At 38.8% G+C, this 144,179-nt stretch overlaps 1 protein-coding gene across 6 annotated transcripts; it reads left to right on the plus strand.

Annotated features, from left to right (window-relative positions):
- The first annotated feature begins 14,107 nt into the window (after positions 1-14,107).
- IL15 (interleukin 15) lies at positions 14,108-96,339 on the plus strand. 6 transcript variants are annotated; one of them, XM_059378650.1, is made up of 9 exons: positions 14,108-14,707; positions 32,047-32,131; positions 33,436-33,497; positions 81,921-82,019; positions 83,116-83,213; positions 84,510-84,594; positions 90,897-90,941; positions 92,762-92,902; positions 95,348-96,339. In XM_059378650.1, exons 4-9 carry the CDS (start codon positions 82,008-82,010, stop codon positions 95,453-95,455), a joined length of 489 nt encoding a protein of 162 aa, XP_059234633.1. In that variant the 5' UTR covers positions 14,108-14,707; positions 32,047-32,131; positions 33,436-33,497; positions 81,921-82,007; the 3' UTR covers positions 95,456-96,339. The 6 variants fall into 6 exon arrangements, with proteins under 6 accessions (XP_059234633.1, XP_059234624.1, XP_059234607.1 ...); XM_059378641.1 differs by lacking the exon at positions 33,436-33,497; XM_059378624.1 differs by lacking the exons at positions 32,047-32,131; positions 33,436-33,497.
- Positions 96,340-144,179: the final 47,840 nt, after the last annotated feature.

Here is a 144,179-nt window from a genome sequence, read left to right on the forward strand (position 1 = left end):
ACACAAATTTGTTGAATTTAATATGTTGAGGCCTCCTGACAACCAAACAGCTGCCCTCTGTTGGTGACAGCTCAACTTGAACTTGTTCACACTAATGAAAACTTTACCATATAAATTATCTTAAAGTAATTCTCACAACACTTAAAAACTGTGGTATGCTTGTCATCATTTTATAGATTTTGAAACTGCAGATAAAAATGGACCTGTCCAAGATTACACAGAAATGCATGGTGAATCCAGTATTTGAACCCAGGTATCTCTCTCTCTCTCTCTCCCCCCTCCCTTTCCCCAACCTTATCCCCTCCCTACCCCCATCTCTCTCCAAAGCCCCATGTTCCCAGGGTATACTCACTGCCTCCCCTGTGCCAGGCCCTCATCTCTAACCCTAAAACTAAAACCCTAAAACATCATAAGATAGGGATTTTTATTATTATTATTTAAAGATTCTATTTATTTATTTGACAAAGACAGTGAGAGAGAACAAGCAGGGGAGCAGCAGAGGAGGAGGGAGAAGCAGACTCCCTGGAAACATGACTTGAGCCAAAGGCAGATGCTTAACCAACTAAGCCACCCAGGTGCCCCCAAGATAGGGATTATTACACAAACAAAATATACACTCTGTGTTCTCTTCATTGTGTCCCAGCTCTGAGACATATATTAATCTGATTTCTGGAAGACCAACCATTGCCAGACTGGTACCGCCAACTCAAGAAGGAAACAGATTACACACCTGAGAGGGCTTGAGAACAAACACATGCCCATACACAAACAGGTATGTTCAAAGTTCAAGTACAAAGGAATTATTCTAAAGGAAAAGGAACGTGAATTGAATATGGAAAGTCTCCTTGAAGGAGAAATCTCTTGAGATGGTTTTTGAAAGAGAATTTGGCTTCAAGGTTTGATTACTAACCAGAAAAGGAGCTAGTGAGGTGTATTTGAAGTGACAGGAGTAGGAGGCAGCAAAGTGATGTGTTTTTCAGGATAAGTATAATTACACAGGATTATAAAGAGAGATGAAACTCAGTGGATCATCTAATGAGAAGCTTTTTAAATAACAACCTATCAAGTTAGTATCTGATTTTATTGGCAATTACCTTAAGGTTCTGCTGTGGTTGACATCCAGTATGGAAAGTTAGTGTTTGATCTTTTCTATTCCTTTGCAAGTCAAAAGAGCACTTTATCATCCATTTATCTCCATGTTAATTCAAAAATCTACCCATTATAAAGTCTATGTTTTACTGTTTACTTTGAAACTTTTTTTGTTGAAATGAATAAAACCCCTGTGTAGGCCCACATTAGATTGTTTCACAATTTTATATTTTTCAGGTACCATCAAGCTGATATCACAAAACAATATCTTATCTCAGCGAGTCCACATCTGTGAGATAAGTTTGCATGACTAATGGTACTTGCTTAAATAGAACAGTCTTTGAAACTTTAATCCTAGAATTCCCTTTCTTTCTCTGTTTGATTGCATAAGAATTAACATGTCTCAGCCAGCGCAACAACACAACATGACCCCAGTCGAGAGGGTAAGAGGATGGTGAGACGAAGACGAGACGTAAAGAGTTGGGGACAGGAGGGACACAGTGGATGATGTCCAAGCAGTGCCGACTTTATTACGAAGTGTGCATGATTATATAGAAAGCAGAAACACTTAGGGGAGACTAACCGCCCACCACATACCAAAAATAGTTTCTCCAGGCTCATGTTTACCAGTTCCCTTAGGTTAAACACACGGACATCCTGACGCCGGCATGTTGCTTACTTATAGATAAGTTCCCTATTGATGAAGGGACTGAAGAAGGGCGCCAGGTGCACTTTATGGCCCATGTAAGAACAGCAAGGTCCAGGCATGGGTTGATGACTTAGGCCTGCATTGTCCTGTTCCTGATAAACCCCAATGGGTAGTCACGTAAGTGATCATAGACTCATAGCACAGACCCTTTCTCAGCGCTACTCAACCTTTCCATTGCTGAGGTTGCTTAACCCCTTAATGTCAGGAAGGCACAAGTCAGGGCCTGGTTTGGCTCATATCTCAAGCTTCTGCATGGCTTCCCACATTAACACACATCTGGGGCGCCTGGGTGGCTCAGTGGGTTAAAGCCTCTGCCTTCAGCTCAGGTCATGATCCCAGGGTCCTGGGATCAAGCCCCACATCAGACTCTCTGCTCAGCAGGGAGTCTGCTTCCCTTCTTCTCTCTCCACCTGCCTCTCTGCCTGCTTGTGATCTCTGTCTGTCAAATAAATAAATAAAATCTTTGAAAAAAAAAAAAAGAATTAACACACATCTAGCTTGAAAATTCCTAATAAATAATCACAGAAAAATAGCCAATCAAAAACTGTATTGTAATTGTATCTCAAAGTAATTATAATAGGAAATTCTAGCAAAGTTTTTTGTCTAACAGTTTCTGCAAATCACTAATTGCAGTTATGTTAATACACAAAATCAATCACAAAACATTGCAAACTTCTTAATGGTAGCAGTTATTTCATATATTTTCCCTTTGGAAAGGAGAGACTGTACTCTATACTCCTACATAATCGGTGGCTTGTGGTAGATTCTGAGTGCACAGTTAATCCACAAACGCTAGTGAAGGGATGATTTGATAGCATTAGTTTTAGGTCTGTTAGAGCCTATTTCAAATCCACAAACCTTAGATTTCCCAAACTTAAGTTTAGGTATAAATGCAAACAAATGTAGATTTTAAAGGGAAGATGTGTATTTTGGGGGTGAGATAAGCAAATGAAGCAGCCACGCCTCCAGCACAATTTACATATTCAGAATTAGTTATTCATGTGTGGATAAAAGTACCTTGGAACACCACACATAACTATTTCCAATGCTTCTTCTGTTTTCACTATCTTGAACATAAAAGTTAACTTCACAAACATAAGATTTCCCTTTGCCTAATCTATAACCTCATTTCTTATTCATGTTTCAAGCAGAATATGCCAACTCTTCATTTGAAAGCCATTTTTCAGGCAAATGGGCATTCAGTGTTTGCATGAGTTTCTGACTTTAGGTCATCTATAGTAAATTTTGAAATGCTTTCTTGGTGGCTCAGGTCATGATCCTGGGGTCCTGGGACAGAGCCCCGCATTGGGCTCTCTGCTCCGCGGGGAGCCTGCTTCCTCCCCCCTCTCTCTCTCTCTGCCTGCTTCTCTGCTTACTTGTGATTTCTCTTTCTCTGTCAAATAAATAAAATCTTAAAAAAAAAAAAAAAGAAATGCTTTCTTGGAATATAGAACATGTTCTGTGCTATACTGGAAAAGAATCCAAAGAGCTACCATAGTACTCCTATCTAAAAGTTGCTTTGCTGTTTCAGCTGTATGAGAAGAGTTGCTTCTGTGGTTTATTTAATTGATGCTGTTTATTTGATTAATTATTGACAATACTTTCTCACATTGAACAAATGCTGATTTTTGATGGGTACTTATTCAGAATATTGTGGAATGTAATCATTATTGTCTCTTAATTTAAGATCTACAGCTGGGGAATTTTGTAATATTCTTGTTATTTCCTAAGGCATTTGTTCTGAGGCCTGCCATTATGTTGGATATATCATTAGATGTGAACCCCCTAGTTTCTCTATGCCCTGGTTTCTCTCAAAGTAGAGTAGAAATATAGGGAGTTTCCTTTTAGGATTTTACAGGACTACAGCCTCTTCCTGTCACTGTTTCTTAGACTCCATTAACCAAAGCAAGTGTAACCTAAGTTTAAATTTGAAATTCTTTAGCCAAATTTTTTTATAAGGACTTCTGAATTTTAATAAAAAAAAACATCAAGTTGCAAATGACTATTAGTAAGTGAATAGTTAAGTTACACAGCTATTATAAAAATACCGTTTTTCAATAATGTTTATTGCCATAGGGAAATGTTTATTACTCCCAAACATTAAAAACATCATACGAAAAGGTAACTGATTCGAACACAGAGCATATTCTATAGAAAAAATAATTATTTTACTGTTATGGCTCTTCTCCCTCAATTAACATTCGAGTTTATTCCAGAAGAAAGTAATGTGTCATCAATAGCACTTTGCTAGTGTGATTTTTGGAATACAAATTCTGTAAAAGATTAATTGGTGTTCTACTTTAAAATGGTTCTTAGACCAATAAATTTGAGAAATAAGTCAAATATTAAACAGGATCTTTACTGCAGCATTGTCCAGAAATTTTAGTATGCTAAATCATTTTGGACCTTGAAGAGAGAAAAATTTCATATTTTAATGAAATCTAATTGTTTCACCTTTTTTTCTTTCATAGTTAGTGCCTTTTGTGTTCTGTGGGGGAAACCTTTACCTATCTCAAGATTGCAAAGATTTTCTTCTATGCTTTCTTTTAGAAGGTTTATATTTTTAGCTTTTACATTTAGGTCTCTGAACCATTTTGTGTCAACTTTTATGAATGATGTGGGTATGTGAATAATTTTTTTTTCTACCCAGTTGAAATCCTAAAAAGCCCAGTTGCTCCTCTGTCATTCATTAGAACAATTATCCTTTCTTTCTTTCTTTTTTTTTTTACTTTGGCACAATTGTCACATCCAATCGACCATATATCTGGACTTTATTCTGAACTTTTTATTCTGTTCCATTGATTTGACTGTTAGTCCTTATGCCATTATTACATTGCTTTGGCCTTTATGGCTTACTAGTAAATCTTGATATCTGGTAGTACAGATTCTCCAACATTATTCTTTTTTTAATAGTATTTTGCCTCTTCCAGCCCCTCTGTATTTGCATATCAATTTTAACATCAGCTACAACCAACTTGTAGAAACAAGTCTGCTGGAATTGCATTGAATCTGTAGATACATTTGGGGAAAACTGACATTTTAACATCAAATCCTCCAATTTTATGAGCATGGTATCTTTCCAAACATTTGGATGGAAAGTTGATGAGCTTTTCTATAAAGGTCAAAGTAGTAAATATTTTAAGCTTTGCTAAATTTTATGAGCTCTGTTGCAACCACTCAACTGCAAAAGCAGACTTATCCACATGTAATCAAATGGGTGTAGCTATATTCTAAAAACAAAAAACAAAACTGTAGGCCATAGTATGCCAACCCCTACTTAGACCATCTTCAGTTTCCTTCAGCAATATTTTGTAGTTTTCAGAGTACATGTTATTGAATACTTATGCCTAAATGTTTTATGTTAGATACATTTGTAAATTATATTTAAAAACTTCAAATTTCCAATTACTCATTGCTGTATACAAAACTATAATTCATGTTTATATATTTATCTTGTATCCTGTGAACTTCTAAATTCAAGTATAGTTCTAGCAATATTTTTTATGGGTTTCTCAGGACTCTATTTTCTGCAAATAACACTGTTTATTTTTTTCTAATATTTGTGATTTTTTTTCTTATTTTATCATGCAGCTTAGGATCTCCAGGACTGACTGAATAGAGGAGGTGTATTTGTTTGTAGCTGATTTTAGGAGTAAAGCATTCATTTTTCATTGGAAAAATAATATATTAGCTGTAGCCTTTTTTAGGTTCAAAAGTTTCCTTCTATTTCTGGTTTACTGGGAGGTTTTCTTACAGCTGTGTGTTGAATTTTGATAAATGCTTTTTTTCCTCTTTATCCAGTTAATATGGAGAATTATATTGATTGAGTTTCAAAGATATTTCCGTTTGGATTTCATTTCATATAATATCTTAATTTTTGACAGGATAATTCTGGCTTCACCAGGTAAGTTGAGAAATGTTTCTTCCTCTTATATTTTCTTAAAGAGTTTGTGTAAAATTGGCATTATTTTTTCTTTTTTCTATTATGTTACATTAGTCATCATATGGTACATCATTAGCTTTTGATGTAGTGTTCCATGATTCCTTGTTTGCATATAACACTCAGTGCTCCATGCAATCTGTGCCCTCCATGATACCTATCACCAGACTCACACATCCCCCACCCTCCTCCTTTCTAAAACCCTCAATTTGATTCCCCAAATCCGTAGTCTCTCACAGTTCGTCTCCCACTTCAATTTCCTGCCATTCATTTTTCCCTTCCTTCTCCTAATGTGCTCTATGCTATTCCTTATGTTCCACAAATAAATGAAACCATATGACAATTTACTTTCTTTGCTTGACTTATTTCAGTTAACATAATCTTCTCCAGTCCTATCCATATTGATGCAAAAGTTGGGTATTCATCCTTTCTGGTGGCTGAATAATATTCCATTGTGTATATGGACCACATCTTCTTTATCCATTTGTTTGTTGAAGGGCATCTTGGCTCTTTCCACATTTTGGCTATTGAGGACATTGCTGCTATGAACACTGGGGCGCATATGGCCCTTCTTTTCACTACATCTGTATCTTTGGGGTAAATACCCAGTAGTCTAATTGCTAGGTCATAGGGTAGTTCTATTTTTAATCTCCTGAAGAATCTCCACACTGTTTTCCAAAGTGGCTGCACCAATTTGCATTCCCACCAGCAGTCTAAGAGGGTTTTCCTTTCTCCACAACTTCTTCAACATTTGTTGTTTCTTGCCTTGTCAATTTTTGCTCTTCTCACTGGTGTAAGGTAGTGTCTCCCTGTGGTTTTGATTTGACTTTCCCTGATAACTAATGATGATGAATATTTTTTCATGTGTCTGTTAGGCACTTGTATATCTTTGGAGAAGTGTCTGTTCATGTCTTATGTCTAAATTTTGACTTGATTATTTGTTTTTTGGTTGTTGAGTTTGAGAAGTTCTTTGTAGATATTGGATATCAGCCCTTTGTCTATAGTATCATTTGCAAATATCTTCTCCCATTCTGTGCCTTGTCTCTTTGTTTTATTGACTGTTTCCTTTGCTATGCAGAAGCTTTTTATCTTGATGAAGCCCCAAAAGTTCATTTTCACTTTTGTTTTCCTTGCCTTTGGAGACATGTCTTGAAAGAAGTTCAAGACCAGTGTTGAAGAAGTTACTGCCTATGTTCTCCTCTAGGATTTTGGTGGATTCCTATCTCACATTGAGGTCTTTCATCCATTTTTTTTTTTTAAAGATTTTATGTATTTATTTGACAGAGAGAAATCACAAGTAGGCAGAGAGGCAGGCAGAGAGAGAGGGAAGCAGGCTCCCCGCTGAGCAGAGAGCCCGATGCGGGACTTGATCCCAGGACCCTGAGATCATGACCTGAGCCGAAAGCAGCGGCTTAACCCACTGAGCCACCCAGGCGCCCCTCTTTCATCCATTTTGAGCTTATCTTTGTGTATCGTGTAAGAAAATGGTTGAGTTTCATCTTCTGTATGTAACTTTCCAATTTTCCCAGCACCATTTTTGAAAAGACTGTCTTTTTTCCACTGGATATTTTTTCCTGCTTTGTCGAAGATTAGTTGACCATAGAGTTGAGAGTCCATATCTGGGCTCTTTATTCTGATCCACTGATGTATCTATCTGTTTTTATGCTAGTACCATGCTGTCTTGGTGATCACAGCTTTGTAATATAGCCTGAAATCAGGCAACATGATGCACCCAGCTTTGTTTTTCTTTTCTTTTTCAACATTTCCTTGGCAAGTCGGGGTCTTTTCTGTCTCTATACAAATTTTAGGATTGTTTGTTCCAGAATTCTTAATTTTTTGTTATTAGAATTTTCCAGTCAAGCCATTTGGACTTGGAGTCTTCTTTGTGGGAAGAATTTTGATTATGAGTTAAATTTCTGTAATAGATATAACTTAAACATTTTTATTATTTTTTTATGTCAGCGTTTGTAACTGTGGCTTTTAATGAATTTGTCTCTTTCTTTTAAGTTGTTAAATTTATTGCTATAAGTTGTCTTTAATATTATTTTTCTCTTATGTCTTTAGTACGCATATTGATATCTCCTCTTTCAATGTTGCTAATGGTAATTTTATACTTTCTCTCTTTTTTCTTGACCAATTTAGGTCAAGATTTACCAATTTCATTGATCTTTTCATTGTAATTGTTTTCATTGATTTTCTTCTCCATTTCTTCTCTTATCTTTATTGTTTCCCTCTCTTAATTTTGTATTTTGTCTTTTGTTTCTAGTTTCTTACTATGGAAGCTTACTCTATGGATTTTACCTTTTTTTCTTGCAATATCAGTATTGATAATTATAAATTTTTATCTAAGAACTAGTTCTTAGATAATTTCTCAAAGTTTGGTATGTTTTGTTTTCATTATCATTCAGTTCAAAGTATCTTATAATGTCCTCTGTGATTTCTTCTTTAATCCATAGTTTATTTAGAAGCTTGTTGTTTAGTTTTGTAAATTGTCAAAACCCACTCTGGGAAATTGGTAAACACTACTCTTTTTACATCTAACACACTTGGAATATAATACATGGGTGGAATATAGCTTCAGGAGTGGGTCATATATACATATATGATCTCATATATAACCATAAATAGACACATAAAATACATTTATAATATAAATCAAAGTTACATAGTTAATGTGTTTTTGAACTAGATTTTGATTGATAGGTTCAACTTTAAAATATTGTTCAAAATAGTATTATTAGAATATTAAATCATCTCTTAGCTCTATTTAAACTCCTTCTCCCCTCTACTGAGTACCAAAACATTAAGACTGTTAAATATCCCAAAGGAACATAACACATTTGGCTTCATTCCATGGAGTCCCTGAGATCCAAGATAGAATGGTGTAAGTGTGCAGGATATAGCTTCACAATCAACCATGATCCCATAGGTCAATAGGGCCTTTGGTTAAGGACATCGATGCCTGATGCAGGACAAATATCTATAAAGGTGATAAAAGCCTCTAGGCATACCAATCTCAAATAAACAAAACACATTATCACAAAGAATTACTAAAATATATATTGCTAGAGAACATTTGATTCTTCTATACAAGAGAACAATGAGATAGATAAAGCTCCTAAGAAGTGTTAATCATAGATAGTAAGTAGGCTAGCGCTTTTGAGAAATGGGTGAAAATCATAGGATGTGTGTTAAATATAGACAATACATAAGTAGCTTGAGAGGCATAGGCAAATTTATAATATGTGTTAAATATAAATTGTAAATTAGTAACCTAAAAGTCATGTTAAAAATGGATGGCCTAGGGGCGCCTGGGTGGCTCAGTCTGTTGAGCATCTGCCTTCAATTTAGGTCATGATCCCAGGGTCCTGGGATGGAGTCCTGCCTCGGGTTTCCTGCTCATTGGGGAGCCTACTTCTCCAACCCCTTCTCCCTCTGCCCTTCCCACTGCTCATGCTCTCTCTTCTCTCTCAAATAAAAAATAAATAAATAAAAATTTTTTTAAAGATTTTATTTATTTGACAGTGATTACAAGTAGGCAGAAGGGCAGGCAGAGAGTGGGTGGTGGGAAGCAGGCTCCCTGCTGAGCAGAGAACCCGATGTGGGGCTCGATCCCAGGGCTCTGAGATCATGACCTGAGCTAAAGGCAGGCTTAACCCAGGTACCCCAAATAAAATCTTTTTTAAAAAAAAAAGTATGATATAATGAAATGCATGCAAGGACAAACAAGGATACTACTTAGAGACAGAAAGGATAGAAAGTCATATATATGATGGTGACTTTCTCAGCAGACCTTTTTATATATCACCTTTAAATTGGCTATTCACTGGTGATATCCTATATAGTCCAATTCCAGCCTCACATGTTCTGTGTCCAAAAAGTGTAGGAGGCTAATTAGAAATACACAACTTCACTCCTATGTCTAATAGAGCAAGCATGTTTTGGCCCTAGGCAAATTTCATCTTTGTATCCCCTCTTTATTCACACCTCAGTTTTGGTCTTCATCACTACACCATCATCAAAGAGGGATGATATGGCAGAGAGAGAAAGAGAGACACAGAAAGAGGTTATATGAACATTGTGTAACCCAGGATTTCAGGAGTGGGGTCTTCTCCCCATGCACTCTTCCCTAAGTGTGTTTAACCTGGTGTCTGGTCTCTTTTCTTTTGCTTCTCATTGTGAGGTTTAGATTGATTTAATAAATCATGTTGTTTATCTTAATTTGGTCTGTAAGTGTTTTCACTTTGATTCTTCCAAGATGCTAACTGGAGGCCGGCATTTCATCACAGTCATTTCTCATACAACAATACCTATAATAACAAAACTAATGGTATTTTAAAAGATGATTATGAGCCTTCTATTGGCATAGTTCATATTTGTCAGAGTGTTTCTGAAAATTGATTTTGATGGATGTTTTGAAGGCAGTTTATTTAAAAATGCAATAAAAAGTGACCACAAAATTAAGTTATATAAATTATCAAATTATTTCATGATACTTGCAAAGAACTATTATGTAAATTTATACACATAATATATATACATATATATTATGAATGTATATGTGCATTTGTATATATGTGTTTATATATGTATACATACATCTACATGTAGCTCTATGAATTCTCAGATTTTGATTCTAGCAAGAATTTAAAACTGTGAAAAGACTGAAATTATTTCTTACCAAAATAGACTCAACAAACTTTTATTCAGGGCCTATTTGCCAGCCACAGAATCAAAATCAAAAGTGATGTCAGTTTAATTAATTAATCAATTAATTAATTATTTTTTTTGTCAGATATGTTAACATGCACCTATCATTGCTATTGGCTTTGGTTCACATCTTTTTGTTAAGGTGGTTACATGTTGTAAAAAATGCATAAATTTAAGTTATAGAGCTAATTCAAGAAAAAGTGTATTTTCCATATGAATTTTCCACCTATCCATGATGAAAAGTAAAATCCCTTTCTTACAGTTACTCATTGAAATAAATGCCATCACAAGTCATATGGTGTATATTTATGATACACTTTCACTATAAATCTAAGTAAGGTAAGTAAAGTTCTTTGCAGTAGATTTTGATTAGTTAGTTCATCCTTCAAATTTCACTCAGTACAGTATTGTCAAGCACATGAAATGATCTCTTGTTTCTACTTAACCACCCCTCCCCGCAATTGCTAACTACACAAACATTAAAGATTCTATAGACCCTTAAATACATTAAGAATTCAGTATGTTATGATTTAACTGTTTATAATTCCCCTGCAGCTTGAAAGTAGGTATCCTTTCTCCTCCTTTGCCTTGGGTACATCTGATGCTTCAGCTGAAACCAAGTCACGTGTCTCTACCAGAAGCCAGCTGCTAGCTTGGCTGCGCCCAATCTGCAGCAGAGCTCCACTAGCCTTTGGCCAGTGACTTTATTCAAATACCGATTTGTAGTGGGGCTGCAAAACCCATCGTGGTTTCATTACAGAAATACAATGAGGTCAGGAAGCAGAAATTCATGGAACTGATGAATTTCCTTTCTAGCAGTGGCTAAAGTTCTTCTAGAACAAGCCAAATGGGACTGAGAGACACCACCTGGAAGTCAATGGCTTTTTTCCTCAAGAACGGTTCCCTCGGGAACCCTTTGTTTTATACGCAGTGGAGGGTAGCTGTCCATTCAGAGGTGGCAGAGGGTAGGCATGTATACGTAAGATCACTGAAATTCAAATCTTTGCTGGGCCTGTCAATTGCATGGGAACTTAGACAAGTTGTGTAATTTCTCTGGGCTTTAGTTTCTCGATCTGTAAAATGGAGATAGTTCATAACTGATAGCATTGCTGTAAGAATTGAATACTTGAGAGCTAACATTTGTGTGGAGCAGGCACCCAGGAACACAAAAGGAACTCTAAGAATATTAGCTAGTATTGCACCTCTGACAAAGCAGAAATATAGAACTTCTTGAAAACTTCAGTAATCCTAAATAAAAAGAGTGTTCCCCCCTATTATCAATATCAGGATCACCAAAAAAACAAAAATAAAAACAAACAAAAACAAAAAAACCCCACACACAAAACACAAAAAAACACCAAACAACAACAACAAAAACAACGAACAACCCCCAAAATACAAAAACCAGAGATGGGGGGCATCCTTGAACTAAAGCTGTTTATTTCAGGCATGTTTTAATCAAAACGGAAACTCGAGGGGTCTTGGGCCAAGTTTTTTAAAGAGCATAAAGTCAACTTAGTTCTTGGCCTGTGGTTTGTTCTTAGGATCATAGATAAGGTCACAGTTATGGACTTTGAACATTAAATCAGACGAGCCAACTTTTAACTTCTTCCCCATTGTCTCAAAAGCTATTAGGAAACATTTATTAGTAAATTCTTTTAAAGACAACTGCCCAATTGGCAACCATTATCTTTGGAATGAAAAATCAGATATTAAACATTTATTGAACTATGATTTTATTATTAATTCTTCAGATTCAAAGAGTGGTTATTATAGTCCCTTCTGTGAGGTTTGGTTAATTTTTACATCTTTCTACATTATAATTTTATGAGTTATCTTACAGTGGTTTCAAAATATTTCATCAATCTTCATCTTTGTTTTTAATTTATACAGTGGAATTTACTTGTTCATTGGTGTGAGTAATTTTCAATATCTTGCCAAACACCCTGTGGCAACTGAAAATACAAGTTGCTTATATGAGACTTCTCTCATATTTGAGAGCAGTGCAACAAAAACAAATTATGCTGAAAATCCAGCATCACTAAATTGTAGGCACTTGTATAACTAATTCAAAAATACTTTATTTTCTGTAATTAAGAAAACAAATTTGACCTACATCTTGGGGAGGCAAATAGGGCAAAGCATATCTTATGGTTAGAATAATTTTGATTTTCACTGTATTGTTAATTTTTTTTTAAATCTCCCCAACTTAACCAAATGCCCTATATCCCATTCAGCCCATCTTGTTGCAGAACTCACATATATTAGAAGCTGGATCAATATTTATAGACCAATTTTATTATTCTTATGTGTTCAGATTATACTTTAAAACTCAGGTTTATGAAGAAAATTCTCATTGGTTTCTCAGAGTGTTGTGAGGACTTCTCCAGTAGCTCATGGTGATCAAATGTTCAAAGTGCGATGTCAGATGCTGATGCTATTCAGCAACATGGGCAGCTGGAGCCCCTGGGCTAAGAGCAGAGAGCAGCTTTCTCTAGTGCTCTTGGGCAGCCCAAGCACAACAGGGTCTGAGAGGTGATGATGCATCCTCTGGCAACAATGATATCAGGCTCTGCTGGTTGAGGCTAGGTGTAGCCAATACAGTGTCCTACTGTCTGGACATCTATTTCGGCTACCAGCTTCACAGCACACAGCATCCATAAGGATACTGAAGGAGGTATGGGAGGAGTTCACTTTGCAGGAGTCCAAAATGCTCTTCCACAGTTTAGGTTGATAGGACATAAATTCCCTTCTCCTGATCTGTAAATTCACCTGTAGGCATACTTCCTCCTCCTGTGGCTACTATCTTTGCAACAGAATCCAGTCTGGCTGCATGCCTGCTCTCACAATGAATGCCCATTCTGCAAATCAGAGCTTCAACATATCGCTGTGAAAAAGTCAGATTAGATTTGAGATCATTGGCATTATTACAAGAAAATTCAACATAACATTGTCTTGGACAGAAAAGGATTGTTTAATTTCTTTAAATATAATTTCCAACTATGGTAAAATTTTTGTAAAAAATGGTTTTTAAATTTTTATATATCACCTTTTTTGTTGATGTGACTATCTAGAGATCAACTTTTTCATAAAAATATGAAATTATTTTACGTGGAATTTTATGCATAATTGATACTTAAATGACTTATAATATTTTTCTTTTTTAAAAATAGGTAATTGTAAAGAAAAGGTAGTTAAATGTTTACTAAACTCCAAGGAACCGTATCAGTTTTTCTGTGACATAACTGGAAAATTTGGGGACGACCTTCCATTAGGGATTTTCGCTGATTCACATGTGTTCAAGGTTCTTCAGAGTGTTTCCAAAACTGGGCATGAGGACTTTTCTGCTGTGTGTGGCATGAGGATTACTGAGCTTCAAAGAACTTAGTCCCTTCTGTCAATTGTGAAATACCCTAATAACATTTTCACAGCGTTCCATTTAATGGGGTCATGCACCGTGTTTACAGTCCAGTGTGCCCTACAGTGGAAAAGTGATCCACAGGCAGGCTCATGTCTGCCAGTTCACCTCCGTGCTCACAACCGCCTTGGACAAAGTAGTCATCCACCTGTCTCATTCCGTCCTCTCCCGCAAGACTTCACCCTGAGCCTGTCTTCTTCCAGCCTGCGCTGCGGGGTGAGAGAATGGTCTGGAGTAGCCGCCCAGCCCAGCTCGATCCTACTACACATTTTTCCCTTGCCTCCGGGCCGGCTGGGTGCTCAACCACGCGCCCAGGTCTCCAGGCTTCTCCGGGGAAGCCTCCCGCCCTAAACCAGGCTGGGTAGGGGCGGGGGCCCTGGGTGGTCTCCGAGACTTCTCGCGCTTTCCCTGGAGGTGCCAGGAAAGATAAAGGCACAGGCCGAGGCCGCGGTCTGGCGTTTCTGCGAGGCGGGGCCGGCGCTCCCTGACCTCCTCCTCCCTCCAAGTTCTGCGCCCCCGGATTTGGCAGCGGCAGAAACCTGCGGAGCGTCCCAGCCAAGAGGGCGGGGACTGGACACCTGGGGCCATCTTTCAGGGTCTGCTGCCACAGCCCCCTCCCCCAGCCGCCGCTGGGGAAGTTTGTCTTGCCCTCTGCTCCTTGGTCTTCTCTCTTTCACTTTTCTTTTCGCTGAGAGTTGGGACTCCCGGGGTTCAGGGCGCCCAGGGGGAACCCCCGCGGACTCGCGGTCGAAGCCCGTCGCCCGGCTGAGAGAGCTTGGTGGCAGCGCCCGTCCGCTGCGCCGCTTGCCGCCCCCAGCCCTGCAGCCCGGACTCGATGGAGGTAGAGTTCTGCTTCTCGGCTCTGGGGTGGGGGGAGGTGGTGGTGGTTGAAAAGGCGATGGAATTTTCCCCCGAAAGCCTACGCCTCGGGCCTCTCCCAGCTCGGGGCCGACCCACCCGTTTCCCGCCACCAGCTGCGGGTTGCGCCGCCCCGCCCTCTCACGCGGAACACTTGACCGCGGCTTCGGGTTTTCCGCTGCGCTACGGAGAGCGGTTTTCCCCCTTCTGACCCTTTATTCCCCCGGGCTCGCCGTCCGCCGCTTCCAGAGGTGCGCAGCTTGCTCGTCGGCTGGCGGGTCCCGCGCCGCTCCTCCGTGCGCTCCCGTCTTTCGGTGTTGCAGGCAGCTGAGCCGCGGGAGGCAGCGTCCCGCGCCGGGCTCTCCCCTGCGCCGGGCTCTCCCCTGCGCCGGGCTCTCCCCTGCGCTGACTTTGCCGGCTGACCGGCGGAGAGCGAGGGACGTGCGTCTGGCTGCCCCCGCCGGGAAGACGCGGTCTGGCAGCACCGAGCGCTGAGTTCTGCACCTAACCGAGCTCAGAGAGTTCAAGAAAGGTACTGCAGTTCCTCGCTTCTTCCCTCTGCCCTCCCAAACTCCCTCTCGGTCGGAGCAAAGGTGTGTAGGACTCTGCACGTCTGTCGCTATCTTTGTTGCAAAATCGAGTTACCCTTCCCTTTTTGGATGAGGACCCTTGTCCTCCTAGGGAAAGGAGCTTGCAGAAATGGCTATTGCTGGGCAGTCAGGCCTGGGTTCGGATTCTTAGTTCCAACCCAGTACAAGCCACTCATCTCTTAGAAAAGCAGGATTAGAAACTTGGAAGAGATGCAGGAGAGCTTAGTTGCAATAGAATCCTTATCCAAGGTGGATTTAAATGAAAATCCAGTTAATTTTTTCCTAGTGTTATTGAGATTGCATTTTGGGGACATATACAATTCATTTTAATTTATGTAATGCTGTGCGTTTCAGATTTTGAGAGCTTCAGTTTAGCCATAGTGCTAGATTATTCCTAAACAATGTGTACGAACAGATTCTTAAACAGAGTGAGTTAGAAGTTTCAAAACTGGAAGCAAAGTTGTTGTCGCTAGCTGTTTTTCCATTGTGGTTTTTTTTTTTTTTTTTTTTAAAGATTTTATTCATTTATTTGACAGAGAGAGATCACAAGCAGGCAGAGAAGCAGGCAGAGAGAGAGGAGGAAGCAGGCTCCCCGCTGAGCAGAGAGCCCGATGCGGGACTCGATCCCAGGACCCCGAGATCATGACCTGAGCCGAAGGCAGCGGCTTAACCCACTGAGCCACCCAGGCACCCCCATTGTGTTTTTTAAAGCTACTTTCTAAAGTTATTACAGGGGTGATGACATCTACTTGTAACTGATAGGCGTCCTTATCTTGTCAGTGTGCCTAAGGAGGTTTTGCTGACTTGACTGAATGAACAGATTAGCTCTGGATGGTTGTGGTGTCCCAGAGGGGATGGCTGTGAGGTGGGCTGTTCTACTGAAAGCATCAAGGTGCAATGATTGATTCCATTTAACAAGTCCTGTTTGTTTTGTTGAAAAGCAGTGTGGTGTGGTGGAGGAAGGAGGTAAAAAAAGAACAAAAAGATAGGTAAAGGAGGGGCTGAAGAGAAAAAGTAAGAGCCTTCTTAGCTTTAAAAAGTGACAAAGAATTTAAAATTTTATGAAATCAAGTTAAGTCTCAGGAAGTTCTAAAGGTTTGTTACGATTGTGTTTTAAGGTCACATTCTTTCATTTCTCAATGAGTTTTCTCCTCAAAGTTTTAGTCATACTCAGAATGGTCTTTCCTGCAGGGTCATTGGCTCTGTGACAGAGTGACACAGAGGAGTTAGGTTGGTCACTGGTCCTGAAGCTCAGTAGGCAGTGTTCCCATACTTTGCTTTTTAATTTATTATTAATCCATTTATTTATTTTTATTAAGTAAGCTCTACACCATGTGGGGCTCGAAGTCACTTCCCCGAGATCAAGAGTCACATGCTCTATTGACTGAAACAGCCAGATGTCCCTTCCCGTACTTTGGATTCACTATTCTTTGACAATCTGGCATGGGAACTCCAGAAAATTGTAGTCCTGAAATTTGGAATTTTACTGCAGATTTTGGTGGACTTAAGGAAAATGATTTGATGCTTTCTGTTTTCACTGGTGAGATTCATATATAAATGTCAGCAGCTCTCTTGTAAGACATACTAGTTGTTAACGAAATACATATTTATCAACATCTTTGAAGGAGAGAGAAAATCAGTGATTTAAAGTTTATTGAAATAGAGTTTGATAATTAAAGGATCTTAAACCCCAGGAGGTTCTCCATCTCAGGTTTGCTGGCTCTGAGCAGATTTCAGGAATTCTATGATTGAAGCCCTGAAATGTTAGTGTAAGTGGATTTTTCTTAGGAAAATATCCACAACTCTAATTAGGTTTTTAAGTGGACCTCAAACCCCAGCTAGTTTTTAAAACATTTTAAAACTTAAAAAACTGCCCTTTTCTTCATTTATCTCTTAGAGCTTCCTGTTAAGTTTGTTCATTAGGTAGCTATTCTTTTTTTTTTTTTAATTTTATTTATTTGACAGACAGAGAAAGATCACAAGTAGACAGAGAGGCAGGCAGAGAGAGAGGGGGAAGCAGAGAGCCCTATGCAGAGCAGAGAGCCCTATGCAGCACTCAGTCCCAGGACCCTGAGATCATGACCTGAGCAGAAGGCAGAGGCTTAACCCACTGAGCCACCCAGGTGCCCCAGGTAGCTATTCTTTTGAAGGTTAGTTAATGATAATACAGAGAGTTCCGTCTTTCTGCCAGCAACTTGAATTATGGGAAATATATTATTTCCCATATGGGAAATACAATTTATATTATAGCTAATACTTGTTGAGGTCTTATTATGCACTGGACATTGTTCCAAGTATGTATTTTTAAAAATCATCATAATAAAGTTATGTGGTGGTAGGAACTATATTATAGTGCTGAGAAAACTGGAGCACAGGGTAACTGAGTACCATTCCCAAAGTTACAGAGCTAGTTAAGTGGTAGAACTGAGGATTTAACCCGCACAGATTTAAGGTCACAGGTATTTATGAAGAATGATATTTCCATATAAGTGTTTCCCACAGTTTGGTAGTGACAACTAACCACGACTTCATTTTGACCCCATGTTATAAAGATAGAATGTTGGTTTTTAAGTAATACTGCTTATATGGCACTTGCATGATTGACATCAATCATTAATTATATATTTAAAGATTAGCTTTATGATCAACTGATATTCATGCAAGTGTCTATATGTGTTTGGCTCCTTGGAGAGGCTTCTGTCATGGTTCCTGAATGAAAACATTAATATGCATCAGCTTTTGCTGATAGAACCTGATGTAAGTACATGGGGATTGATCTGGGTACTGAATTTATCCATCTATCTATCCATTCATCCATCCAAGTCGAAAGCTGGGGTTCCTGGAGAAATCAGAACAGAAGCCTTTTCTATTATATCACAACCAAGGTGGTGTAGTCAAGTATTTGAGAAGATTTTTCCGAGGCTTTATGGTATGAGGGTTGGCAAGAAGCCACCTGCTTTCCTTAGTTCAGTATTAGCTCTTTGGTTTACTTCCACAGTGGTTGTAGATTTGCTACATCAGGCTGTTGAGATTGAACAATGCGTAAGTGCTTGCTGCTATCCCATTGGAATGGACTGAGTGGAAAAATTCCATAGGGGAGTTGAAAGAACCTCTGTGGTTTTAGCTAGTACTTCAGATACTCACTACTGGCTATATAGTGGTGAATTTGACGAATTATTATTAATTATATATTTATTATTTTGCTTTATTTTTTTTTTTTCCCCTCCCAAGTTCCTCAGTACTGGAATCAGATGTAGGAAATAAGAAGCTCTTTGGTCTCATTTCAGTTCAGCAGTGTTGTTCATGCTCATTTTATATCTGGAGGCAGTGTGTTTTATCCCACTGTGACTCTAATAGTGTCTTGCGGGTCATTTTTGGAAGGACTTAAGTATACATATATATGTATAAATATGTGCATATGCATACATATGGGTGTATGTGTATACAAAATAGGTATTTTTATATAGACTATATAAAAATGGATTTAAAAAGTCTGAATGCCTATTCTGTCATCATGTTCTAATAATGCATAGTTGCTTCTTCTCCTGATGCTAAGATTTTTCCAAGTGCTAACGGAATGCAGAAGGGATCCGGAGAGTGACAAAATATTTTGTAAAATAAAGGAATTGAAACTGAAAATGATCCTACAAGAAGAAAATATAATGGTTGTAAGGTTGGTTGTTGCGGGGGGAGTTCTACTTATCACAATGACACAGGGAAGAAGCCCTGTGACACATTCAATAATCCCTTGTATCATTTCATTCTCACTGGGCACTCTGCTCGTATGCCTTCTAATAGAAATTTGAGAAATGAAATACCCCTTAGCTCTGACCTCTAAAATTTTCAATTATTCTTCAATTGAACATTTTATAGTTCGAAAATTTACAATATATTTTTCCAACTTCTATGCTCCTCTTACTCCTCAGCAACAAAAAATATATACATTTAAATTTAATTTTTAAAATAGTTTTGTTAAAAATTATTTCTTATGCTATTTTAAATATTAGTACACAGGTAACCAAAGTAATTCATTAACTTTTGATAAGTAATTATGAGGCATAAAAGTAAACTATAGTGGAAATTTGTATCCTAAATGTAGGTATGGGTAATGTGGATATCAGTGCTTTCCTGAAAGAACGTTTCTCTAATATCAGTTTTTCAAATTGTCCCTTTATTAGGCACCTTGGGGAGGCAAGGCATATAGTAAGATTGTGAATGGGAGAGAGATGTTCCTTTCTTTGGTAAAACGGGTGAAGGGTAATTATAAAAAGGGAAGTGGGAAAGGAGAACTTGCCAGAAAATGTTCACTGTTGGCACATTTCAAGCTTATCACTTGTGAAAAAGGGTTCCTATGGAAATAGAGGATCTGGAAAGTGGTTTTTTTAGAACTCTTCTATATCCATACAGAGCTCAGGAAGCAGTGGGGTTCCCTGGTGTTTACTTGGAAGGTCTCTGATCTGGTTCAGCCTATTGCCTGCCCCCTAAGGCTGGTTTGTGGATTGCCGGGGCTCATTGTGCTTAAAGCAGAGACTGTGTCTGTGTGTGTGTGTGTGTGTGTGTGTGTGTGTGTGTAGGGGAGGGAGGGGTAAAGAACTGGCTTTCCACTGAAAGCAGGGGAGGGGATGGGGGGGAATGTGGGGGGGTGTGTTGTGGGGGTGGAGAATAGCTTCCAGCCAGGCTTGGGGACTTGGATAGCCTTCCCAGCCTGGGCTCCCCTTCCATGCTAGTCCCAGTCACACTGCTCTGTGCTCTAGACGCTAGACACACTTGCTGTCCCTGCTCACTCCTTGTCATCCTTCCTGCATACTGCTGAAGCATCCAACCTCCCTAACTTTTCTGCCCCCTTCTGCCCAGGTAAAATTATATTCTCCCTTATATGAATTTATTGGGTCTATGCTAGTTTTTGTAATTCTGTAAATTCATCTTATATGTGTGTGTCTCCAGTCACATTTTGAATAAAGACTGTGTGAGCCCAACCAAGGGTTGGTCACATGGTTGATTTGTACTGACTTCAATGAGAGGACATTCAGCATTTCGACAACTAAGTGGACTTCCAGGAAAACGGGAAATGTAATAGACCAAAAACAATGGTGGACTGCTATCATTAAAACGGTATTTGGGGAAAGTCAGTCTGGGGTAAGATTTATTGAAGAAAAAGCAAATTGGAGAGAAGGAAACCAGCCAGAAATCCATTGCAATCCTACAGACCTGCATTCTCATTCCTGTTATCTGCTCAAGGACAGAGCTCTAGTAATTCATTCTTTCTGTCATCAATTTTTGTCTCTCTTTAATGGGTCTTTGCCGTCACTGTAATTTCTTCCATAAACAACAACAACAAAAAACAAACAGCTCTCTTTGGCCTCATGTTTCTCCCCAGCTACCACCTGCTTTTTCGGTCTCCCTTTTATAGGAAAACTTTCAAAGTCAATTCTACTGTCTGTCTCGTTTCTCTCTTCTCATTGTCTCTTGAACCGGGCAGGTCGTCTTCCCCACTGCTCCACTAGCTCTGTTCTTGTCAGAAGTACCAAGCCCCGCCATGTTAGATCCACCGGTTAGGGCTTGACTCTCTTCCAGTACACTCTTCAGCAGAGCTGTTCTCATTGTTTTTCATTTGGCTTCCAGACAGTCCCCCACCTCTCCTGCTTGTCTTTCTGCCTCACGATCACTCCTTTTGGGCTCTTCCCAGTTCTGTTTCCCTAACCTCTAAACAGAGGAGTCAGTGGGGTCAGTCCTTTCTCTGTGTAACTCACTCCCTCGGTGATCTCATCCAGCCTGGTGGCTGTTAATGGCTTCCTAGAGTAGTGATTTCTGTATCCAGTCACGACCCCGAACTCCAGACTCCTAGGTACAACAGTCTAGTTAGTAACTCTGAGGACACGTCTAGGACTCACTGGATTCCTGGATGCCTTCTTCCACTGTTTCCTCCTCGAGCTTGGTGGAAGTTCCATTCTTGGAGCTGCATACGTGATCACTTAGTCCATCTCAGAGGTGTCCTTACTTCTCTTTATTTCATACCCCACATTTTAATCTGCCACCAAGTCGTTCAGCTGCCCCTGCAGAGAATATCCCACATCTGACTTCTCGCCAGCTTCACAGCTGTCACCTGGACCCAAGCCACTCTTGTCATGCCTCACGGTATTACTGCAAAATTGGTCTCCCTGCTGCTGTACTTGCCCCTCCCCCCTGCCTGTTCTCAATGGGACACAGCAGCCAGAAAGCTTCTGTTACTTGCCCTGCCTGCATTAAACAAACTCACAAAACAAACAAGCAAACCCTCAAAACAAACTATCAGAAACACCCAGAAACCACTGGCTTAGCAAACAGTAATTTGTTATTTATCACGATCCTGCAGTTTGCACCACGTTCAGCTCCTTAGCTCTTACAAGGCCGCTGAGGAGGAAACATTCTGGAAGGTTTCTTCATTCCTACCTCTGGCACCTCATCTGGGCTGGCTGGAAAGTGAAGCACCTCCCCATCCCCCGCCTTTAATCTTTCTTTTCCACAAGAAATAGGGCTTGTCAGCAACTGAAGAGGCCAGTTCCTGCTTTGAGTTGGATCTAAGGACCTTTTGTGTCCTTCCTTTCGCTTACCTGGTGGTGAGGTTGTTTTTCTGTTTTTTTGTTTTAAGTACATGTTTCTTTTAAATTTTGAGGGCTTCCTATAAATTTTATTGAGGTTCACTCTAGTAGAGAAAGATGTACCCAGAAGACACTTACAATATTCCCCTCTTTATTTTGGCTACAAGTCAGAATGCTGTAGGAGAAACCCTTACAGTTTTTTGAAGCATTTTTGTCCCGCTGACTGCGTCTAGGAGGCACTGCCTTCACGTAAGGTCTTAATGAGGCATCTTCCAGCCACGCACTTGATTTGATCTTTAACCTCAGAGCACATTGTAAGAATAGACCTTGGATTTGAACTTTGTCCTAAGACTGCTTCTTTCTTTGAGAATTTTTTGCTATCTGGAGAGGCGAGAATGACAAAAAGTTTTCTTTTCTAAGCTGGCAAGTATTGGGTTGAACAATTTCCTCTAAGTTCCACTTGAACACTTTAGTTCATCTTTCTCTTCCCTGTAATGAATCCTAGGCAGCTAAATGAAGCCAGCTATAATGCTCAGAAATCTTCTTAGCCAGATCCACAAGTTCATTAGATATATTTTCTTCCATATTGTTGCCAGATATTTGGCCACTATGTAATGTGAGTTGCCCTCTCTCCAGCCTTCAGTAAGAGGTGTATTATTGCCTTTCTAACTTTAACTAGAAAGAGTAGCCTTGTTGCTCTTCATGAGGTGTCTACCAAGTACCTGGTCTCATTATCAATTTTAATATCCGTTTCTAATTGCTATGTGATAAACTTCTCCAAAATTTCATGGTGTGAAACAAGAACCGTTTTATTTGTTCAAGGTTTGGAGGCTAGAAATTTGGACAGGACATGGCGACAATGACTTGTTTCCATTCTACAATGTCTGTGGTCTCAGCTGACTCCAGTTGTCCAAGGACTGTCTGAGAATGTTCAAGGTATTAGGTCAGGCTGTTGGGTGGGTTCTTTCGTTCTCTTCCATTTGGCCTTTCCACATGGCTAGATTGGGTTTTCTCATACTGCGATGGTCTCAGGGTTGTCAGACTTCTTATGTAGTATTCAGCGTCCATAAAAGAGGAAGTGGGAGCTGGAAATCCTCTTAAGGCCTGGGTATAGAATTCCCAGACTTTACATGTGTTTCATTCTTTTGGGAAGAGCAAGTTAGAAGGCCATCTCAAATTTCAGGGTAAGAGGGCATGGACCAGACCTATGCTGGGTAGCTTGTCATGCTTGTTCACTGAGGGAGGGAAGGTGCCAATGATGGCAGCCATCTTTGGAGATGATCAGCCGCACATTGTCATCCTCAAACAGTAATTCGGTCATGCTCCTCCTCTATTCAGAACCCTTCTTTGCCTTCTCATCTCACTTCTTAAAAGCCAAATTCCATTATAATGGTCAGTAAGGCCCTAAGTGATTTTTATGTTATGTTACCTACTATTCTTCCTTTAGCTCATTGTTTCAGTCACACTGACAAACTTGCCCCTCATCACACATTCTTCTCTGTTCTTATCTAAGGGTCCTTGAACTTGCTGTTCCCCTACTTAGTCTCGGATATAGCCTACTCCCTTACCTCATCGGCTTGGTTCAATATCCCATTTGCGGTGAGGTTTTCCCTAACCCGTGTACTTTTTACTGGACTCGCATCAGCCCTGTGTTTAAACTCTCCTCCATACACCTATAACTATCTGACACACTGCTAGGTTTATAGTACCATATCCAAACCTCTTAGGGTCAGAAAGGTTTGGAGTTCAGATTTTTTTCAGTTTTTGGGAAGGTAACCATTACAGACTGAATTGTGTGTCTCTTCCCATCCTACCCTAAAGCCCGCATGCAAGAGAGGCTTACTCTTCTAGAAACTTTCAAATATGCAATACGTTATTAACTGTACCTTACATTCCCATGGCTTCCTTGTTTTATAACTGGAAGTTTGTACCTTTTGGCTCCTTCTACCCATTTCACCCCCTCCTCAACACTCTTCCTCCAGAAACCACCCATCTGTTTTCTGTATCCATGAGGTGTTTGTTTGTTTGTTTTAATTTTTTTTAATATACCAGTCTTTAAAGAGTCACTTACTCTGTGAAGTTCTCAAGGCAGATCCCCTGCTTTACCTCCGCTTAAGCCCCCCAGGAAATATTGACTACATTTCTCCTTCATTCTGTCCCTTCCTGGTGGATACCTCTCTAATAGTATCTCCAGTATTTCATTATATTGACTTGTGTTCCTATGGACTCTCCTCTTGAGTAAATGACAAAAGTGGTACCAAGGAAGACAAGAATTGTGATGATGGAGTTAGAAAGGCTGGAGTTTGGGAAACACCTCATCCTTTTCTGTCTAGCACCTTGCCTGGCACATAATAGATGTTTAATAATGTTATTTTCGTTGTCAATAATCTGTCACACATTGATGAGGGGCCAGGTCATAAAAGGTTTTGAGAAAAGGAGTTTGACTACATTTGACTGGAAATAAATCATCAGTGATCATATGACTGTTGGAAAAGCATTCCCAGCAAATGGAAAAAACATTCCCCAGCATTGGAAAACCAACCCCAGCATATTGTCAGGGTCAGGAAGGGAAACAGAATTTCCTGAGGATCTAATTTGCGCCAGGCTACTGATAGAATCCTTATATTAGTTTTTAGGAGGATGCATATGAGCTCTTTAGATTAGCATGAACCTGTTAGAACTAAAAAAAAGGGGGGGGGGTGGTGTTTAATATTTTGTGCCAGTTGTTATTGAGTGGATAATTTTATAAATTGCAAAAAAAAAAATCCTTCAATAAACAAAAGGAAATAGAAAAAGCCCCACACTCTATTTTCTAAATTTCATTGAATAGAAATTTTTTTTTATTTTTCAAATTCTATTTGCCAAGTATTTTGAAAAAAATTATTTCAGAATACAAAAAAGATGAAAAGAAATTTATAAAAATAGGAGTACTGTTAATATTTAATTTATTTATTGCTCCTTTTCCTGAGAATCCAAGGAAACAAATACATAGTCATAAGAACTTTATTAGGTCACTTTAAAACTTGCAGTAATCCCAGATGTCAGATTTTTAAGAGTCTGTGTTTTATATCATTAGACTTTACCCCTGGACTCTTCTCATTGTTTTGTGAAGGACCTCTAAAACTTGAGACCTATGGTTTTATGATGGCTGATTTAAATTTGATATTGAGGCCTTTCTCTTCTAAATATTGACCTTTCTTAATTCAAGACAAATTACTCTTAGCCTCTGCAGTTTGTAAAGTATTGGTTCCCAGGCTATCGTTTTGAATCAAATAGGCTTACAGTGGACCAGAAACCTTCCTAAAAATAGCAAATATTTACTGAGCACCTTTTCAGTGCATGGCTCTTTGCCAAGTACTCTGAGGGGTAAAAAACCGAACCAAACATAATTCCTTTCATCAAATCGTTATCTACTGGAACAATTAATATTGGCAACCAGTATACTTCTACAGAACAGCTGTCCATTCTCTAAACATGCTGTGCTTTCTGTCCTGGCGAAGGATGTGGGCATGCATGTCCCTCCTTGGGAATGCATTATTGTATCCCAACATTTTTTCCTCTACCCTTCCTTTTGACTCACCCACCTGGTCCAGAGGTTTCATTTTTGTATTATTTTCTTGGGGAGATTTTCCTAAACTTCTACGATGGGATTAGGTATCCCTTGTTCTTTTATTTTATTTTATTTGAATTCAATTAATTAACAGAGAGTTTATTGTTAGTTGCAGAGGTAGAGTTCAGTGATTCATTAGTTGCGTAGTAACGCCCAGTGCTTATTACATCACACACCCTCCAGTAAGTGAAAGTGAAACCTCTGGACCTGGTGGGTGAGTCAGAAGAAAGGGTAGAGGAAAAAATATTTGATGCAATAACACATATTTAGTAAATATTTCAATAGTTAACATCTATGGTTGGCCACGTGCCTTTCTACTTGTGGAATCCTCATAAACTCCTTGAGGTGCTTTTCTTAACTACTTTTCAGGTGATGTACTAAGACGTACCAAGACCTTGTGCCCAGGGTCCACAGATAAGTCTCTCTCCAAAGCCTATATGCTTCAGCTAGCGTGTGCTACCACACTGGAAAAACGAAGTAACAGCATAAAGATTAAAAGGGAGGAGGTAGAATTATCATTATTGATAAGTGAAAGCCATGAAAATTAACAAACTATGAAAATGAGTAAGTTCAGCAAGACAGCCAGACAGAGTAACAAAAAAATCAGTAGCATTTTAAAATACTAAATAAAATATTAGCTAACGTAACAATAAAATGCACGGCACCCCCACCCCCACCAGGAAGACATTTATCATAATCAAATGGGATTTACTTGAGGATTGCATGGATAGTCCAATATTAGAAAATCTGTCAGTATAATGCTAATGGATGCATGCAGAGAAAGTTATTATCAAGCATTTGGATAAAGGCTTCATAAGATTAAATGGGATCTTCCAAATGTGGGAATGAATGAATGATATCTGCTAAATAATCTTGAGTAAATGTCATTCCTTAAGAGTTTTATTTATTTATTCGAGAGAGAGAATGCGAGTGAGAGGTTAAGACATAGCATGAGCAGGGGAGAGGGGCAGAAGGAGAAGCAGACTCCCCACTGAGCAAGGAGCCCGATATGGGGCTCCATCCCAGAACCCTGGGATCACGACCTGAGCCACAGGCAGACGCTTAACCCACTGAGCACCCAGGTGCCCCTAGTAATGTCATTCTTAGTAAAGAACTTTAAAAAGCATTTCCTTCAGTTTTGGAGAATGCTGAGGATGTCAATATCTGCACAACTTTTTTTTTTTTTTTTTAAGATTTATTTATTTGACAGAGAGAGAAAGAGATCACAAGTAGGAAGGGAGGCAGGCAGAGAGAGAGAGGGATGCAGACTCCCCGCTGAGCAGAGAGGCCCATGTGGGGCTCGATCCCAGGACCCTGAGATCACGGCCTGAGCTGAAGGCAGAGGCTTAACCCACTGAGCCACCCAGGTGCCCCTCTGCACAACTATTTAACAGAATACTGAAAACAAAGATAATAGTTGCTCATTTTTCCTGAGTACTTACTATGTGTCAAGCAGTCCCTTGTAAGTTTTGCTTATTTAAACAACCGTAAACATTAAATTCTTTTCTTATCTTTGCTTCCTGTATCTTTTTGCTTTTTCCAAAAATTACTTCAAATGGGCCATAAAGGGTGAATTTTTCTGATGTTTTATATGCCTGTGAATATATTAACTTTGCCTTCGCATGTAAATACTGGTTTACCCAGGTATTTAATTCTAGGTCCAAGGTTAGTTTTTCTTCAGCATTGTGGAGACTCTGCTCCATTATCTTGCATCTGTTGTTGCTTTTAAGAAGCGTGACGTCATTCTGACCTTTGTCTGCTTTCACTTTAATGAATGTGGTTGAAGTTTCTCTTTGGCTTAATTTGTTTTAACATTCCAATGTAGTTAGCATACAGTGTTATATTGGTTTCAGGTGTCCAATACAGTGATTCACCAGTTCTATACATTACTCAGTGCTCATTATGATAAGTGTACTCTTAATCCCCTTTTATTTACCCATCTCTGTTCTCTATAGTTAAGAATCTGTTTTTTTTTCTATTTTTCCTTTGTTTATTTGTTTTGTTTCTTCAATTCTGTGTATGCATGAGATCATATGGTATTTGTCTTTCTCTGACTGATATGTTTCACATAGCATTATACTCTCTAGCTCCATCCATATTATTGTAAATGACAAGATTTCATTCATTTTTGTGGCTGAGTAATATTCCATTATAGATCTATACCATGTTTTCTTTATCCAGTCATCTATCAGTGGACACTGGGTTGCTTCCATAATTTGGCTATTGTAAATAATGTTTCAATAAACATTAAGGGTGCATCTGTCTTTTCAAATTAGTATTTTCATATTGGAATCACTGGATCATATGGTAATTGTAGTTTAAGTTTTTTGAGGAGGCCCCATACTGTTTTCCACAGTGGCTGTACCAGTTTGCATTCCCACCAGCAGTGCACTAGGGTTCCTTTTTCTCCACATCCTTGCCAACACTTGCTGTTTCTGGTGTTTTTGATTATAGCCGTTTGGACAGGTGCGAGTTGATACCTCACTGTGATTTTGATTTGCATCTCCCTGATGATCAGTGATGTTGAGCATCTTTTCATGTGTCTGTTGGCCATTTGTGTGTTTTCTTTGGAGGGCTTGAATCTTTTTGGATGCCACTAAAATATGCCTGGCTGTGAGTGGGATGTGTTTTTAATTTATTTTCTTTTCTACTCTTAATCTTTATTTTGAGGTCTTATATTTAACATTTAGCAAAATCTTTATTATTATATTTTCACTAATTGTCTTATTTTCTTTTCAGATGGCAAGTAGACAGAGTTGCAATTCCTACTTTCATTTTCCATCTATACTTCATTCTTCCTCTGTTTTTTCCCCATCTAATTTTTAGTTCCTAATGCTTTGCAGGATATTGCCTAATCTAACAGTCTGGTTCATTCTGCCACTTTCCAACAGTATTCATTTCTGACATTCAGTCTATCTACTTAACTCTTTACTTTGATCACTTGTGGGTTTTTTAAAAAAATATTTATTATACCCAGTTATTTCTTCATACTTATTGCTCCTGATTCATATTTCCAAACTCCTTCTTATGTTCTACCAAGTATTTTTTAGTTTTTTTCGATTGTTATCTTATTGGTTCCATTTGGTTTTTCCCATCTGGCCTACATTTTTATTCAATTTTGTCTTTCTCCAATAGAGACCCCACTATATATCCTTCCCTATAAACTTCCCTTTCTTAAATTGAGATCATCATTGGCCAGCATTATCAGCCAAGAGACAAAACCCTTGACTCTAGCTTATGTCCCCCAACTGTGTGGAGGTGAGGTTCCCTTCAGGTTGAAGAGCCCATACTGTTGAACAACTGCATGACTCTCCCACAAGTCGATTACCATCTTCTCTGCAGATATTTCCCAGTCCCTTGTTCTGGGTACCCCTTCTGTCTTATAGCAGTGATGGGAAGAACAATTAGTTGGATCCAGGATATGGGCTTATGCAATTGTGTGGCCAATTTTCCAGGTTCTGAATGCCCTGCAATCCAGGCCCAACCAGAAAGTAACAGTCAAAGTTAACAGGTGTAGTGAAACAAACATCTACTCACCCTACTTTTTCAGGGAAAAATAAGGGAGGAAGCAGGGTACAGCAGCTAGAACCTTCCTCCTCATCTCCTCCTCTGCTTTTGGCCCTAGGCTGTCTGACTCTGGTCTGGCTGAACTGAGATACAATTTCCTCTCTCCCAAGGGAGTTTTTACAGTTTTGCCATTAGCTCCTGAACATGGATTAACATTCCACACAAACCATCTTATTTCTCTAGAATCTGTAGGACAGATTTCCAAAGAAAAAGGTAGTTGGTCTTATCGGTTCTTTATTTAATTTGGAACTGCCTGGGGTTTTAATTATTTTTCCTTCTCCCAAGTGATTCATCCAAGAAACAGTAGATATGTAAATACATGATGATATTTACCATTATTATCATCAAGCCACATTGGACAAAGATCTCAAAGATCCCAGGGTAAATGCAAGAGTGTTGTGGCTTAGCCACAGGGTAAAGGGGTTTACGAAATTTCTCTTTACCATCCTCCAAGGTCGAGAGGTGACTGTTAAAATGGCAGTGGCTTAGGATGACACACAGTTGTTATGGGTGACATGTTTACTTAAGTTGTTCTGATCCAGAAAGTAGCCCTCTGGAAGTAAGTAGAAGAGTAAATTGCGCAATCATAGCATTTTGCTGATGGTGCCCGTGCTGGGACAGGATAGTTAGATCTAAGGTATAGAATTAAAACAATTCAAATTCCGCTAATACGGCCCTTTAGTTATGATCAGTACATATCAGATTGTAAGCCCCGAGCATTTTATAATCCTTGATTTTAGGGTTAAGTAGACCTGTTTTGAAGTTGAAACTAATATGGATAGGCAGCATGAGGCACAACACATGCCTTGTAGTCCTTGTGAGCTGATTCAACTACTGGTGAAGATTTAAACTGGGAATCCAAGACGACACATGGTAAACCCCAGTTTTACCTCTTGGTGTAAAACTGGAAAATGCATTTAGTTTCTCTGTACTTTCTTTCTCTTCTGGAAAATTAAGATGATTAGAACAGAGGAATTCCCTCAGGTGTCAAATCTGGTGGCACTGATGATTAATAGAATGTGGATGGATTTGACTATATGCTGATAAGCCACCTGTGACCTTAATACATGTACGTAGACACTGAGAAGGACTTTGGACACCTTCCAGTCTGGTTTCTTTATTTGTAAAGATAAACTGAGGTTAGGAGACACAGTACCTGCTAAGGTCATGTGGCTGTCTAAAGACAGAATCAGCACTCAGTGCTCTAGGCTTTTAATCCATTCTGTGCTTCTGATAAGATTAGGGAGGCCCGGGATTTTATCAAGGAGCCTCTAGGCTCCATGTTGCATAAACCATAGTTTTGGAAATTGCAACGTTTTAGTGGTGAATAGTCTGTAAAGATGGTAGTCTGCTTGGCATCTGGTAAAAGAAAAGATAGTGAACGCCACTGCTGTTGTTTACACAAGTCCAAAGAGAGAAATTCTGTGTCTATAGAAAGGAATGTCTGTGGTCTCAGCACGGGGTAGTGACACATTTAATGGGAGTTGCCTGGAGGGCTGTGTTCTGTAACTGAATGGAGATTATCTTCTGTGTTGTTTTCTATCCCAGATGATATATTCTACAAGACCTTTTGGTTTCATTTGCTTCCATTCCATGTTTGTCAAAAATCTTCTCATTAATAATTTAGTCGTTTAAGTTAATAGGACAGCCTCTTACGTAGGGATGGGATGGCTCTGGTGCAGAAAGCAGTCACCTAGTCTGTCTCTCTGTCAGCCCCCTCAGGGGGAACAAAACAAAACAAACAAACAAAACCCTAAAAAACCTTCAAAAGAAATGTGACATTTTAGTCTACAAAAATGCAGACATTTGGGGGTATTCTGTACAAATTCACCCAAGAGAAAGGGTCAGACTTTTAAGCTCTGTTAACAAATGTGTAATCTCATAGAAGGAATGGGGCACATTACATGTTTGATGTTACCCATTTTTCTTTGCACACGCACAAGCTGAGGAGCATGAAACATGAAAAGGCAAAGGTTGGAAAGCAGAGAAAAATGAAAAGCAGAGGTTAGGAAGAATAAAGGAATGACAAACTATTCATAGTCCTAGTTTGGTAACTACTCCTTAAATAGGAATATTTCATGAGACCAGGGCAGATAAAGAACTACAACATCTGATGAAATGCCCTAAATCTGGGGGCAGGCATTCTGTAAGCCATGTCCCAGGTGACTGCATGTAGTCCAGGCTGAGAGAAAAGACCAGCAGTGCTGTCAGAGATAGAGAAGTTCTGCATCCAGTCCAGGGAAAAGAAGGCCAACAGCCACATGCACCACCATACAACTCAGAAGTCCAAGCGCTCTGCCCATTGTAAGCACATTTTATGAATACAGACAGTGCCTCTTAGCATTTGTTTGCTTTTTTTTTCTCCCCAAAGATCTTAAATTTATTTATTTGAGAGTGAGCGAGCGAGAGAGAGCACAATCAGGGCCAAGGGCAGAGGGAGAAGCAGATTCCCTGCTGAGCAGAGAGCCTGATGTGGGGCTCCATCCCTGGACTCCTGGACTCCAGAATCCTGGCCTGAACCGCTTAACTGACTGAGCCACCCAGGCGCCCCGCCCATACCACTTTTACAAGCACTCCCACTTTGCTGTGGAGACTTGAGACGTTCAGGTTACTCCTCAGGAAGGAGCCCGCAAGTAATGCTTTAGAAACCAGCCGTTTGGGCCTACTACAGCAAATCTGTGGCCACTGTGTTGATTCAGGGACCTGGTGTACAGAATTAATCACTTGATGCATCTCATAACGTGCTGGGTATTTGGAATGGGAGATACCAGAGGCCTAATCAGCTGGGAAAAATAAAACATTAGAAGAGCGACAGCCAGCTCTGGTTGAGACTGTCTGGAATCAGGGCGCTGAGGGATTATGGGGCCTCGAGTGCATCCGTATTTAATCTAAAAGATCTACTCTGCCTTAGACTTCTTTACTTAATTGTGTTATTTCTGAGGATTGCGGTAATCTTACCCCTCTCTGCTTCTGTAAGGGATTGGTGAGAAGCCCTAGAAACGCTGGAATCCAGTTATTTGCCAGCAGGAGACGTGCTGTATAATTAAGCTGTCATTTCCCTGGTAAGTTATTATCAGCAGGTAATAAGAAGTGTGCGTCATTATAAATTGTCATACAGCATCTCATGCTGCAGGAGATAAGGTAACGTCTTCTGTGACAACACAGAGTGATCACATGGTGTCATTACGGCCGTCATAAATCACAGCGTCCACTTTAATAGTTAAACAGTTATCTATAGAGGCAGTACTGGAAAATTGGTTACTAATAACTGCCTGATTTTTGATGAAGAATAATTTTTATGTAGGTCTTTTTATATAAATACCCGAGGAATTTGAAAGGAGAGCAATCATCTAAAACACACACGTGAACGCTTTTGTTTGGTTTGTTTTGTTTTGTTTTTGGCTCATTGATCTTTAACTACAGATGCTGGAAGGGTCAGAAAGTCACCAAAATAGCTTCCCACTTTCGAGTTTGTTTGTTTGTTTGTTTATATTATGTTGTGTTAGTCACCATACAGTACATCATTTGTTTTTGATGTGGTATTCCGTGATTCATTGAAGAAGGGCCAGATGCACCCCAATGTTCATAGCAGCAAAGTCCATAATATCCAGCCCATGGAAGAAGCCAAGATGCCCTTCAACAGACAAATGGGTAAAGAAGATGTGGTTCATATACACAATGGAATATTACTCAGCCATCAGAAAGGATGAATACCCAACTTTTGTATCAAAATGGATGGGACTGGAGGAGATTATGCTGAGTGAAATAAGTCAAACAGAGAAAGACAGTTATCATATTTTCCGAGTTTAAAGTTATATATATTTCGTATCCTATCCTATTCTATCAAGATTACTGCACAGTTGCACTAAAGAGGCCAAAACTGGCTACTAGTAAATTCAGGTCTTTGTGGCTTTCTGTTGTTGGAAACCACAAGGTAGCAAGGAAATGGCTTGCCCTCTGGGGTAAAAGGAAAATATTTCTTGATTTTTGAAGGGCAAAAACTAGGAGGCTTTTCTCTCTTTTTCCTTTCCTGGGGTATTGTTCCTTGGCCATTTTTTTCCACTTCTCTCTCTCCTCTCATCATGAGTTATGTTCTTCAGAATTTAATTCACATTTACCAGCTATAAAAACCTCACTTTGACTGACCCAGCTGCCTCTTCCCCTTCGGTTTAGCTGGTAGTAGACTTCGCTCTTTACATGGCAAAGTATGACAGATGTCTTCTTGGTGAGAATTTTAAAATCATATCCAACTAGACTATTGCATTCCAAAGTATGAAAATATTTGTTTCCAGGATCTGACCCAATATAGAGCTTGCACCAGAATGCAAATTCACCACACATCCCAACAATTTTTTTTTCCCGCAAGGCCCTCCTGAGGAATTCATGTACGCTGTATTCACTATAGACTGGTACTTCAATAACACTGAGGTAAGGATGTTAATGGCCACTTTTTCTGTGGGACCTTTGGGAAGGGTAGAACAGCCTGACTGTGAGGGTTATGATGCCTGGTTCATGCTGAGGTGTCACATTCACGATGGTGATAATCACAGAGAGGTAACATTTTCGAGTGCTCACTGTGTGTCGGGGCCTGTTCTATGTATGAACATGAGTGTTTACGAGTGAACTTGATCCTTACAATGACCTGGTGAGGGGAGGCAGTATGAAACTGAGGCGCAGGGAGATTGGTTAATCTCCATTAAACCTTATTGTTAGTTGTAGTGATTAAGTTGGAATTCAATCCGGATAGGACTGAAACCAAAGTCTGTCATATCTGTTTGAGTGCTGTCCAAAAGAAGTTTCTGCAGTGGTGAGAATGTTCTCCATCTGCCACGTCCAATAAAGTAACCACAAACCATATGTGGCATTTGAGCCCTTGAAATGTGGCTAGCTCAACTGAGGAAGTGAATTTTTAATTTAATTTAATTTTAATTAATTTACATTTATAGTTAAATAGCCCCATATGGCTAGTGGCGACTGTAGTGGACAGCATAGCTCCAGATAATTTTTAGATGACTATAGGCTAATAACAGAACAACCAAACCAGGAAAATACGTTAAAAGAATTTGCTAGTCTTCCTCTACTTCTGGAGTTTCCCTGGATCCTACATTAAAAAAATATTTTTTGTTGTTTAATATTAAAAGACAAGGAAAGGAAAGAAGGGCTACTTGAAATCTGTTGCCATATGGAAGCAGTAGGACTCAGTTAAACAATACATTATTGACTGCCTCCTCTGGTTCAGGCATTCTGCAAAGCTTTGGGCATTATGAAAAAATGAATAGGAAGACATAGTTCCTGTCTTCAAGGAGCTCATAATCTAAGGAACTTTGTAGAGATGTTATGCATTTTTCTTCCAGAGTCTCTTCATGTATAATTAAAGAATTTAAATATCTTCTATTTTATACTTTGTGGTGTTTCACTTTTAATTTTTAATATTCTAATTTTTTCAAAAGGTAATGTATTGCCATGGTTTAAAATTCAGAGGGGATTGAGCTGCTTTTAATTCCCTTTTATGGAAGCAACCACTATTATCATTTCCTAGTTCATACCTTTATAAATATTTTGAGCATGTACAAAGAAACATAAACATATGTTCAGTCCTTTCTAAGAAAAAAATAGGCACTATTGAGTAACCTTGCTTCTTGCACTTAAAAATCTGTATCTTGGATACTTTTTCATACTGGGTGCATAATATTCTGTTCTGTGGCTCTGCTGTGATTTGTTTAAGCAGTCCTCTGTGGAGATTTAAGTTCTTTCCAATCTTTTGCTATTACAGGACATACAGACATGAGTAAATTTAGCAATTATATTCTAACGTGAGCCAGAGTGAATTGCATTCATGTTCCCCAGAGTATATTCCACAAACAGTCTCAGAAGGTGTTCAGCACAAAAAGAGGGTTCTCTGTCTAAATAACTTTCTGTAACTTCTGGGTATTCATTGGGGATTCATAGCCTGCCTTGTTAAATTAAAATAAATCCTACAATAATCTACATCAGTGAAGACCATGTGTTTCCCAGGGCTGGATTTTCTGATGTACTAGAAGAGACTGTTTTTGTAGGTTGAGATCCCTGGGAAGCCGATTGTGATCTAGAAATGCACCTGTAGGAGGCCTGCTGGGGTGTGTTCTCCGGAAGGATACGTACTGGAAGGAAGCCATGATGGAAGTAAGGGAGGCAGAGGGGGCTGGTGAAGAGGGACCCAGTTGTCAGCAGAGACCTCAGCCAGTGGGTCCACGTCCCTTGGAGAGTGAGTGCTCTGCAGCCCAGATGGAGTTTCAGGGATGTTCCAACTCCCAACGAAGGAGGCCATGCCCCCACACAGAGATGTTGTGATCTTGTGCTAGATAGCTCCCTTCCACTAGGGGCATTTCTGGGGAGAGACCCCGCTCTGAACTGTTAGTTGGGGCAGTGAGTGCAGTGAGTGCCTCTGTGTTCACCACAACTCTGAATAGCACCTTCACAACTTAATGGGAATGCGTATGGATTCCTTCATAGCCTTGCTGTTCAGAGCAAGTCACTTGATGTCTTCATCAAGAACTTTCTCTATGATAGATGGATACCCAGCCGGAAGTTCTTGGGAGTATCTAACATTCTTTGTTTCTAATTCCATTTCAGTATGTACTAATTAAATTGCGGGGGAACGAGATAAATTTTCCCAAACATACGTTTGGCCACACAGGGTCCTACGACCTGATTAGGTTAACCGTAATCTGGTATTACTGCTATGCATTCATGGGGAAGGCACATTGTTGCAGTGTTTTTAAGAGGGTGTCACTTAACCTGGGGCAGATTCTTGGAGCAAAATGGCAGGAAAGCTGAGTTAGAGTTTCATTTGTTCTCTTAGTGTTTGTGTTGCCTCTTCTTGGGTATTTCCTGAAAGAGCTAACCTGCAGTCTCCCTGGGATAGGAAATCTGAGTCCACGTTGCTAACAGGTGAAGGATTAGACTGTCCTGAATCTACCCAGCTTTAAACCACAGTCTTAGGTGCTCTTACTTATTTTCCCTTTTGAAGTTCACGGGTAAACAGGAAACCAACAAGCCATAGCCATATCTCAGGGGCATTATATTTGAAAATTGGATGGGTCTGAATGCTTGTTCTGTGCCCTTTTTGTGTCTGCTAATTTCAATCTCATGCCATATGCAGAATTCATCAGTTGTCCTGGCTGTCAAGGTATTTTGCTTCCTGATGGGAGAGGGAAAAGTATCCCAGGAATGCACCTCTTTGGGTGTGCCTGATAGAGTTGATGGAGCTTCATAGAGAGGATGGAAAAATACCCAGGAAAAATCTCAAAGAAGTTCTTAGGAGGTGGTAGAGGAGCCCAGTGAAGTGGGAGGTAAAACCATGATTAAGGGTTGGCTGTTAAATGAATATGATGCACAAGTGGAGACAAAAAAGAAAAACAAAACAAAACAAAAACAAGCACTAAGATTGATGGCTGTGTCCAAGACCAACTTTGAAATTGATCATTTTTCTCAAAAACATTGATCTTTGCCATCAACACAAAGCTTAATGAGAATTCTTGTTATTCTTGATATTGTATAATAGTAATGCCTTAAGTGATAGATTATTTAAAAGGGGGATTTGAAAGGGAATAAACTAGAAAAGATATTGTTAGAGGACAAAAAATGATGAAATGATGAAAATAGGAATTTGCCTTAAATCCAAAACAAATTAATCTTTTCTGACCAGTCATTGACTCTTTCCTTCTCCTCCATAACAGTTGGTATCTAAGATGTCTTTATGCTAACTCTGAAATGTTTCTGGAACCACATCCTTCATAAACCATTTGCAATGATTCATTTGCAGAGTGTCAGGTCCTAGAGCATGCTGGCTGCTTCTAATGATTTAACTGTGGAGTCCATTTAAAATCCTAGTCTCATCTTCATATGTTCCTCCAGTTCATGTTAGACCTGTGGGACTAGTAGGGGGAAGAAGGTGTGGTTCACGTATTCATACCTTCTAGCCTCCTTCTGATTTTCACTGATGGAAATTGGGACCCAGAGGGGACGTAGGGCAAAAGGGCAAGATCTCTTCTGATAGGAGGTCATTCTCTGTTGGTTGTTGTTTCTCTTCCTGGCTAATAGTAACTCACCATTGATACTTTCTGTGGGGGGAGGATTCTAGAGTTGGGCATTTCCTTGGGACTTGTGTGAGTTCTTCCTCACACGTATAGTAGTCTCTACACTGGCCCTCTGTGTGTGATTAGTCTTAACCTCTTCCTGTCCTCTCAGCTCTCTCCACTAGTGGGACAGCCTACCAGGTAAGCCCCTAATGGGACTTAACCCATCGGATAAGCAAGGGGACTTACCTGAGTCGCCTTGCTAAGAGGCCAGCTTTGATCCACAGCTTTGCTGAATCAAACATTGGAAATAAAATTTGATGCTTTTCTCCATTATAATATTTTTTCCTCTTTGGTCAAGTAGGTTTAACAGCAAATCCCTTGAGCTGATATGATGTCTACCCAGGAGATGAGATGTCAGTCTGTACTGCTCAGGCTAGCTACCATAACAAAATATCAGACCTGAGCTTCTGGAGGCTGGAAAGTCTGAGATCAAGATGGCCACTATTTGCTTCTCTGTTGAGGACTCTTCTTGGCTTGCAAGTGGCTGTCTTCTCGCTGTGTCCCTACGTGGTGAAGAGAGAGGAAATAATGTCCATGGTGTCTCTTCTTATAGGGATACTAATCCCATCATGGGGACCCCACCTTTATGACCACATTCAACCTTAATCACATCTCCAGACACCATCACAGTGGGAGTAGGGCTGTGACATAAGAATTTTGGGGAAAACAATTCAGTCTGTAGCACAGTCTCTTATGTGTAGCCCCATAGCATTTCTCATCATTCCCTTGGCTTGTGATTCTAATCATTGCCTTTCTCTTCCTTCCTGGTATTTTAGTATTCTGTGTATGGATGTGGGAAGGGTTCTTGGGGTGAAGTTGGTGGTCTAGAGGAAGTAAAAGGGCTTGCCTGAGTTAGCTCTGGATTGGGTGTCTGGACCTAGCTGTAAAACTCTCTTTAGAATGTGGGGCAACTTAATGCTTCTTCATCCCCAGCATTTGGTTCTATTTGTCACTTCCAGGGCAAGAGTAAAGCCACATTCAAGATCCTCTTAAACTATCATCCTTACCCACCTTCTTGAATTCTCAGCTCTGTGGGCAATGTCAATTTGCTGGAGTGACACTACTAATTTATTTTTATTTTTATTTAAAAGATTTTATTTATTTATTTGACAAATAGAGGTCACAAGTAGGGGGGAAGCAGGCTCCCCACTGAGCAGGGAGCCTGATGTGGGGCTCGATCCCAGGACCCTGGAATCATGACCTGAGCCAAAGGCAGAGGCTTTAACCCACTGAGCCACCCAGGTGCCCCACTAATTTTTTTTTTTAAGTAGCATATCATTTTTTATTCTTTTACTTTCAATCTATCTCTTTATGTATTTTTTATTAAAATGTATTATTTGTTTCCAGGGTACAAGTCTCATTCTGAAAGGCCAGCTCAAATGTCACCTTCTCACTGAAGTCTTTCCCAATCTATTATCTTCCTTTCTTTAGAATTAATTGCTTCACCCTGTTTTTTTTTTTTAATTTATTTTTTATTTATTTTCAGCATAACAGTATTCATTGTTTTTGCATGGAGTACCCAGTGCTCCATGCAATCTGTGTCCTCTATAATACCCACCACCTGGTACCCCAACCTCCCATCCCCCCCGCCCCTTCAAACCCCTCAGATTGTTTTTCAGAGTCCATAGTCTCTCATGGTTCACCTCCCCTTCCAATTTCCCCCAACCCCCTTCTCTCTAACTCCCCATGTCCTCCATGCTATTTGTTATGCTCCACAAATAAGTGAAAACATGTGATAATTGACTCTCTCTGCTTGACTGATTTCACTCGGCATAATCTCTTCCAGTCCCATCCATGTTGCTACAAAAGTTGGGTATTCGTCCTTTCTGATGGAGGCATAATACTCCATAGTGTATATGGACCACATCTTCCTTCATCCGTTGAAGGGCATCTTGGTTCTTTCCATAGTTTGGCGACCATGGCCATTGCTGCTATAAACATTGGGGTACAGATGGCCCTTCTTTTCACTACATCTGTATCTTTGGGGTTGACATGGGCCTTTCTTTGTTTTTCTATTCAAACACGAAGTGCATTAGTTAGTTATTTGCAATTTTACTCCCAGGTTGACAAGTTCCTTAAGGATCAAAACCAGTTACTAGGTTCTTGTACATGTTGAGTTTTGAATAAATATTTTAAATAATTCAAAAGGTTCCAGCATACAACCATGTATATTTAATGGCTACACTTTTGGACTTAGAATTATATGAAGCTTTTATTAAATCAGTAAGAGTCAGAAATAAGATTATATGGATAAATTTATTATTATTAATATTAACATAAATATCCTGTATTTTATGGGCCATACTGAATTTTGGATAAGATGTTTCTTATTTTATACTCCTTAACTTTTAAAAATGGCATAAGTATGACTACCTTTTTTTAAAATGGAAATATCCTACTTTAGGGTTTTCTAGTGGTGTAATTTATTGGCATATTCAAACCCCTTCAAAATTATATATCCCTTGAAAATATGATGTTATAATGTTGTGTTTTACTACTGAGTGTCTGAGTGGAGACTTTGCTACTCCACTCTTAGAATAGATATTTGTAACTTATTTTCAGCATCTTGCCTGGAGTTGGTCAAAACTCAACCATTGGTATCAAAAACTCAACCATTCTCTTACACCATACACAAAGATAAACTCGAAAAGGATAAAAGACCTCAAGGTGAGGCAAGAATCTATCAAAATCCTAGAGCAGAACATAGGCAGTAACCTCTTCAACATCAGCCACAGCAGCTTCCTTCAAGATATGTCTCCAAAGACAAAGGAAACAAAAGTGAAAACGAACTTTTGGGACTTCATCAAGATCAAAAGCTTCTGCACAACAAAGGAAACAGTCAACAAAACAAAGGGGCAACCCACAGAATAGGAGAAGATATTTGCAAATGACACTACAGACCAAGGGCTGATATCCAAGATCTATAAAGAACTCCTCAAACTCAACACACACAAACCAGTTAATCCTGTCAAAAAAAAAAAAAAAAAAAAAAAGGCCAGAAGCCATGAACAGACACTTCTCCAAAGAAGACATACAAATGGCTAACAGACACATGAAAAAATGTTCATCATCACTAGCCACCAGTGAGATTCAAATCAAAACCACATTGAGATACCACCTTACACCAATTAGAATGGCCAAAATTAACAGGACAGGAAATAACATGTGTTGGAGGGGATGTGGAGAAAGGGGAACCCTCTTACACTGTTGGTGGGAATGCAAATTGGTGCAGCCACTTTGGAAAACAGTGTGGATGTTCCTTAAGAAATTAAAAATAGAGCTTCCCTATGACCCTGCAATTGCACTACTGGGTATTTACCCCAAAGATACAGATGTAGTGAAAAGAAGGGCCGTATGTACCCCAATGTTTATAGCAGCAGTGGCCACAGTCACCAAACTGTAAAGAACCAAGATGCCCTTCAACGGACGAATGGATAAGGAAGATGTGGTCCATATACACTATGGAGTACTATGCCTCCATCAGAAAGGATGAATACCCAACTTTTGTAGCAACATGGACAGGACTGGAAGAGATTATGCTGAGTGAAATAAGTCAAGCAGAGAGAGTCAATTATCATACGGTTTTACTTACTTGTGGAGCATAACAAATAACACGGAGGACACTGGGAGATGGAAAGGAGAGTGAGTTGAGGGAAATCGGAGGGGGAGACAAACCGTAAGAGACTGTGGACTCTGAGAAACAAACTGAGGGTTTTGGAGGGGAGAGAGTTGAGCAGGTTGGGTGAGTCTGGTGGTGGGTATTATGGAGGGCACGTGTTGTATGGAGCACTGGTTGTGCTGCATAAACAATGAATTTTGGAACACTGGAAAAATATAAAATTTTAAAAAGTGTCAGAAGGTCCTTGAAATTAAATATCATAACATTTGTGCATTCTTTGAATAAACTAGTGAATTTAAGATTGCTAAATTAAAAAAGAAAGTAAATCTTTTACCTTTTATAAGCCGAATGATCTACCAAATTAGTCCACTCTGCCTTTATTCCTGCCATAGATGTCGATGGGTGTGACCCTGTCCCAATAAAACTTTATGTACAAAACAGGTGGTGGGTGAGGTTTGGGCTGTGGGTTATGGTTTGCCTACTCTCCATATATAAGATGAAGAAATTCTATTTCTCACTTGATCCTATATTATTATTTTAAAGGAACTGAGATGCTTAAAACCAACCAAATATGTAATCCAACCATCCAGTTTCTGAATGATTTCACCAGGATAAGGAAATTAGAGATTAAAGTAGATCAGATTTTTCTGAATGACTCATTCAAACTTTTGAAAAATATTGAGAACAATGTGAAGTCAAGTTCAGTCTCAAGAATGAAACAAAATAAATTCATAGAAATGGAAATTCAAGGGAAGTGACTTATTTTTTTTTTTTTTTTTTAAGATTTTATTTTTATTTGACAGAGAGAGATCACAAGTAGGCAGAGAGGCAGGCAGAGAGAGAGGAGGAAGCAGGCACCCCGCTGAGCAGAGAGCCCGATGCGGGACTCGATCCCAGGACCCCGAGATCATGACCTGAGCCGAAGGCAGCGGCTTAACCCACTGAGCCACCCAGGCGCCCCAGTGACTTATTTTTGATAAAGTGAAAATACACATTTTATTTTTACTTTCAGTTTACATTTATCCCTTCAAGAAAAAGTTCTGAAATGTGTGTATAGATCAGGATAAACAAAGGAGTAAGTAGAAGTGTTTATGAAAATTGAAACAATACAAATCCTTGTAGGAAAAAGGTAACTCCTCTCTTGTGCAGTCATTTCCGGCATCAGGAAATAATAAAGTAAATATAAATTGAAAGAAAAAGTATGATGAGCTCGCTTCATATGATTCCTTGAAACTGCTCTGTTTCTTAGAATTTTTATTAGGAATTCCCCAAACTCAAGAAACAACTTAATGACAGTTTCAGCGTAGACACGTGTTAGGAGTTGCTGCTGCTGAGAGCTCAGGGAAGAATCAGGATGGGATTTTGGATATTGAGGGATAGAATATCATTCTTAGAATAGCAGCGTAGCTCTGAATTGTCTTGTCACTACGAGAGATTTTTAAAAATAAATAGACACATTATTTTAAGAAAACCCATTATGATCTATTCTGGGGCAGGAAATAGAGGAATTTTCTTTAAATGAAATCATACTTGCAATATGCAAAAAATTTAACAGGAACCTCCCCTCAGTTGTTTGGAGGTCATAAGCAAAGTGCCATATGTTTCTAATTCTCCTTGATTCCTAGACTTTTAGTTATGGCTTCCTTTGGGATACTGCATAAGAGAAGCATTTTGATGTGGTTATTTTGTGTAGGCCTGTGATAGTTGTTCTTGTCTGATGTGAGGGAGGATTGAGAAGAATATAGGCTAGCTGGAATTAAAGATACATTCTTACAATTTGCATAGTCAAAATAGGCCATCAACTGTAAGATGTTTCTTATTGAGCACTGTGGTGGCAGTAACAAGGATTCAGAGAGGTGTTATTTCTGTAGGCTGTTCCTTTGAAGGTAGCTTTTATTTTGGGGAATCCGTTGGGAAGCATACTAGACTCTATGCTCAAGAAATTTTGGCCACATTGATGTTTGTGCTAACTAAATATCTCATGAAGTACTTATCATTATCTTTGTTTTCTTTTTTTAGATTCTCAAATAAATGCATTTAGAAAGCTGAATTTGAGCATAGACTAGATTATATAGGATCTCTTTTCTACACGCTTTCCTTTTTTTATTTTGGCCAGGACTGCAACTTATAGGCATGGGTGGTCTTGAGTCATCATCTTTAATTCAATTTATACAAACTTTTAATTTTTTTCCTTACTGTTTTTCTGATTATCAAAGTAATATGTGCTCCTTATGGTAAGAGTGAAACTATAGGAAACCGTAAAGTGGGGAAAATATCAGATCCAGCAATGCAATTACTAAGAGACAACTTGTTGCATCATTATTTTTTCTACATAGTAGATACAAAAAAGTTGGAACATTTGCCTCGTAGTTTGTTTTCTTAACAGCAGACGGTGACATTTCCCTGTGACATTACGTAAGTAAAGTAAATATTATTCTTAATGTGCATATAATACTCTGATTTAAAATGTATCACAATCTATTGTGATTGCATTCACTTGTGGTTATTAAAAATAATACTTATGTGAATATATCTTTGAATAAATCTCCATCTAGATTTTTGACAGTTTTGTTAAGGAAAATTTCCAAAGAGGAGAATTAAGATGGCTGACATTTTGAATATTTTAATGGTGCTCAGCACATATTCCAGAAAATATGTATAAATTTATACCTTTGGCCCCATTCTGTGAGCCTTGGTGACACGGTATCCTCACGAGTGCTGACATTTTAGAGTTTTAAAACAATTCTTCCTGGTGCCGTGACGAATAGCGCAGTAGCTTGGGACCAGTGTAATTTCCCGCCAGGAACTCATATGGCATGGGACTGCAGGGTGACTCAGAAACCATCCATAACAAATGACAGAGTCAGAGAAAAGCCATAAAATCCAGCCTTGTGTCAGTGTAGGCAAAAGCAGCGGAGGCCAAGCAGAATTTGTCCCAGAAGCCCTACTGAATGGCACAGAGGAATGGCAAGACAGGAGGGCCCCGTGACAGCAGAGGTCCACAGTCACCAGCAGATCAGCAGTCCAAGAAGGAAAAAACCCTGTTCTGAGTTGGAACGAAGCTCCAACAGGAAGTCACTGCTGTAAGAAATGGAGAAAGATTCTCTGTTCCTGTTGCTGGCAGATCTCAGAGGGCACGTTCCAGAAGGAGGGGAATGCACCGGAAGGAAGGGACTGTGTTCCTCAGTGGCAGCTTCCAGGGATGAAGCTAGACCGGCTCAGAACAGAGGTATATGCCGCCTCTTAGAAACTCCGAGGGACTTCACAGGGGCTTCTTGCCTGGGCTTTCCTCCTGACATGGAGATGGGAATGAACAAACAGGCTCTGTGCTCATCTCTAACCAGGATGATGATGGAGTTAGTAACACATTCTTGACCTTCTCTCTGCCTGAGAATGACCACTTAAGGTGCAGTCTGTGTGCTGTGTGCCCTTAGAAATGCCTAGCTCCACAGTCCTCCGTTCTGTGGGCTCTCTTCCCTCTCCTACTTCTCGCCCATTTTCACTTCCTCCTGTTTGCCTGGAATCGCACTCCTTAATGGAATACTTTTTCTGTGTTTAATCATGATGTCGTATCTATTGTTTGTCTGGTTTCCATTGGGATTTCTCCTCTGATTCATTTGTTATTAAAAAATGTATTGCTTGATTTTCAAGCATTTAAGAATTCCCTAGGTATTTTCCTGTTACTGATTTCACAGCCAGAATTGTCAGAGAATAAGCATTGAATAATTTCAGTCCTTTTAATTTTGTAATGACTTGCTTAATGACCCAACATATGGTCAACTTTGGCAAATGTTCCAATAGAACTTGAAAAAAGTGTGAATTTTGACGTTTTTGGTATAATGCAGCGTACAAGTCAGGTAGATCAAGAGGATTTTTTTTTTTTTAGACCTACCCTATCCTTCGTGAATTTACATTTTATTATTATTCTATGAACTTGTGCGAGGGATATTTTTAAATCACCCACAATAAGGGTGAATTTGCCTATTTTTCCTTTGCTTCTATTCATTTTCTTGATAAAATTTAAAGCTATAGTTTTAGGAGGTTTTCTCTTGGATGGTGACCCCCCCCCCCCATGGATGGGCATTTTTATGGGTATGAAGTGCCCTCCTGTCTTGTTATTTGGCTTACTGTCTGCTTTTGCGAATATTATACAGTTATCCCAGATTATTTCATTTAATGTTCGCATGATATATAGTTTCCCTTCCATTTGCCTTCGGCATGTCTTTGCCTGTATGTTACAGGCACGTCTCTTGGCTCTGTTTTACATTTTTGTTTCGAATTCCACCTGACAATCTTAGTCCATTTTCATTTAATATAAGTACTGATATAATTGTGTTTATATCTCCCATCCATCTCTTTATGCAGCTTTTTCTTCCTTTCTTGCTTTTGTGTAGGTTAATCAACTTTTTTACTATCCCCTTTTCCTCTACTAATTTGTTAGTTAATATTTGACTCTTCTGCGTTACCTTAAATATTAAAACATGCATCTTTTTAAAGTAGATACTCTGGATATTAGTTGTTATCTACATCATTTGTGTATTACATTCTATCTGGTGATTTTTTTTTTTTATTTGACAGAGGGGGTGGGGAGAGCACAAGCAGGGAGAGTGGGAGAGGGAGAAGCAGGCTTCCTGCTGAGCTGGGAATCTGATGGGGGATTCAGTCCCAGGACCCTGGGATCATGACTGGAGCGAATGGCAGTCACTTAACGACTGAGCCACCCAGGCGCCCCTTATCTGGTGATTTTTTTAAGAAGAGATCATTTCAGTGTGCTTTAACCTCTTTTAGAGTAATACAAACTTTAAATTATTTTCATGAGTTCATAATATCGTTGACCACCTAAGCTTGGTCAAAATTTCACAAGAAGAAAACTACCCATGATTTCATTTATGAACATCAGTGCAAAACTCAGAAAATTATCAGGAGAAAGAATCCAGTAACTCATTCAAGGAGTAATATATCATGATAAAGTAGAGTTCATTCCAGGAATGAAAAATTATGAACTCTACTAAAAAGAATTCATCATATTAATTGATGTAAGGGAAAAATTATGTTAATTTCTATAGATGCTGAGTGTTCATCCAACAAAATTCAACAGCCATTCTAGATATATTTTTTTAAAGAGACAACTCAGTAAAGTAAGAGTTAAACATTTTGTAACCCTAACAATTTATGCAATCACACATATATACACACGCCAAAAACAGTATAATAATTAATGGCAAAATGCTAGAGGCACTTCTATTTCTGCCAAAAGACAAACCAGATAAGGGCGCACAGCTCTCATGCCTACTGCTGATGCTTTACCAGAGCTGTTAGTCAACAGCACCAGACAAGAGAAACTGTTGTTGTAGATGACTTTAATACTTAGAAAACCCCAAAGAATGTAACTGAAAAGATTTCTAACTATGATTCAATTCTAACATCTAAAAGAGAGCATGGGGGAAAAAAAAAAAAGATAAATCTGACTCATTAAATCCTTTGGTTTGGCAACAAAACAAAAAAACAGCTACTCTAGAGAAATCCTGAAGACGAATGGTAAACTTGGCAAAAGTATTTACCTCTGAAATCACCAAGTTTTTTTTTTTCTGTTTTTTAAGATTTTATTTATTCATTTGAGAGAGAGAGCAAGAGAGCACAAGCAGTGGGAATGGCACAGGGAGAAGCAGACTCCCAGCTGAGCTGGGACTTAGGGCTCTGGGATCATGACCTGAGCCAAAGGCAGACTCTTAGCCATCTCAGCCACCCAGGCACCCCGCCAAGAGTTTTCCAGTGTATTTTAGAAATCGTGGGTTTGGGGAGAAATAAAAAGCAGTAGAACAACTGGCGAAGATCATCAATAGGCAGTTTGCATAACAAGAAATGCAGTCTTTGAATTCATAAAAATTCAACCTCATGCAAAATGGTAGTCTTTTTTTGATTTATGGAATGTGGGAATATAAATACATATTTCTCAGTTTGCTTGCATTTCATCAGGAAACTGTCACGGATTCACAGGAGCTAATAAAAATGGTTGTTTAATTAAAGAGAAGAGGGTGGAAAGAATACAGGGTTGAAAGGGAAGAGAATGAGGGCGTGATTTCTAAATGAATTACCTTTCCATATTGTTTTGTTTCTCAACATTGTGACTGTATTACCTTTAGAGAAAAAAATACAATAAAATGTAATTTTTTGTGAATTTGTTAAGTGAGAAATTTTATTTCATTCTATCTTGCATTCTTGGTAACTGTGGACACTGAATTCCTTAAAACTGTCTGCATTTTTACTCTTTGTACCTATCTGTTCAAGTTTCTCATATTTGGTGATATTTTTTCTTACCAAATTTTATAATCCTTTAATATGTAAGTCACCAGTACATTTAAAATTTTTATTTAGACATTTTTAGTTTGCTTATCCCACTATTTTATTCATTATTCATTAATATATTGAACTTAATCATTTTTATTTTGTCAAATCTATCAATCTTATTTTGTTGAATTTTTTTTAATTGTCTTAAGCCTATCCAGAAATCAGGTGCTTACTTAATGTATTTTTCTAGCTGTTTTTTTTTAAAGCTGGAATTTGTCATATGAAGTGAGAGAATATAATTTTTCTCAACACCTAACCAGTAACTTCATAGAATCTTTGTTAAGTACTAACCATTTTTCTTACCTGCTGTTCCAAGATTCTTTCATAGAGATATCTGTCAGTACAACAGTCACTTATTTTCATTTTGTGGTAAATTTTGAAATCTACTAGGACTAGTTGTTTTTTTTTTAATTGCCTTTTAATTTCAAAATTATTTTCACCAGTGGACTCTTCCACATGAACTTAAAAATCATAGTCAATCTTACTTCCTGTTTCAATTTTTATGTCAATTTCACTTCCAATTTCATTTCTTATGAATTAATTTGGAAAGAAAATTATACCTCTGTAATATACAGTGTTACCATTCAGGAATTAAATATGCTTCTCAAAGTATTTGATTGTCCTTTTTGCTTTTGTCCTTTAGTTTTACTGATTTTTTATATTGTTCTAATGTATTTCCTTATCATGTTCATTCCTAAGTATTGTATAATTTCGTCAGTAATGTGAATTAGGTAATTTTCTCTATATATTACTAAGATACAGATGATGAACATGAAAATAAGTGGTTATTTAATTTTTATTTTTCATTCATTTTGTTACAAACTTTCTCATAGAACTTGCTATTTTAGTTCATATGATGTCTCAGGTAATTTGCTTACTTTGTTAGTTAAATAATTATAGAATCAAAATAAATAATTGTAATAGCTACAAGTAATGGTTTTATGTTTTTGAATAGCTATAATTGTATATTTTTACATCTTGTTTTTATTAATCAAATTTCAGGGGCATCTGGGTGGCTCAGTTGGTTAAACATCTGCCTTTGGAGCAGGTTATGATGGAAGGGTCCTGGGATCGAGTCCTGCCCACATCAGTCTCCTTGCTCAGTAAAGGAGTCTGCTTCTCTCTCTGTCTCTCTCTCTCTCTCTCTCTTTCTCTCTCAAATAACTAATAAAAACCCAAAAAAGATAAGGAAAGAAAAGAAATTCTGGGAATTTCTTCCAGATACCAAAGAATAACCATGAGAGCATCCATTCTTATTCTTCAATATGATGGGGATACTTGGAGTGATTTGCTAGTAGGGTTGAAGCTGGAATTAGTTTCAGGAAGATTTGCTTGTAATAGGAAATTACTATTCTATTCCTGATATTAAGAATTTATTATTCTAAAAAATGTGTAGTGAATTTTGCCAGAGGTATTTTTAGCTCAGGACTGGTGCGGTGTTTAAGAGATTGGGCTGACTAGAATTTGAAACACGGCTCTCCAACTTGGCCGCATTACATCACAGCCTCTGGGTGGCTGCTTAGGCTCTGCTCTCAGTTTTCCTCATTTATAAAGTGCAGATAGCAATCATACCTACCTCATAGGCATTCTATAAATGGCACATGAGCTAAAGCCTGTGATGTGTTTGGCATTGCCCTTGGAATAGAGCTGGCATTCAGTAAGCGATGACTATTATTGCCATCTGTTGAGACGATGGTATGATTTTTCTATGGGATAACTTAAGATGAAAGAATTTGAGCAAAGCAAGTCTGACTGGAATCTTCGATTGCATGGCCCACCTTAGTGAGAGCTCACATCTGCCCACCCCATGTTTGAGCATCTGTGGTTTAATTCTTACTCTTTTTTTTCCATTCTCAGTATGCCACTCACCTTAACAAAAATGTGTACTTCCTTTGTCCAGTCAGCAGGATTAAGAAACAAGTTCGTCTTCTACTTTTCACGGCTCTGTTTATTCAGTTATCAGGAGGAAGGGTGGAGTTGAATCAAATACTAATTTTTCAGTGTTTTTTCCTTCTAGTTCTCTTATAGTGGGTAATATTGGGAAAGGTGCTATTTTTGTCTGGGTATTGTAATGCACATAATATTCAGAAGGTTGTCAAAGCCCTCTGAGGGTTAGCCATACACACATATATATACCGAGGATTAGTCATGTATGTGCATAAGCATGGGCCTCACTTTCATCATCTGCCTAAGTAAGCTTACTTAATTCTCTATCTAAACTTTAATTTTCTGAGGTAATCGGTTATTTAAATATTTGAAGGAAAAAGCTAACCCGAGGTTAACATTTCTTTTTTTTTTTTTAAGATTTTATTTATTTATTTGACAGAGAGAGATCACAAGTAGGCAGAGAGGCAGGCAGAGAGAGACAGGAGGAAGCAGGCTCCCTGCCAAGCAGAGAGCCCAATGCAGGACTTGATTCTAGGACACTGAGATCATGACCTGAGCTAAAGGCAGAGGCTTAACCCACTGAGCCACCCAGGCGCCGGAGGTTAACATTTCTTTATGGGACATTAGGCTTTGTCTACCATCACGGTTATTAGTAAAGCCCACTTTGTAGAGATGGATTTGTGCATTACAAAAGTATCCATGATGTGTGATTATTTTTTCTCGATATGTACTTTATAATTGTGGTTAAACCACTTTGTAGTTTTATTAAAATCTGTTGTATGATTACTTTCATGATAGAGATAATACTCTCAGCAAGCATATGTGCATATGTCTGCTGAGAGAGATTTTCTTTGAAATGGAAGTTCTTTGGAATGATAGAGGCTGCAGATCCTCTGAGTCTCAGTCTACCTTACTGGGTAATGCTTTTAAAGCCATCTCTGTTCTCCTGGGGTCAGCTTGCTTTATGCCATCTCCCCACTGCCTCTTCTGTGCACCCTGTGGCTCCTTCTCAGTCACCTTCTATGTTCTTTTGTGGGTTTAGGGAGAAACTTCTGACTTGCTTCCAGAGAGGAGGCTTAGTTGTGTTCTCAGTCTTTTTTTCTGCCTAGCTGATCCTTGTCTTGGTTCTTCTATCACATTTTACTGCCTCTAGAATGGGGCTACTCAACACATTGGTATCCATTAGGGATTTCAAAGCTGAGAGGCAGGACCAAGCCTTCCCCCAAGTGTACTCTCCACTCCCTTTCCCAAATATATCAACCCCTGAAGGGGGAATTTACTGTACATGTGTCTTCTTCAACCTCTGTTTCTCTTAGGCTCCTTACATCCTCATTGAGACATCGACTTGCATCCCATCCTTCTGATCCTGACGGTCACCTGGTGTTTATATATAGACTGTGTTTTTACTCTCTCTCTTTTTTTTTTTTTTTTTTTTTGGTCAGGTGTTTATATATAGATTGTGTTTTTACTCTCTACTGTGAACAAGCTCTCTCTAGACCAAGTCACATTTTCAAGGTAGGAGCCTCTGGTAAAGCCAGATGGTAGGGATCTTCCAAACAGGAATGAATATTGCTTTAGTTGAGAAGAGGATAGTATAGTGGTAAAAATATGGATGCAAGCCAGGATGCCTGGTTTCCTGCTCTGATGCTGCCACCTGTTTTCACTGTGTAATTTTGGGCAAATTGTATAATTTCTCTGTTCCTCAGATTTCTCAACTTTGTGCTATGATAATATCATTATCTTCCTTACAAAGTTGCCGTAATAAAAAAGTTAGTTAAAAATATATGCATAGCTTAGAACAGTAATGATAAGTAGTACTTGATTATTTGTTAGCAATTATTCCTTTGATATTATTAGTCATAGTAAAAAATTATCCTTTTTTAGATATTTGAAGGCATGGAACATAAGTGGAATGTGGTAAACTGATCGACCTCACTGGAGGGAAATAAGAAACTTGCTTTTGACAACTAAATGGAAAATTTGGAAATAAAGGTACCTGAGTGAGTAGGACTTTGAAAGTGTCATAGTATGTATGTATGTATGTATGTATGTATTGAAAGTACCATGGTATTTAGACATATAATAGTAAGCAGTAGGAAGACTTGATAAAATTTGGGTGATGGTAATGTTGTTATAAATGAACCCATAAGGAATACAAAGAGTAGAGTCAAAAAGTGAGAGAAAAGATTGAAGCTAAGACAGTTCAGCCTTAAGGAGACACAAGCCCAGATTAAGTTGTTGCAAATAGCAGCAGGAATCCAGGAAGACATAGAGATGACTGGCTGGGGTTATAGAGGGACTCCAGCCAGTGTTGAATAGGAGAGAAATGGAGAGTTGTCAGAAGAGGGTACTGTCTAGGGAGAATTTTTTTTAAGGGGTAGGTGGTGATGTATGTTGTGAGGTGCTCCTTTCTCTGCTGTAGTCTATAAGAGTTTTTGTAGGCCTGGACAGAAAAATTTTGATTTTAGGTCAAGTTTGAGATAGTGATAGGCTATTCAGGTAGAAACATCCGTTGGTCACGAATTGACAAATAGTTTGTGTTAAGGGCAAGATGATAAATATTTTAGTCTTTGTGCACCAAATATGGACTCTGTTTACAGAATCTTCTTTTTAAATGTTTTAAACTCTTCTTCTAATTTTTTTAAAAAGGTAAAAAATGTAGAACAAAAACAAGCTGCAACCTGATTTATCATCTAAAGACCTAGCTTGCCAACCCCTGCTGTAATTCATTGCAGAAGAACAGAACCTTGGCAGAGTTGTTGTGGGTTAGAGATCTAGATTTAGATTTCTTTTTTTTTTTTTAAGATTTTATTTATTTATTTGACATAGAAAGAGATCACAAACAGGCAGGGAGGCAGGCAGGGGTGGGCGGAGCAGGCCCCTCGCTGAGTAGAGAGCCCGATGCAGGGCTTGGATCCCAGGACCCTGAGATCATGACCTGAGCCGAAGGCAGAGGCTTAACCCACTGAGCCACCCAGGTGCCCCTAGATTTAGATTTCTTCATCTTCAGCAGCTATATAATTTGAGAAGTCATTAGTGAGCATGGATGCCTGTATTACAGTATTCTAACTAAAATTGAATAGTGTTGTGAAGACAAAATGATATAAATATTTAAAGCAAAAGAATTTTTGTCTAGAACTAGATTTTATAAAATTGTATTTTTCTTCTTGTGAGTCCTGTAAAGTTACTTTGTAAGAACTTCTCTTTCAATTAGATACCAAAGTAAGTTCAATAAAATTAATATAGATCCTTTTCTAAAATACTCATGAGAACGTAATATAGCCATTTCAGGGAATTCATGATTTCATAGTTCCACAGAAATTAATGCAAAATTAATTTTGACTTGCTGGGTGTCACGGGTGTCACAGAGACAAAAAGTGTTACTTTTGGTCTATGATGCTGTAATCATGATAAATGATAGAATGAAACCAGACATAAGAATTGTAGCTGATGTGGGAGAGAGATGTTCTTGTCTCATGGGGTCTAAGAATGAATTTCTCAAAGGAGAGTGAGTAAAGTAATAGATGTTTATTAAGCAAGGATACAGGAGAAAATCTCTCAGGTCAGAGGGGCCCCTACAGGTTGCCACTGAAGGCTTTTAGGGATCTCTTTTATAGAAAACTAACCAGGGATCTTAGATCTGTTTAACATCTCTAGTGATTGCACTGTTGAGTAAGGACTAGTGATAACCCCTTCAATGGCGTCCTTTTTAGAGTCCAGTAATCCTTGGTTGGTCACAAGTAGCTGTTACATAAGACCCCACCTCTGACATCTAGGACTGGATGGTCTGGTTTGTTCTCTTATCTCAGGTTTTTTTTCATCTCCTACGTTTTGAATTTTCTGAGCCTGATCTTATGGCCCAGTGCCTGTCTCTCCCTGCCTAGCCCTGCCTGTCCCTTATTCATAACCAGCTGCCCGTCACTTTAAAACATTGAGATTATTTGTATTTTAAATGTGGGGTTGGAGGGAGTTGTATTCTTTTAAGACTGACCAAAGTAAATGCATATAGAAAGAATTAAAAAAACAATTTGAGTTCTTTAATTCTATCCAAATTAACCAGAATCAATGGTACAATTTAAAGAAGGCTCTTAAGCTAGCCAAAATTAATGAGTCCATTTATTCCCTCAATTCAAGTAGATTACTAGAGAGTAAGTACGTTTTCCTAGCTGACTTTTATTGATTGTAAATTTAGCCAAGGCATTTTGTATTTTACAACAAATTTCTAGAGAGATTCAGTCTTTTTCGTTAAAACCTAGAAATTATTTTGTTTTACTTAAGGTGATGCTTTATTTCTGATAAACTTTTGAAATCCACAGAGACTGTTCCTTTCTTATGGATGCAGAGTTCAGATTACAGAGAGTAGTTTTAGATGAACTCAGTATTATGTTCAGTTTCAAGTTCTCAGTTTTAAGAGAAGCATTGGTAAGTAGAATTTGACTTAGGAGAAGACAGCCAAGAATATAAAATATCTAGATACTAACTCAAGTGAAAAATAGCCAAAACAATGAGCATGGAAAAGAAAAAACTTGGAGGGGCTGGGGGTGTGTTTGCAGGTGGTGGGGGAACTACCCACCAAAATGATGTATATCATTTTTCTTAAATATTTAAAATAGCTGAGGAGGCACCAGTGGATTCATTTATCCATTCATCCATCTATCTGTCCACACATTCATCCATCCAGCTTTAAAAATATACCCTTCTTTATTGCAGTCGCCATGCATATGCTTGAGATACAAAGATGCATTAGGTAAGCCTGACTTGAAGAAAGTCACAGACTAAAAGGGAGACTCAGTTTTGTGGACACACTAACTAACTGGGTAAACTAATCAGACTTTGTTTCCTCCTCTTTAAATCTGGATAGTAATGGTAACTAGCTCATAGGTTATGTTGGGAAAAAAGGAGGTTATGAAAAGTACTTTAGAGTGCTATGGAAGGTTAGATGATCTCATGTTATACAGTCTGAGGGATATGTTGACAAGGATTTACAAACTCCTATTTTCTAAATCTTGTGATTGAAAAGTTTATATGTAGCGACTCAGTTGTCTGTTGCTATATAAGAAAACACCCAGAATTTAGTGGCTTCAAAACCACCACACTTTATTATTTCTCATGATTCTGTCTGCTGGTTGGACAACTTTTCTGCGGGCCTTGTCTCGTCTTATCCAAGGTTTCCTCACTCACATGTCTGGGAACCTGGGACTGGCTGTGGTCTGAGTTTTTTTCTCCCTGTAGTTTCTTCATTAGTAGTTTCCCTGGTTTTGCTTTCAAGGCAGCAGAAACATTCCAAGATGGAGAAAATGCAGTGGCAAGCCCTCCTAGAACTAGCCTTGGAGATTGCTGGTTGTTTTTGCCACATCCTCTCAGTCATAGCAGGTTCTAGGGAGAGGGCCAATCCAGATTGGTGGGAGGGGAAAGAGACTTCACCTCTCGGTGGGCGGAGTGGTGAAGCGTGTTGTATAAGGGCGCAGGATGCCTGGAATTGTGGCCATCTTCCTAATACTGTGGGTTTTCATTTTGCATTTGATGAAATGTAGGTATTTTTCTATATACAGGGGCTAATGGTTTTAATTTTTTCCCCTATACTTCAGTGATCATTACTAGCACATAATAATATGAAATAAGATAGGGTTTATGATCTATACAGCTCATAGTAATGGTTTATAATTAAAGAAAAATTGTAACCACTTCTAACTAATGTAAGAAAAATTGTAACCACTTCTAACTAATGTGTTGAATGAAGAATCTGTTTGTATCTCTGAGGAAATCTACTAGTTTGAGAGTTTTAAAGTCTTTTTAGTTGATCATGAGTGTTCTGTAGTTCCTCAAGTACAGATCCTTTACCTCTTTGGTTAGGTTTATTCCCAGGTATCTTATGGTTCTTGGTGCTATAGTAAATGGAATCGATTCTCTAATTTCCCTTTCTGTATTTTCATTGTTAGTGTATAAGAAAGCCACTGATTTCTGCACATTGACTTTGTATCCTGCCACGTTGCTGAATTGCTGTATGAGTTCTAGTAGTTTGGAGATGGAGCCTTTTGGGTTTTCCATATAAAGAACCATGTCATCTGTGAATAGAGAGAGTTTGACTTCTTCAAACTCTTCAATTTGGATACCTTTTATTTTTCTTTGTTGTCTGATTGCTGTTGCTAGGACTTCTAATACTATATTGAACAAGAGTGGTGAAATTGGGCATCCTTGTCTTGTTCCTGATCTCAATGAGAAGGCTGCAAGCTTTTTCCCATTGAGGATGATATTTGCTGTGGGTCTTTCATAGATAGATTTGATGAGGTTCAGGAATGTTCCCTCCATTCCTATACTTTGAAGTGTTTTAATCGGGAACGGATGCTGGATTTTGTCAAATGCTTTTTCTGCATCAATTGAGAGGACCATGTGGTTCTTTTCTCTTCTCATATTAATTTGTTGTATCACATTGATTGAGTTGCGAATGTTGAACCATTACATTATCGTCAGTGGTTTAGCAATGGAATTTATTAGAATTTTTTTAGAATTTATTAATTCTTAATAGCTGTCACTTTAATTCCTTGATGACAAAAAGAGAAATAGATTATAATTCATTTTTTTTTTCTCTTGGTGTTTAACCAAGACTTAAAGAACATAGAATAGGGATGGAGAGTGATTTTAGCTTTTTGTTTGTTGTTTTTTTTTTCATTTTTTTTTTAAATTTTTTATTTTTATAAACATATATTTTTATCCCCAGGGGTACAGGTCTGTGAATCACCAGGTTTACACACTTCACAGCACTCACCAAAGCACATACCCTCTCCAATGTCATAATCCCACCCCCTTCTCCCAACCCCCCTCCCCCCAGCAACCCTCAGTTTGTTTTGTGAGATTAAGAGTCACTTATGGTTTGTCTCCCTCCCAATCCCATCTTGTTTCATTGATTCTTCTTCTACCTACTTAGCCCCCATGTTGCATCACCACTTCCTCATATCAGGGAGATCATATGATAGTTGTCTTTCTCTGCTTGACTTATTTCGCTAAGCATGATACGCTCCAGTTCCATCCATGTTGTCGCAAATGGCAAGATTTCATTTCTTTTGATGGCTGCATAGTATTCCATTGTGTATATATACCACATCTTCTTGATCCATTCATCTGTTGATGGACATCTAGGTTCTTTCCATAGTTTGGTTATTGTGGACATTGCTGCTATAAACATTCGGGTGCACGTGCCCCTTTGGATCACTACGTTTGTATCTTTAGGGTAAATACCCAATAGTGCAATTGCTGGGTCATATTGCAGTTCTATTTTCAACATTTTGAGGAACCTCCATGCTGTTTTCCAGAGTGGCTGCACCAGCTTGCATTCCCACCAACAGTATAGGAGAGTTCCCCTTTCTCCGCATCCTCGCCAGCATCTGTCATTTCCTGACTTGTTGATTTTAGCCATTCTGACTGGTGTGAGGTGATATCTCATTGTGGTTTTGATTTGATATGGAGCACTTTTTCATGTGTCTGTTGGCCATCTGGATGTCTTCTTTGCAGAAATGTCTGTTCATGTCCTCTGCCCATTTCTTGATTGGATTATTTGTTCCTTGGGTGTTGAGTTTGCTAAGTTCTTTATAGATTCTGGACACTAGTCCTTTATCTGATATGTCATTTGCAAATATCTTCTCCCATTCTGTCAGTTGTCTTTTGATTTTGTTAACTGTTTCCTTTGCTGTGCAAAAGCTTTTGATCTTGATGAAATCCCAATAGTTCATTTTTGCCCTTGCTTCCCTTGCTTTTGTTTGTTGTTGTTGTTTTTTTTAAGATTTTATTTATTTATTTGTCATAGAGAGAGAAGCGAGAGCAAGCACAGGCAGACAGAGTGGCAGGCAGAGGCAGAGGGAGAAGCAGGCTCCCCGCCAAGCAAGGAGCCCAATGTGGGACTCGATCTCAGGACGCTGGGATCATGACCTGAGCCGAAGGCAGCCGCTTAACCAACTGAGCCACCCAGGCGTCCCTTTTGTTTGTTGTTTTAATCTTGTAGTTTCAATGTCATTTCAATTGGTTAGAGTTTCCTTATTTTTTAAGTGACTTCACAACAAAATATGTTGTTGCATATATCTTTGTTGTTTTGTAGTCTCAGTAACTTTATGATTTATATACTACAGTATCTTGTGGGTATGTATGACAAAATGGGAACACAGTCTTGCCCATTTTGCAAAAAACAAGGGATTTCAAACATTTGGGAGTAGCAGTTTTCCATAGAAAAATATTCGCAGGATCTAGATTGAACAGTAGATTTCATACATAAGAGCAAACTTCATCATAAAATCAGGGAGGGCTCCTCACCACTTCTAGTTTGGCACTGCCCAATTTAAAAACAGACATAAAAGCAGTAATAACAAAGGAGAGATACTCCAGTTTATAGACAGGTACGTATGTTGAGTATAGTCCTAGTTTTAGGGAATGACTTCATTTTCTTGAAAACACAACTCCGTTTCTTTTCTTCTAGCCATTAGACATGTGGCCCCCTGCATGTGCCACTCTCCCATCCCCTTCTCACTTAAGGAATGTCTGCTTGCCCTGGAGGCCCTAGCTTCCGTGTTTCTTCCTTCAGAAAGTCTATTTTCAGGCTAGACACCTCTCTTGGTGTTTTCATAGTATCCTCCTCTAGTAATTCCCACTATTATGTAATAGCTGTGGGTTCGTCTTCCTCACTGGACAGTGAACTCAACGAGGACAGGTATGACATTGACCTTGGTCACCGTTGTGTCTTCACTTCATAGCCAGCACTTAGAGCGTTGCAGTGGGTGATCCATATTTGTTGAATGGATTAATTGGGGGTAGACTGATAAAATTTCCTTCTTGCCTTTATGCATTTTTCATCCAATTACAAATTCAACAGAAGCCCTGTTTTCTGGATCAGGACCCATAGTTGTTTGGCATTGAAAAAGAAAAAGCATACAATGATCCATCTTTTCGTTGTGTGCCAAAGATCAAACATTCAGCTCAACTGTTTACATGGTCTCTCGTTAAATGGTAGCTTTATGTCACACAGGATATGATTTAATTTGACTGCCTTTGTATTTTTGGCAATTCCCTTAGCACTTTGCTCTGAGAATGATGGCACCTAAATCAAATACCTCAACTTTGCTTTATCTCCTCACCATATTTCCTATGCTGGTGATGTTTCTTTGCTTCCTACAGCTTTCTACGGCTTCCTTGCCCTCTTCAGACGGATAATAACCCCCTGGCCCTACTGTCCTCAGAGTTCCCCACTATTAGATGGCGGTTCTTTGAACACATCAGCCTCTTATGACACATAAGAGGTAATGTATTTATTTCCTTCCCACAGTGTGTTTCCACTCACACACTGTAATTGGCTACCTCTCCCTATCTTCTGCCCATATTTGCCTAACATATAGAATATCCTGTCATCCTGACAATAGCCTCATGAATTCAGTCTCTTTTCAGTATTATTATATGGTTTCTCTCTCTCAGAGCAAACACTCTGGTTTCTTACTGCATTCCAAATATTCCAGCATAATTAACGACCTGCCTTTCTCTCTCAGCACACATTTGTACTTTGGTGACTGCATATTACTCAGAGCAGTTCAATAAGTCAGCAAGTTGAACATTAACAAAGCACTTGATCTTTCTGTTTGGGTGCCAGAATTTAAACTGTTTGACTGAAGTTGATACTAGATTTGCAGGTTTCAGTTAATACTTCAGGTGCTTTTTATTGCAGCAGTGAGTCACAACCTAGAGCCCTCAGGACCTTTGTTTACTGATGAGGATGCGAATCCTTTATGTTGTGGTTAGTTTATGGTCAACTGAAGTGTGACGTGTATCGATGAACATACAAATTAACAAGACATACAAAATAAACATACAAAATAACAAGTTAACAAGACTGGGTTTTACATGGGCTTTGTAGAATCATCTGAATATTTTATTGTGATATAAAACTTCATTTTGTTATTAACATATAATGTATTATTTGTTTCAGGGATACGGGTCTGTGATTCGTCAGTCTTACACAAGTCACAGCATTCACCATAGCACATACCCTCCCCAGTGTCTGTCACCCAGCCACCCCATCTCTCTCCCCTCCCCTCCCCTCCAGCAACCCTCAGTTTGCTTCCTGAGGTTAAGAGTTTCTTATGGTTTGTCTCCCTCTCTGGTTTCGTCTTGTTTCATTCTTCCCTGCCTTCCTCCATGGTTCTTTGTCTTGTTTCTTCAATTCCTCAAGTCAGTGAGATCCTATGATAATTGTCTTTGTCTGACTTATTTCACTTAGCATAATACTCATAAAACTTCATTTTAATCTCACAAACCTGTAAATCTGTTCATGTATAGGGGAACAAAGGCAAGTAGCACCCAAACAGGTTTGCAGAGGACCTCAAAAAGGTTGACTTCCAAAATGTGTCAGAGATCTCTGAAATATCATAAAATGAAGTATTTAAAGGTACGGTAATCACGTCCTGAATTCTTTCTGCATGTGAAATACTGTACCCGGTGTGCCTTCTCATGACAACCATGAGTGATTTGGTTTTTTTTATATTTTTCAGCAGTTTTGGAAGTTAAATAAATTCCCTCATATGTTAGTTTTCTATGCTGTGTAACAAATCTTTACAAACTTAGTGACTTAAAATAACTCCTGTTAACTATAGCACAGTTTCAGAGATCAAGTCAGGCAGACTCAACTGTATTGTCTACCGAGGGTCTCAAGGTAGACATTGAGGTTTCTGCCAGGCTGGGCTGTTATCTGGAGGCTCTGGAAAGAATCCATGCCAGATTCATTCAGCTTGTTGGCAGAACTCAGGCCAAGATTTTATTTATTTATTTGACAGAGAGAGAGAGATCACAAGCAGACAGGCAGGCAAGCAGAGAGAGAGAGAGGGAAGCGGGCTACCGCTGAGCAGAGAGCCCGAGGCGGGGCTCGATTCCAGGACCCTGAGATCATGTCCTGAACTGAAGGCAGAGGCTTAACCTACTGAGTCACCCAGGCGCCCCAGTCCTTTGTGGATGTAGAAGTAATGTCCTTACTACTTTGCTGGCTATCGGCAGGTGTCATGCACCACTCCTAGAGGCCACTGGGATTGCTTCCTACAGCGGCTCTCTCGGAGGCAGTGTGTAGTCCTCCTTACGATTTGAGACTACCTGGCTTTCCCTTCTGCCACCAGGAAGATAAAATGCTCTGCTTTTAAAGCCTCGTGTGATTAGATTAGCCACCTCCTCCCCATCCCCTTCAGTAATCTCTCTATTAAGATCAGCTGTACCCATATAACATAACACAACCCAGGGGCGATCCTTCATCAGATGCACATTTAGGGTGGGATTTGGGGGGTTTGGGGGGGTGTATTATTCTACTTGCTGCATCCTATTACTCAAAACAGTAACTGACAGATTTGGAGGTCAAGCCCGGGTTTTGGTTGAATGATAGACCTTTGTCCCCATATCACATTGATCTGAGGGTTGGATGTCATCCATGAGCATTATGGAGACCAGCCTTAGTGCTCTATAGTCAGACTGTGTTGGTGCCACATCGTGCTAGAAAAAGTACTGCCTCAGAGTGTTCTAGCACAAGCTTTCTGTGCACACTGGTCCTGTAAACAGGAGATCCAGATGGTCAAGAATCACATACATTAGGTTTTGTTAACTCTCCATATTTCTGTGATTTATGCTAATGTTGGTTTGGTCTACCCTGTTTTGATTTCAAGCTTTGGTTTCTCCTTTGTACCCCGTCTCCCCCCTGCTTTAAAGAGTTGGTTAACTAAGAGTCACACTCATTTCTGTGTCTTTTTGAAGTCTGAGGGCAATCATAGTTTTTCTTTTTATTTATATACTTTTAAGAAGCCATTGAGTTGAGTACTATAATTCCTATAGCAGTGTGCTAAAGATTGCTGCAAACTGCGGAAGATATAAAGCAATTAAGAACAAACCAATTCTTAATCTAATAAAGCTGCCATCGACTGGACACCACATGGATTTTTATGAAGCCGAATATATTGTACACTGTGAAAAAGGAAAACAGATAAGTATTATTTTGTTGATTTTAAATAATAGTTATATGGCATACATTTCTTAGGCTGTTGAGGGCAACTTTTTTTGAGAGAACCGTTGATTTCTCTATGGCCCCTTTGAATCTTCTTTTTTTCATCATGAAGATGGTAATAGACCTCTGCTTTTTTTCCCCCATGACTTAACCGGGTCAGATGGAGCCTCACAGACTATAACCTGCTCAGTTGTATTAGCAACAGTGTAGTTTGTGTGTGAAACAAAGTCCAGTCCTGGTTTTTCTTGATAACTACGTAATTTGGGATAAATCACTAGACATCTCTGAACTTTATTGTCCCTTAAATGAGCTGTTCTAAGTTTCTTTTATTTTAAGCATAGCAGTGACATATTTTGGCTAGTGTCCGAGCTGCTGGAAATATTTATTTTGGTTTGACAGTTTAGAAATTTCTTTGCTGGATCTCATAAAGACTTGTGAAAAAATTTTATAGTTGAATGTGTGTGATATTATAGTAAAATTCATTGGAATGGCCATAGAGTTACTTTTCTTTCTTCACACAAGAAAACTTTCTTGGGTTTCAACTTTTATGCACACTTTGCTCTTTTCAAAAAACTGTTCCATTTTTTTTTCTTCTTTCTCTTTATGTCACCAGAAATACCTTTTATTTGGCGTGTCATTGGTCATGATATATGCATCATTGCTCTTTAATGAGCAATCCCTGTTTCTGCTCTTGAGAATAAAGTACTGATTATTAAAACAGACATTGTGATGGCAGATGATGGCCAGAGCTGTTCTGCATTGTCTCAGCAAAGTTAATTTTGCCTTTCTTTGTGGAGGATGTGGTACAGAGCACTGGCATTGCCATTCTCTTGGGTTCTCCTCCAAGTCAGTGGCCCAGCTGTGACAAGTCCAAGCATCTAGTTGAGTTTCTAAAGTGTTAAAGAAAATTAAATCAACACTTAAGTTAGAAATGGGGTCTGCGCTATAACTTCTCTCCCTGGAAGGGAAGATATTATGGGCCACATGCACATAGGGAATGCTTTTTCTGGTAATAAAGTTTGGAAAACAGCAACCAAAACAGAACAAGACTATTCGTGCTGTCATTCAGTATGTAGAGAACAAAAAGAGTTTTCACTGTGTAAGAACCTCCACTACTCTATGTTTGCAGTGATGCCTTAGTTGCAAGGGGAAACAGCTGTTTGTCTGTTCCTTTCGGTTTTATTTTCTTTTTACACTGCCATTCCATCAGTACGTGGCTTCATAAAGCTGTAGGATTCTGATAGGAAAACTATCGCGTCCATGTGCTTTGGAAGCCAATGTGTTGATTTTCTAGCTGGATAGCAATATTTTATTATAGCCGGAGGGCGAGTGTGACTCTGCGTGTTCAAGGCAGGAAGCCTGATGCCACCAATACCATGTCCAGAAGTGAGCTATCTCCTGTGTTTTATGTGCTTCATTCCACTAAATGAATATTGTATTACTGCTTTTATTTTTTTGGCTGTTCTTTGAATATCAGAGAGCTGTCGGTTGGTTCTGTTTCTGTCGAACAAACACTTGATGGAAAGTTTTGCTGTAAAGCTTCCTCTATGGGGATGGCTTTATGTCTTGGCTCTAAAGGGATGTCTTATAAAATGTGGTCAGAAATTATCTTTATAAGTTGCTGCCCTGTGTACTACTAAAATCTCGGAACCTGAGTGTTAGTTTTAACTCAGAGTTCTGTTTGCCCAGTTTATTTGGACACATCCTTCATCGGACCACTCTTTTCCTCTCCCGCCAGCCTTCCTTCAGGGGCTCTATATAGCCTTGTTGGACCTATCCATGCTGGACATTAGACCCAAGCTTTCTGGGTGTCTTCCTTGGATAGTTACACTCTCAAAGACCAAATATCAATTAAGTTAATTCACCTCTTTTGCTACTCTATGCATAGCTCCCGAGAGCTGCTATGCACCAGGATGTCCTCAGTGAGTATAAATTGAACATTTGGGGGGAGATTTCCTAACTGAAATAAGCACCCTTTAATGCCAGTTCTTCTATATTCAGACTTCTTCTCCACTTACATGTCACCCTGTCTTTGTATTCTTGTGTTCTGACATCTATGGTATTCAGCTCAGCCAGCACACACCTCAATTATCCCTGTAATTCTGCAATTTATTAGTTGTCCTATGTGGCCTTCCTCAAGCAGAGTCCGACAGACTGCCTGTTTTCCATTATTGTAAATTTTCTTCTTTCCCCAAAACACCTTTTGATTTTTGCTCTGAACTCCTGCATGAGATGAAACATGAAACATGTTTTTTTTCCTTCTCTCTCTCTCTCTCTTTTTTTTTTTTTTTGGTATGAGTTGGCATGTTTAATTAACCTAAATAAAAAGGGAAAAGATGTGTTGTTTAAAGGGGAGTAGAATCATAGTAATCTTTTGCTTTGCCTGGAAATAGGTTGCTCAGCAGTCAACGGGAGTCTAAACCAGCCATTTCCTTACATTTTCCCCTTAAAAATAAATAAATAAAAGGGTACATGGCAGGCCACGCAGGCCGTTTTGTTGTGCTTTAATGGCCCATGGTAGCCCAGATGTTGAAATGCCCTAAGTGGGAAAAGAATTTTCTGTCATCTTCTTTTCTGCTCATGGTGTTTGTTTTATGGAAGTATTAAGTTCTAGCATGATAATGGGTGCCCAAGGGAATCAAAGCGAAATAACAGGATCCTTAACATATTTCTCATTCCTATATAATTTATGTTTCCTATATTTCTACTGGAAAGTGAGAAAACTTTATTTTTTTTCCCTAAGGCAATTACTCTGCATGGCCTTTTTACCCTATTATAGAGCCTTCTTTCTTTTCAGATAATAACCCATAAAATCTCTTTGGGTGCTTGAGTTAAGTCATTAATTGGCTTGGTAAGGGGTTGTTTGTACAGAAAGGCAATTCTCTCCATTTGTTGTATGTAACTCCCAGACTCTAAGTGACCCATTTTGTTGTTCCTGAGGCCAAGACTCATTATTTTCCTTTGGCACCATATAGACTGTGTTTCAGTTTAAATCACAGACTTAGTGATTTTTCTAGACAGTTGTTCAAAATTTTTGATGAAGAGTCAACATTAGATACAATGTTTGAATGCATGTGCTCTGCTATAGAGATTATTAATGCAAGGTTTTGTTCTTCCAGTGTACCTTTCCTTCTTCGAAAATAGTTCTCGCTGAACTTTGGAGTTTTTTTCTGAGCGTTTGTTCAGCTTTAACAGCAAAGGCAAGTTTAACTATTAGCTTCCCATATAAATTATTCATACATTAATATCCAGCTTTGTTCACCCTCTTCTTAAATTAAGATCCATATTTGTTGAAAGAAAATGTGAACACTAGAAAAATTTCACTTACTGATGATTAATTCTGAATTTTCTTTACTGAGGCCAACCTTGGAAAATATCAGTAATTGAATTCCACAAATAAAATTAATTTTTTCAAGTTACATATTTTTCCCCATCAAACTTCTATAACTGAACCAAATGAGAGTTCATCCACTCAGGTCACAGCAAGCCAATAAAAAATGACACTGAGCTCTTACTGCAAACAAAGATAGACTACTTTATTGGTGTGGTGGGAAAATGGGGAGGTTCAAAAATCCCAAATTCTCTGACGCCTTGCAAGTGAGGGTTTTTAAGGGCAAATTTGGGGCAGGGGTCTCCTGAGAAGGTGGCCCCTGCCGATCGGAGGCCCTGAGGGTCGTGTCAGCAGATGCCACTTACTAACTTCTGGTGCCACTCCATCTGGTCCTTTGAAGATCTGTTTCCTCTCAAGAGACTTGGAATGTGAGAAATATCTTTGTATGTGAGAGATTTCATCAGTGCTGATTAGCTACTTGTCCTACAAGTTACTTTGAATGATGAGTAAGCATTCCTATCCCTTGAGCCTCGGCCTCTGTGTGCCTTGGGGCTGATACAACCTCTAGTTCATTCTTTCATCTGAACTGACAAGATGGATGCCAGCTTCCTAGGTAAAGTCCCACAGGGGGCTATACCCCAGTCATACTGTGAGGGGATTTGTAAAGAGGTTGAATCCTGATGAGCTTTAGCAGCCTGGTCAAAATACAGACACGGTATGAATACTTGATAATACAAATTAAAAAAAAAATACACTTAAGGAAGCAATAGTAACAAAGAGGGCCACAATCCAGAAGAGAGCTCCTATTAGGCATATGTGCTGAGGAGTTGGAATATTTCATATAGGATATGAACTAATTATGACCCAACCCTGTACTTACCCAGCTAATAATTAAAACATGGGCTCAGCATTAAATCAAGTCTTTGCTAGGGTGCCTGGGTGGCTCAGTCATTAAGGGTCTTCCTTCAGCTCAGATCATGATCCTGGGGTCCTGGGATCGAGCCCCATGTCTGGTTCCCTGCTCAGCAGTAAGCCTGCTTCTCCATCTCCCACTCCCCCTGCTTGTGCTCCCTCTCTCGCTGTCTCTCTCTCTGTCAAATAAATAAATAAAATCTTTTGAAAAATTATTAAAAAAAAATCAAGTCTTTCCTTCCCTGTAAAAAAAAAATGGCTATTGATTACCAGGAAACACAAACTTATTTATTAAAGTAGAGGACTATTTATCAGATTAGGGCCATGGTTTGTGAAATAATAGATGAATAACTGGTCTGAGTGTTTATACAAACTGATGTTTAAAAAAATGATACATTTGACTTTTTTCTCTTCAGTTTGGCATTTAATTATGAATTTCTGTCAAGGACAGCTATTAGGTAACATTACTGTCTAAGAATCTAGAAAATCAAATCGGATTCCTCAGCTTCGCTTTCTAGATCCCATGTGATCGCACCCCAGCCTGACGAGTCAAATGTATTTGGTTGGTGAGAAACTTTCCTCTCCCCTTCAAAATTCTTGTGGCTGGTCTGAGAATTAAATTGACACGAGACAGATCAACAGGAGAAAATCAAATTGAATTATGTGTGTAGGAGGGCTCCATAAGAATATGAGGCCCACGAGTAGTCAGGCGGTTGAGGCTTACCTGCCAGGCAGAGCTACGGAGAAGGGGATTGGGTCTGGGACTTCAAAGGGGGGGAAGACAATTCACAGGAAGATAAAAAAGAGTAAATTCTTCAAGGGGGGGATATTACTGAACAGGTGGGGGGGGCTCCCTTTTATTTATTTTCTTCAAATTTTTATTTAGATTCTAGATAGTTAATATATAGTGTAGTAATGGTTTCAGGAGTAGAATTTAGTGGTTCATCACTTAGATTTAATACCCAGTGCTCATCATAACAAGTGCCCTTTCGTTAAACAGATATTTCCTGGGCCATGCAGAAGCCCTGAGTTTATTAAGTTCCTGCCTGTCTGCCACCATCTGATACTATTGTTATTATATTCATATAATATATTCATATTATTTCACATTATACTATTGTTCATATTATAATATTGTTGTATTATTCGTATTATACTATTGTTATCTATGCTGATAGCTCCCTTCCCAAGGAGAGGCCTCTAAATTCTTTTAGGCAGTTAGGAGGAAGGCCAAAGGTTTTCCCTGAACCTTCTGTTTCTTAAAAAAATAACCAACTGACAATAATCCAGTGTCAAAGAGACACATTTTTGGGGTGGTAAGTTTTGCTTCCCTGTAGTGTCCTCTGATTCCCTTTAAATACTTTCTATTCAGTGGAAGCTCTTGGGTTTTCTTTTAATCAGATGGCATTATTTATGCTGGGTCTATATTAGCTGAAATATCCTCCTTCTTACTCAAATTTTATTCACTCTTTTAAGTTTTGATTTAAATTACAGTTAATTAACATACAGTGTAGTATTAGTTTAAGGTGTACAGCATAGTGATTCAGTACTCCTGTACAATACCTGGTGCTCGTCACAGTTCACTCAATACTGACCACAGTTGCCTCCCCATTCGAAAGCCCTCTCCATTTGCAGCAGCATTTATTCATTCTTTATTATTCATTTATTCATGTATTCACAATCACCCTACAGATATTTATTGAGTATTTTCTATGTTACAGGTGCTGTCCTCTCCTAAACGTGAATTTTTGTTGCACATATAGTCCTATTAGTGTATATCCTATACACTAAGTTTGAACTTGAATGTTTATTTTACCTCCACTGTAAAACTGAGCCCACAAGGGTAATGACTGTCTTTTGTTTTTTTTAAAGGTTTTATTTTTTTATTTGAGAGAGTTTAGCATGAGTGAGGGGGAGGGGCAGAGGGAGAGGGAGATACAGGCTTACCGCTGAGCGGAGTGCCTTACATGGGGCTTGTTCCCAGGACCATGAAATCATGACCTGAGCCAAGGGCAGCTCTTTAACTGACTGAGCCATCCAGGCGCATGCCCCTCCCCCCACTTTTTTTTTTTAAGAGAAATCATGAAATAGTGTAAGACATGACCAAGCATAGTGATGAGGCTGGTTCTGTGTCTTCAGTTGGCTGCAGCTTTCTTCTTGGGTAACTCAAATCAGTGGACATTTACTAAGCTTCTACCATATTTATTGCACTATTTAGCACTATAGGAGTTACACAAATAAGTGTACTTTATGCATATATTATGGGTTTGTATAAGAAAAAATCATTTCATGAAGCCAACAATCTGGAAGAAAGATCCTTAACCTGGGATCTCGAGACCGCTAGAGGAATGAAATTTTAATCTTAAGATGATTTTATTTAAATCTATGGATATGTGCTTATGTGCATTTTTCTGAGGAATGGGTCTGTAGCTTTTAGATATTAAAAGTGTCACTGATCATTTTAAAAAAAGAGTTAAAAAGCTTGTGACCTCAATATACACAAAACAAGTACCCAATCAAAGAACAAGAGCCACAGAACAAAGCCTGTGCAGAGTTTAGAAAAAGGTAAAATGGTATGTGACTGTGGTCATTTAGGGAAAGGCTTCCTGAAAGGGAGGACTCCTGAAACATATGCCACATATCCGTTTAGCCTCAGCTTCCTCGTTACAAAAGATGTTAGATTCCAGGATCTCTTTATTCTTTCCAGATCTGAAATTTTTTTCTCAGTGTGATCACCAAATATCTATCAAAATGCCAGTCACATCATGGGCACTCAGAAGACATCTGTTAATTAGTCTTGAAATGAAACTTTAATAATGTGTTATCCCAAATATATCCACTATCTTGGGTTGAAATTTTAAAATATTGTAACATTAGCTCCCCAATGTTCTGTGAATAAAAGGAAGACTTAGCCTGTGTTTATACACCTTTGCTCACACTCTTCCACTGGGGAGATGAGAATGTTTAATTCATTATTCCTCCTTTATTTATTTGTGGCACTTTTTAATACCTTTGATTTTATTTTTTCTTTTGCAGCATTTTGGGTCTTCTTATTAGTCTGTATAGTTTGTGGGGATAGGAACTTTATAGCATCTGCCTGATATTGTCCAGCACCTAGCACATTCCCTTAGCCAAAAAAGGGACTTAGTAAGTGTTGATTGATATATGAAAGGCTGCATATCAAAGTGCATCAAAAGAATCTGCAAACCGCGTATTTCGGTATAGCCCAGAGTTGAAAGAACATGAGCTCAGGAAAGATGCATTCGAATCTTGACACTGCCTTGTCCTCCGTGAGTCACTTAATGGCAGGTTCCTTAAAGTCTTTGTCCTCAGCCTTCTTCCTAATGAAAGCATCTCCTCATACATTTATCTGATTAAATCAATGGAGCGCTTGGAAGAAGTTGTGTAGCGTATCACAAATAAGAGAGAATCCAGGTTCATAGGGCCTTGAGCATTTACAGTGTCCGGGCCCTCTTTGGGAAAAAGAGTACTAAATTATGAATGAAAAATTAGTTGACTAGCACATTTTGGGGGATATTTATTTAGAGGGGGAAGAGCAATCACAAATTACAGATATTGAAAGCACTGAAAAATACCACAAACATCACAAAATGTTATCATCGTCAGTAATAAACTTCCTAACTCATCTTTATATACTTTTATTTCCTTCAGATCTCTGTGTAGACTCAGATCTCCTCTTTTAGATGTTCGTGACTTTTAGTATTTTCTTATAGAGCAAATAGTCCCTTTTTTGGCTGAGGGAATGTGCTAGGTGCTAGACAAAGTTTATTTTTTTCTGTGGCAAAGTAGGTTGGAATTTGTTTCTTCTTATTGATGGTTTAGGAAGGATTCGTTGATCTTGATAACACATTCCTGGAAATAGGGCATTTCTGATGACCCCACAGCTTCCTGCTCAGGCAGTCCTCCTTGTTTGGAGGGAAGCCTCAGAGAGATCCAGCTTCTGGGTTTCACTTGGCCAGATCTCAGGTCAGTGTCTCCACAGCTTGGCCAGGTCCTTACTGCTTCCTCTTGACCCGCCCATCCTAACCCCGTGGGCAGGTCTTGCTGTGAGAGATGCAGGGAGGGAATGTAAAGTGGCTGAGGACCTGGGACATCGTGGCCCTGTTGTATCATATTCATATCCGTAGAGTCACAGATGAGTTCCAGATCCTTCACAAGGTCTGCTGGGGCTAGATTGTCCCTGGAGTCCAGATAGATCGAAGGAAGTATTGGTGCCTGCCTGCAGTTACTACCTGTTTGCAAACCCAGTATGACCTCAAGGAGGTAGAAGGTAGACCAGAGGCTGGGGGCCACCCACCCTTGGTGCCCCCTCGACAGGGCTGGGACTATTGCTTTTTCATCATTGACAGGGCAAGACAGAGGTGTTGGAGCACCGCTGACTTTATAGTAAATCTGCCTCTCCTAAGTGCTCAGTAACTTAGCACTTACCATTATTATTTTATTCTTCCACTGCCAAATAATTTTTCAGGAAATCCCTAAGAGTTTTGTAGTGAATGTCTTTTTCAATTTTAACATTTTTTTTTTAATTTTCAGAAATAATTCTCTTTCTCTGCTTTATCCCCAATAGGGTGGGATTTCAGATGACCTATACTTTACTAAAAATGGATCTTAAAATGGGTTGTGCAGAGAAGATTTATGTTTAATACTTCATGATCGTGGTAAGACCAAATGATATTGAAATAAAAATGCTGCACTGCCTTCATTCATAAGTGTCACTTGTAATGGATGCCATGCTGTAGCCATTTTCTCCTTAAGGGATGAAGAGTTGGTTACCACAGCTGCCAGGAGTGCTGCTTGCTAGAGTCTCAGGGGGCAGTCCTCTCTGGGAGAAACTGTCTTTATCCAGGGTCACACCCATGCCCCAGAGGCAGCCTTCCGGTGTTTTGGTAAGAGGGGAGCGTTTTAAGGGCTTTTCCCAACTGGTACAACTCCAGAGGGCCATCCCAACTTTAGAGCTCTTGAAAGCCCAGTTGGTGATGGCACAATGGCCTTACTTCTGTACAAGTGAGCATTCTTCCTCTCCCTCACAGATACTGATCCTAAAGATATTTCTCAACATACCTCCTTCCCATAAATCTGTCTGAGTCTCTTTCCCAGAGAAACTGCATGGTGAAACACCATCAATTCTTTAAGAAGCAGAGTCTTTTTCATAACAGCTCTTCTGAGGATGAGGACAGAGATCATTTATAAGACGCGACCCTATTTCAGAAATGTTCCCATTGAAAGAACGTGCTGCTTACATTCAAGGAGATGCGCCATCACAGTCCATGAGAGTGCTGTAATTGCTTGCTGTATGATCACGTTAGCTGTGACCAATAACCTGAAGCAATTAGAATCCTTTCACTGAAGCCATTATCCGAAGAAAGGTTAAAGACGGCTATTCTCCCTTTTCTCACTGCGGTTTTCTCTTTACACGCTCTCCGAGCTTGATCTCCTCTGAACTCATGGTTTAAAGCCAATGCGTTCTATCTCCAGCCCTGACATCTCTTAAGCTTTAATTTGCATGTTCATCTGTGTGCCTGAATGTTTTCTTTGGTATCCCAACCAGCGTTCCAAATTAGCATCTGCAACTCGGAGTGAGTCATCTTCCCCTCCGACGAGTCCTGCCTGTGTCCAGTCTCAATGAGTGACCTCTCACAACGCTGACATCAAAGCATACAACTGGTTTGGCGTTCTAGACTCTTCTTCCTCCCTCACCAGCATTCCCAGACGGCCTGCTGATTCTGCTGGGCAGTCATACTACGATAACTAATACTGTGGCTACTTTCCAATTCCTGTTATTTCCCCCTCAGGTTAGGTCCTTCTGTTGATGGCTGTGATAATCATTGACCCTATTTTCCTACCTGCCGTCTTGCTTCCTTCACATACGTCCTCTGCACAGTGGTCGGGATGATCTATATGGAGTGCAGATTTTATCGTGCCGAAGCACTCACAGACAGTAAACAAACAGCGCGTACTCCTGTCAGGTAGGGCTCCCCATGACAGCCCGTTCATCCTTCACTCTACCACTAGCACTCTCTTCCTCTAACTCGCGATAGAAAAATTGCAGTCTTGGACTTCTCCTGCATGTTTCCTATTGTTTCATGCCTCTCTGCCTTAGCCCATTATTTTCCCTCTGCCTGGAAAGTCCTTTTCCGCTTCCCTGGATTGACCCATTTTACTCTTCCTCTTGGGTCATCTATTTTTGTCGTATTCTCGAGGATGTTTTCTCTCAGCCTAAAAAGCTGAACTCCCAAACTGTCTTAGTATTTACAATATTATAACGAAAGTATGTGTGGGTTTCTGTGATTTCCTGAAGAACGGGGGCTGTGTTTATTCCCTTTGTAACCCCTAGTGCACGCCACACAGGGGATACCCAGTCAAGGCTGTACCGAACTGAAGAGTGAAGACCAACAGGACTTTGCCTTCACTGATTCATTGCTTCTTTGGTATATTATCAATATTCCCATAATTCTTTCTGGGATCTCTGTGCTGAGATCCACCTCTCCTCCCCACAACTTGATAAAATTCCATATCTAATAATCCTGAAACTTAATCTTTTCAAAACTGAGTCCTGACTTTTTTCTCAACCTGTTCCTTTCAGAACCTCCTTTGTTTTCATCAGTGGCAACTCTGCTCTTCCCGTCTCAGGCCAAAGCCTTCAGAGATGTCCTTGACACTTCTCTCTCTCTTTCGTACCCGACACCCAGTTCATCGGGGTATACACCTCTCTCTCCAGCTCTGTTACGAGTACCCTGGATTATTGCAGCAGCCCCCAGCTGCTGTGCCCACCCGGAATCTCGCCCAATATGGGAGCCAGTGTGTGGCTTTGAAAGTCTAAGCCAATCCCCATCTTCCTTTGTGCTCACCATGCTTCAGACCAGCTTTTCAGTTAAACCCAAGTCCTTACCTGATGGCACACTTCCCCGCCACTCTGCCTTACTTAACCCTCTCCCCTTACTTCCTGAATTTCTGTCTGCATGAGCCTCCTTGCTCTTCTAGCACACTTCATCTGCGGCATCTTTGTATTTCTTTCTCTTTTTTTCGTTTTTGTGTTTCTTGTTGCCTCTGCCCAGAAAACTATTTCCTCAGATACTGTTTGCTGACTATAGGTCTCTATGTAAATATAATGTCACCTTTTTAGTCAGATCTTTCTTGCCATCCTGTGTAAAATTTCACACGGGCTGTATTTACCATTCTCAGTGGTAACTGAGGACACTGTGGTACTTACAAAAAAAAAGGGGGGGGGTGGTAATGAGTAATTCTTTTCAGTGCTATGTCCTTAGAAGAAGAGTTATTGACACACAGGAGGGGCTCAGAAAATATTTGATAAATGTGTACGTGAATGAAGGAACCAAGACTTAACTCTGATGTGTTCGTTTTCAGCACGTGTGATGTTGGGCAAATTACTTAACTTCTGAGTTTTACTTTTCTTTATTTGTAATTTGAGGCTGATAATAATGATGCCTGCCATATTTTCTCAAAGCTTCTTGATGAGTTGCCAAGGTAACATTGATAGATGGTGTTCAGAATCATTCCCATCTCACAGAAGATCTAAAGTGCTTTCCCTGTAAAATTTCACTTAATCTTCACAATAGTCATAGGAGGTATGTTCCATGTGCATCTCCATTTTCCTGACTTAGAAAAAAAATGACTAAGGTATATACACATCTTAAGGTAAGTGAGAGAGAGGGATTTGAACTCACATAGCTGTGCCTGTGTGTCAGTGTTCACAAGAAATCACCATGTAATTTTTCTTTTGGGGGGTTATCATTACACAGTGCTGATATCAGATTTTGGTGCCCCCAGTTGTTTTTTTTTTTTTTTTAATAAAGCCTAATTTTCATTCTGACTTTCTCTTTTATACCAGTGGAGGCAGGAGCGGAAAACATTCAGTAAAGGAAGCACAGTAAAAAATACAAAGTAAAGTGGCAGTAGTAAGTCTAAACATACAAGCAGATCCCTCTGCACATGCAAAGATGTGATTAAAAACTCTGCTTGCTAAAAGAACACACACTTAGACTGAGTTTAAAAAGTAGAGAGGCAGAAAGACAAGTTTTAAAATAGGCTATTTATAACATGTAACAAAAATAAAATACAATGGTACAAAAAGCATCAAAATGAAAGAACAGAAAATGATATGCTAAGCCCATATAAGTCTAGTAATGATAATCTCAGGAAAATTGGGTTTCAAGTGACAAGTACTAAGCAATACAAAGGATAATGCACATGGGTAAAAGTTACGAACTACAGAAAGATAAGATAATCACAAAACTTCACGCACCTAAGAATTTAGTGATAAATTGTATAAAGGAAAAACTAATAGAAAGTCAAGGAGTTATTAAAGATTTTAGAATATTTTGGAGAAATTTAAATACAAAAATGAGTAAGGCTTATGGTCCATGGTAGGCAAGGAAGCTGGTTCTTATTAAAAAAAAAAAAGAAAAAAGAAAAAAAATAGCAATGATATGTAGCATTTGCCAGTTTCAGTTGTGTAACTACCCATGCTGTATACCGAAAATGGGTATGTTTTATTAATGCTGAAATTATACCTCAATAAGCTGACTTTAAAAGTGGGGAGAATGTCAGAGAGCAAGAGGTCATTAGCAAGATGTAGAGATGGCCTATTGGAGGCTGTGTCTCAAGAAGTTATAATGGTACATTTTTTCCAGCAGTACTTTGTAGCTTGTAACTTGAACTTAGCAAAATCAAAGTAGCAGAAAGATGAAAGGAGGAGGGACTTTAGGGTGCTACCCAGGGAAGTTTTACAGGGACTAACTGTGACACCTGCTGGACGGGGAAACAAGTGCAGCTAAGGGCTTGATGGTTGTGAGGAGGGAAACAATGTAATTGCAAACAAATGAAAAACCAAATCCAAGGAACATAGAATGTGTCCTTATTACATTAAGCTAGTATGCTTTTATGCGTTGGAGGCGCAGTAGTGGACAAGATAAACAGGGTTTCTAATCACAAGGATCTCACATTTTACAAAATAAATGAATGAATGAAGCAGGTAAAAAACCATGGACTTGAGAAGAATGGTTCCTTTATTTAGACCCAAATATAAATGGTACTTGTTTTATGCTTCATATTTTGATATCCCACATCTTTTTCTATTTTGGGGGGACATTTTTATTTTTCCAAAATGCACTTTCACACTATTATTTCACATTCAGTGGATCTTACATTTTAGAAAGTCTTATGAAAGAATATTTTTTTTGCCCTCTTTTTTAAATACTAATATCTTTCTAGGCTTAAATTCATTTTCTGTTAAACTTTGAAGATGAGTTCTGTGGTCTTGTAAGTACCATGATCAGATTCATTCTGATTCTTGTTTTTAAGTAACTTGTTTTTTACTCCATGAATGCTATTAGCCTGGTTTTCTTTATTCTTGAATTAGAGAATTTAAGTTAAAAAATACCATGTTTTTCATCAGTTCTTTTTACATTCCTTCTGTGTGAAAGCTAGTGTCTTTTTTCAACTCTACACAGTTCTTAAAAATCATTTTGTAATGATTTTCTCCTCTCCATTTCTTTGCTCTTTCTGGAGTTCCATTTCGATTCTATGTTGGAATTTCTAGATCTCTCATAATTTCCAGCTTGTTGTCCTTTCGTGCTGTGGTTTGGGAGAATTTCTTCACCTTTCTCAAGTGTTCTGAATGCAGTACTTTTGGAAAGTGGGCTGGAGGAACAGATCTCATTCTTCCTAGACAGTAGGTTAAGTATTAAAACTGTACTATTCTGGGCAAGCTGTCCATTGTACTTGCCCTAGAGAATTATATTAGCTACCATTTTTCAAAAACATTTACACATTTTTCAAGAACTTTGCACCAAACGATTTAAAAACAAACAGACGTATTGCTACATGGAACTATGATCAGTGTATATATGCCTCTCAGCTACACGTATGCATCATTGTCTTTCTTAGATGATAAGCTACATTAGATGAGAATGTTTCTATATTCATTTTTGTTAATACCATCTATTTAATTAATGCCTTTTGAGCAGTCATCATAACTAAGGTCTCCAGATTTTATCACTGCCTTTGTCTTTGGTAGTGTAGACATTTTTTTTTTTTAAGTATTTATTTTAGAAAAAGAGAGGATGTGCGCACACGTGCACACAAAAGCAGGGGGAGAGGCAGAGGGAGAGAGAGAATCTTAAGCTGGCTCCATTCCCAGCGTGGAACCAAATGTGGGGCTTGATCTGGCAACCCTGAGATCAGGACCTGAGCGGAAATCAAGAGTTGGCTTCTTAATGGACTGACCCAGCCAGGTGCCCCCTTGATAGCATAGACAGCTCAATGGTTATGATTTGCTTAAGAGGCATTTAAGTGTAACTAAGCAATTTGTCTTCACTGTTCTCCAAAACTTAAACATTGTTTTTATTAAAATATATATATATATATATATATATATATATATATATATATATAAACAAGTACTTTGTAAACCTTATATGAAATAGTGTTTTTAAAAGGAGAAACATCTTACTTAATCGTTTATTTTTGTTGCCTTGAGAAATTATGGGATTTATAGGCCCTGTTAACATATTGGGTGGCCTTATGAGAGAACTAAATACCAACTTCAGATCTTGTAGGAATTAATTTTTAAAAATCAAAGTAGTACCCATGGTAACATAGTCCATATTGGTTTTTCTTTTTCTTTTTAGCTTTAATCCTGAACACAGATTGTGTTTAATGCAATTTTGTATTTGAAAATTTTGTAATATTAGTGTCAATTGAAAACAGCTTAAACGGGATTGCTGAACAAAATGCTGGCACCCTTGGTACTAAGACAGTTTGAGACATTTAAACGTATCACTTTCTTTCTTTTTTTTTACTTTTTATTTATTTAAAATTTTTTTTTAAATTTTTAAATTTTTTAATAAACATATTATTAGCCCCAGGGGTACAGGTCTGTGAATCGCCAGGTTTACACACTTCACAGCACTCACCATAGCCCATACCCTCCCCAATGTCCATAATCCCACCCCCCTCTCCCTCCCCCCTCCCCCCAGCGACCCTCAGTTTGTTTTGTGAGATTAAGAGTCTCTTATGGTTTGTCACTTTCTCAACTATTTTCCAGTTGGGGCTGATTAGGGGATCCCCAGGAGTCAGAGGTCTGTAGACTATATATATAGCCCGTGGGTCGAATTCACCAACGGACCGTGCTGAATGCATTCGTTCATGCATCATCTTTGGCTGTTTCACTCTCATAGCAGGGTTGAGTAGTATGACTGGGAACACAGGACAGGCTGACTTTCTCGCTCTCTGGCCCTGAGGAGACTATGTTTGCTGGTCCCTGCTTCATATACCCGTGATTGTTTTGTCCACGCGTACCTACCCCTGCTTCCGCACCGTTAGCCAGTGACGCACTTTCTTCTGAGTACACACTGCACGTGTTTGCATATGTCCTTGGCTCTTCCCTCGCCCTAGAATGTTGTCTCTCTCTCTTCACTTACATCTAACATCTATTCATTCTTTACGATATGATTCCAGGAACACTTTCTCCTTGAAGTTTTGTCATAAAAACAGCAAATTAGATTTCCTGGGCGTATCTCCATTACACTCCCTCACGGGTACTCTGAAGTCCCGTGCCTCTTGCTCGAGCTTGCTGGCATACACGACCCCGATTAAACATGGTTCTCCACCTCTGCTGGGCTGGCTGCTTCCTTGCCATTAAATGTGGCTGGAGAAAACACACACGTGCCGACTAATCTTCCTTTCCGACTCTCCACGGCCCGGACTTCCAGTGGGCACAGCTCTCACATTGTACTTACATTTGTTGTTCTCCTCCTTAGCTCAACGGCTGCTTTATAGATTTTCCTCTGTTCTCAACCCCCAACACTCCCTCCCTGTCCTCAGTCTCTGCCGATGACTCTTTGTCCCAATTCACTGAGAAAATGGAAGCAACAGTTGAGAACATACACCACCACAGATCCTACCACCCAGACACCGCATCTAGCCTGACCCTCAGCCTTCCTTCCATGACACTGGATGACCCAGCCACCAGCCCACTTGTGCATGAAGTCCCATCTCCTCGTCACTTGCCTATTCATGAACATCACTCTGGCAACCGTCCTCTCTCCCTCAGGGTCTCCCTCAGCATACAGATGTGCTGTTATCTCCGCCCACCTTCTATTACTTATTATCACTCTCTTTCTCCCTTTTGGAGCAGTATTTGGCAAAATATTGCCTGCACTAACCTTTTATAAATCCTTTCCTCCCACTTTCTCCTCAACCCATTTTGGGCAGGCTTCTGTCTCCATCACTCCTCGAAAATGCTCTTGTCAGAGTCACCCAACACCCCCAAGTTACTAAGCCCACTTCAGGACCCAATCCGTGTCCTCTTTGACCTGTCAGCGCCTTTGATGTGATCATTTCTTTTCCTGGATATAATTTTCATGGATTTCTAGAACATCACACTATTCACTTCCCCCCCTTTTTGCTGGTCTTTCCTTTGAGTTTTTCTTTGCTGGGCCTTTTTTTTAAGATTTTATTTATTTATTTGACAGACAGAGATCACAAGTAGGCAGAGAGGCACGCAGAGGGAGAGAGAGAGGAGGAAGCAGGTTCCCTGCTGAGCAGCGAGCCCGATGTGGGGCTGGATCCCGGGACCCTGGGATCATGACCTGAGCCGAAGGCAGAGGCTTAATCCACTGAGCCACCCAGGCGCCCCTGCGGGTCCTTTTTTGTGTCTCTGACTAGTTTGTATTGAAATACCTTGGCTCAGGTTCGGTCCTTTTCTCTACCTTTTCCTTGGTGATCTTGACCGGTGTCAGGAATCCCATGTGGATTTCAGGCTCAAACCACTTTCTTGAACTCAAGATTCTTACTTCTCACTGCCTCTTCGACTTTTCCATGTGGATGTGTACCAGATGTCTTAAACTACACACGTCCAAAATAAAACCTCCTGATCGGCCCCCTCCCTTCAAAGTCTCTGCTCTGCCCATAGCCCATAACCTGTCTTGTTGCCGCGTGTCTCCTGCTCTGCTGTCGTCACGGGATTGCTGCTTCCAGCCTTGCTCTGCCCAGCCCAGCCTGTCCTGGACGCGGGAGCCAAGACAGATCCTCAACAAGCTCGTTCAGATGGTATCAGCTATCTGCTGTCAGCTATCTGCTTTGACAGAGATTTCCCACTTTAGATGTTTACAGTGACGGAAAGGTCTGACCCACGCCTCCCTCTCTATGTTTCTCATCTCATCTCCGACTGCTTTCTCTTGCTTGTGCCTTTGGCCTCCTTTCCAAGCCTCAAACTCAGAGGCTGCCGCTGCGTCTGCGCCTTTGCTCCAGCTCTTCCCTCTGCTTCAGATGCTCTTTACTACGGTATCCTTGGGGCGCATTCCCTTGCTGCTTGTCTGTCTGTGATCTCATTTTGTTCTCACTGAACTTGACCCTGACAACCTACTCCAAATCAGAGCCATACCGTTCACGATTATTCTGTGTTTCCTTTTCCTAAATCACTTATCTCTCTCTAATAAAACATATAATTAGCTAGTTTATGTATAATGGACGTGGTCTGTCTTTCTCACTAAAGTCAAGGTGGTTTGTCCTCTGCATTCACTGATGTATCCCCAGGTCAGAGAGAAATACCTAGCACATAGTAAGTACTCAGTAAATATTTGCTAAATGAGTAAAGGGCAGCAAAGTTGTCTTCCATTCCATTTTTTTTTTTTTTTTTAAGATTTCTTTTTATTGGAGGGAGGGAGAGAAAGAGAGAAACATCACGAATAGGTGGAGGGAGAAGCAGACTCCCGGCTGAGCAGGGAGCCCATGGGGCTCCATCCTAGGACCCTGGGATCATGACGAGTGGAAGGCAGACGCTTAACTGACTGAACCACCCAGGCAACCTTCTGTCTTTCATCCTTTATAGTCACATAAGCTTGCGACATTGGTTTGCCCTCATTTTTCGTGTGTGTGTGTGTGTGTGGTGTTTGAATAGATGAATGTGTTTACCAAATTAACCAATACTTAAAACTCCTCTTCTCTGCTAAACCTTTTAAAATTTACTTTGATCGTGTGACTAGGCAAGTAAATAATCAGGCAGAATAAAACAAGATAAAACAGCGGTGTGTTAGATTATATTTCCTCGCCGGGCAGGACTACAATGTTGATATGGAACACAAGATGTGTACAATTATTTTCACAAGTCACTCCAGAATTAAAGCTCTTAGAGCTGCCCAGCTGTGTTGATAAGTCTGCTCTTCCCGACGTCTTACCCCTGGGCAGCGACGTCCTGCTAGCATAGCAGTGTTGCCATAAGGTCAACAGCCGTCCTGCTGTGTCACCCCATCACAAGGTCACACAGAAATCCTGCTTCAAATTTGTGAGCCACTTGAGTGCAAGGCCGGGATTCAGTCTTTTTTGTTTCTTTGTTTGTTCCTGGATCCAGGCCCCCAGATGAACGAGGGACAAACCAAAGGGGCCTGTGGCGAGTGTGTCACATGCAATTAGTATGCCAGTATTACACACTGCTCTCCTGGTTCTCCAAAAATATGACGTGAAAGGAAGTGGGTAATTTACTTCATCCCTACATTTGCCTCCTCAGAAAGTACTCAGCCTGGTTTCAGCCACTTCTCTCTATCAGGTGTTTTGTGAAAAGTCCAATGAGATCACGGTTGTGAGAGAGCTGAAGTTCTGTTTCACACAAGGAATCAGAATGACCGGGTTTTAAAGTGTCTGTGGAGCAGTGGTTTTTTTCTTACTTCTGAGGGGTGGGTTGGCTGCTTCCTAGAGGAAGGGGCCACGCATCTCTGTTTCTCGCATCCCTCCTCCCTCCACCTGCCTTGGGCTGTGAGGTCAGTTTTCATGGCCAAGCCTATGACACTCACCGGAAGCAAGTCGCTTGACCTCTCGGAGCCTCCGTTTCTTCGCTATAAAATAAGATTAGTATCTTTCACAGGAACAGATTGCTGGGATTGGATGGGGTGACACATAGGAAGTACTTTGGTAAACCTGAAAGCACCAGATACAAATACTTATAATGTTAACGTCACTAATATTAATTAGTTATATTAATTGTTCACCTTGAGTCCTGGCTAAAGAGAAAGGAATATTTTACCTTCTCAGGTTTCTTTAACCCATGCTGCGTTTTGACCCACAGACGTGCACGCGTGCGCATACACCCATATTTCTGGTAAAATTACTGATCCACGGAACTAGCAAGGGGCAGGTTGAATGCTTCTGAAGCCGCGGTAAAAATTGGATTCTTCGCTGTTCGCCCAGGGCACTGCGTCAGTGGCAAAGCTGTGAATTTCCCTTTTCAGCGACACTGGCCTCCACGGTCATTATTTTGCTTGCTGCTTTGGAGGCGGGCTCCTGCTGCGTTCCACCAAGCTTGGCAGGAACATTCTGGGTACAGGCTTAGTCTTGCTTCACGGGAGCCCGCCGGGGGTGATTGGACATGGCGGTGGATGTCCGTTGTGCCCCCGGTGAGAATCGAACCCCTTACACACATGGAGACGCGCTGTGAAGACTTCATTGCTTGCTCAAGTAGCTTCAGAAAGGCCTTCTTAACACCTTAGCACACTTAGTTTTGCTCAGGCTCCAGTCAATAAGTACTTTCATTGGAAAAATGTGGAGTTTGGGATACAACTCAAAAGGATGCAGGGAATTGAAGAGACTTTGGATAATTAGGATAAGAAAATTATGAAGTTTTGTGAAAATCTGAAGCTCTGAGATAATACAGACAAAGAAGATGATTCTAAGATGGGAGTAATAAGGAGGGTTTGCTGTGATTAAACTTGTGCTTAAGAGTCAGATCATATGTAATAGGAGGATTCAATTTCATATGTTATTGTTGAAAAACAAAGGCCTTCCTGTTGAATGTACTCTCATAATAGCTCGTTTAACACCTAGATAGATGCTTGTTTTTTTTTCTTTTAAAGACTTATACATCATATATCAACAATAAATAAAATAGTTTAAATAATTGAATGTATAGGACTTAATTGCAATGAATATTTATGTCAGGGCCGTGGCAGATCTTTGTGGGGAGGTCAATAAATACATACTATTTTAAAGGAATGGCACAAATAGCTTTACATTGTATGTATCTCACTTTTAATTTTTGCTTTAATAAAATGGAATTGAAATTGGAAGTGTGTGATCTTCACATGCTTCGTTGCCTCGAATTAGAAAAAATAGAATTTGTTACTTCTGAGATTCTCAAAATAATGTTTTAATTCATTTCAAAGACTGCAGACAGCTAGCTGTTCAGGGTCTGTAGAAGTAGCTACTGTGTCATAAATTAAGTGTTTATATGACATCAGTAGTTTATATGATGGCAGGTGTCTGGTCGCTTCTGCTGTTGCCTGATATGGAATTTTGGAATTTGCCAATTCAGGGACATACTCTAGTAGAGAGTGTTTGACTAGTTCATCAGACAGACCTGGTCTCAAAGCCTGGCTGTCCCGTACTTGCTGTGGGCCTGGGCAGCTTCCGCGTGCGCTGCTAGCCCTACCCCATACGACTGTAGTGAAGATGTGATGGGATCTATGTCTTAAGTAACTAATAGCCCCTGAAAGAGTAAGTGCATAATGACTGTTAATTTCCTCCCTTTCTTCCCCCTGCTAGACCACTTGTGTTTTTAATGCCTCACTCGTTGCCTTGGGTTGTATTGTAGGAAGTCTTCTGGATGGATGGCTGTTGGAAACCCATTGCCGTAGCCAGCTCTTCTTCCGTACTCAAGGAGTTACCCTGGCATTGAGTAATGAGAATTTTGGTAAGAAAAACTAGATAAAGAGAGTAGATGGACTTTTCATAAAAGATCACTTGTATCTCAGATCAGATCATTCATAGTAAGTTAGAGGACTCTTCTCCAAAGACCTTGAGATGTCCCAGATCTCTGGATTATTCTTATTTTGAAAAAAATAACAAGAAATAGGTCTTTTAACTCTAGTAACACCCTGATTAGCTCTTCATGTCATTGTAAATGTAGTAGTTCACTTATTTTACCTAATTTTGTGCTTTTAATTTCCATCTAATCAACGAATTGTCTAGTCTTTGATGACAGTGTCTGGATATTATTTGTCTCTTTGGTGTAGACTAAATGAGGCACAGATTCTTAGTGGTTAGGGTATTGTCAGAAACTGTAAAGGTTTTGACAGTGTGAGAGAGGCAGGCAAAAGTGTGAAAAGTAAGAAATTCTACAGTAAATATATTCCTAAATCACCAAGAAAAATTATTATATATTGCTTGTTAGGATGGTATAGAGTATCTTTACTTGGGTCTATTTTTATCCATTTTTTCCTCTAAATGATATCAATATATAATGAATTTTCATATAGTTACATGAAGTTAATATGTATCTAGTATACCTATATTAGTAACTCATGTTATTAACCTGTGCTGTATAAAATATGTTGAACTACCATCAACCACAACCAAATTAAAAAAAAAATGAATGTACCATGGAGAAAGAATTAAGGGCAATCAAACAAATATGTGCTGAACTATTAAAAAGGAGAAAAAAAGATGAGAGCAAAGATAAGGATAATAGAAACAAAGTAAGTGGTGATATCAGTATATATGTAAGTTAGTAAAGATGTGAATTATCTTAAAATTATCGTCACTGAAATGTGCCTGGAGAAATACATATTAAAGAATTTTGCAATAAGAGACCGAGCTGGAGGTGGGGAGAAAGCAAGAAGGATGAATTCTAGCCTCATTCATTCTAACAAAGAGCACTATTTCTGAAATTGTGATAAAATTACCTTTTGGCATCTAAAAATATGATAAAATATGATTTTTTATGATTTTAAGTATCATTTTTTAACTAGAAGAGTTTTAACCACTTTGCCTGTGATTATATTTTTCAGAAAACGTATTTGAGAAGTACTTCCATCCAATGCTACTTGTGTTTACTTTTACATTGTCATTTTTTAACCGAGGCTGGCATTCATGTCTTCATTTTGGGGTGAGTTTATTTTTCAGCATAAATGGCATCATGTAAATGGCCATGATCATTGTTCTTCAGTATCTTCTCTGTTAAACTGGTTTGTGTTCAGTTTGCTTAAATCCTTAGGAACTAAGTATTTGGGTACGATAGAGGGCAGAATACGGAGATTCTGAGTGGGTGTGGTAAACACCCGAATGGGCATTTCTGCATTTGGGTAATATTCCAAATGAGTGCTCTATGCTTCCAAAAAACTAGACCTCTTGGTATGTAACTAAACTTGGAAGCCTATTCCTTATTAATAGCTTACATGATTTTCACAGCAGTAAAATACGGATATTTAGGGCTTGTCCATGTTACTTTTTTATCTATCTCTGACACAGACATCTCCCATCCTCTGAGCCCTATCCTACTTCAGTTTGAATTGTTTCTTTCTTTATTTAGGCCTTTGGTTTTTCTTACTACTATACATTCATATACTTCCATGCTTATTAACTTTTTTCTTCTCTCTCAGATGTAGCTAATTCTCTACACGTAGTTGGCCCAAAGCACCCAGCTTGTAGTTATGTAATATGACCCTCAGCTCAGTTTTCCTTACTAATGCCTTCTTGGTGTAGGGAACCATAGATGGTAAAGAATACTTACTATCAAAACCTGTATGTGGGGGCGCCTGGGTGGCTCAGTGGGTCAAGCCACTGCCTTCGGCTCAGGTCATGATCCCAGGGTCCTGGGATCGAGTCTGCTTAGCGGGGAGCCTGCTTCCCTCTCTCTCTGCCTGCCTCTCTGCCTACTTGGGATCTCTCTCTGTTAAATCACTAAATAAATTCTAAAAACAAAAAACAAAAACAAAAAAACCCCGTATGTGAAAATGATTATTGCTTATGTTAAGAATTTTGCTTTTATTGGACTTAAAAGTCAATAGAAAACTAGCCGTTCATTCAAAAACAGTTATTGAGCACTATGGCACATCAGGTGCTATGTTTATTCCATTGTGATAGATTACACCAGGTTATTTATAAGTTATCTTTCCAAATTAGGTTTATCCCTAATCCCGGTAGGTCAGTCCATAAGTTAGCCTCAGATACCAAGGAGTTTTATATATATATATATATTTATTTATTTGGTGTTTATATTCATCTACAAGTCTGCTGAATGCACAAAGGCAAGGATAACACTTACCTTTTCAGTGATCAAAATAAAAAAAAATCTTGGTTGCTCTTTTGCCTGTAATATTCATCAAGTATTATTCATCAAGTAATATTCCATCAGTATTATTATATCCATTCAAAATGTTTTGCCCTTTGGTTTTGCTTTCAGCTCTATCAGTGCAGGTCTTCCTAAAACAGAGGCGAAATGGGAGTTTGTAATAAAGGATTTGGAAAAAATTGACAAAATTATTCAAGTGAGTACTCATTTTTCCATAAGCTCTCTGGTATGATTGCTATGGAGTATGCCTCTCCCTGTGTTCTGCTGTCGGTCTTCATGAAATCTCACTTGAAACAATATTTTTGTAGCAGTTCATGAGCCTGGAAAATCCTTAAGTGAAATCTTTTACTTACACCTTTCAGATCCTAATTATCTTTAAAACTCAATTTGTAAGTGGCCTGGTATGAAGAGCTCTCTGTCACCACAGTCCAGGGACTCGAGTCTCCAGCAAAGAAACAGGGCAGCTTTGGCGGCTCTTGTAGGGAGCATGGCCTGACCCAGGGAGGAGCTGTCTGTCCTGTGGCTAGGAAACCCCCCCTCACCTGGAGACACCAGCCGGCCTGGCAGAACCTGCAGGGCGAAAGCGAGCAGGAGCCCCACTGAGGACCACTACAGCCCGGGGATTGCTTTCCACCACAAGGGGTGACACAGCAGGGACCAGTGGGAGTCCTGGGGGCACCAAGTGAACCAAGCATTTCAAATTAGCACCACAAAGATTCTGAAAGCTATACTGTCATTGAAACCACAGCTTCTAAACAGAAGTCCAAACCTAAACCTAAACAGGGTGGCTGATATAGGGAAGAAAGCCACCTGAACTTGGAGGCTACAGGCAAAGGAAAATAGAATGATGAAGCTAAAAGCCACAGAAAGTCCAGGATTGCCTGAGTAACTGGAGACTTGGGAAAGGTAAAGAAGGGTTGTCCTAGAGCCTTCAGAGGGGTCCTGGCCTACTGACATCGTGATTTTGGACCTCCAACTTCCAGAGCTATAAGAGAATAAGATTGTTGTTGTTTTAAGCCCTCATTTTGATATTTTTGTTACTGCAGCTCTAGGAAGCCAATACACAATTTAAATGGGACCAGGGTCTCCTAACATAAAGTTCAATACTAGGATACAGCTAAAACTCACTCATTATACCAAGAAGCAAGAACATCACAACTTTACTCAGAAATGACTGAAATAGACTTTGAAACTGAGATGGATTGGATGTTGGAATTGCTTGACAAGGGTTTTAAAGCAGCCATCATAAAAATGTGCCAACAAGCAATTACAGATACCTTTGAAACAATTGAATAAAACAAAGTCTTAGCAAAGAAATGCAATATGTAAAAGGAACCAAGTGGAAATGACAGAACTGAAAAATACAATAACTGAAATATAAAACAAATTGGAGAGATTCACTAGCAGAAAGAATATGACAGAGGAAAGACAGTGAACTTGAAGATAGAATAATATAAAACACACTGAAAAAAAAAGCCTCAGGGATCTTTGGTATAATAAAAACACTCTTAAAATTTTTTTTTTTTAAAATTTATTTATTAGAGAGAGAGGGAGGAAGAGTGGGGGGAAGACCAGAGGTAGAGGGAAAAGCAGACTCTGTGTTGAGCATGGATCCCAATGCTGGGCTTGATCTCATGACTCTGAGATCATGATCTGAGCCAAAATCAAGTCTGAAGTCTAACTAACTGAGCCACCCAGGCACCCAAGATCCAGAATTCTTAGCATTAGCATCTCAGAAGGAGAGAGGAAGGAGAATGCAAGTAAAAGACAGAGATTGGCCAAATTGGTAACAAAAACAAACAATATTTTGCTGTCTACAAGGAAATCTCTTTAAACACAATGATATAAGTAGGTAGAAATTGAAAGGAGGAGAGAATGTACCATATTGTAATGGGTTGTAGAGTATTGCCCACAACCCCCGCAAAAAAAAAAATTCATGTCTCCTTGGAACCTCCATATGTGACCTTCTTTGGAAATAGTGTCTTTGCAAATGTAATTAGTTAAGGTGAGGTCCTACTGGCATGGGTTGGACCCCAACTCCATGACTCACTGACCTTCTAAGGAGAGGACAGACCACAGAGAGAGTAACAGGGAAGAAAGCCACCTGAACTTGGAGGCTACAGGCAAAGGAAAATAGAATGATGAAGCTAAAAGCCACAGAAAGTCCAGGATTGCCTGAGTAACTGGAGACTTGGGAAAGGTAAAGAAGGGTTGTCCTAGAGCCTTCAGAGGGGTCCTGGCCTACTGACATCGTGATTTTGGACCTCCAACTTCCAGAGCTATAAGAGAATAAGATTGTTGTTGTTTTAAGCCCTCATTTTGATATTTTTGTTACTGCAGCTCTAGGAAGCCAATACACATAATGCACAATAATTGTAAAAATCAGACGTAGCTCTCTTAATATCATCAAGTAAAATCACTAGACTTTACAGCAAGTAAAACTACTAGGATCCAGAGATACATTACAAAATGGTGAGGGATTAATCCACCAGGAAAATGTGATCTTAAATGTGTACACACCAAATAGCAAGGCCTCAAAATACAAGATGCTAAAACTAATCAAACTGAGAGGAGAAAGAGGCAATTTCACAATTACAGTTGAGGACTTCACCACCTCCTAAGGAACAAACTGAATGACAAGACAGAAACTCAGAAAGAATATAGAGGAACTGGACTACACAGTCAGCCAACAATATTTAATTTACATTGATAAAACACTTCACCCACCGATGAGGAATTGGTATTTTTTTCAGGCACTGTTCACCAAGACTAACCGTATCATGGGCCATAAAACACACTTTAACAAATTTATCAGAATTGAAATCATGCAGAATGTGCTCTTTGACCACAGTGGAATCATGTAGAAGCCAATCACACAAATAGAGCAGGAAGATCTCCAAACACTTGGAAATTAAATAATATATTTCTAAATATTCCATGGGTCAAAGATTAAATCTCACAGGATATAAAATAGTACATAGACTTGAATGAAAGTGAAAATACGACACATCAAGATCTGTGGGATTTAGAGAAAACATTACCGAGAGGGAAATTTAGAAAACTTAATGATTATGTTAAGAAAGAGGAAAGATCTCAGATCAACAATTGAGGTTCCCACCTCAAAAAACTGGAAAGAGAAGAGCAAAATAAACCTAACACAAGCAGAAGGAAGGAAAAAAGTAAAGATAAGAGCAGAAATTAATGAAATTGAAATAAAAAATTATAGGGAAACTTAATGAAACATAACACTAATTATTTGGGGGAAAATCAATAAAATTGATAAACCTTTAGAAAAACTGACAAAGATTAAAAAAGAGATGACATAAACCATTAATATCAGAACTGAAATTAGAGGCTATCACTACAGAATCTGCAGATATTCAGAGGATAATAAAGGAAAGCTATAAACAACTTTATTCTCTAAATTTGACAACTTGAAGGAAATGGACCAATTTCTCAAAACCACAAACTACCAAAATGTAATGAAGATGAAATAAACAATCACCAAACTACTATAACCATTAAAGACACTGAATTCACCAAAAATAATCTCCCCAGAAAGAATCCCTAGGCCCACCTGGTTTCACTGGAGCTCCTACCAAACAAAGAAACATTAACACTGATTTTACACTCTCTTCCTAAATAGATCTCTTACAATCTATTCCAAAAATAGAAGAAGAAAAACTTTCTAACTCACGTAGGCAAGTGTTACCCTGATGCTAAAACCAGGCAAAGATGATACCAAAAGTGAAAGCGACAGATACCTCTAATAAACTTGGATGCAGAAATTCTCAATAAAATAGCAAATAAAATCCAGCAGCGTATCAAAAGAAGTATATGCCATGACAAATGGGATTAATTCCAGGTATGCAAGACATGCTTCCTATTTGGGAAATCAGTCTCTGCAATCCGCCTTTATTAATAGGCAAAAGTAGATTATCACATGGTTGGATCAATTGATGGAGGAAAAGCATTTTAAGAATAGACCAATTCCTAGTAAAATTCCTCAGCAAACAAGGAAAGAGAAGTAACTTTCTCAACTTGATTTAGAGCATGTACAAAAACCTAGAGCTACCATCATACTTAATGGAGAAAGACTGAATGTTTTCCCCCTAAGATTAGAAACCAGACAAATATGTCATCTCTCACCACTCTTATTCAACACAGTCTTGGAATTTGAGCTAAATTGGCAAGGCAAGAAAAAGAACAAAAGTATGCAGATTAGAAATGAAGAAATTATAAATATGAATATCTTTTTCTGGGAGAAAATGTCAATAAATGGCTATCCATTATTTAGAGAATGCAAAGTAAAACCACAGTGACATCACTATGCACTTATAAGAATATTTAAATTAAAAAGTAGTAATAATGCTGAATGCTGGCAAGGATGTGGAGAAACTGGGTCACACATTTTTTATGAGGATATAAGAATTTACAGCTCCTCTAAAATAGCTTGACTGTTTTTTATAAAATAAAACATGCATTCGCCATATGATCCAACAGTTGCACTCCTCAACATTTATATCAGAGAAATGCAAACTCATGTCCACACAAAAAACAGGCACATGAATGTTCATAGACCTTTATTTGTAATAGCTAAGAACAGAAAACGGTGAAATTCCCTTCAATGGATGAATAAACTGTCGTAAATTATATCGAGGAACAATACTGAGCGAATATAAGGAAAGAATTACTGATACAACAAGTTGGACAGATCTCCAGAGTATTCTTATGCTGGGTGAAAAAAAGCTGATCCGAATAGGCTAACTGTGGTACATCCATCCGTACAATAGAATATTATCTGGCAATAAAAAGAAATGAGCTAGACGTGAAAAGACACAAGAGAAACCTCAAAAGCATATCCGCTAAGTGAAAGAAGCCCATCTAAAAAGGCTACATACTGTGGTTCCACCTATATATCTTTCTGGAAAAGGTAAAACTATGGATACAGCAAAAACATCAGTGGGAAATTTCCAGGGGTCAGGGGGAAAGGAGAGATGAATAGATGGAACACAGGTGATCTTTGTGGTAAAGCAACTATTGCAAATGATACTGTAATGGTGGGTACATGTCATTATATACTTGTTAAAACTCAGGACCTACAGCATCAAGGCTGAATCCCAATGCACGTTTGTTACAAGTGTGTCAATACTGACTCATCAGTTGTAATAGACGTACCATGCAAATGCAAGATATTAATAACAGGAGAAACTGGGGCCGGGGGCAGGGGATATATGGGAACTTTCTGTAGTTTCTGTTCATGTTCTATAAAGCTAGAACTGCTCAAAAAATAGTGTATACAAAAGGCCAATCTCAAACAGTTATATACTATGAGTCCACTAATACAACATTTTTGAAATGATACAGCAATAGAGAGGAGAGAAGTGGTTGCCCGGGATTAGAAAGGTGGGGGTTGGAATGTGTGTTAAGAAAGGTGGTTTGCCCTAAAGATACAAATGTAGTGATCCGAAGGGGCGTGTGCACCTGAATGTTTATAGCAACAATGTCCACAATAGCCAAACTATGGAAAGAGCCCAGATGACCATCTACAGATGAATGGATAAAGAAGATGTGATATATAGATATAGATATATAACTATATACATACATACACATACACACACATACATATATACACGCATACATATATACACACACACATGCACACACACACACAATGGAATACTATGCAGCCATCAAAAGAAGTGAAATGTTGCCATTTGCAACAAGGTGGTTGGAACTAGACGGTATTATACCATACCGGCGAAATAAGTCCATCAGACAAAGACAATTATAAGATCTCACTGATATGAGGAATTTGAGAAACAAGAGAGAGGATCATAGGGGAAAGCAGGGAAAAATGAAACAAGATGAAACCAGAGAGGGAGAAAACCCCAAGAGACTCTTTATCTCAGGAAACAAACTGAGGATTGCTGGAGGGGAGGGGGGTGGAAGAGATGGGTTGGCTGGGGGATAGGCATTGGGGAGGGTATGTGCTATGGTGAATGCTGCGAATTGTGTAAGACTGATGATTCACAGACCTGTACCCCTAAAACAAATAATACATTACATGTTAATTAAAAAAGAAAAGAAGAAAGGTGGTTTGAGCTATAAAATAGTAGTAGGAGGATTTTAATGGTGAGGTAACTATAATTGTGGAGGTGATTACATGAATTTACACATCTGATAAAATTGAGTAGGACTGCACACACGCATTTAGCGCACCTCGAACTGGTGAGATCTGAACAAGGTGTGTGGATTGTATCAATGTCAGTTTCCTGGTGGTGATATCGTACTATGGTTATGCATGGTATTATTGCTGGGGGAGTGGCGAAGGGGACACAGGATCTCTATTTGCTCTTAGAGTTGTATATGAATCTGAAATTCTCTCAAAATGAAAAAATAATTTCAAAAGCTTACTTTAATGTTTTCAGTAGTTCTCACTATATCTAAAGCAGGGCATAGTTTTTCATATTGTCTAATTTTGTTTCCTTTCAGTCTATACATATTGATACCACTTTATATACTGAAAGTGATGCTCATGTGAGTATAGTTTATTTTTTTTTGAAAATTGTTATGTTTTCCAGTTTTCAAAAGTTGAAGAAGTATATTTTCATAAATTTACTGAAGCGTGTATAGTTTTTAAATCTGACTTTTGGTGTGTTCTGACAACATATGATCAATGAATTTTGTAAGTAATTGTTGAGGTTGTGGGACTTGGGGACAAAGAGCTACAGAGATGCTATTTTCATGATGGTACCAAATCAAAATATAAAACAGCCCTTTCCCTCAATGTCAAACAAAACATATTATACGTTTTGTGATGCAATTAAAAGAAAATTGGGTTAACTGATTGAATTTAAAACTATCCACCCTATCTGTCCTTTCCAGTGCTGTAGTGTATTACAACCCTTAATCAAATTTTCTACAAATCACTTAAATGCATCCATGTTCTACATTTTGAATGAATCTCTACAATTGTCAGAAAAGGATTCTGGCTGCTTACCCTCTATGTGAGAAAAGAAATAAACACAACTCATAAAAACCTATCAGAATTCATAAATGATCTTGAATTTGTCTCATTAATACCTTGAAATTGCCAAAGGCGTGTCACCTCATCAGAAACAAACTCTACGTGTGTGCGTGGAGAACCATGAGTCCGCTCTCCATTAGTGTTCAGTTAGAACCTCTCTGAAATAGATATTGCTCCTGTGAAGACTTTCTTAGTTTTGGGAGGAAGCCTTCACCACAAACTAGAAAGAAACAGACTTTCTTCAACCACTTGGCTAGTGCTACTACATATAAAAATTGTCTGGCTCTTTGGCTTCAGCATGCCTTCCATTTTCCCAAAGTAGAGAGAAGTCAATTAACCACCCAAACTCCCGAGATTGCTTTTTTTTTTTCTTTTTTTATTGCAAGAAGATAACCTTGTAACTCATGGGTTATAGAAAGAAACTGTGTTTGGAATTTAGATATAAACTCTGATTCAGCCTCTTCCTAGCTGTGTTACCTTAGAATTCACTAAACATTTCTGAACCTGTTTTATCTATCTATCTGTCTATCTATGTATCTGTTATTTTATCTTTCTCTCTATCTGTCTATCTATCTATCTATATGGGGCAGCATTTACTCTTCAGTCCTGGGCAACTGCTGTGGGGTGCCTGCTGGGTCCCAGGCACTGTGTGAGGCAGTGAGAACAGAAGGTCAAACAAGCGGTGGTCAAACCTCCAAACAGTCATCAATGTTTCTTTGAAGTTTAGGCTTTCGTTCAAGTAAGCGTTGTGGGAAACATATTCCTGTGGAATCTGAAAATGCCTTTCGGATTTGGCCAGCCCATGAGAGGGCAGTGCTCCAATGCTGATTTTTCTAATCCATTTCTTGGAATCACTTCTGTTTCTGGAACTTTGGAACTTGCAGAAATAGCAAGATCAGCAGCTATCACTGTTGAAAATGTTAACAACACAATCTGATTCTAAAAATTCTTTCAGTGCACTAGACATACTAATGTTTGGAGAGTCTCAGGCTGATATTACCACCCTTTTACAAGGAGGAAATGTTCTCAGTGAGAAAAAGTAGCCTATTATTTCTATGTTTTCTAGACTTATGTTCACTCTTCCATGTAATATCACCATCCTCTTAGATTGTTTTGTTGTCAGTTTGTTTGGGATTTGATTTCAAAGCCAAAAAAGAAAAAAAAAAAAACACAAAACTGTCTCCTATATAAAACTTCTTAGGGATATTGTGCTTCTTTATAAAGTATTTGGATTGACTTTTTTAAAAAATCAAAATTACATCTATGTAAACATGAATAATGGAAAGATTGTTGTTTTTTTCACAATGATTCTCTGTAACTCTATTTTTAGCCCGGCTGCAAAGTCACAGCGATGAACTGCTTTCTCCTGGAGTTACGTGTTGTTTTGCTTGAATTCAGTCATGCTAACCTTCTTAATGAAACAATACATAACATTATCATCCAAGCAAACAGTAATTTATCTTCTAATGCGGTGAGTTTTTCACTAGTCGGATGGAGCTTTGTTTGATTATTCTGGCTTGGTGGGGTGAGGTCATTGGCTGGATGTAAAGGACAAGCAGATCCTCTGGGGGTGCTCTTGGGAGAGTGAGTTCACGCTGGTGGAGTGGCCACCATCACTTACCATGGGCACAGCCCTGAACTAGCTCACCAGTTTACTTAGTGGACATTTACTGCATGACACCAGGCGGTGCACTTTGGGGCAAGAGGGACACTGGTGAACCAGGGAGGTTATTGACCTCGAGGTGTTTGTCCCCAGGTGCTGTGCAGAGACATGAATCTAATTACGTAGTTAAGTGTTTTGCGTCACGACCCAATTCACATTTATTCGGTTATTACTCTATGCCAGACAACACTGCTCTTCAGCGGCAATGGGGTAATTCCTTGCGTCCTCATAATAAATCTGTGAGATAGCTATCCTTGTGTCTGTTTTAAGGTTGAAGAAATTACAGCACTCAGGGCTTGAAATCACTTCCTCCAGTTAGCACAGTTGGTGGAATGGGGAGCCAGGATTCATACCCAAGCAGATTCACTTTGGGGGATGTCTTCTTCTTACCCACTGGCAGGACAAATGCTGCAATAAGGTAGTAATAAAAACGTTAATAATTCAAAGAGAATTGGGGCCATGCCCAAATCGGTCTCTGCTCTTAAGGGATCCACCATAAAGTAAAGCATAAATAAAGCAATCAGAAAGGAATGAGTAATAGCTCAGTTATTTATTAATTCCAGTGGCCAAAAGGAAGGCAGGTAAGAGGGCTGGGATTCTGCCTTAGAGGTTTCTCTACCAAATCAGGACAAGAGGGAATGAACCTCATCTCCCAGGAAGGGTGTTTAGGCAGAGGCGACTGAAAACTATGGAGCTCCTCAGCTAGGATGGTCGGACGCTGTGAACTTGCCTGAAACATGCCAGGTTGCTCTAGGTCTTTGCTGAAATGTCACCTTCTCAGTGCTGTCAGCTCCTCACGTGGCAACCCATTCCCATGCCCCATCCCCTTATCTGCATGCCCCACTAGTTGACATTTTCCTTAATGGCTTTTGTCTGCTTTTCCCTATTCGAATGCCAGTTTCAAAGGGGCAGTTATTTTTGTGTTGTATTTTTTTTTTTTCAGTGCTGTATCCCAACTCCCCAAGCATTGCCTGGCATATTCTAGACAGTTGATGTATTTATGAAATGAACATACTGATCTTTAAAATACTCTTGTGATATGTTATTCCTATGTTATTGGTAGAAAGGCTGAACCAGGCAACAGATAACTCCTAACAACATCCCTAGTGAGCTCTTGATGACCATGGTGACGGTCACTGTGACCGTGATGTGGTGTGTTCTGCACATCTAGCAGAAGGAGCAGGCAGGCTGTACAGTCTGAGAATTTCATTGATTATGTCAACTGAGATGCATGATGTGAATATCTCTGCTTTGTCAGCTGACATGATAATCTTCCAGGAGGACAGTGCTATATGGAATATGACAGTGCCTGGCATAGAGTATGTGCTTGATAAATGTTGGTGAATCTGAATTTCGAATGCTTAATGGATGTAAAATCTAATTTTTGGTTTTTGCTGGTATGGCTTTCATGGTTCAGACGATCTCTAAATAGTTTATTTGTGATGACTGCATTTGGAAGATTCTAGTTGGCCATGAAACTGTTTGAATTACAACTTGTGATCTTTACCTAAATAGTTCAATTCAACTGGTAATGACTGGGTGACTACCATGTGCTAGGCCCTATGCTAAATGCTAGGGAAACAAAACTGTGTGGCTTTGAGCTCTTAGAAAAGCCTAGAGAATAGTAGCATAAAAAGCATGAAACTCCCCTAATATCAATATAATAAATGATGTGGGAGTCTGAGGATGTAGGGATGGAACATTGAGCCCAGCCTAGGGAACTCCTAGGTTCAGGAACGCCTTCCCAGTGGAGACAGCACCTGGGCAGTGGTAGCTAAAATAGTGATGAGGGACATACAGATAGAAAAGCCAACATGGCGGTGTAGCTAATAGCATGATGTGTGTGCATGGGGCAAAAGGCATGAGCTCAGTGTACTTAGGCTATGTCCTATGGGGATAGGTGAGAGAAACAGGCGAGGGACACTTCAAGGCCCCTGCGTGCCGTGTGGGGAGGCATGGATGTGATGCTGGGGTAGATGACCAGAAGAGTAAATGACCACTCAAGGGCGCTCAGCAGGAAGTCCATGGTCAGAAAGCCATGGTTTATTTTTCCAATGTCTTTAACCTATTATAGGAAAAATAAACCTCAGTCAAATCTCCCAGTTCCCTTTCCCAGTGGTGCCTCCTACCATGATATTAATTTGCCAAAGTTTTCATGTCTCAAGACTTCAGCATGTGGTTCAAATGATGGGATATTCCCAGGAAGGATATACAGTAGACTTTCCCATCTAATCCTTTCTTTTTATTTGGCAGAACATAACTGAAACAGGATGCAAAGAATGTGAGGAACTGGAGGAGAAAAATATTAAAGAATTTTTTCAGAGTTTTTTACATATTGTACAAATGTTCCATAATTCTTGATTGTAACAGATCCTCTTCAGCATTTCTGCTACTAACAAACATCTTCCCATGATGTAAAGCAGTGAAACCCTCTGCAGTTCACATGGGCTGCCCAAACCAGTTTTTCTAACAAGAGGATGATCCGGAATCTTGAATTGGATGAACTCTTGGAAATGAAGGCAGAAAAATGGCATTGAATTACGTGGTGTCTATGAACTGTCCTCATACTTATTTTGTTCACTTATTCTTAATTTATTATTGAAGTTGTACATATTTGTGGCATAATATAAAGTATTGAATAAAACGGTGTACCTACTTTATCCTTTGAAATTGCACTGATATTTACCCCTTGTAAGGACATAGGGGACATTCCTTCAAGGGCAAGAGTGGAATTACACAGCTGGTGGGCCTGAGCACCACTGGGGAAGGTCAGCTGTGTGCTCCAGCCAGTTAGGAACCCCTAACCACAAGCCTTCACTCACCTCTCCAGTGGGTGTCCCAGAAGGAAGAAGAATTGACTCCCAATGAGGAAGGAGAAATAGGTGGGGAACGGGAACTTTACTCTGTAACATAGTTATTGATATCAGAAGCACCTGTTACTAAAGACAGTGCACGAACCTGGCATGTATGATGCATCAGTAAATCTTGGGTGGGAATGGCAATAATAAACCTTCACTGGTAGGTAGAATCGTGTATAGAGAATTCATGGTTGTAATGATGTTAATATTTCATGCTTTCCTGAGTGAAGTGTTTTATTTTCACTTTTTTTTGCCATGTTTGTATAATAAAAAAAAAACTGTTGATTTGTTAGAGCCAACATTATCTGACATAAAATAATTGTTTATATATTTTTACACTATACTGTCTGAAATTTACAACATTTTTTAAATAAAACTATGACTAAAATGAAATATTTTTGTCTCCTCACAATTTCTTTCACCTGTGGCGTTTTTCACTTGTGGCGTTTTTCACTGAGGGGCTAAAGGGTAGGAATTGATGTCCTACGAGTTTGATTTTGCTTTTTTTCACAATAGGAACTAATTCTCTATCAAAACATTCTTTTATCCTCCAGTACCCCGTCCATGCTCATGTATATCATTGCTCTAGTCAATGTATGCTTAAACATTTCTTTTGAGATAGTTTTGGAGAAATCTACATCCTATTTGACTTTTGAAGAGTCTTGTGTCAGCTATCAGTTTGTTCCTGATATCGGTCCAGCCAAATAGTATTTGACAGCCACACTTGAAAGGTTAGGGATTGCGATTGTGGCAAGGGGTTTTGTTTGCTTGTTTTAATTTCATCCAAAATGGATTTTTAAAAATCTACCTTTTACTTTTTTTCTTCATAGCCTCTCTATTGATGGAGAATAGGAAAAATGCACCATTTTTAACTGTAAGTTGACAGTCTAATCCTTAAACAAAAGTTAGCCTCCTTCCAGTTTCTGCTGGAATGGGAAAGAAAAATCATAATGGCAGCCATATCACCAAAAGTATCTTTTAGTAACCAATGATCCGTTCTGCTTGTATAGGCGAACACAGGTGGGTTTAAAATTTGGCATTTTCCAGTGTTCACAATTGGAATTCCTCCCACATTAGTTAATTAGTCTGGGTCAATTCAGTTAATCTTAAGGAACTCAAGGCATAGAGGTACAGCTCCTAATACATTCTTAGCTAACTTAAGAAAAGAAGTATGTAAAACAACCTAAATTTTATTGTTTGGGTCTGAATTCTCAACAAGATCAGTTTCTTATTTGTGTTCAGAGTTTTTCCTTCTTGAACCGTCCTCCTTAATTAGTCAGCCTGTGTTATTTGTGCGGACTAGAATACGTTGTTTTTATCTCACCTATTGCCCTAAATGCTGAAAGCATTTGCCTTATGTTACATATAATAAAGAAAGCACAAATCCATAGATTTAGAAGCTCAAATAGCAAAGGCAAGCCTAATAAAAATTAGGTTTACAGTCTGGAGTCATTTTGATGGATTATATTGTTACCTCTTTAAAATTTCAAATGAATAAAAAGATATATGAGGGAATATCATTTCTACACTCTCCCTGGCAATAAGCAAAAAAAACGGGTTAGAAGGCAGAAGACATGGACATGTAAACTGAACCAACACATAATCTGTGAGTCCAGAGATTGTTAAAACCCAGTCACAAGCCTAGTTTTACATACTTTCAGTCTTTACCTTAGAACAGAGAATCGATGGAATTCTTTTCTTTTGCTATTAGTCTTGTGAGAGGAGCTTCTATGTGTTTTGATGTGTTACTCTTTCCGTCCATCAAATTCAGAGGCTCGTAAAGTCAGACCAACGTATATGATATGAAAACCAAGTCTGTGATCGATCCATTCCCCCTCTCACCCCCAGAAATACGAGAGAAGGCATTTTTATTCCTTCATCTGTGTTATCTCAGGCAAGTTCTCTGCATTCATATGTGAGTCACAGTTAACATATGCATGTCATGTATAAATATTTTGCCCAGAGGAAATCCCATTTCCATAGAGATTTAGTTCAGTGCTTCTGAATGTGTCTGATGATTGAATTTTATTTTCACTAAGAAATTTATTATGCAAGGCAAACTTTAGCTTCATTGAAAAGTCCCCTAATTGTATAATCTATCTGATGGAACATAGAAGAAAAATTAATGAATCATTAATAGCGGTGACTTTGTCCTTGTTAAAAAGCAAAATGGAGACCAGCCTTGAAAATTGCCTGAGCAGACAAAACCAGTTTGTTCATACAAACAAACCCTGATTTAGCTTATTTGGCAAGACTAACCTGACTGGATCATTTCCTGTTTATGCATCTGAAAATCATAAGCAAAACCTAAGCTGTTTCCCAAGATTGATATGAGGTAACCATTGACCAATTCCCTTTCATTTAAGAAAATTCTAATATAACCAATCACTGCAAAGAACAAATCATCACTGCTCTCTCACCTTTAAAGCCACTACTCTGTAACCATATACCCCTGAGCTGCCTTCTGTAGTTTGATACGGATGCTTCTGGTTTACAGGCTGCCTTTGTGGTGTGTGCTCAATAAACTTTCATGAATTACCACTTAAAGGATTGACTGGTTTTATTTCCGGTATTTCTGAACTTTGGACAGTCCTATATTTTACCTCTTTCATCCTAGATTTCAAAATCAGTTGACCGCTAGAGGAACTGGAGAGGAGATTGTTGCCCAGATGTCAAACGGAAGATTGTACGTTGAGTTTCTACAAGCTGTGTCAGCACTTATGGAAATTACCAGAGGGTCTAGCATCACCCTAAAAGTGATTTTTCCTCATCATCCTCACTCTCATGAAAGAAGTCTTACTCCTTCAGCCGGATCATAACCTGGTTTGTTGAAAACCTACTGTGTCAACCCTGTCAACCCTGTGACGGCAGCCTTACGTTCGGCCGTCACAGGGTTGACATTCCCGGAGGAGAATCCTGTTACCCCATTAACCGCTCGCGTGCTTATAGGATTACCAGTTCTCCGAAGGGCACCAGGTGAGCACAGAAAGGAAGCGGCAGATCCTTTCAAGCTGTCAGAGCTTCTTTCAAACAGTGGTGTCTGAGCTCTGCTATGCAGTATAAAGACGGATTGTGTGGCGGCGGACGGGGGGCTGGGGGGAATCCACCTGAGAAACATCCTGCCAAAATCTTCAGTAAGGCAGGATGAGAGCACATTCAAAGAGCCGAAGGAAGGCCAGAGTGGCTAGGGTCAGAACAAGCAATGAAAGAAGCTGATAAGATAAATACTAGATGGTCTCATAGGCCAGGTAAGGATATTGGTGGTAAAGATTTCGCTTTATATTCCAAAAAGAGGCTTTTTTTTTCTGGTGTGTGTGTGAAAAATACAGCAGGCTTTGTTTCTAGTTGAGAAAAGAGTCGACGGCAAAATCCCCTTACCTCTTAACCCCAGGGTAATGAAAGTATTTCTAATAACATCGTCTTTCATGGACCTCATTACTGGAGTCCTTTAATGAACACCTTGCAACACTTAATGGAGACCAACTTTGGTAAGTAATTATTCATTTGCTGTCAAATCCAACAAACCTGTTTGCACTATATATGCCTCTGTCATCAGGATTAATATGTGAATCCAGTTTTGGGTTCTAAGGCCAGCTGGAATGAATCTGTTCTGAATCTTTACACCAGGAAGCCCTTTTGAAAAAAGGATTTTTTGGTCACTTCTTTTTTTTTTAAAGATTTTATTTATTCATTTGACAGAGATTACAAGTAGGCATAGAGGCAGGCAGAGAGAGAGAGAGAGAGAGAGAGAGAGAGAGGGAGGAGGAAGCAGGCTCCCTGCTGAGCAGAGAGCCCGATGCGGGACTCGATCCCAGGACCCTGAGATCATGTCCTGAGCTGAAGGCAACGGCTTAACCCACTGAGCCACCCAGGTGCCCTTCTTAATGAGAACTCTTTGAGGTGAGGGAGACCAGTCATCTTCATCAAGAAAGCTGGGGTAGAGGAAGGCCACAGGATATAATGATGGTCGTCTGCTGTCTGGTGGCCAGGCATCGTTACAATAGGGGATGGAAAGGTGCAAGAGGGGTGTGGCTTGGTGCGTGGGTGGGTGGCGGGCAAGGAGGTAGCTTTGAAAGCCCAGTGAAACCATAGCCTCCAGGGACTCATGAGGTCCAGCTGCACAGTGGTGGAGAAAGGACAGATCTGAGATGTTGATGGAGAGGAAAGGAAAGAAGCCGCATTTCTGGATAAGCAGCTAAAAGCCTATAGGTGAGACTTGAATGTTAGGGCAGTGATGGTTCCCCATGGTAAGGGCCATCTTTTCAAAGCTTTTCAAGATCATGGGTCATTAACAGAATTCACTTTCCTGAGTTGATTTAATAAAGTCAAAGCCCCCAGTATATCTATCAGTTCTGCTAAGGACACACCAGGCTGATGGAAATAATATTAATTCTCTTATACTTTTATGGTTCTTTAAAGTTCACAAAGCACTTTTATCTAGATGATTTTATTCGAGAAGACCTTCTGTCCCTTGGGGGTGTAGAGGAGAAGAGATGCAGACCTATGAAACATTTTGCTTATGTTGCTCATGTGTAAAAAATAGACAGAAAGAAATCACCTGAAATTGTGGTCTATGTTCAGCTATGTATTTTTAAATGCCCTATTGCCTTTTACATTTCCTTTCAAATAAGCATGAGCACAATACTTGGGGTGGAAAGTTATTTGTTGTTAAAGAAATCAAAACAGAGCTTAAGCATTATTTTTATTCCATATTTTGATTATTTTTTTCTTCACACAATTCTATTCTGGTGCTTTGTTTGCTTTGCCCAGATGGTAAATGCGCCATTAAGTTGGTTCAGCCTGAATTAATTATCTTTTTATAGTAAAAGAAAATCCTCTCCTTGTGACAAGTAAGATGTTTGTGCTGTATTTATGAATAAATAAAGGCAGCTGTTATACACAGCATTATTAATAACATCGCTTTAAACATCTCATGTGACAAGATATCCACTTTTTTCAGTATAACAAAAGCTCTTGGTGTTCCAGAGTTTATGAAAACCATCGGCCTGTTATCCACACCGCAGCGTAAGAGAAACATCACACTTTCTGTAGCAGAAGGATTTAATTCAAATTGTGGGCATAAAGCAGTACTTTTTAAAATGGTTATTGTCTTTGCTGGTCATTTGGCTCCGAGTCTTGAGTGTTTCACAGGTGTAGTGTCTGGAGATCAGCAAAGTCCCTCTCCTTGCCAAGCAAAAGTTAACAGGCAGCCACAGGCTTCGACTAAATGGTCACGATGATGCTATTTCCTGCTTTTCAGTCGAATGTCTTTTTGAAGAGTAATATGGCCAATGCAGAGGTCTCCCCACCCCACTTTGGTAAGATAGGGTAGGTTTGCAAAGCAGAGGAACTCTTTCCCCTTACAGAGAGGTCTGCTGAACTCTGAGCCGAAAGAGATAAAAGGAAGTATAATATAAGCCCTTGTCAACACAATGAGATCATAACTCTGCAAGGCATCTGATTGGGCTGAGACTTCCCCTGTTTGAAGGAACTTGGTTTCCCATGAGACCATGTTATTTTTCAGCCAAGCTGACATGTCCCTAAAGATTTATTTCATTCTTAGTCATCTTTGTCTTATTTCAAACAATGAATGTAAAATGCGCTCAGAGGAATAAATATTTGCAAGCACAGGCATACCTAAGGCTGACCGTGGAATCACGAGGTGTAGGCTTCAAGTAGGTGCATTGTCTGCAGAGAATAATAAAACTGACTGAAAGTCTGTCTGCTTTTGTGATCACTGTGTGTCAGTGACTCTAAATTGATGCCAATGGTAAAATACCCTTCCCTGAAAAATATTTTTGGAAGTGTAAGGTTTAAACACATTGCTTGGGTTACATTGTTTTTAATAATATACATGTGATCTGCAAGGTGGGACATATTTATTACTTACCTTTAATAAACATTATATTCCTTTTTAAAAAGATTTTATTTATTTATCAGAGAGAGAGAGAGAGAGCACAAACAGGGGGAGTTGGCAAGCAGAAAGAGAAGGACAAGCAGACTCCCCACTGAATAAGAAGGAGCCTTGATGCAGGACTCCATCCCAGGACCCTGGGATCATGACCTGAACCGAAGGCAGACCCTTAATTGACTGAGCCAACCAGGTGCCCAGCAAATATTTATTCCACGTGGAAGTTCACTTGGAGACCTCAGTTATGTGGCTGGCCATCAGCTCCAGTGGATTCAGCTGACAGTTACTTCTGAAGTGTTCAGCTTTGTTCAAATCAGCCTCAAGCACCGTTGGTATTTTCACTGCTCTGGCCTGGCACATTCTTTAAGCAGATTGAAATAAACAAGGATAACACAGTGATTGTGAAGAGTAAGAAATTGAAATTTACTTCAATTTTGATTTGTGTTTAGCCTTTAAAACTGAGAAAGAGAGAAAGCCATGCAATGTAATAGTTTAATAAATTCAGATTTTAATTCACTCATGAAATAGTTTCCTTGGGGCACCTGGGTTGCTCAGTTAACCGTCTGCCATCTTCTCAGGTCATGATCCTAGGGTCCTGGGACTGAGCCCCAAGTTAGACTCTCTGCTCAGTGGGAGAGCCTACTTCTCCTTCTCCATCTGCCCCTACCCATGCTTGTTCTGGCCTTTTCTCTCGCAAACAAATAAATAAAATCTTAAAAAAAAAAGTTTCCAGAATATGACTAATTTATCTTTAACCTTGAAATTTGATCTTTTTAAAGTGTCAAATGTTTGATTTAAAACTAAAATAAAAATGAAGAAAATGAAATGTTTCAGTGGTGATATGATTATGTAGGTGCCTAATTGTGTCTTTTGCAAATGTCTCAGTTTCATTAAAATGTACTAATTACTGGTCACTTGCACAAAATATTACTTCATCAGACTCACTGCAAAATCAAAGTCTGAGTTGTTATGAAGATTTAAATAAGTAGCTGTGGTTTATTTTCTTTAGAAACTTAAAGGAACTTACAATTGTTTGTAGTCTTTTTGTAAAATCAGCAACGAATTCAGAATAATTCTGAATTTTGTAAAGAAACATATGTGAAGGAATTATACCAAGATGAGATTACATTCTCTTCCAGCAGGGACAGTGAGGAAGAGAGAAGTAATGTAAGCAAAATTCAGAACCAAGAGTTCTTGAATTTGTTTTTAAATGGAGAAGAGAAAGACACTAGTAAAAGGCCAAATAAGACTAAACCAAGACACTAGTAAAGACCTGGACAAGATCACAACTTCATTAAGGAAGAGAGGGTGGATGAGAATCTGTTTTCATATCTCTGTGTGTCCAGAATCAGTTCCAGATGACCTGAGAGTTCATCTTACTGGGAGGGAACTGGACTCTTTAGGATAAAAAAAAAGCATTTTCTAAAGTCCAAGGAAAGGGAGAAAAGGATGAAGAATGCAGGCAACACTGGATCACTTTATGGTTTTAGGTATATTTACAAAATGGTGAAAAAGAGTTGAGAATCTGGAGAGTCTCATCAGCATAAAAAATATATATATTTATTTTTGTCCTTTTTTGCTGCAGATTTGTAGTTAATAATACAAAATCTGGAATATACAGCTTTATAAATAACTGCAGTTATAAAATTATTGAAGCCAAGTCTTAAAATCATAGTTGAAACTATATCCTAAAGTCCCCAAGAGTGATGTAACACCCAAACATCATCTTTGAAGAACACCTTTTATCACATGTGAAAGATCTTCGCATTGGGAGTGAAGTTCCAAATAACTATTGATCAAGTCCCCTGAGAAGAAATGAATAAATAAAGAAATGGAGATCAAATTGCTAGGAAAATGTAAGTGAATTAAAGAAAATGGTTTGCCAATTTCTAGGAATATGTATGTGGTTCAACTTACATAATTGTACTGCTGATGATTGAAAGAGTGGACATTGGGGACGACACCAGGGTGTCTGGGTGGCTCAGTCAGTTGAACATCTGACCCTTGATTTCGGCCCAGGTCATGATCTCTGGATCATGGGATTGAGGCCAGCATTGGGCTTTTTCTTTTGGCTATGGTTTTTCACTTTTCAAACTCTTTATACTGTATTGATTTCCCTGTTACCTTGATCACCTCTCGAAGGTATTTTTAACCTAGAGTCTGCAGGCATGTGGGTTGTACATGCATGGGTTTCAGGGAGTCCCTAACCCTCAGGAAGTAAGGATGAGTGTGTTTATCAGTGTGGATACATTGTTTTTCTAGAAAAATTCCACAGTTTTCATCAGGTTCTTAAAGTGTTCCATGAATCAAAAGGAATCCCTCCCCCGCCCTCCCCCCATTAAGTCACAGGGTCAGGCAGTGCCATGTCTTGTAAAGTTTTCAGTAGACTTTAATGCCACCTCAGGATCTGGTTATAATGCAGGTTATGATTCATTAGCTCTGAGGAAGTGCCATGTTGGTGTCCAAGGACCACACTGGATAACAAAGGTACAGTACTCATAAAGTTAGACACAGGAGAGCTTTTGCCTCTGAGCTCTTCAGGAGGCCACCATTCCAGGAACCAATACCGAGTAGATACTGGGAGAGCCAAGGAACAAAATGTGGCCTCCATCAGCTGATGCTGGGCAAGTTGCCTAACTACTCTAGGCCTATTTTCTTGTCTCTAAAAAGGCACAAACAATATCAGCTGACAGGATCATTGTGAATTCAGTTAGATGCTGACTACAGATCTTGGTACAGAGTAAATACTAGATAACTTTGTTCCCTATCTCCTTGCCTGAGCCTTCCATGGTTTCCTCTTACTCTGGTTAGGCGATTACTCAGGCGTTAAAACCAGCACCACTGAAGATAGCCTCCGGATAAAAACAAGTACAGTATTGCATATGTCCAGAATTTCCTTGGGAGAGTTCTATTTTAATACCTCCTGGACTCGAGCAGAATTAGAGTTCCAGTCTTTTCCACCTAGCAAAGTTCATCAGTAAAGTAGCAAAACAAATTGCCTATTTGTGAGGCTTTTAGGCTTAGCAACTGGTTGCCCTGGGAATGCTATCTTTCAGCTAATTTGACCAATGTCCTCTCTCACCTTTATTTCAACTTCAACACTTATTTGGGCAAACTGTATCCGTTAATTGCCGCCTACTACAGCGAATACTGTGATATTCCAAAATTCTTCCTCTCTTCCAGCTCATTTTCAATCTATTCTACCTGCTAGCTCACACCTATCTCACTACCCTAAAACCTACAATATTGACCCGATTACTGCTGCTGAATATAATTGCTTACAATATTGATATTCATTTTTGATCTGATATATTACCTTGGTTACTCATCTTACTTTTTTGTCCTTAGATTGTCAAGAAGCAAGTATGTCTAGGTTGCATTGCATCAAAACTCCCAACTGTCAGGTGAAGTGGGGGCTTAAATGCGTTTGAAAAGGTCATGGTTACTCTTTCTTGGACTTTAGTTCACTGCCCTAGCTAATGAATGATTTCATGCTCTCATTAAGCTACAAAGGCCGGACAATTTGGTCAGTACTTTTCTTCTTATTATTATTACCAAGGTATCAAGGTCATGATCAACATGGAACTTACACTAATTTGACCTACTATCAAGTTCTCATTATTGATGAAGTTTCTGAGCAGTGGTAGGAAACAAATGTGACAGAAAACAGAGGTACTAATCTATAATTTTTTAATCCTTGAAGTTGCCACTTGTAAAGAGAAATCACAGTATAAAAAATGGAGAGAAAGAAAGACTTTTGCGTTATTCTTGAAGACCATTAGTCTCAAGGTTACCAGCCAAACGTAATTCTTGTTTAATTCTCCCATTACCACCTAATTCTGTTTATGTCAGGAACACCTTTAATAGAATGTCACTTCAAATCACTGAAATAGAAAGACAGGCACTGTAATTTACATTAGCTACAAAATGAACATCCTTTCCATGGGGACCCCTGAGCTAGCAAGTACATCAGTGACAATTCATGTTGTTTCTGAGATCTTTCTGGAAGCTGTAGCCATTAACTTGATTGATAATATCCCCCCCAAAGGAGGGGGTGGGGAATAAAGGTTATTTCCTTTTTTCTAGAACATAGGTGTGAGTGTTTTCTTTTCTCTTCCTGAAGGAGGTTCTGGGTGCTTATCCAGAGGGGAAGACAAAGATTGTTTTATAGTACTATTGTTTGATTTTAGCAATTGGTCTAAAGGGAGAGGATTTGACTTATCTACCCAATACTAGGTGTTAGTTCTGCTCTCCAGGTTGTTCTGATGTTCCCAAGTGACTTTGGGTATCTTCAATGAGTAGTGTGACCCCATGAGAGGAACTCCCCAAGTGTCTGACCACTCAGATATATTGAAGAGGTCTGCACCAGCATCTTTAACTCCTCTTTGGTCCTGATATCTATATCAGGAGCCATGTACATGGCTGGCTGTTGGTAGCCAGAGACAAGGAAATACAACACAGTAGAATTCACTGATAGACCCTCAAAAAAGACAATTTTAAGAACAAATCTCTAGGAATAAAACCCCTTCTAGAAATACCATATAATTTTTCAGTAACTCAATTCTCATATTAAGGCAATGATATAAATTTTTGATTATGCCAATTGATGACAAGAACGAACCTGATGATTGCTTTTAGCAATGAATTGGGGGAAGCGGAATATTTTTTGATTCTAGAAGTAATTAAAGGGTTATGGACACCATTGTTAGGATGGATAATAGAATTTGTTGCATGGCCAACAAATGGGTAACTTACCATTGGTCCATACTTTGCAAGTGCAAAACCACATAGCATTTTACCTTTGTCTCTATCATATGTACTATAGAATTTTGGGTGTCATAACGGAGTTTTCAACCTTTCCCAGTTAAATCGCCCAGACTTCAAAGAGGATGAGGTAGGGCAAAAGGAAGCAGAGTCACAGTTCTCTTTATCGCTATCTCAATAGAGTACTAAATGGAAGCACATTCTTGGGAGTGTTATGGGAACTCAAGAGTCCTGAAAGGAGCCTGATGGGTGAAAGTGTGTCTCTTGAAGGAGGTAAATAAAACAGTTTAATAGTGAATAGAAACTGACCGAAAATGATGTGTGAAGAAGGGCATCCCAATACCATGAGTCTGACTTCAGGATTATTGCCCTTGTCACTGGGCCCTCATCCCTTTCACCTCCTGGATGCTCTTTCTCTGCCTCTGTAACCATCTTGATCTTCCTTCTTCTTCCAGAAAAGTGGAAAAGGCAAGTGCCTTGTCCAGGGCATGCATCTCTTACTCCAGGTTCATATTAAAGTTTTTGTGATTTCTTTGTCCTTCCATGCTGCACAGATTATTTTCTGTTCCATCAAAGACAAAATTATTTTTCATTTTCTCTTCACATCATTTCCCCTGAAGACTAATAATTTAACCTTTTCTGTACAGCTGTTTCCCCAAATAACTTAAGAACAAAATTGTTACTCTGGAAGATCCTGCTTTAATGTCCTAGCAACCACCTCCAGGAAAATTAATCAAACTGAAATGATGATCGGTGTTTGAAAGAAAGAAATCAGGGTCTCCAGAGAGACTGGTCCTAAACAGTCACCAGGGAATTCCAGTGGTTCACCCAACACAGAGCCTGTAAAATTTTGCAAAGAATGACCAAGACTGCCTGATCCCTGGCTTTTCTGGTCATCTCTGAGATTGGCTTAGGTTCTTTTGTATCCTTGACATTCCAGACATTTCTGAGAGATTTCGGGGGCTTATTTGAAGTCCATTTATAGTTTTACAAAATACTCAGCTCAGTCCAATGTTCCTTACATCACTGGGATGGGCTGTCTTTAGTCATAGGCCCCATATACCTGCCTATCATTTTTATCATTTTTATATCTGTGTATCTCCCCGGTGTCTGCAGCTATTTGGTGATACATACAACCACTGGAAAATCCTGGGATTTATATTTTATATTATGGGGTTAGCTTAGAAACCATGGTGTCAGAACACAAATCCTGGCTGCCAGATCCATCTTTTCCTGAGAGATTTCTGAGACAGACATATGTACTGAAGAGGAAGGCAGAAACTTGTATTAGCGACTATCACTAGCTTGGGCTCTGATGACTTCAAGTTTGTTGAGCTGTGCTATATGATGGCAGTGTTGGTGCTGCTGGCTTTTGACACTTTAAGCCCATCCTCTGAATTTCAACACTCGGCACCAAGGCCAAGGGAGTAAAAATAAACCATCAGGAAAAACCCAATAAAGGATGGAACACTTCCTTAATCCTTAAATAGAAGTGAGTCCCTCTGGCTACTCCTAGGCATAGAATTCTTGCTCACATTACCAATTCTATGAGAAGAGAGCCCCTAGAGGAAAAAGCCAAAAACATACCCCATCCCTACCACCATCACGTATGCCGACTCCGATCTTTAACCCCATGACTAGTCCTATTCAGCAGGGTGGTCTAACATAACATGTTTGAGCTTAATTCTGCTATGTCTCAGGGATTACAGGGTGTTTCTGAGTGGCTGGAGGAAGGTGCTTAACATTCAGCTTGTGCAGTGATCCTGGATCAGCTCTTGTTGGTTGGGGAGGATATTGCCTGGAAGTGGCTCTGTAGAAAAATTCGGAGAAAATTTAAGTAATTGAATTATGGAGATCAGTTTTCTTTTTTTTTTTTTTTAATTCTTAACTTTTGAGAGCAAGGAAAAATTCCTCAATCTGGGTTCTGGAACTTTCCATCAAATGAGTCTGCTTTAATTTTCCAACCCCATATCTCTCGTTCCCTCAAACTTCCTCTTTCCCTAACCTCATCAGATATGACATCCTAGAATAATAAAATCCTCCTTTCTGCAAATTCAAATCCCCTATACTTTGTAAGGTTCAAGGTTAGCTGATTCTTCCTCAAGAATCTTTTACCATAGCACCCAGGACATCTGGATCTGTCCCCCTCTTCACAGTCCTCAGTAAAAATCTCTGCATCGTGCCATGTTACCAATATTATCTGGTGAGTGTAATCAAGTAATTTCAAGCAGGTATGATTTGTTTCCCAGAATAGGCATAAGGTTTGCAGCAAGTCTCACTTTGGAGAAATTATTATCTTTTTTGCATCTCCAGAGCACTAGTAAATCATGCATTCATTCCATTTGCAAATGGGTGTGACTAGATGGATAGATGAATGAGTCTGCAGATCTCCACATTGGTTCATCTGCAGGTGAGAGTGAAAAATGTCAGGTCAGATAGGTGAGACAAAACCAGGTAACATGGAAGAGACCCATAGCAATTCCAATAGGTAGCCCAAAATGAGTGTTTTGAATCAATTCTTCCTTTTGGGGGAAGTGTTTCCTATATAGACCAGAGGTTGATATTCTTCCCCGGTTCCCGACACCACTGTGTGTTTCATTGTGATTGACCCAATCAACTCTTCTTCATTCATTAGTTTTCGTCTTACATGTTCTTTATGGGAAGATCAGACAGGCAATTCGGGTTTTAATAAAGAGAAAAGTAAAATCACACATAGTACCACCACTTAGAGATAATCACTATGAACAACGGGCCATTCTTATATGCGTACACTTCTTAAATATAAAGATCAAATTATATTATATATCATATCTTATCAGTTATTTTCACCTAATTTATTGTTAACCTGATTTCAATGGCCATATGGCAGTCTACTGTATAAATGAAATATATTTCCTTAATGAAAGCCTTTTTTTCTATTTTTGGACATTGTGTACTTTATACTCTCTTATTGTTATAAACTATCTCAGCACATATCTTTGAGACAAATCTTTTTGCATACCTTTAATCATTCTGTTAAGATATATGCCTCCCTGTCAACAGATCTAGGAGAATTTAAGGATGCAATGATATTGAATGGGACCTTTGTCCCCTTCTCACATTTTTGTTCCTGCTTGTAAGAGAGACTGAACATGCTCCCAGCTTCTTCAGTTAGGGACGTGTGAGAGAAGATACAGCTGACCTTTCTCCATCCTATTCTTCATCCTCTCCCAGGAAGAAGGCTAGCTAATTTAATTGACCAGAGGGCTCCTTCCTTTAGTAGTTAAGTAGTTAAGATTTATAATTTTTTAAAAATTTGTATTTATTGATTTTAGAGAAAGAGAGAGAGAGAGATAGCTCACACAAGCAGGGGGAGCAAGAGGCAGAGGGAGAAGCAGGCTTCCTGCTGAACAAGGAGCCTGATGTGGCACTCAACTCCAGGATCCTGGGATCAGGACTTGGGCCAAAGGCACATGTTTAATCTATAGAGCCATGCAGGCACCCCAAGATTTTTAAATTAAAAGTCAGCTCTGTGTGCCTTGTGCCTCCTGTATTGTCTGTACTTCCAGCATCTTGTACTTTGGTCTGGGCCTGAATGTCCATCTAGCTCTCTCTGGCCATGCCATACTCTCTCTTTGTTCTGTGACTGAGTGGTGGGTGAATTGAAACCGTAAGTCTCTCTCTTGGTTCCAGGTTCTTGTGGTGGATAAACAGAGTCAGGTTCAAAGGTTAGGGATTGAGAAATAGGAAGTCTTACTTAAGACTCCTGATGTAAACCATGTTCCGTGTGTTGGTATGTATGTGAAAGAGGTGTAGAGGTGGTATTAAGCACTGGCCGATATTAAGTATACCAGCACCTTATTTCTCCATCATTTATTTTGTTCATCATCTCTCATCAATAAAACCTAGAATAGAGAGTAGGTAAGTGCTGAAATAAAAACAAAAATAAAAACAAATCAACCCCCCCCCCCCCCCAAACCCTCTATGCCTATTTCCTTAAGAAAGCGCTGGGGGCATGAGAAGACTCAGAGCTTATTATCAAGTACATTTGTCATGTTTTAGGCAGGAAGTTTTCAAGGCCCATGTACTCACGGTTAAATCGATCAAATACTTTCTTTATGGTTTTGGTCCCTGGTATCTGGTTTGGAATGGCTTGCCTTAGCCCAAATGAAAGTCCATGAATCTTTCCTCCAGGTGGCTTTTGGGTTCATTTTGGTTTTGAAATAATTTGACCCTTTATTTTAGTTCAAGGTATGAAGCCGGTGGGGGGTGTGCCTCAGTTCATTATGCCCCCCCAAAGTCAACCAATCGCATTTTATTAAATGATTATTCATCACATATATACTTAGATCCTTTTCTAGACTCTCTCTAGTCTTTTTTCTTCCTCTGTCTGTTATTTTTGTTGTCTGAGCTGGCCATGAAACATTCTGCTGGTCTTTGTGATATTAACTAGTAAATATATGAAAAAAGTAATAAATTTAAGGAAATAAAATAAAAATCAAAGGGAAAGTTTTACCCTGGGCAGAATGGTGAATTCAGAGTTTTGCAAAGTCTTTTTTAAAAGAGGAAATGAATGGCATATAACTCTAGAGACAGAGATAATATAACAGAAAAAGGTGTGTGTGTGTCCATGATAAGGAGCTTTGGCCATAAATGGACTAAAGATAAAGGAAGGCCACAAAGACAAGCAAATGGTAGGGAAGTTTTTGCTCCCTGGAAAAAGGGTTCTGTAGCTCCAGACTTGACTTATAAAATGCCAGAGATAACTCTTCTCTTCTCAGTGACATGTGGACCAGGCTCTGAGCCCAAATGTCACTAAATATTTGAATTTTACTTTCTGTCTTTCTCCTCGCTCTGACTTGCTGTTGAATGAGAGAATCTCTGAATTAATGCTGGCTTCCTATTGATTTGCTGCCAGAGAGATGAGGTCCTGGCCTGGGGCTCTGTGCCTCTGGTCGCTGCTTGGCAATGACACCTCTCCTGGTGCGTTTTTTACCTGCCCTCCTCTAGTGAGCTCCTTTGTGTTGGCGTCATTGAGACAGGGCCCCTCATAGAAATGACTCAGGAGCTTTCTCTGAGCAGAGCTACTAGAATTCACGTAAGAGTAAATAGATATGCAACCCCGGTCTTGACTGAACCAAACAATCCACATTTCCAAAAATGCACTTTCTGTATTTCCATCAATTAGAGTTCATTCCCTACCTTTTTGTGTTTTAAATGGCTAGAGAACAGGATCACTGGGAGGCCTGTTTAATAATACCAAATGATTTTAAGGCACAGTTAAAAGAAAACACACATTAATTATTTACCCCCAAGAAAGCATTCTCAATTTAAAATGCGTTAACTCCTCTTAGGAAAAAAAAACAAAAACAAAAACAAAAACAAAAAAACACCTCAAGAAAATCGTATGTGGTTATAACTGTTTGCATTTCATCAGCCTCAAGAGGTCTTCAAGTTTAAGTAAAAATTGGGGAACACATCAAAGAAAGAAAAGGTGGTGTCGATATGTAGAGGAATCCTATTTAATTTGTTCTTCATGAAAAACAAACAAGTGGTTCTAATTCTTTAGCAAGTCTCCATCCATCATAGGAAGAGATGAGGAAAAATAAAAAAGAAATTTCATTGCAAATCTTTTTTTTTTCTTTTCTTCCAGTGTCATTAGAGGTTATGGCTCAAAAAGTAGTTGTCTTCTCTCAAATTCTTTTCTCTGGGATCCAAAAAAAGTGGAAATTATTTTTAAAGATTTGTTATGAGGGTAAAGAGATATGGTGTATTTCCTGAGGTCTTGAATTTTGAGGAGGGTGGAGGGCGCTTTATTACAAATTAGCAGCTTCAGAAGACACTAAAATGTTTCTCATTAGATAATGAACTATCCCACCTTCTCCTTTCTTTTCTCATTCTCTCCATTCTGTTTATTTTCCTTCCTCACTAAGTCCAAGAGGATTGGACTACCCCCTTCTTTCTTGGGTGCCTTTCCAGCTAACATCATGACTTATTTTCCCCTCCAGGGTTGCCCTTCATGTGCTGTTACCTCACAAAAATATTCAAAAGAGAGGATCATTTGTTTGTGGTGATAATGTTATTTGTGATTATCTGTACTTGGGAGTTGGTATTACAAAATTAAGTACATTTCAGCCTGCTCAGGAAATTGATTTTCCGACATGTAGTTTTTTTTTCTCCTTACTTAAAAAGAAAAGTACCAAAATCTCATTAATATTCAAACTTGATAAATTATGTTTTGGTACAAAATGTATCAGGGAGAAAAGGTAACTTTGTACCAATCTGTTTTCAAGACCTATGTCTGAAGGTTCTGCTCTATTAAATTTGGCTTCTCTCTCTAACAAAAATAATTTACGGACATATTTTTCCACGAGCCAGCAAAAGCTGTCCCATGCCTCATGCCTGAGTCTTGCTCAGGTCGCATCCGCTGTCAATAACTGTAACACCTCCGTGTATCTCCTTGTATTTCTTTTCTTTTGTTGTATGTGTTCAGTTAGCCACTGTGTAGTACATAATTAGTCCTTGATGCAAGTGTTCAATGATTCAATAGTTCAGTATAATACCCAGTGCTCCTCGCAGCATGTGCCCTCAGATTTCTAAATGTTAAGCTTATACTTTATATCTAAATAGAATATAAATTATTTTGAAAGATTTTATTTATTTATTTGACAGAGAGAGAGAGAGGTCACAAGTAGGCAGAGAGGCAGACAGAGAGAGAGAGAGAGAAGCAGACTCCCCACTGAGCAGGAAGCCTGATGTGGGGCTCGACCCCAGGACCCCGGGATCATGACCTGAGCCGAAGGCAGAGGCTTTAACCCACTGAGCCACCCAGGTGCCGTAGAATAGAAATTATAACTCTACATATTATCTAGTGACTCTTTTCTTTGGCAGATGGGATTCTTATTTTTTTATTTTATTTTATTTATTTATTTGACAGAGAGAGAGAACACAAGTCTGCGGAGAGGCAGGCAGAGGGGAGGGTGTGGAATGTAGGCTCCCCACTGAGCAGGGAGCCTGATGCGGGGCTCCATCCCAGGACTTCAAGATCATGACCTGAGCTGAAGGCAGAGGCTTAACCCACTGAGCCACCCAGGCACCCCAGGATTCTTTCACTCTCATTTTCCCCTAGTCCCACTATATGCTTCCCCTCATACCAATACAGCAATACCAACATCTTTGCTTCAATTAATAGTAAGTGCTTAATTATTATGAATATGTAGACACTATTCATTGTTGAGCCACTAGTGTGATCTGTTTTGCTAAAGAACATGTTTTGGTTGGTTGTTTTTAAAGAGAATTCGCTCAAATAATGTTGGTAACAGGGGAATGATGTCAGCATAGCTCAAACGTCACACTGGTTCTTATATTTGTCATAGAATGTTAACATTTTGAGGCCTTTGGGAGGAAAAAGTGATCTCACAGTTAAAACAAAACCTCAGGGTGTCTGGGTGGCTCAGTTGGTTAAGCATCTGCCTTTGGCTCAGGTCATGATCTCAGGATCCTAGGATAAGGTCCCCACATTGGGCTCCCTGCTTAGCGGAAAGTCTGTCTCTCCCTCTCCCTCTGTTGCGCCCCCTGCTTGTGTGCATGCTCTCTCTTTCTTCCTGTCAAATAAATAAATAAATAAATAAATATCTAAAATAAAACCTCAGTATTATATAAGTATTTTACAAAACTGCTGAAAGACCTCTACATAAGTTAAAGAAGTTGCTGGTTTAGTGGGTGCAAGAACGACTAAACTTTCAACAATTTTTAAGCAAAATTATGTTAAGTGTTTTGGAAAGCTAAGTGCAGATGACATTCCCTCTGGTATTAAAAAACTATCAATGGAGAAGTCTATCCCTGTGTCATATTTTTAATTTTGATGAAATTGATCACTAATAAAATGAGAATAAGCTGTAATCCTAAAAAAACCAAAACCAAAAGCCAAAAACCCCAAACAAACGAACAAACAAAAGAACTTTCTTTTTTTAAACCATCAAAGACCTAAGGTCTGAAGGGAACATAATCAATTAAAATATGAGACAAGCCAAGTTCTCTGAAGGGAGTTGGAATCCATGGATATTTTCATCTTCAGCAGAGTAGAAGAGAAAACTGTCATAAAAATGGTATGAAGAAAACAGATGAAATTACGTGGATTTTTAAATGTTGAGTATAGGTGGGTGTAGGAATTTGGAGACCTCTAGGGTCCTATACATGGGTGACTCCAAACTACCCTCCTAACCCCTTAACACAGGCCTTTACTGGATGCTCAGCAAGACATTGGTGACAAGACAGGTGAATGGAGAGGCCCTTCTGTGGCACAAGCGCCCCAGCCTGCTGTTGTCTGAGGACAAAGCAAAAGATCAAAGAGAAACTCTCTCACACTCCTGGATATGATATGGTAGCAGTCTTTTTCAGGGGTAGGGCGGGACAGCTGAAAAAGACCCTTCTGAGGTACACATATAGGGAGCCTCCCTAACTATGGCAGGGAGAGGAAACTTCACAGGAACTCCAAACTACACCAAGTGCTAAGGAATGGCAGTCAGCCACTGGAGGGAGACCCAAGGGCTGAGGTTTTGAAACCACCCTGTGAAAGGCACGATGTTGAAGGAGGAATCTGAGGGGAGCCCCAGCATCCCAGGTCTGACCGTGGAGAGTGAACAGTGGTTTCTTCCACAGTGAGGTTGGAAACAGACTTGCTTGTAAGTCAAATGGTTTCAGACAAAGAGACTGGAGCAATTCAATGCAGAAATTGAAATTTTTCAGCATGGTGCTTGAGGAACCGGATATCCATGTAGAAGAAAAAAGCATCTCACATCGTAAAGGAAAAATAACTTGTGATGAATTATACACTTAGACCTAAAGCTAAAACGATAAAATTTCTAGAGGATAACATAAAAGGACCTCCACTACTTCGATTTAAGCAAAGCTTTCTTAGAGCAGATTCACTAAGTATTAGCCACAAAAGAAAACTATCAATAAGCTTCATGTCATCAAAAATAAAACCTATGCTCATGAAAGCTGATCATTAAGAAAATAAACAAGCAAGTCGCAGATTGGGAAAAGTATTCTTACCTGAGCTGAGATTAAGAATCGGACACTTAGCCATCTGGGCCACCCAGGCATCCCTGCAGAAAATATTCTCAACGCAAATATCTGATCAAGTATTTTTCCCCAGAATAGATAAAGAACTTTTACAACTTTAGAATAAAAAGACACAAAATCCAATGTGTAAAACATTTGACAGATACTTCACTAGAGAAGATACACAAATGGCTAATAAGCATGTGAAAAGTTACTCAATACCATTAGTCACTGAGAAACACAATTTAAAACCACAATGAGACTCTTCTACCTACCATCTCGAACGGTGACTCTGGAAAAGATCGATCACACCGAATGTTAGAAGGGATATGGAGAAACTAGAACTCTTGTTTATCTCTCTGTGTTAAGTAGCATAACAGCTTTGAAAAATGGTTTGGCAGTTTCTTATGAAGCCTAGAATATACTTTTCAAACAATTCAGTGATTGTACTCTTAAATACAATAATTTTTACAGAATTTTTATTCATAATAGCTCCAACTGAAAGCAAACAATTTGTCTACCAATATGAGAATAATTCAACAGGGCTTGGTATAGACATTAAATACTACTCAGTAATAAAAAAGAACAAATTGTTGGAACAAGAAACAATATGGGTAAATCTAGAGATTCATCCTTATAAAATTCACCAAAACCATTATGATAAAATGAAAGAACAGAGACCCAGCACAGTATTTATTACAAAATCTAGTTATAGAAGCTTCTAGGACAGGCAAAATAAATCGACGGTATTTGTTTCAGGTGGGGTTCAACTGAGAAAGGTCATGACAGGAACTTCTGTGGTGATAAAAATATTCTGTGCCTTGTTAGAGGCGTGGATTATAGTAATTTATGTATTTGTCAAAATCTGACATGTACGCTTAAGATTTCTATATTTCTCTGTATATTAATTATATTCAACAACAACAATTTTTTTAAGTCTTCCAATCTTATATTTTGTTAAATAGACACGACCTGATACATTTTCCCCTCTATGGAGTTAATGTAGCCAGATTTGAGTTACCTTTTAAAGAACTTTAAAGAATGTCTTTTCCACCCCCAAAGACTTTGGGGATTTAAATAATTCATGTTAACAGATATGAACCAACTTTAAATTGAACTAAGCCCACTTAGTGAGTGAAGTTCATTCACAAGCAGGTGTAAGGCAGCTGTCCAGTGGGAAAGTGTCTGAGCATTACAAGAAGCCTGACTAATGCATTCATTATCTCATGAAGCATGATTTCACAGTGCTGCAAATGTGTTACACTTTTTAAACCAGAGCACTTAAATTCTATTTTGCTGTGATGGCTTAAACAATGGAATATTCCAGAATATTTATTCAACATATGTTTACTGAGAACTCTCAGAGGACATACCCCTACCCAGGGTTCTTTGCAAACACCAATAGAGTGCTGAGACTAATTTGTTAACAGACATATCAATGTCATTTATCTAAGTCAGCATTGTCCTTGCCAGTCCTTGGATCTACGTTTCCATTTAAAACTGTATGTTTTTTGCTTAAAAACTTTGAGTGCTAATTTAAAAAATCACATTAAGAAGAAAAGAAAATCTGGTAAACACTGGCTTGCATTTAAAAAAAAAAACCACAGACACACCTTGAAAAAAACATATGACAAAATACTTACTATGGATTTTTAAAAACAGTCTTAACTATATTCTTTATCCAAATATAATTCCAAATTACACTTGATTATTATTTTTTAAAATAAAACCCTTCAAAGATGATAATTTGCTACCATTGAGAGCATTTAAGAGCTCCCTTTGTGGGTCCTGGGGTTATTTCTAAGAACTACATCTTTAATTTAGTTGAAAATATTAAATAAGTATTTCCAAGGTAATTGACACTATAGTGGGAACTAGGGAAATAAGATAAAAAATATACACTACCTACAGCTGCTCCAACCCTCAGGAGACTCAGAAACACCCCATGATAATATGACTTTATAAGTCCATGCTAGAATTATGTAGAAGTTGCTATGTGGTCGGTAAAGGAGTAAATAACTTCATCTGGATAGCTTCATAGAGACAGTAACAAAGAAAGAATTTGACTTTGGTAGGCAAATAAGACAAGGGAAGTGATCTCTAATAGAAAGAACAGCATATCTGATGGCGTGAAGGCAGAGAGCCAAGAAAGGTATTGCTATATATATATATATGTATATATACATATATGTGTGTGTGTGTGTGTGTGTGTGTGTGTGTGTGTGTGTATTTAGAGATTTGCAAAGACTCCAATGTCTGAAGCCAAGAGGCACAGAAAGGTAGGTAGGGTGTCAGATGATGACAAGGGTCTTACAAGACAAGTTAGGTGTTTCAGTTTTATTCTATATGAAAACAAGAAACAAAGACTCTTAAGCAGGGGGCTGTTGTGTCCACATTAATATTCTAGAAACATCTCTCTACTGCCAGGGTCCAAGATAGACTTAAAGTTCCCTTGAGCCTGGCTAAACTTTAGATGGGTTTCTTTCTGTGGATAGGCCCCAGACCTCCCTTTTCTTAGAGAATTTACTTTAGAAAAACCTGTAATTGCCGTTTCTTTCTCTGTCCCCTTGAAATATATGCAAATCTCCTTAAAAGCCTCTTGCCAGTTTTACAATCCAGAGAATGTCTTTCTCAAGGACCTGGGAGCCATCCCTTTGAGATGTAATCATCAAGGAAGATTGCTCCCCTATCTCCTTGTCTCTGTGGGAGGTAGGAGCCTAACTTCCATGGGCTACTTGTTCAGAGTTCAGTTGTAAAACCACCTCCTATCATGAAGATAGGAGAAAGTTTACTCACTGGGGGGTGAGGGCAATTGGCAAAAACAGGTGACAAGGTGACAGATACTTCCTCTCATCCCAGTTCTTCAAAAATCTCCAGCCTGCTGTTTTAGCAGAGTTGAGTTTATGCTTTCTTCCTTCTTGAAATAGTCTTGAATAAAGTCTTCCTTTCCTGTTAACTTTGTCTAGGGCAGTTTTTTACTTTGACACCAGCTTTGATAATGGTTTTATAAATAATGGATGAGGGAGAGGGGACACTGGGTGGTGGTGATTCATTATGAATCCATTAAGATAATTCAGGAAGAGCTACTGGGATTCCACTAAGAAATCAGCAGAGGAAGATACAGAATTAAGAAATATTTCGAGGGTAGAGTCTATAGGATTTGGGAACCATGCATTTGTAAAGATGTGATTCGAGAATGATTCTCAGAAAGTACGGAGTGGAGAATCACTTCTGACTGGGGGAATGGTACTAAAACTCACTGATGGCGAAAAAAAAAAAAATCCCACCTCATTTATGAAAATGGATATGGGGAACTATGTTTTTTTCTCCTTGGGACTTTCTGCACTGATCTTTGGAGGCTTGCACAAACTACACATCTCAAAGTTCCCCTTTCTTTGCCTCAGAAGGAAGAACGTGGTTGTAGGTAATGTGGGCCAGCCTCATCTTGAGAAAAATGGAAGTTATCTCATATTGTTCTCTCTTTCGGAGGTGCCCGGAAGTTCTTGTAAACATGTTGCTGGCTGCTGAGAAGTATTAGGGGATAAGCAACTTGCATCTCATCTCTGCATCGATCAAGACAAATCCCATCACTTCCACCATTGGATTAGATTTAATGCTGGAACCAAAAGTCCATCTGAGAGATACTGGCAAATAATAGCATTGAACAGATTCAGATTTCTGCATATTTCCAGCCAGAACGTAAAACTCTGTCTCCAGGGCCATTCTCTACATTTTACCAACAGACGGTGTCACAGTTGATTGCTATGCTCGCGTACCAGCATATAAAATCGAAAGCAGCTATCCAAGGGTGCATTAAATATAAAACGCCTGAGTCATTCTGTCTTACACGGAAACATATGGGAATCTTTGCTTCCTAATAAAGAAAACAATGGGGGTGGAAGCAGTCACCACGGGATTAATCTGAATCACAAAGCTTCCAGACTCAGCAAACAGCTTGAAATGTTCAACAGTTTTAGGCTGTTAACTTTCAAGTATAATGGAAATTTGGAGGGGCAGTATTTATTTCCCCCAAATTTCCAATCAACTCAATTCCTCTTTGGCCCAAGAAGCTCAGGTGAGCTGCTCTGCTTAATACGAGGCTTCACTTCCCATCTGAAACTTTTGAGTAACTTGATGGGGGTAAGGCCATCGGGTTTAGTCAACTGAGAGTGTACTTGAATGGGGATCAGGAGTTCAAGAACAGAGAGCAAGTGCTTTGAAACTGAGGTGATTCTCAAATTTCAGAAGTTCTCTCTTTGTCTTAGAATCAGTTGAACTGTTGGCATCCTATTCATGGAATTGGATTGGAGCAGCTACACAATGAGGTTAGTTGTTCCCACTTGGAAAAGTGCAGAGAGGAGAAAGAATGCTTTGCCTTTCCAGATGTAAATTCATGGAAACTTATTCTCTATGAATGTATGCAACTTCAATATTAATCCTATAGGTCAGAGAATGGAGCTGCTTTGTACATGTTGACCTTCTGCTCTCCCTTCCTTCCTTCCTTCCTTCCCTCTTTCTTTCCTTCCAGAGTGGTAAGAGACCACTATGGTCTTCTACTGCTGCTTGATACAGATGGCAGATTTCTGAGGCCTTGAAAATATTTCCAAGGTAATTGTCTAAAAATTTCTTTGTCTAAATTTCCTAAAATTTGTTTAAAAACTTCACTTCTTACTAAAATCAAGATAAAACTTGAAGGCTTCTAGTAGAAATAGTCTAACTTTGAAGGACTAGACATAAACTACATCGAGGGTATTATTTACTATGTTCTAGTTCTAAAGTATTGAGGAGTAGTTTATTTTCATGTCAGTAGTCATATAACCAGGGCCCTCTAGTGAAATAGAAAATTCGAATTCCTTTCTTTGCTGTTCAGGATCATAACTCAAAATAATAGAATTCCAAACAATTGAGTCTCAGGAACATAGTTACATAGAAAGAATGTGCAGTTCTAAGTTAGAGTATGGAAATGTTGGCTAAAGTTGAAATAGTCACAACATTCCATTTAATTATCATTTAGGACCTGAAGGACAGCAGACAGTTTTACTTTCCCCAAAGGTCTATCCCTCTCATTCTACACAAACTACCTGCGTTTCTCAGGTCACCCATGCCATCCCTTGATAGTTCCATTAATGGGAATTCAATGGGTGGTAGCACCAGAAGTTCAAACTAAAAACAATGGAAGGAAAGAAAACCCTAAAGATAATGGGCTTTTATGGCCTGGGTCTGATGCATCTTGCTGACCTAAAAATAGTTTTCTTATATGCATCTGAGGCTTACTATCCAATCACCAAAAGCTTGTTTCTGTCTCCATTTCAGATAGGTAATTGCCAAGGCATCTTCTTGAAGTAGCGTATATAAACTGTCAGTCTCTTTTGAATGACTTTGAGGGAGTGAAATGATTTTGCAGTCTTTTTGGGCCCGTTAACCACCAGGGGAGCAAATTAATTGAATAGTTAGTGGACTTAAGCAAAGTACCAAGTCCATCTGCTTGACAGTCATACATGTTGGCTCTGGAGTGCAGAGTAAAATGACTTATATCAAAATTAATGTCTTAAAAATGTATAAATTACCCACAAGCCAATCTTTAATAAGGACCTGTGCATCTCCGTTAGTATAGGAAGCTTAAACATTGCCAAAGCACATTCTTTCAGAGATTTTTGTTTTTTAAAGGTATAGAAAATCCCAATAACCTGTGAATCCCAAGAAGAAAATTAATATTCATAATTATTCAGTCCCATGTGTGTAAGTCATATTTTTCTGGGAAGGAGATTGAAATTAAGAGAGACAATATACTAATCACCATTTCTAAGACAATAGATAGTACTTGTGTGTTTGAGCCCCCACAAAACAATGGAAGTTATTTTTGTATGAAAAAGAAGCCATGTTAAAGATTGGTTTTGAGGGGGCGCCTGGGTGGCTCAGATGGTTAAAGCCTCTACCTTCGGCTCAGGTCATGGGATCGAGCCCTGCATCGGGCTCTCTCCTTAATGGGGAGCCTACTTCCTCCTCTCTCTCTCTGTCTGCCTCTCTGCCTACTTGTGATCTCTCTCTGTCAAATAAATAAATAAATAAAATCTTAAAAAAAAATTGTTTTTGACTTCCAAATGGAGGTAGCCCAATCATTGCTGAAAGTTTCAAAGGACTTTTATAACACTCTAAGACTATCAATGCAGATTTCACAATTACTACTCTGAATAGAGAAAGTAATATTTTCTATTTAAAAATGTATCTTTTATTTAAGTACATATTTTAAAGTCATGCTCTAATATTTCTGAGATTTCGTAATTCCAAAGTCTTGAAGAAAATAGTCTAGGTCAAAAAGGAGATTATAAATGTTTCAAGGCACAAGCAATAATGTTCTCAAGGAAACAGCTGAATGTGTAAAAGTGAGCATATTATTCAAACTATTGCAATAATTTTAAGTACAAGATAGAAAAGAGACTTTAGGAATAAGCTGTACGGTGACTAGTCTGTGGGAAGGATAAAATAGGAAACTGTGCCAATGTAGCTAGAAAAGTAATCGTGGTTTTTAATACTGCAGAAATGTAGATGTATTACATGGTAAAGACCTTTTTCTGTTTCTTGCTGTGGATTAAAAAAACAAAACAAAACAAAGCAAGGGAAGGTATAAATTAGGAGAGCATATAGTATGAAAAATGTTCCTTCTCTGTACTGTTTAAAAGGACTAAAACAGGCATAATAGGAAGTCCCTGATTTTTCCTGTGTCTCCTTTCCTCTCTGCAGCCTTTCTTTCCTTCCTTCCTCTCTCCATTTCTCTCTCCCTTTCTTGTTTGCTTGCTTTTTGCTCCCACCATACACCTCCCCTCATACTGCTTAACCACCATGCTGAAAGGCTTTGCAAAAACATGTCTTGGAAAGTCCTCTTAGGACAGACAATGGAATGGCATTGAACTAATACTCTTGAGCAAGAGCCACAAAACCTGGAAAATTTCCAACAAGTTTCATAGCCTTTAACAGGGAAACTGTGACCCCAGCCAGACTGCAAGGACCAAACTGTGACCCCAGCCAGACTGCAAGGACCAAACTGTGACCCCAGCCAGACTGCAAGGACCCACGTCCTTCTCTTCTCACCTTCTGAAACCACAATCTGCTTCTACTCAGGAGTTACCTGTCCTCAGCTCTCCCTGATGCTTACCAGCTGAACAAAGCCTTCAACCTTGGCTTGGGTCATCTCCCCACCCATCCCCTGCAAGAGTCTATTTGTGTCTCTAAGAAATGGAAGTCAAGGAACAACTATAAAATTGCTGCCTGAAAGAAATTTGGTACCAGAACTGCTCTGAACAATCAAAAAAGAATGCAAGATACGAATGTCTTAAAAATGTTTTAAGTAGGGGCACCTAGGTGGCACAGTCTGTTAAGCCTCTGAGTCTTGGTTTTAGCTCAGGCTGTGATGTAAGGATCGTGAGATTGAGCCCCATACTGGGCTCCAGGCTGAGCACAGAGTCTGCTTGGGATTCTTTCTTTCTCTCCCTCTGCATTCCCCCCTTCCATGATTACTGTCTCATAAATATAAATAAATAAATCTTTAAAAAATTGTTTTCAATATAAACTAAAATATTCAAGGAGTGTGGTTTTTCTTAAGCCTGGGGACAGAAATTAAATAATCTCCCTTATTATAAATAAACACACCCTAGCAATTATGTTTGACCTACTATAAGTAGTATCAAAGACTTTTATTTGTATAACAGAAAACATTAGTGAGTAGAAAGACACAGTATACTCTCTTACTCTGTTAAACATACCCAGAAGCACTAACTCACTTTTCAACACCTGCCAGATAACTCTATTTAAAGGCAACAAACCAAGAGATAGAGATAGAAAGATAGAGAAGATAGAGACTGTTATCAAACTATCCAAATATTTTTCTTCACTCTTGCTTGATTAGAACATCCTCTAGATCTCTTCTTATAAAAACATTAAAGGCCTTTTAAAAATACATATGATTATTTAGAATCATAGCACATAGTATTGGCCCATTTATACCCTTCTGGGTCCTCATTCCAAGCTTTCAAGAGTTTGTGAGAGCTTAGACACTTCTAGGGTAAATATTTTGTTAGAAATAAAAAATCTCTACTCCTTATAAGAAAATGTGTATGTATAGTTTAGGTACTTAGATCTACTTCTAATCAGTCTAATTGACATTATCTGGAGAAATCAGAGGAAAATTACGTGATACACCAAGACATATATACTTAGGAATTCATTTGGAGAGTAGCTATGATAATAAAGTTTGTCTGTGCATTCAGTTTTAAGTCACCATTGATTAAGCAATTCCAAATGGCTACTTACAATTAAGGATTCCAATTTGGCTGTGCTCTAAGAGGCCCTGGAGAATAAATAGGAAATGAAAGAACATCCAAATGAAATATACTTTATTAAGATATGGATTTTTTTCCATTTGTAGGTTTACACTTCATTTATTTTAGAAAATTAAAGTTATAACCTAATTTAGCTAAAATGGTGAACTACAAAGAACTAATAGAGATAGATTTGTGATTTGTGATTCACTACAAATTTTGGAAAAACACTGGAGGCATTGATTCCATATCAAACCACACCAGGTCATCATGAATGAAGAAATGTTTTTGTTCCTTTTTCACTGTGGTGTTTTTGGTCTTGGCTGATTTTATAGCAATATCCAAAGCTGTAAGAGGGAAGGAACATACATCGAAGGCCTATTCTATGCCAGGCACTGCTAAAAGGGACCTTTTTCTATAATCCTTAAATAGCATTAAGAAATAGGCATTATAATCTTGAAAACATGATGCTCAGATAGGCTAAATAACTCATCTCAGGTTTAAAAAAAAAAAGATATAAAAATCAACGTTGGAAACCAGGACTTTTTTTAGTTAGGCACTTGTTTGGTAATGGAAAGACTAGATATTTTGGCATATGTATTTGAGATTTCCTGAGATTTTTTTATATAGCTGCCAATTATTTGTATGTGTGTGTGTATGTATGTATGTGTATATATACATATATGTATGAAAAATCATAACATTTGTAATTATAGTTATACCATATAATTATATGTATTAAGATTATAATTATAATTTTCCCCAAATGATAAAGAATTATTTCTTATGTCAAATCTGTAATAACTAGTCCTAATTGTTGGGTGGTTCTCCTAATGATGATTCAGTCAAGCTTCTTCATCTTCTTGCTCTACCATCTTCCACACTTAACGTCTGTTAGCTGCTCCAAGATAGCAGAGGGAGAAAGAGCATGAAAGGTGTTGCTTTTTTTTTCTTTTTAAGTTGGTCTAGTTTTTATTTTATTTTATTTTTAAAAATATTTTATTTATTTATTTGACAGAGATCACAAGCAGGCAGAGAGGCAGGCAGAGAGAGAGGGGGACGCAGGCTCCCTGCCGAGCGGAGAGCCCGATGTGAGGCTCGATCCCAAGACCCCGAGACCATGACCTGAGCCAAAGGCAGAGGCTTAACCCCCTGAGCCACCCAGGCGCCTGGTCTAGTTTTTATTAACCATTTTTAAGTGTGCAATTCACGGGCATTAATTATACTCACAATGTTTTGCAATCATCACTGCTATTTCCAAAAGGTTGTTACATTTTTGAAAGAGCTGTAAACACACACACACACACACACACACACACACACACTCAGAGTATGCAACAGACTACATGATGCTTTCAAAACTTGAAATATTTACTGCCAGCACTTTACATAAAGAGTTTGTTGTTACTTGTTCTAGACACAAGAAGCTGTCAAAAGCAAAAGTTCCTACGGCAAAAAGATTCCAAGCGTCAGGATCAGCTCTCTGTTCTAACTTGATAGTTTCTTTCCTTCCTTCCTTTTTTCCTTCTTTCCTCTTTCCTTCCTTTCTTCCTCTCTTTCTTTCTTTTTAAATATATATTTTTTTTAGAGAAGTATTATGGTCACAGCAAAACTGAAAGGAAAATATAACGATTTCCCTTACATCTTCTCCCTCCACACATGCATAACCCACCACCATTATCAACATGTCTCACCAGAGCAGTACATTTGTTACACGTGATGAACCTACATCAACACTTTATAAATCCCTCATATACCTAGTTTACGATTCCATGGGTTTGCACAAAAGTATAATGACAAGTATCTATAACCACAGTGATACACTGTATTTCACAGTATTAGTGTATATAAAAACATACATAGTATTTTCATTGCCCTTAAAATTGTCTGGGGTATTCATACCTCCATGCACCCTAGTCCCTGTCAAACAATTATCCTTTTCCAGAATGGTACGTAGTTAAAATTATAAAGCGTGTAACCTTTTCAGATGGGCTTCTTTCACTTAATGATATGCATTTAAGTTTCCTCTGTGTCTTTTCATGGCTTAATAGCCCATATCTTTTTTTCTTTGCTTGATGAATAATATTCCATTGTCTGGGTATAGCTGTTTAGTTATCACCTCACCTATTGAAGAACATCTTGGTTGCTTCCAAGTTTGGGTAATTATGAATCAAGCTACAATAAACATGTGCAGGTTTTTCTACAGACATAAATTTCAACTCCTTGGGTAGGAGCACCAAGGAGAACAAATGCTAGATTATATGGTAAAGGCATATACAGTATTGTAAGAAACTAACAAACTATCTTCCGAAGTGGCTGAGCCATTTTGCATTTCCACCATCAAAGAATAAGTGTTCCCGTTGTCCCATGTCTTGGCCAACATTTGGTGGTGTCAGTGTTTCAAATTTTGGCCACCCTAAAAGATGTGTAGTGCTACATAGTGTTGTTTTCGTTTGAATTTCCCTGATGACATATGATGCGGAACATCTTTTCATATGCCATTTGTTATTTGTATGTCTTCTTTGGCCAGGTGTCTGTTAAGGTCTGGCTAATTTTTAACCAGCTTGTTTGATTTCAACTGCTGATGCTTTTTCTATTAAGTTTTTGTTCTAATTCCAGTATAATTGACATAACAGCTGTTATATGAGTTTCAGGGGTGCAATATAGTGATTCAACACTTCTATGCCTTACTCAGGGCTCATCATGGTAAGCGCACTCTTTAATCCCCATCAACTATTTCCTCATCCCTCTACCCACCTCCCCTCTGATAACCATCAGTTTGTTCTCTATAGCTAAGAGGCTGTTTCTTGGTTTGCCTCTTTCCCTTTTTTCCCCACTTCGTTCTTTTTTTTTTTTTTTTAAATCCCTGATATGAGTGAAATCGTATGATATTCATCTTCCTTTGACTGATTTATTTTGCTTAACATTCTACATTCTACTTAACATTCTACTCCCTAGCTCCCTCTATGTCATTGCAAATGGCAAAATTCTATCCTTTCATGGCTGAATAATATTCCATTTTGTGTGTTTATATGTATCTACCTATTATCTATCTATCCATCCATCTATCTATCTATCCATCTATCTAGAGCACATTTTCTTTATCCATTCATCTGTTGATGGATACTTGGACTACTTTTATAATTTGGCTATTGTAGACAATGTTGTTCTAAATATTATCAATATTATCAATAGTGGGCTTTTTAAAAATTTTAATTTAATTTTATTTTCAGTGTTCCAAAATTCATTGTTTATGCACCACACCCAGTGCTCCAAGTAATATATGCCCTCCATAATACCCACCACCAAGCAATAGTGGGGTTTTAAGAGTTCTTTCAGTATTTTGGATAAGAACCTTTATGAGATGTATCTTTTTTGAAAATATTTTCCCCTAGTCTGTGACTTGTCTTCTCATTCTTTTGACATTGTCTTTTTCAGAGCAGAAGTCTTAAATTTTAACAAAGTTCCAGATTATTCAATTATTTCTTTCATGGATTGTGCCTTTGGTGTTGTATCCAGTAAGTCATCACCACACCCAAGATCATCTAGGTTTTCCTCTATGTTATCTTCTAGGAATTTTACAATTGTGTATTTTATGCATTTTATATCTAGGTCTATGACCCATTTTGAGTTCATTTTGTGACAGGTGTTTTCACCTTCTATGTAAGTTCTGTGTCTAGATTCATCTTTTTGGCATGTGCCAGCACCATTTGCTGAAAAGATTATCTTTACTCCACTGTATTGTCTTTGCTCCTTTGCCAAAGATCAGCTGACTATTTTCATGTGGGTATTTCTGAGCTCTCTATTCTGTTCCACTGATCTATTTTTTTTTTCTTTTGCCAATAACATACTGTCTTGACTACTGTAGCTTTAAAATAAATCTTGAAGTCAGGTAGAGTTAGTTCTCCAACTTCAATCTTTAATGCTGTGTTGGCTACCCTGGGCCTTTCAACTTCCCATATAAACTTTAGAATTGCTTTGTCAATATTCACAAAATAATTAATTTCCATTTTGATTGGAATTCCAGTGAATTTATAGATCAAGTTGGGAAAAACTGTCATCTTGACAATACTGAGTCTTTGTACCCAGGGACATAGAATATCTCCATTTATTTAGTTCTTTGACATCATTCATCAGAGTTTTATAGTTTTTCTTATAAATATCTTGTCCATATGTTGTTAGATTTATGCCTCAGTATTTCATTCTTGGGGTGCTAATGTAAAATGCATTTTGTTTTTAATGTCAAATTCTGGTTGTTCATTGCTGGTGTATATGAAAGCAATTCACTTTTGTGTATTTTATATTTTGTTTATTTATATATTTTATATATTGACCTTGTGTCCTGCAACCTTATTCTACTTGTTTATTAGACCCAGGAGTTTTTGTTAATTCTTTCAGATTTTCTCTGTAGATAATCATGTCATCTGCAAATAAGGAGAGTTTTCTTTCTTTCTTCCCCATCTGTGTACCTTTATCTCCTTTTCCTCTCTTATTGCATTAGCTAGAACTTCCGGTATGATGTTGAAAAAGAATGGTGAAGGAACACCCTTGCTTTGAACATCCTTGCTTTGTACATGATCTTAGTCGAAAAGTTTTAGGTTTCTCACAATTACATATGCCAGCTTTTTCTTTATCACATAAGTTTTCATTATCATGTGAGTTTTTTAAGCACTAGGATCAAAAGAGGTTCACACAACTTCCCCTCAAATTCCACTGGCTAGAAATTAGTTCATGGCAACATCAAACTGGGATCTGAAAAATGTCATTTATATAGGTATAGGAGAAATAGATTTATTAAATAACACTCAGTTATTGAATAATATGTCCTTAGCTAATTCAAAGAAACATTTTCCATTTGAATTGCAGACTAAAGTTTATTGCCCAAAATGGTGCCAAATACATAGGAAATGTCAACAAAGGACAAAAAACATAACCATGAGGAAAAAGAACGTTATGTTGATGTCAAGAAAAAAAAAAAAAAAGATGTTTAGTCTCTGATCTGGCAAATACGGTCTACAGCACCTCAGTCAAAATTGTCCAATGGGAATAGTAGCAACTCGCCCTCATTACAATTACAACGAAAATATAGATGAAGAGATTTAGTAAAATGTAAGCTTTTTCTTAACTTGCCTATTATCCACATTGCTGATAGGAAATCATTTCCTAAAAGAAAAATATTGATTACATTACTCACATGCTTAAAACCTTCCACTGGTTCTCTAGTGCCTATAGATCATAGTATAGTCTATAATATATATAGACTATAGGAAGGTTTTAAGCATGTGAGTAACATAATATATATATACATATACATGTGTATATATATATGTATATATACACACACACACACTGTATATAGTATACATTATACATATACACTATATATGTATAGTATAGTCTATAGGTATAGACTTTACTGCCCTTAATTCTATAGAATTAATTCTAAATTCTTTAGTATTTAGCATAAGGCCTTACAACATGGCTCAATTAATGTGTTTAAGAAAATATCCTTCTGTTCTTCTTTGATAAAATTATTTCCTCCATTTTTTATTGTTTTTTCTTCTAGAATACTAATTGAATATTGGCATAACACGTTGTCTCTGTCCCTAATGTTCTTTCTCAGATGTTGTGTATTTAAAGTTTCCTTCTAATTTTCTATGATATCTTTGCCTTTATCTTCCAGCTAATGTAGTATCTTCCAGCTGTTCTATTTTAGCAATTTTATTTTTCACTTCTGTGTGTGTTGCAATATCACCTCAAATTTCTCTCAGGGTAATAATTAGAAGATTTAAGTTGTCTTATCTTTCCTGTATTATGTGTGGATCTTTCTTTATCTTTTCTTTCATGACACTGTTTTCCTTATATATCTGGTTATCCTTGGTTGTCCTTTTCTATTTGAGAATTGTGGGATAGTCCTTTTTCTCTTCATAGCTACTCCACTGTTGTATGAGTAGTATGGTTTTCCCATTTTTCTGTCCTTTAAATGGGAAGAATCACTTGGAACATACACTGTTGGCCTTATTGGCTGATCCATTTCATTCTCAGGTACTTAGACAAGAATCTAAATGTTAGACTTCAATTAAAATAGCTTAATGCTGGAGGGGATTATATTAATACCAGAAATCTTAGCTCCCCCCAAGCCATTTCTTTAATTTCTTTATTTAATTTTCTTTAAATACTCTGAGAACTAGTACAATATCACGTAAATATTTCGTAGCTAGATTTTCAATTAGTTCTTATTTTATAGACTTTATTTATTTATTTGGCACAAAGAGAGAGTGAGCATAAGCAGGGGGAGTGCCAGGCAGAGAGAAAAGCAGATTCCGTGCTGAGCAAGGAGCCTGAAGTGGGACTTGATCCCAGAACCCTGGGACCATTGACCTGAGCCAGAGACAGTTGCTTAACTGACTGAGCCCCCCAGCCACCCCAATTCCTATTTTTTAAATATATGTAAGTTTACAAAGTCTGATGATAGTAGACATCTTAAAAACATCTTTTAATATCTCTTAGAAATTGAGAACAGCCAAAAATGTTAAGGAATGGATGATTTGAATGACATAACTGATAAGCCATATTCTAGTAACTTTTTTCTTCTTCTGAAATGTTCTTCCTCAAAATCTCCACAAGGTCAATCATTAACTGCACACAAATTTCTTCTCCATGTCTGATTTGAAGAAAACTTTCCCCGGAGACTCTGTTGAAATGAGTACCTTTGCCATTCTCCATTCTCTTACAATGCTTTATCTTGTTTTCATAGGCATTGCCACTAAAAATAACTTTATTTATTTATTGGTTGATTCCTCCACTGAAGTGTCAGTTATATTGAGGACACCGATTTGTCAGTTTTGTTGACTCTTCTGTCCTCATAGTCTCTGATAGAGGTTAGCACATAATAGTAGTCAATGAATATCTGTTGGGTAAACTAATATAAAGAAACATAAACTTACTCCCAACTCCAGAAGAGGGAAAATTTTCAGCATGTGTAGTCATTTTAAATACAGGTAACAGTTATAAAAATTGTTCAGGTATTAGGTAAAGAGTGATATTTATAGCTCATAAAAACCATACGTCACATAGCTCATGATCGATAGCATAAAATGACATAAATAAGGAATTAATAAGTTGGAGGAGGGCCAAAAAATTGACAAATGATGCCTTAAAAAATAAACCCCTTTTTAATAACTGCTAGTTATTAAATAAATGCTAATAACTTCAGTTATTAAATTACTATTTAAAATTAACTACATATCAAATCCAGTGGATGCAGCCCAACATGTACTCAGAGAAAGAATCATACTTCTAAATACATTCACTGGGTACAAAAACCTGAGAATAAATACATTTTAGTCTCAAAAAGCTCGAAAAAGCAGAAAAATCACCACCTTTTCCCAAATAGAATGAATGGTAAGATTAATAAAGGTAAGAGCAGAGTACTTTAAGTTAAGGAAATATAAAACTAAGTTATTCTGACAAACTTTTTGCTGCTTACAAGTAAAAGTGCTGAATAAACTATTTTAAGAATCTTCTTGAAAAGTATCGAAGAACTGACAAAACCTAGTAAGCAAATAGCAGGACAAAGTGGGAGGGAAAGCAAAGCAGGGATTCCAGAAAGGTAAACAGAATCCAGAAGTCATTTTGCCATAAGAATGTTTGCCCTTCCAAAAAAACTGAACTTTTTTTTTTTTTTTTTTTTTTTTTTTTTTAGTTTTATGAAGGATAACGGAGGCTGAATAGACATCACAGACAAGGGTCTGCTCAAGACTGGGAGTGTAAGGTACATTTTAGTGGAGACATTTTCCACAGAAAACTGTTATTACAGAAAAAACCAAAACAGACCTCAAAAGTAAGCCAATGATCCTATTCTTTAAAGTACACTGAGCAGGACAAAGTCAGAGATATCTCAGCACTACAGAGCTTAAGACAGCATGACCAAGACCCAACAGACAAATAAAATGAAAAATATATGTAGCATAAAGAACAGACAAGAAGTTAAGGCTTAGAATAGAAACAAACCAACAGGGAAAAGATGATTTTAAAAGAAGAGGAAGAAAAATAAAAGCTATAATTAAGTCATTCATAAAGAAAAGATACCAAACTCTAATATAAGTATGTGAAAAATATTCAGTATCAATTGTAATTATGAAAATGCAAATTAAAACACAATATTTTTTCTTCATGAGCTTGGGAAAAGTCTTAAAATGTTGAAGATGAATTGGTAAAGCATTGAGGAGATTAGTATTTCAGACACTATTTGTGGTAATGAATATTATCTTAAAACTACATTTGCCAATACCTATCAATATTTAAAAGTGTATGTATGTACATGTCATTTGATGACAGTTTCACTTCTAAAAATGTGTTCTCTATATACTTACACCAAAGTATGCCAAGGTAATTACATAAATGTATTTTGCACTATTTTAAATTAAAAACAAAACTAGAGAAGTTCTATTTTTAACCCTGCCATTGCACCACTGGGTATTTACCCCAAAGATACAGATGTAGTGAAAAGAAGGACCATCTGTACCCCAATGTTTATAGCAGCAATGGCCACGGTCGCCAAATTGTGGAAAGAACCAAGATGCCCTTCAACAGACGAATGGATAAGGAAGATGTGGTCCATATACACTATGGAGTATTATGCCTCCATCAGAAAGGACGAATACCCAACTTTTGTATCAACATGGACGGGACTGGAAGATATTATGCTGAGAGAATTAAGTCAAGCAGAGAGAGTCAATTATCATACGTTTTCACTTATTTGTGGAGCATAACAAATAACATGGAGGACATGGGGAGATAGGAGAAGGGAGCTGGGGGAAATTGGAAAGAGAGGTAAACCATGAGAGACTATGGACTCTGAAAAACAATCTGAGGGTTTTGAAGGGGTGGGGGTTGGGAGGTCGGGGTACCAGATGGTGGGTATTATAGAGGGCACGGATTGCATAGAGCACTGGGTGTGGTGCAAAAATAATGAATAATGTTATGCTGAAAATAAAAAATAAATTAAAACAAAACAAACAAACAAACAAACAAAAACAAAACTAGAAAAACCCAGATGTCCATCAATTATAGAAGAGTCAAATATTTCATCAAAAATCTGTTCAATTCTGCGGGCACCTGGGTGGCTCAGTCAGTTAAGCATCTGCCTTTGGCTCAGGTCATGATCTCAGGGTCCTGGGATCAAGCCCCTCACTGGGCTCCATGCTCAGTGGGGAGTCTGCTTTTCCCACTCTTTGCCCTGCTTGTGTTCTCTCCCTCTCTTTCTCTTTCTCTCCCTGTCAAATAAATAAGTAAAATCTTAAAAAAAAATCTGTTTCCTTATGTTTTAAGCAGCCATAAGAATGAGGTAGAGCTGAATGTCTTGATATGCAAGGAAATCAAAATTCTTTTAATATGAAGAAAAAGTAATGAACAAAAAAGAGATTGATTGTAGTGTGATATAAAAATTTGCCTAAAGTTTCAAGCTATAATATATATTGTTTTCTGGATGAATACATGAAAAATGCTATGGTCATCTTTGAGAAGAAGAACCAGCATTCTGAGTGGGAGAAAAGGCTTTTACTTACTGTTTTATACTATTCTGTTTGGCTTTAATTAAAACAATTTATTCTGAATAATTGTTTAAAATTTATTTCTTAAATTACTAATTCAATAATTTAGCACATAATTTTAAATAAAACTTAAAATAATTTTATTTAACCATTTTTTAAAAGAATTAAACTTTAATAAAATAAGGGTTGAGGATTTTTTCTTTCACACCTGACCTTTTTGCATCACCCTCCCCCCGCCGACTTCGAAGCCCCTCCAGTATCTCCATGGCCACTTTCTCTCTCAGCATTTCCCAGTAAGGGGGTCAGGTTCGAACCTAACTAGGCCTGTGAAGATACACCAGTGTTTATCTTCAAAGATACTCCAACCCAGTGTCCCTTCATCCTTCAGAGTCTTTGTGCTCCTTAGGGTGGTGATACAAGAACTCAGAGTCTGTGATGGTTCTTGAGCTTCCTTTTTCCACAGACTTATGGGCATTCCATTTATACAAATTCTAGGTTAGCTTCGTGCTTGTTTTTCCTCAGGAAACAATAGCAGAGTTTTTCAGTTGTTCAGCCAATGGAAAGTACACAGTCTGCTTATTCAAAATTTTTGTATTCTCTCCAATGACTATGTTTTCAGTCTGTTCTCTATTAATTATTACTGACTCCTCATTTGAATTTTATCCTAGTTTTTTTGAAGTCATATTTTACTTTCCTTAATCAAGAAAACCATACAAATGTTCCTAAACTGAGCTAGATACTAATTTTTGTGATTTATGAAAAATTACTATTATCTCCTTTTAGATTTTTGTTTTTTTAATGTGAGGGTTTTGTTTTGTTTTTCCCCTCTAAAATCTACTGTTGCAAATTCAGGGTTTATCTTCGTTCTGACTGAGCGAAGTCATATGGTGACTATAATTTGAGTTAATTCCAGTAAGCAAGAAAAAGATTACCATATACCCAAATCAGCAATCTGGTCCTGTCTTATAGCCCATCACCACCAAATAACTCCCTTTTCAGCCTTATGCCTCTGGGTGTGGGATTCTGATTTCACTGTTACCACTTAAAGCATTGAGCTCCAGTGGTGCAAAAACATTTTCCCAAATGATTTCCAAACTCAATCCATCCTTCAGTAATTACATTTGTAGATAATGGAAAAGAAACCATTAATGCAGACTGCTTTTAAATCATAATTAATTGCACATGCAAATGCACTGCTAAATTTGGATGCTCAATTAGACAGCTAATTACATTGAAAATGAAAGTGTGCCCTTAAATTACCGACCATGGGCCGTGGCCCACCTGTGTGCATACTTGCACTTAAACAAGTTTCCTTTCTTGATACAATTGTAGGTATGGAAAGGGGGAAAAAAAAAGTCACCACCTGCAGAGTGGGAGATGTGGCCAATCATAATTGTCACGCAATTTACATCTGTAATAAAGACGGTCTATTTAAAATCAGACCTTCTGAAGATGAGGCACCCTGGGGAGCCCTTGGGTTTTAGGGCTCTTGAAAAACATTTTACTTATGAAGGAAATGCTGTGCTTATACAATAGTTCATTCTTTGAAAATGCAGGAGACGTTCTCCCACCGGCCTTTAGCCAATTCTTGTTAACATTTAGTATCTTGAAGCTCTGTGATAAGGAACTGGTAGTGGAATTGGAACATTTAAATGATCATAACCCAAATTATTACTAATAGATCAATTGCCTCATATTTGTATGGCAAATTTTTATAGTGGAAGAGGGAGATGGAAGAAGAGTCAGAGGGCCATTGACTAGGGGGAAAAGGCACAGATGGATGCAACATTATTGGTTTTGAAGGTGGAGAAAGGAAGTTATGAGTCCAGGAATGTGGACAACCTCTAGGAGCCGGGAAAGGCAAGGATGTCAATTCTCCCCTAGACAGAATTACCTAGGGAGGCACATAGCCCAGCTGACCCCCTGATGCTAGCCCACTGAGATCTGTGTCAGACTTCTGACCTCCAGAATTAGAAGATGTATACTTGTGCTGTTTTATGCCACTGAGCTTGTGGCAATTAGCTATGGCAACAAACCAGAAACTAATAGGATCTGTGTCTAAAATGTACGCAGCTGAACTGGAAACAATTGTTTGTAGTAAAAAAAATGAGAGATGTCTCCTGAATGTTGTGACTATATCAGGATGATATAACTCCACATGGCATTTGCCTCTCAACCTGTCTCACTCCATTAGTTCTCAGAAACCATTCCTGACCCTTTCTGGAGAATTTACTCACGTTTATTGAAATTGCTGGTTAGAGTAGATTCACAAGTTCTCCCTTTGCAAAGGCAATTGTTTCTGTTTTTCATTTTACCCAAATAAGGCTTGCCAGCCTCTGTCAGTGGAGATCCCCTGCATGTTGATGTAAACTGCTTTGAAGGATGACTCTCTCTCTTTTGAACACCGGACTTAGTGTTTTGCATTGATTTCTCACTTGTTCTTGAGAGATCCTAAATGTAACATGAAAGTTGCTGGAGGGAATAATAAGTAAGGTGAAAGGGACCCGGTTTGGTTTTAACTAGTTGACTTGCACCTTGAAATTAACCAGGTTGTATCCCACAAACATTGTTGGAGTAAAACTTGGACCAAAGTAGATGTACACAGATTCAAAGACAGATATATATATATATATATATATATATATATATATGATTTTATTTATTTATTTGACAGACAGAGATCACAAGTAGGCAGAGAGGCAGACAGAGAGAGAGGAGGAAGCAGGTTCCCTGCTGAGCAGAGAGCCCGATGCAGCGCTTAATGTGGGGCTCGATGCGGGGCTCGATGCAGGGCTCGATCCCAGGATCCTGGGATCATGATCTGAGCTGAAGGCAGAGGCTTTAACTCACTCAGCCACCCAGGCACCCCACGTTTTTTGTATTTTAACAGAGTAGAAATCAACCTTTATCATAGAACCAGTGGCATTTTACCGTCCTTCCCAGCCACGTGGGTGTGCATAACTTGTTCACAATTGCTCTTATTTGTCATCATTTCCATGCACTTACTGACATCTGTATTGTTCCTACTGCAGGTAAAAATCTAATTGGCATCAAAGGAAAAGTTTGTATGTAAGCAAAAAAGGCACGAAAACAGTGCAGCGGGGCATTAATTTCCCTTATCAAATAGTTATTGCTGATGGAATAACTAAAATTATACATTTCTTTTCTTTCTTTCTTTCTAAGAGAGAGAGCGAGAGAGCACAAGCAGGCAGAGCGGCAGGCAGAGGCGGAGAGAGAAGCAGGCTCCCTGACGAGCAAGGAGCCCAATGCAGGACTCAATTCCAGGGTCCTGGGATCATGAACTGAGCCAAAGGCAGTGGCTTAACCAACTGAGCCACCCAGGTGTCCACCTTTCCTTTTTATTTACTTATTTATTTTTTGACAAAGCAGCAACCAAGGATTTAAGAAAAAAAAATACTGACATATAATGAAGCCATATTGTTTTCTTAATGGAATATATGCAAAAGGATTGTCTAGTAGATTCTAAGCAATGAATTTGAGGGCAAGAGAAATTAACATGTCTCTTAGGAGAGATGAAAGAAATTTCCAGACAATGAAAGCCTAGTGTGACTAGTTCATGAATTGTGCAGGACATTGTTAAAATACTGATTCATAATTTAAAATTTAAAATGCACAGTTCTTTCTTTCCGGACAGTTCAATCATTGATATCTCAGATTAGATAAAAAATAACATATAGAGAGATGGAGGAACAAGATGAGTGATTTTGTTTATGTGTTGCTCCTTAGCATGACATAGAGGCAATTTAGAATAGAATATGGATATATTTGAAATCATTATGGATTAGCTTCTCTTCCTCAGCCTTATTATATAACTAGAACAGGGTAAATTTTCTGAAACTCTATTCTGATGTATCAGATGAGATGATAATATTTACTTAGAGCTGTGATTTAAGGCTTAAATTAGCTTCTCCTCTACTGCTGTTTCCTTAGAGTCAAAGGAAATATTTGTAAGTGATTTGGGTCAGTTATGGAAGAACTTGCAAGGAAATTTGGAGTCTAGAGATAAGAGTGCCTCTTCAGGCTCTGCCTCTCACGGCATGACTAGACCCTTGTTAGCCAACTTCTGGTTCATGTGGGGGTGAACCTGCAAGATGGTGTCAGGGAGTGTATACTCTCCTCACTAGACAAGGTTGGTTTTTTGTTTGTTTGTTAATTTGTTTAAAAGATTTATTTATTTATTTGACAGACAGAGATCACAAGTAGTCAGAGAGGCAGGCAGAGAGAGAGGAGGAAGCAGGCTCCCCGCTGAGCAGAGAGCCCAATGCGGGGCTCGATCCCAGGACCCTGAGATCATGACCTGAGCTGAAGGCAGAGGCTTTAACCCACTGAGCCACCCAGGCACCCATGGACAAGGTTTTATCTGTGGGACCCACCAGTGCTGTATGGCAGAAGTGATGTCCAGTCACTTTTGAGATTGGGCTATAAAGACTGTGGTTTCTGTCTTAGGCAGCATGTGCTTTGAGGGAAGCCAAGGGCTATGTCTTGAGGATACCTAGGCAAACTTGTACAGAGGCCTACATGGCAAGAAACTAACATTTGTAGACAACGGCCAGCAGGGAACTGAGGGCTCCAGCTAAAAGCCATTGGGTAAGTCTTTCTCAGAGGCTGAGGCTGGAATCCAGTCAAGGCTCTACAATACAATGCAACCCCACGTGACTGAAGCCTGGGAGAGACGTCACTGAAGCCTGGAAGAGACCCTGAGCCAAGGTCAACCAGCTCAGCCGCTCTGGGATTCCTGAATCTCAGAAATGATGAACTAATACTTGTTTGTTGTTTTAATCCAATAAACTTGAGTTTCGGGTTTTTGTTTGTTTGTTTTTTACACAAACAAATGACAAATATAGTTTCTTATCTAAAAAAATGAGGATAATACTTCAAGGAGTTTTAGAAAAAATCTCAAAAGAGAACATGTAAACTATAAAGTATCAATACAAATGTTAGTTACTATGCTTGTTTCACATGTTTGTTTACTTCGGGTAATCGAGTTGCGTTTAGACTTTCCCTTAACCCTAAATGAGCCACCAAAAGCTATGATGTCAGGGATCCCCAAGATCAAGCGCAGGTATAATGATCTGCGAGAAGGATTTACAGAACTCAGGTAAGTGACTATACTCAGGGTTATTGCTTCTCAGAGTGAAAGGATAGAGGTTAAAGTCAGCAGAGGTAGGATGTCCCTAAGGCAGATTCTGGGAGAGACCAGATGCAAACTGCCAGTAGTGTTCCCCCCTTGGAGTTATACAGAGAGCACTTAATATTCCCAGTAACCACGTATGATGAGACATGCGGAGTATCGTTAACTAGGGAAGCTCACCTGAGTCTCAGTGTTCAGCATTCTCATTGGAACAGTCTTGAAGGCATATAACCCCTGCGGGGCTGACATTAGTTACTCTCCATCTTCTCCAGAGATCAAACCGGTATAGTATGACCCAAGGCCTCCACCATATAGGACATGCCGGCACAAACACTCTGGCTTGGCCCAAGTTTTCAGGCACACAATGACACTCTTAGGCAGGATATTTCAAAGACTTTGAGGTTATCTTCCTGGAGCTGGGAAAGGCCAGTCCTTTATTTGGAATGTTGAGGGTTTGGGCTCCCCAAACTTGCTGAGCTATCCCTTTTGTGCATAAGTACGGTTCCATAGATTTATCAGATTTCATTTTTTCCTTTATCTATGAAACATCCTCATCATATTCTCTGGGCTACTCTTATTTCCTATTATAATGAAGGTATCTTGAGATTTTGCTATTCTCATGCCTTAAGGGGACCTCTGGGTAGCTCTGTATGCAATGAAATTACACTACAAAGAATTCTGTCTTCCTTGGGACAACCAGTGGAAAAACCCCAGATGTCACAAATGCAACTGTGTGTCCCAGTATTGCTGGGGATGCTGGCCTGGTGCCGGTAGCCAACGGACAAGAGAAAAGCATACTCTAGCAAGAAAATTGCAGGTATCGAAGTCAGAGCTTGGCGTGCTTGTTTTCTTTTTCCCTTGACTAGCTGTGCAAACTTTCTGTGTCTTTCTCAGGGCCCTCATTAATGAAATATAAGTAAAAAGTCAGTAATGCTTTCATACATAGGATTGGCTGTGTTTGAAAATTACTAATGGCTGCGAACTAAAAAATAAAAAATTGCTAATAGTATATTGCATTTGGTATGCTGTGCTATGCTTTTGGTAGGGAAAAAAAGGTGAATGCTTTAAATATTATTAGAAACTGGAGAAATATCTATAGATATCTGAGCCAGACCCTGACATAACTAAAGTGGATATTTGAATAGAGAATGTATAAAATGGAACAAAGTGAGTAAACTAAACTGTTAGGTTAGTGTGATCCTTGGTGAGAATGTGCTGACGAGGAAAAAAGGTAGGAATAGATTTTGGGTAGGGAACTCTGGATTACCCCACATAAAACTTGTATAGAGGTGAATTGCTCCCCACCTTCTGGATTCCCATTCCACAAATGTAGTCTTTACATCATACCTTTCAGCCTTGAGCCTCAAAAAAATCCCTTTTATCAGCTACGCAAAGAACACAAGGTTATCCCCAGGCTTACATATGGATGTAGAGAGAGATGAAGCAGGGACTGATGGTGCAACCCTAATCCAGCCTGAATGAAGCATCAACAGCAGCCACATAGCTCAGGTCTGTAGGGTGGACCAGCTGTCTCCTTGAGACAGGAGTTCAAAGCGTACAGTAAAGACTGCCTGCCAAAGGTCCACCTTCCACCATTCATTCTGGCAGTGTCTCCTTCTCTGGGCAAAAGTGAATTCCTTCTTGTGTTTTGGTCCTAGAGAACTTGAAACAACGGTGGTGCTATCTCACAATATCAGAGACCTCAGATTCCTTAGAATGAAGTACTCCATCATCTGTTGTGAAGACATAGCTAACTGAGCTTCTAGAGATCCTGCTGAGCATTGACCTTCAAGAGATCAGCTCATCTTCACTGACCATATGCTTCATCTTATGTTACCCCCTTAGCTGGTGGATCACTGTTCCAGACATGACCATGCTGTCCTCTCTCTGATAAGATTCCGTCTCTGATACTCCTCATGTTTTTAATGTCTTTAAAATTCCAAGTGATTAATGTTTGATTTGGGGTGCAGCAAAGAAACAGGGTGCTGGGATGAATAGACTCTACTCCTTATCTCATCTTAGCAGAATGCAACTTCAAGAAATAAATGGCAAAGGTGAAGAATCACAGCTATACGAAAAAAGTTCTGGATTTTGGAGAAAGAAGAAAATATTTGATAGAAAGATGGTTTTAGGTCTTGATTCGAGTGAGCATATGTCATGGTTTGGTTGGGGCATAATCCATTTGCAACTATTGTCCTTAGAGTGATTATTATACCTCTCGTACCCTAAAAACTGTCCTGGGTTGATGATAAATTACATGGCAGACCCTAAGCTTAACAGTAGGTGGCCCACGTGGTCATCCTCAGAGAATCGAAAAGTGAGTGGAGAACTCTGAAGAGAAGCAGAAATGTTTAACTTAGAAGTGTCCTGAATGCCCCCAGGAAGGGGAAATGACCAAGGATGGTCAATTTCGTAGCAAAAGAAAGAATTCTGATGGAGAAGACGCAATTAAAAAGTCTTTTGGAGGTCACTGATTAAGTACCAGAGAGCAGCTTCCCAGCATTTCTGAGCATGAGGTTGCAATTTCAACAGAAAGGGAAGTGTGTGATTCTGCACTGCCCATCTACACTTTAGAAAAATGTGTTAGTATAAACAAAGGAAGAGACTAAAAAGTGGGACAAGTAATTGAGTGAATTGATCCTCAAAAAAGGGAAAAGGAGGGGCGCCTGGGTGGCTCAGTGGGTTAAGCCGCTGCCTTCGGCTCAGGTCATGATCTCAGGGTCCTGGGATGGAGTCCCACATCGGGCTCTCTGCTCAGCAGGGGGCCTGCTTCCCTTCCTCTCTCTCTGTGATCTCTTCCCTTCCTCTCTCCTACTGTGATCTCACTCTGTCAAATAAATAAATAAATAAATCTTTAAAAAAAAAAAAAAGGAAAAGGAAACACTGAAGTCTCTTAAAATATGAAAAAACACTTAAACATAAATAGGTAATTAAAATTAGAACTGTGCTGCAATATAAGTTTTTGACCATCATGATAGAAAGAGTGGGATAAAGAGGCACTCGCCTATCACTGTTGCTAGTGAATAAATTACTTTAATCTGAATGGAAGGTGGCTTGGCAGTATGTATGAATGTATAAAATACACACTTCATTTGACCTAGAAATTTCCATGTTCAGAAATCATTTTGCAGACAGACTTGCATAAGTACAAAATGGCTTTATATGAGGAAGTTTGTTATAGAGTTATTTATAACAAAATTTTGGGAATAACTTAACACCTTTCAATAGGAAACTAGATAAATGCTAATAGAAAATAATGTTGAGTGCTTACTATGAGTTAGACACCATTTTCAGTGTTTAATATGTATTGACTATGCTATTTCTTCTCAATTAAACCATTAGCACAAATGACTATTATCTTTCTCTCTCTCTTTTTAAAAGATGTATTTATTTATTTGAGAGAGAGAAAGAAAGAGAGCAGGAGAAGGGGCAGAGGGAAAGGGAGTGAATCTCAAGCAGACTCCATGCTGGGGGCAGAACCCCATGAAGGACTCAATCCCAGGACGCTGAGATCACGACCTGAGCCAAAAATCAAAAGTCCCACTTAACTGACTGAGCCACCCACGCATCCCTATTATCCTTCTGTTATGGATGAGGAAACCGAGGTACAGAGAGATACATCACTTGCCCAGAGTAATACGGCTAGTAAGTGGTAGATCTGGAGTTTGAACTCAGAGCTTCATTTCATAACTATTGACATAGACATGTTTTGTTCTGTAAAACAAGAGGGACTTTTATTGTTGCTCTTAAAAAGAATGAAGTGTATCTATATGTACTTATGTGGAATGATTACCGAGACGTAGTTTTAAGGGAAAAAAAGATGGTGTAAAACACTGTGTTTAATACACTATCATCGTGTGAAAAATGTATTTATGTCTGTCTGTGCATAGATTCTATCTGGAAAACTATGCAGGAAATAGGGGCTCTCTCTGAGAAGACAGTTGGTAGCTGCAAGATGGAAGACAGAGGTAAAAGGCTTATGTCTAATTGAGTACTCTTTTGTATCTTTTGGATTTTATAGCCTATCTTTCTATTTTTTCTTCAAATCACTTTTTAAAAGTAAAAAGATAATAAAGATTATACAAAAGAAAGAAAACAAGATGTAGGTACTAATGATAATATGTCGGAAATAAGTGAAAAAAATCTGGGCTGGAAGGAGGTATGAAGGCTTGAACGGGCGTGTGTAAGAGTAGAACATGGACTTAAAGGAAAGGAACACACTGGCCAGCATGAGGCTTTGTGAAAATACAACTACTTTTTTCTTTTTTCCTTTTTTTAAATTTACTTGAGACAGAGAGAGAGCACAAGAGAGCACAAGCACATGGAGGGGCGGAGGGAGAGGTAGAAGCAGACTCCCTGCTGAGCAAGGAGCCTGATGTGGGCCTCAATCCTAGATCTCTGACTTGAGCCAAAGACAGATGCTTAATCGACTAAGCCACCCAGGCGCCCAAAACTACTTTTTTCTTGATTAGGTAAAAAACATGAGATGAGCTCTACCTTCCCAGCAAATGTTTAAGTATACAGTAAGGTATTGTTAACTAAATGCGCATTTTTGTATAGCAGATTTCTAGAACTTGTTCATCTTGCGTGAGTACAACTCTAGGCCTGCTTCTATTAGTCAGCTCAGGCTCGCATAACAAAATACATGAGATGGTTGGCTTAAACACCAGACATTTGTTTTCTCACAGTAGCAGAGACTGGAAATCCGAGATTAGGGAATAAGCATTGTGGGTTTCTGGTGATGTCTATCTCCTTGGCTTTTGGGTGGCAATACCTTGCTGTGTGCTCAAAGGACTTCTTGTGAGAGGGGGCAATGAGAGAGCAGGAATTCTCTGGTGTCTCTTCTTATAAGGGCACTAATTCCAACACACCAGGGCTCTACTCTGATTTCATTTAACTTTAATCACATCCTTCAAGGCCCTGTTGATGATACAGTCACAAAGGGGCTTAGGGCTTCAATATATGAATTGAGAGGGACAAAATTCAGTCTATAGCTGGGGCGCCTGGGTGGCCTAGTCAGTTAAGATCACGACCTGCCTTTGGCTCAGGTCATGATCTCAGGGTCCTGAGATCAAGTCCCTCGTCGGGCTCCCTGCTCAGCGGGGAGTCTTCTCCCTCTCCCTTTGCCTGCCACTCCCCCTGCTTGTGCTCTTTCTCTCTCTGTCAAATAAATAAAATCTTAAAAAAAAAAAAAAAATCAGTCCATAGCTCCATTGAACAACAAATCTCCATTTCTTACTCCCCTCAGCCCCGGAAACCACGATTCTACTTTTCACTTAGTATCATGTGCTCCTCAGCCTTGTTGCAACATACAAGATCTCCTTTTTTTAAGACTAAATAACAGTCAACTGTTTGTGTATACCATGTCTTATTTGTCCGCTCATCACTCTATGAGTGTTTCAGTTGTTTCTGTGTCTTGGGTATTGTAAATAATGCCTCAGTGAAAATAAACGTGCTTTCTTTGGGCTTGCGTGTGTACATTTTTA

Source organism: Mustela nigripes, chromosome 1, assembly GCF_022355385.1.
Source record: "Mustela nigripes isolate SB6536 chromosome 1, MUSNIG.SB6536, whole genome shotgun sequence".
Lineage (NCBI taxonomy): Eukaryota > Metazoa > Chordata > Mammalia > Carnivora > Mustelidae > Mustela > Mustela nigripes.

What these genes read in the sequence shown, in the direction of transcription:
- IL15 (XM_059378650.1), top strand. An exon ending in ATTCATGTCTTCATTTTGGG is followed by an intron (nt 83,214 to 84,509) that starts GTGAGTTTATTT and finishes TTTTGCTTTCAG; the next exon opens with CTCTATCAGTGCAGGTCTTC. An exon ending in ATACTGAAAGTGATGCTCAT is followed by an intron (nt 90,942 to 92,761) that starts GTGAGTATAGTT and finishes CTCTATTTTTAG; the next exon opens with CCCGGCTGCAAAGTCACAGC.